The sequence below is a fragment of the Myxine glutinosa genome, chromosome 11 (genome assembly GCF_964187855.1).
Source record: "Myxine glutinosa chromosome 11, kmMyxGlut1.1, whole genome shotgun sequence".
Taxonomy (NCBI): Eukaryota; Metazoa; Chordata; class Myxini; order Myxiniformes; family Myxinidae; genus Myxine; species Myxine glutinosa.
In genome coordinates, this window is record NC_136271.1 from 103054083 (window position 1) to 103198261 (window position 144179).

The 144179-nt window shown below is 45.6% G+C and overlaps 1 long non-coding RNA gene across 1 annotated transcript; it reads right to left on the reverse strand.

The window, feature by feature from the left end:
• Positions 1-7677: 7677 nt before the first annotated feature.
• LOC144888323 (uncharacterized) lies at positions 7678-100760 on the reverse strand. The gene is made up of 3 exons (XR_013620917.1): positions 100646-100760; positions 49460-49507; positions 7678-7735 (listed from the first exon to the last, which is right to left on the reverse strand). It is a non-coding gene; the product is annotated as an uncharacterized LOC144888323 (long non-coding RNA).
• Positions 100761-144179: the final 43419 nt, after the last annotated feature.

Sequence of the window (144179 nt, forward strand, 5' to 3'; positions counted from 1 at the left end):
CACTAATTATTAAATGACTGTACTTATATACAAAAAGGAAAAGACGGCATTGCTAATCGAGGTGTCAATACCCAGCGATTTTGGTCTAAATAAAGTGGAAATAAGGAACATGACCTCGTATCAGGATCTGTAAAATGAAGTCAAGAGAACCTGGAAGTTGAAGAGCACCGACATTGTGCCAATGATAAAGAAGAATCTCACTGACATCTTAAAAACCACCCTGTGGAATATTATTACAAACAAACTCCATACGGTTGGAGGTTGTCCTGGGTTCAGTAACAATACTGAAAAGAGACCTTGGGAAAAAAAATTTGAAAACAAGAAAACTTCACAATTTTGTCCATGAAATGTGATCCTTTACTGAAATGGAGGTGGATAATTTGAGTCCTGTGAGGACTCCATTCTACCTTACCTTCTAAAACCCACAAATGAAGCTTAAACCAAAGAAAGAAACAGACACAGACATCCGATATAATTACAATTGTGCGAAGGACACAACCACACAACTTGATTTTCTGAAGGGTATTTGGGAACAGATTATTGAATGCCCACAAAGTGCGTTACATGTGTCACCTTTAAAATATTATGATGCAACAAGATATGCAACACATTACGAAGGCAAATTGTAACCATATTGAAAATCCATCAGCACAAGGATTCCACCCTGGAATTTGACACTTCAATGGCAAAAGAGCAAGCAAGCCATATATGTTTCAATTAACCGCAATAACTGAAGTCCCCTGTGTTTCCGAAATATGCACTTTTAATGCAGGTCCTCAAGATCTATCATGTGCAAGCATTTCATTTTGAAATAGTTGTCACAAAAAGGTTATCGTTGAAATAAACAATTGTGACATTATTTAAATAATTTTTAAATGGTTAATGCTTTCGATCGTTCAAATGTCCAAATTGTTATCAATCCTGCATTATATGTATGTACAATAGCCTACAAAAGTATTCACCCCCCTCCAAAGTTTTCACATTTTGATTCCACCTGAGCTTATTTCGAGATGGTTTTAAATCAAACTTAATATGCAGAGTCTTCACAAACGACTCCAAATTGATAAAACTAAAAACTGCAAATAAAATATGAACTAGGACTGCACTCAGTAGAGAATATACCTCCGCCAGGTGAACAGGTTTGTATCCCAGAGTAGACCACATAATCACAATACAAAATCACATTTAATCAAAATCATCCGTGCACAAATTTTTGAGATATGCTGCGATATTTCTAAGTATATATATATATATATATATATATATATATATATATATATATATATATATATATATATATATAATTATATATATATATATATATATATATATATATATATATATATATATATATATATATATAATTATATATATATATATATATATATATATATAAATACACATACATATAATATATACACATACAGTGAAACCTTGACTTACGAGTTTAATTCGTTCTGTGACCGAGCTCGTAACTCAATTTGCTCGTTTCTCAAATCAAATTTCCCCATTAAAATGCATTGAAATGCTATTAATCCGTTCCAGCCCCCCAAAAACCACACCAATTTTTTTTTAAATATACAGTATATATAAAAATATCTCACGCTTTATATTTCACCTGTATGCAGCCTACAAGTTGGCAGGATGGCCTGGACTGGAGGTACGCACACTTGACTCTAAACTGTCCAGCCTGGGTTTGAATCCCGACCCAGCTATAACCTGTCATGTCGGTGTTTCACAGGCAGGGTGATTCATCAATGTGTGTACCGCTAAACTGGGCGCCCCGTTTGCGTCCCATTAGTTGTTGGATGTTAAGGATCTCACCGTGTCTTCCACAAAGAGAAGGCGAGCTATCGCCGGCACTCTGAACAAGTTGTGGCCTGGCATGCTCTTCTCCTCTGCCGTTATATACGTCCTCCTCGGCATCTTTTTCCAGAAGAGCCCTGTCTCGTCACAGTTGAAGATTTGCTGGGGGATGTATCCTTCGGCTTCTATCAGTTCGGCAAAAGTTACAATAAAATCTTCAGCTGCCTTCACATCCGAGCTTGCTGCCTCACCATGCCTGACGACGGAGTGAATGCCGGTCCTCTTCTTAAAATTATCAAACCATCCCCGACTGGCTTTGAATGACTCTTCCGATGCCTCGTCCGTTGATGTTCCCGCCGTCTGCTGCACCAAATCCCCGTAAATGTCTCGTGCCTTCTCACAGATGATGCTCTCTGTCACGGTATCTCCTGCGAGCTGCTTCTCCGTCAACCACACAAACAACAACTTCTCCATCTCTTCATGGACAGAGGTACGGAGCTTTGAAATAATCTTAACGCCCTTGGCTGGCGTTATAGCCTTTATCGACTCCTTCTGCTTCAAAATCGTACATATCGTAGAAGTACTACGATCGTACTGCCTCGCCAAGTCGACAACACGCATACCTCGCTCATGTTTTTCGACGATTACGTGTTTTATATCCAAGCTCGCTCGCTCGTAACTCAGATCTCGGCTCGCATCACAAAGCAAAAAATCGACCGAGCGACGGCTCGTATCTCGGAAAACTCGTAAGTTGGTGCACTCGTAAGTCAAGGTTTCACTGTATGTATGTATATATATATATATATATATATATATATATATATATATATATATATATATATATATATAATACATACAGACTTGGCATTTAATATGGAATATTTTTTTTGTGGGGGTGAACTTACTTTTCAAGATGACTTAGAACCAAAAGTTCATTGGAATTATGTTGAAATTATTCTAGATTTTGTTAACGTGACCTTTAAAAGAAACAAAAACCACATTTCACATTTCGAAGCAAATAAATTGATCCTTGAAAGTGATGTAAACTGATATCGAACTCAATTCACGGACAGTACTCTGTTAAACTTCTGTACGTTTTCCAGAAGTATCTCTTTATTTTGCACATTAGTCAAATAAATTTTCAACGAAAACAAAAGCTAAATTATGACTGGGATTACAGACAGTAACATTACAGTTCAGTACTTTGTGTAACCCCCACGAGCATTCAAGAGAGCACGTACACGTCGAGGCATGCTGTTCACGAGATTTGCCAAGATTTGGACAGGAATCGCTTGCCATGCAGTGACAATAGTCTGCTGCAATTCACGCACAGAGGTAGGCTGCTGGTCCAAGTTGTCGATTTGACGCGTTAATTCTGCCCACAAGTTCTCTATTGGATTCATATCCGGGGACATGGCAGGCCACTCCATATTCTCTACACCACGGCCAGCAAGAAAGTGTTGGATCATGCGAGCACGATGAGGCCGTGCATTGTCATCTTGGAAGACAAAGTTTCCTCGAAAGGCTGCACGAGCAAATGGAAGCAATGTTTCTTCCAGAATGACCCTGTACTTGAACTGGTTCAGGTTTCCATTCAGAACAACTACGTCAGTTTTGCCCCCTGCATGAAAAGCAGCCCAAACGGTCACCCCACCACCTCCAGCTTGGACTCTTGGCACTATACAATCTTCGTTGTGGGCTTCATGCACTTGTCTGCGCACTCGGACGCGGCCATCTTGACGATAGACCAGAAATCTAGACTCGTCAGTGAAGGTCACGTGATTCCAGTGTCCTGGCTGCCATTGACGGTGCTCTCTGGCCCACTGCAATCGGCGCTGGCTGTGTTGTCCGGTCAGGCGTGGCTTTCTCAGGGGACGCCTGGCACGATAGCCTGCTTGAACCAGTCGTTGGTTGACTCACCTTCTGGATACAGGCACATTTGTCAGTTGCTGCCACTCAGCCCTAAGCCGATTAGCTGACTTGGTACGGCCATTGCAGACTAACCGGTGCAGCTGGCGAGCATCTCTCCTTGTGGTTCTGCGTGGACGTCCTGGCCTCGGTATTGGAGTAGGGACACCCCTCTGAGCATTTCGTTTCAGCATCTTTGACACCTGACCTTGAGTGATGCCATACTGCCGAGCAATAGCACGCTGTTTCATGCCAGAATTTCGTAAAGCCACCACGCCATGACAAACAGCATTGTCAAGTTGACGGACCATCTCCAGAGGAAGTGGCAATAACTTTTGTAGACGTGCAGCAGTTGTTTTCCACTAATACAGAACGCAACAACCCTTATATACCCGATTGTGAAGCCAATCGTCAAATGTACCTGTCCTTACATTTTGTCACGCCACCTGTGATATAATCCTGTTATTGACTTCTTGCTGCGAAAGACAATCAGTGACATGGTTCTTTCAACAAAGACATCACCGAAGGGTAAAAGAAACTCACCAGATTGATATACTGAGTTCGGAAAGTAAACCCAAGTCAAGGAAAAAAAAAAAAATCCATATTAAATGCCAAGTCTGTATGTATGTGTGTGTGTGTGTGTGTGTGTGTGTGTGTGTGTGTGTGTGTGTGTGTGTGTGTGTGTGTATGTATGTATGTATGTATATATATATATATATATATATATATATATATATACACACATATATATGAGATATTCTGCTATTGGCCCTATCTCCCAATGGCAAAGAATCCCTTTTAAAATTCTAGTAACCGGATCCGAATCCTGATCTTCATCAAAATCTAATCATTTCGTCCTTGTCACATACGCTACATCTCTACCAAATTTCTTCCAAAGCCGTCCACAACTTTTCGAGATATTTTGTTCACAAACAAATAAACGGACAAAAAAGGACAGACAGACAGGGGTGAAAACATAACCTCCATCCACCTTTAGTGGCGGAGGTAACAAGTTAGATTAACAGAGAAAATTAGATGATTCTCAGTGATATAGGTATTCAAACCCTTTGCCTAATTAACCCTAAATCACCTCAGGAGTAAATTATTTGTTTGAAAGGTTACCAAATAAGTGTAATAGGTTTCACCTGTATGTAATCAGTGGCTGAACTTTAAAATTAAGCTCCCCCATTTATCGAAGGAGTTTTGAGGTGCAACTCACTTGGTCAACCAACAAGGCAAACATAAAGTGGTGGAGAAGCACCATTCAGGAGAATTACAGAGCACTGTTATGTAACATTTTACAGAGCACTGTTATGAAAAATCAGAGATGGGTACAGATCTTGTGGTTATCCGCCACAATTGAGAGAGGAGGCCACCCCACAATAAGCGGAAGAAACAGCTGTCGCTTGAAACTGCAAGACCATCTCTTCCCAGCTACCAGCACATGTGCACAGGCAATTTCAGTGGTATATCAAACACCTGTGTTGGCCTGCCGGCGATCATCTCACCTCGCCAACTCTATGGCTTTTTCGACACTTTGTGATTGGGAAAAATATATATATAATGCTCCTTTCAAATTCGACAATGATTTTCAGTGTTTTTTCAGAATTTTTTTTTTTTGTGTGTATGGTTCCCCTTTTACAATCCTGCGTGAACAAGCATGATCTCTACTACCCTCGTTAATCTCTCCCACCCACACCCACCCCAATCCCTCGTCCTTCCAAATTTCCAGTCTTACCTCCTGAGAGTTTCCTTTGGTATCGGTCTTGTCCACCCCATACATCCTCTCCTGCCCCTCATTTCTCTCCACATCCGTTGTTGTTCTCCAAGTCTGCCTCTATCTTGGCCTTCAACTCTGATGTTGGTGTTTCCCCCTCTCTCAACTGTTCCTTTTGTCCTGTCACGTCCTGATCAGCTCGGTGTAATAATACCAGCTCTTCCACGAGCCTCGACTGTGTATACAAGAAAAGCTTCTCTTGCAGTCTCTACCTTTTCAGATGTTCTCCTGAAGGTTTTCGACGAATGCATGCTTTGATTTGGTCTTTCATGCTTACAATGTTTACGTCCATATTGACAACTTAAGATGCCGTGGAACAACGATGCTTTTTTGTTAATTATGACTGCAATAAAGAGCACTCCCGAGAGGGAAAGCTGCACACACCGGGCACATCATCGATCGGCGAGTTACGTGAACTTGTAATCGCAGGTGTTTCAACACCGAGTTGACACCGACTCACATCCTTTTCCACACTATTGCTGAGGAAATTGACAGCATCAATAGGGCTGCTTTTCTAAAACTTGTTTCTAGTTGCTGAACTGAAGCATTTTATTTTTTTAAACAAGTGAAAGAAGACTGGTGACACGTATAGTCATTTAGTATGACCTCCGATAACAAAGGAACCGAGGCAAAAGGAAGGAGACAGGCTAGATTAGTGAGAGCTTATTGATCTGGGCCTTGAAATGCTCAAGGATGTACAGCAAATGGAATGTAAGAACAATGTTGTATACAAAGAGTGCATCAGATGGTTGGCAGCATACTTTAGATCAGGGGTCCCCAAACCCTTCAATTGGCCCTTTAGTTGGCCCAAACCAAGGGACTCAAACCAAACTTGAAAAATCCCCTTCAAAATCCCGGTTTTTGAAGGTAGGTTTTCTCTTCGAAAACGTTTTTCTTCGACAATTTTTATCGTAGGTGCAGGTACCAAGTAGGCACCGATACTATTTGGGTCGAGAGACGAATGTGTTTTCAAATTTTGGGTCGTCAACAAAAAAGTTTGGGAACCGCTGGCTTCGATGCATGCAGACTTTTAATTTTGAGCTGTCTAGCCTGGGTTCAAATCCCGACAGCTACCAACTGTCATCCTAGTGTTTTACCTGCAGTGCCGTCGTCAAAGAAGACGGGTGACACGCATTTGTTTTTGTTTGTTCTGGGTGCTGCTGAAAACTCCCCTACTCTTTGCAAAATACATCATTTACATCAATGCGTGTGCCATCCTTCGGAAGAAGCACCCTGCACCCTGTCAAGGAGCACCCTGAACAAGTTACACATTTCTGCTCAAATCGCCTTCAGTCGAACATCAGACATGGCCAGCCAGTTTGTGAGACTTCAGCCAAATGTTCATCCGCAGCTGATCAAACAAGAGGGCAGGAATAAATGGGGCCATTGAAGAAGTAGTAGTAGTAGTAGTAGTAGTACTGGTAGTGGTAGTGGTGGTGGTGATGGTGGTGGTGGTGGTGGTGGTAGGGGTATTTAGATCTTTAAGCTAAATAATAAACAAGAAAGAGCAATCAGTGACTTCAGACACTTGCCAGGACATGTTTTAGTGTTTTTTAAGGCTTTTGTGTTAAAACAAATAAGGCGGCTGAACCATGTGACTGATGACGTCATCATTATTTTTTTCTACACCAATTTATCCCGAGATGACGATCAACAAATTCATGTTGATCGGATGAAGTTATGTACTTGCCGAATTATGACATCATAATGGAGGAAGCTATGACATCATAATATATATTAATCCCCATGGAGAGTTCTTTGCAATGAGCCATGTCTCAATTTTTTCTACGCAGCGCTTTCAGAGATATAAAGGTGCAATGTTTTTCGTTTTATCACCAAGATGGTGCCTGTACCACGTGACCTATGACGTCATAATTATGAAAAATAATTATACAGGTGGAGGTGCACCTATGGTGAAAATTTCCTGTCAATCCGACCAACAGTTGCAGAGAAAATCATATTTATTCTGTGCGGACAAACAGACAGACCGACAGACAAACGGACTCAAATGCAATACACTCTCCTCTGGCGAGGGTAAATATGCTGACACAATATCTTAGACTAAGAATTTACGGACAAACTTATTAGAAGTGAACAACATTATGCTGCAGAGTACTCACAGCCCTTATAGATATCTGTGGGGATTTGAATGGTGGAACGGTTCTTGTCGACGTATGTGCCGAAGACGGGGTCCAGCTCGTACGTCCTCTCAACTTCGCTATCCTGAGGCATCTGCGTGGAGGTCTGGATGGGACACAGAAAAAAAAATCACTAATTTGTCTGCAAAAGCTAATGCTATATTATCTGAGAGACTTCTTGAAGATTCAAACACTCAATACCTGGCAAAATTTGGCTTGCTGAAAGTCATTCATAAAAAGGGGCATTTATAAAAACATCAAAACCTACTTCTCAGTGAATGAAATGATTCTGTAAGTTATTGGAGATAGAGATGATTCTCACTTGATAAATACTTGGCTCGAGATCGAGTTTTGTGGGAGATGACATCATAGGCAGCCAAAACTTATGGAGTTAAACAGAACACTATCATTTAATGTTTAAGCGTCTCCAGTACATACGCAATCTTCTATGATTCGAATAATGTTGCTGCTCTTCGTATGAGAGAAACGGACTGATTCGAAAAAGAGAGGCAATTGAGTTTGATTCAAAAACGACATGTACTCCCTGATTCGACAAAAGATCACCGTGTTCCTTCAAAAACACATACACAATTGGTTCACGAGTTATCAAGTGACCACTATATTCGTCATGGGTTGTGTGTCTGTCTGTGTGTCTGTCTGTCTGTCTGTCCACAGCATAACTACCCGATGATATTATCCGATCTTAATGAAACTTGGGTGGGAGGTTGATATCATGATCTAGTTGTGTCCTGCCTAGAGTGGGCGTATTGCGCCCATTGTGGGCGGAGCGACGCCCGAAAAAGATGTCTTTTTAGGGGGTAATCGAGTTCAAGCTACATCTTCTCGAGGGGTTTGGTGGAATCTGACAGGGGTTTCGGTATTTGGTTAGGCCAATGTCATGTGTCTAGCCGCACAGAGCTCGATTTGTCATTTTCGCCCCAAGGTCAAGGTCAAGGTCACAAGGTCATGGAATTTATAAAAGTCGATTTTTGATGGTTTTATTACATTGTTCGCTTCCTGATAGGGTGAATGGTCGTACATGATCTTATATTATCACATTCATCATGAAATACAAGTTTTCCAACAAATTTCAGAATCTTCGACCTTTGAACGTCACAAAGGTCAAATTTTCAAAGTTGTAGGAATCGAACCGAATTTTCGGTGTTGTGCAGCTAACTAACCTCATAACTGATTATGGTCCCGATTTGATGCATCAATCGTCGATGATCGTGACGATCGACTTGATAGTCCGTCCTTTGTCATTGAATACCGCTCGCTCGTGAACAATCGTCATCTCCTGACTTGTCACAACTTTACTTTTGGAACAAACGCCTCACCCAAATTACTCTATTATGGGTACAGGATTCCTCCAATTACTCTATTATGGGTACAGGATTCCTCCAATTACTCTATTATGGGTACAGGATTCCTCCGATTACTCTATTATGGGTACAGGATTCCTCCGATTACTCTATTATGGGTACAGAATTCCTCCAGTTACTATATTATGGGTACAGGATTCCTCCGATTACTCTATTATGGGTACAGAATTCCTCCAGTTACTATATTATGGGGACAGGATTCCTCCGATTACTCTATTATGAGTACAGAATTCCTCCAATTACTACATTATGGGAACAGGATTCCTCCAATTACTCTATTATGAGTACAGAATTCCTCCAATTACTACATTACTAGGGCATGCCCGTACTATATATATATCTAAAATTATATCCCCCCCCTCTATTTACATGAAATGGTTTGGTCCAAAGCGAACGGCTTGCGAGTACGGTGACAATCCCCCCCCTCTATTTACATGGAATGGTTTGGTCCAAAGCGAACGGCTTGCGAGTACGGTGACAATCCCCCCCCCCCTCTATTTACATGAAATGGTTTGGTCCAAAGCGAACGGCTTGCGGAGTTTGGTAAAGAAATCGCCATAGCGTGCACAAACGCGCAGGAAAGCGAAAGAATCGCAAATTAGTTTTAATTAGTTTTAAAACATAGTTTAACGCCAACATAGTTTGCCAACGTGAAATAAATGAATACGCTCTCAAATGTGCCGTCCGAGGCAGAGTCTGTTCGCCACGTTCGGCACACGTGATAACTCGCTGCTCTCTGATTGGTTGAATCGTTTTTTGGACATAGCTCGGTAACTACTTGTCCGATTAATATGAAACCTTGAAAAGGCACATCCTCGGGTCCCCAGCAATATACCTGGCAAGTTTCAAGTATATCGGACCCGTGGTTGTCGAGAAACAGCGGTCACAGACAAACACACAGACATACACACATACACACACACACACACACACACACAGAGATTACTGGAATTATAGATAGATGGGTACAGGATTCCTCCGATTACTCTATTATGGGTACAGAATTCCTCCAGTTACTATATTATGGGGACTCGATTCCTCCGATTACTCTATTATGAGTACAGAATTCCTCCAGTTACGATATTATGGGTACAGGATTCCTCCGATTACTCTATTATGGGTACAGAATTCCTCCAGTTACTATATTATGGGGACAGGATTCCTCCGATTACTCTATTATGAGTACAGAATTCCTCCAGTTACTACATTATGGGTACAGGATTCCTCCAATTACTCTATTATGGGTACAGAATTCCTCCAGTTACTATATTATGGGTACAGGATTCCTCCGATTACTTTATTATGGGTACAGAATTCCTCCAGTTACTATATTATGGGGACAGGATTCCTCCGATTACTCTATTATGAGTACAGAATTCCTCCAATTACTACATTATGGGTACAGGATTCCTCCAATTACTCTATTATGAGTACAGAATTCCTCCAATTACTATATTATGAGTGCAGGATTCCTCCAATTACTATATTATGGGTACAGGATTCCTCCGATTACTCTATTATGGGTACAGGATTCCTGAAATTACTTTATTATGGATGCAGGATTCCTCAGATTACTCTATTATGGATGCAGGATTCCTCCAATTACTCTATTATGGGTACAGGATTCCTCCAATTACTCTTATGGGTGCAGGATCCCTCCAATTACTCTATTATGGGTGCAGGATTCCTCCAATTACTCTATTATGGGTGCAGGATTCCTCCAATTACTCTTATGGGTGCAGGATTCCTCCAATTACTCTATTATGGGTGCAGGATTCCTCCAATTACTCTATTATGGGTACAGGATTCCTCCGATTACTCTATGGGTACAGGATTCCTCCGATTACTCTATTATGGGTACAGAATTCCTCCAGTTACTATATTATGGGTACAGGATTCCTCAGATTACTCTATTATGGGTACAGAATTCCTCCAGTTACTATATTATGGGTACAGGATTCCTCAGATTACTCTATTATGGGTACAGAATTCCTCCAGTTACTATATTATGGGGACAGGATTCCTCTGATTACTCTATTATGAGTACAGAATTCCTCCAATTACTCTATTATGGGTACAGGATTCCTCCAATTACTCTATTATGAGTACAGAATTCCTCCAATTACTATATTATGAGTGCAGGATTCCTCCAATTACTCTATTATGGGTACAGGATTCCTCCAATTACTCTTATGGGTGCAGGATTCCTCCAATTACTCTTATGGATGCAGGATTCCTCCAATTACTCTATTATGGGTACAGGATTCCTGAAATTACTTTATTATGGGTACAGGATTCCTCCAATTACTCTTATGGATGCAGGATTCCTCCAATTACTCTATTATGGGTACAGGATTCCTGAAATTACTTTATTATGGATGCAGTATTCCTCCGATTACTCTATTATGGGTACAGGATTCCTCCAATTACTCTATTATGGGTACAGGATTCCTGAAATTACTTTATTATGGGTACAGGATTCCTCCAATTACTCTATTATGGGTACAGGATTCCTGAAATTACTTTATTATGGATGCAGTATTCCTCCGATTACTCTATTATGGGTACAGGATTCCTCCGACTAAATTTTACTAGATCGGTGCGTAATGGCCGAGTGGAACAAAATCACTTGGTTTTCTTTGGAAGTCACATGTTACAATAACTAGTGGTTACTTCGATTCATGTTGAAGGATACTTTTTATGTACCTGGATTTTCGATGACATAACCTCGATGATATAACCTATTGGAGGAAGGTTGTGTTTTCACCTGTCTGTCTGTCTGCTGTGAACAGTATATCTCAAAAAATGATGGACGGATTCGGACAAAATATGGTGGACAGGTTGTGTGTGTGACACGGACGAAATGATTACATTTTGGTGAAGATCAGGATCCGGATAATAGAATTTTTAATTTTTGAAGTGATTCTCACCATTGAGAGATCGTGCTATAAACGTTTCATAGCAGGATATTTCAAAAAGTTGTACATCAGGTAAGCAGATCCGGCCTATCAGGTGGACACAAAACAAACTGTTTAGCCTGGTGGAGGTATGCGCTCTACCAAGCACCATTCTAGTTGGTAACTGTACATGCATGATGGACTATCTGCTTCTGGTAGAAACTTGTACGTATTTGAAACTGCTGAAGTTTGGTATTTAACCTTTTTCCATTGAAAAGAAATTTGAATATTCTTTCATATTGTGTGTGCAAAATTATACCAGACTCGGTGGTGTAGTAGTTAGCCAAGGCGGTGCAGTGCAGTGGTTCTTAATCTTTTTCTCACCACGGCCAGGCAAACGTCACGATAAATGACCCGCCAATTGGGAACCAGGTAATTAATTGTCTTTACTGTGTATACGTCAGCACGCATACATCTCTATTAACTTTTTACAGTAATAGTTTGGCTCTTTATAAGTACTGAATGTATCATGAACAACAGTCAAGGAATATATTATCACTAGTTGAGCCCACAATTAACAAGTTAATAATAAAATTTATGCTAAATTAAAAAAACAATGTGGGGATATCAAACTACAGTCCAAAAAAGGTCCTAAACAAGATAGGGATGATGTTGGTTTAGAGAGTAGCTGACAGTATTGCCATCACATAACAATCCCAACATCACTGCCTCATTTACACTTCATCAGTTATTGCTTCAAGCTTCTACAAACACTCCACTGGTTAAAAAAGTACTTGATTACTCTTGTAGTGTTGCCACATACTGAGATTCTACAAATTAGTAGCCCAAGTACAATGTTATAATATCAGTACATGATCATCAACTTCTTACAAACTGCATGGACATCTCCAATAACAGCATTCTATAATTATCTCCATTTGTGATTGGTCACAAATGTTGATAAAAGTTGATAAAAGTTGAGTTGATAAAAGTTGAGTTGATAAAAGTTGATAAAAAGTTGTTGATAGTTAAAAGCTAAGTTGATAAAAAAGAAAAGTAGGAAAGACAACTGAAGTTACAAGAAGTCCCTGAAATTATATAGCAGCTTCTTATACTAATGCAGAAATGAAATATAGGAGATTCTAATATTTCTAGCTCGGCCTAGCCCGAGACAATAGTCTGGAGGCGGTGATGTAGGAATTGTTATGTGATGGCAAATACTGTTAGCTACTCTCCAAACCAACATCATCCCTATCTTGTTTAGGACCTTTTTTAGACTGTAGTTTGTCATCCCTACATTGCCTTTTTAATTTAGCATAATTTTTTTTATTCACTTGTTTCTGTAATTTTTTACAATGTGGAATAACACAATGGTACGGTACTCAGAGGATACCCAATCTTGGAGCAAAAGTGCCAAGATATCACAGTCAGCAATGTCAAACACTGCATGTGCTCCTATATTGTCTTACGTAACCCTGACTGTATCTTGCAGCTCTGTCTTATTGCTCGTTTCTCAAAGAGTAATGTCTTCATCCAACCTCAGGCCAAACAATGACCTGCACATAGATGACCTGCACTTAGAAATGCCCAAAACAACTGGTGTGGTTACCCTCTGATCAATAGGGTGGGGACAGAGGAAAAGGGCGGAGCCTCTCGAGAGGTATTTATGCACTGCGGGAAGTGAAAGACACTCTCATGGTTTTTACTGTTTTGTTTACTTGAAGTGTGAATAAAACGTATTATACACTCAAACTGCAAATGTCCTCGATAAACTACTATGAGAGTACAACAACAACAGGCATTTTAAGGCCATTTTCCCTGCAAGAGCGGGGGTTAGCCTTGCGGGCACCATGACAATCTTCTCCATTTTGCCCTATTTTCTGCATCTCCCCTTGTTAACCCCCTTGCCCGCATTTCTTCTTCCACCATCTTTAGCCAAGTCTTTCTCGGTCTTCCCCGTCCTCTACTTCCTTCTACATTCATTTCCATCACCCTTCTTAAACAGTCACTTTCATCCTTCCTCAACACATGACCAAACCATCTCAACCTTTTTCTCTTCACAGCATCCATCACAGGCTGTATTCCCATCATCTTTCGCAATTCATCATTTGTCTTCCTCTCTCTCTCAACGATACTCCGCACATCCACCGAACCATTTGCATTTCCACCCTTTCCAGCCTTCGTTGCTGCTCTACGTTCATTACCCATGACTCGCTCCCATAAATCATAACACTTCTCACACATGTAGCATACACCTTTCCCTTCAGCTTCAACGACACTCCCCTCCTCGTCAGAACACCACTCAGTTCCCAAAACTTCTTCCATGCACATCTCACTCCAGCAACCGTTGCTGAGTCTGATCCACCTTCTCCATTCAGCATGTCTCCTAGGTAACAAAATGTTTTCACACCTTCCAGCTTCACGCCGTCTCCAAGATCCACCTCAACATTTCCTCCATCTGCAGCTCCCTCTGTGCACACCTTACACTTGAATGTAGCTGCCACACTGGTTAATGACCCTCTCAAACCACTACATTTTTGATGAACCCACTCAGCGCACATTGTACATTGAATGGAGTTCACTCCGACACCCTTCCTGCACACAGCACACGGCCACTTCCCAGTTCTTTCCACCTCACCACATGCTTTACCACTTGCCATAACCTTCGTTTTTCCGATATTCACCTTCAGACCTTTTTATCTCCATACATTCCTTGCACTTGTTCATCTGCTCCTTCAGTCCATCCATACTTTCCGCAATCAACACCACATCATCTGCATACAACAACTCCCACGGGAAACCCTCCTTTACATTCCGAGCCAGCACCTCCATCACAGCTACAAATAGTAGTGGACTTAGTACCGACCCCCAATGCACTCCCACCTTCACCTCAAAGTCACCACTATTCCCGTCCTTCGTCCTTACAGCTGTGCGCACCCTCCGTACATTGCCATCACCACTCTGATCAACCATTCATCCACTCCTAACTTCCTCAATACCCATGTCACTACTTCGCGTGGAACCCTATCGAATGCTTTCTCCAGATCAACAAACCCAAGAAACAACTTCTTACTCTTCTCCATGTACTTCTCCTGCAACTGCCTTACAATAAAAAGCGTATCTGTCGTTCCTCTTCCTGGCATAAATCCAAACTGCATTTTGTCGATCTTCACTTTCTTCCTTATCCTCCTCTCCAACACCCTTTCCAATACCTTCATTCCATGCTCCAATAACTTTATCGCTCGATACGAGCCACAGTCCAGAGGGTCACCTTTCCCCTCGTATTGAGGGACGAGGGTACTCAGTTCCCAATCCACTGGAATGCGGCCTTCTTTCACCACCAGATTACAGATCTCTGTCATTCTCTTCACTTCCCAACTTCCCACTGCCTTCAACATATCTCCCACAACTCCCGTCGGCCCTCCTGCTTTTCTACTCTTCATTGCTTTTATCGCTTCCTCAACTTCCTTCTCAGTTATCTTCTCTGCCGGTCCTAAAACAGGGTTACTCTCGATCTTTCCATCCCATTCATTCTCTGCATTCAACAGCATTTCCATTTATCTCTTCCATCTTCCTTTAATTCCATCTGGATCCACAACGATTTGCCCTACTTCATCCTTCAAGCAACTCATCCCCATCACATCACACCTCTCTTTCGCTATCTGCTTTGCAGTCCTGAATACCGCTCTCTGACGCCTCTTCCGAATCCAAGCGTTCTCCGAACATTTTCCTCCATGCCACCTGCGCCTTTGCTACCTCTTTCTTTGCAGCCTTCTTGGCTGCCTTATAACTTTCATGCTCTGCCTTTTTTGCCCCCGTACCATTCGCCTTCTGCCACTCCTTTAACTTCTTCCTCTTCTCGTCAATCCTCTTTCCAACTTCATCATCCCACCACCATGTTTCCGAGTGCCTTGGTGGTCCTTTAGTCCATCCACACACCTCACCAACGGCTCCCAACAGACTATCTTTCATTGACATCCAACCACGTTCAAGCTCACCCACATCATCCTCTACCCTACTCAGTCTCTCTTTTAATGCCTCCTTCACTGTCACCACTTTCAATCTCCACACCTTCATTCTCGGTTGGTGCTTCACCCGCCGAGCTCTCCTCGCACCTTTCATCCTTATGTCGCAGACAACCAAGTGGTGCTGTGAAACAGCCTCCTCCCCCGGGATCACCTTTGTGTCCCGGAGGTGCCCCGTCTCGCCTACGCACCATCAGGTAGTCAACGGTTGTTGTCGACCCACCTGACGTGTATGTAACAAGCTTCTTATCCTCTTTCTGGAACTGAGTATTACAAATCAACAAATTAGCTACATCAGCAAACTCCAAAATCCTTTCACCTTCTCCATTTCTTACACCATATCCGTAACCCCCATGAACTCCCCCAAAACCATCCATACTCCTTTCCACATGTCAATTTAGGTCTCCTCCCACCACAACAACTTCATCTTTCACGTTTTCCATCAGCTTCTCTATCGCACACCAGAACTTGTCCCTCTCTTCATCGCTCCGACCGACCTGCGGAGCATATCCCGAGATGACGTTCACCAAGAGCTTTCCAATCATCATTTTCACCATCATCAACCTTTCACTCACTCTAGTCACACTCACCACACTGTCTAAAAACTCCTCAGAAAACAGGACACCAACACCATGCACACCTTCCGGGCACCCTTGCCACAAAAACTTGTATTTCTGTCCCTGCCTATGGAGTACTATGAAGAGTACGAAGAACTTTATCAAGACAAGATATAAGTACTTATCTGTAGTATCCAAATCTTGATTCTGAGAAATCAGAAGACCTCGGTAATACTTGAGTAGATTCTCCCCCGACAAAAATACATCACTATAAATCATCAGAAAGATGTTAGTCAAACACTGTACACGTGACATGTTTTATTATCTGCGCATACATCGCAAGGTCCAGGGTTGATCAAGTAGGCGTGGGGAAGGGCGTGGCCTTGTCAAACTACGATGGCATTGGTTGAGTACGAGAGATCACGCTCTCAGAGAGTATGTGTAAATATTTAACTGTAGAAATGAACTGGAGAAACAGATTATAGCAAAGGATGCGGCACAAAGTAAAACTCCAGTCATTGCCATTGAGAGAGGGCTAGCTCAGAAATACACACCGTCTGAATGATTATTATAATATTTGAGTAGATGATGTTCTACGACTGATTTACAAATGTTGTAGTACAAACTTCATAGACTTGCTCACCAGTGGTGTACTTAGGGTGTCTGGCATAATTATATATCTATATTATAATAGCCGTAGATGATTCTGTCTGTCTGTCTGTCTATCTGTTGGGTGTCTGTCCGGGGTGTGGCTTACTCGGTTTGCAGAGTAGCTCCACCCATAGCTCCACCCATTCTGGGAGTGGCTATAAACAAATATCCACCATTTTATTAACTCGCATAGCTTTGAGTCCTGTTTTGTAGGCCCGTGGTGTCTTGCTCTCCCCCAGTTTTATTTCAAATCAAATTCGATAAATCATTTCATTTTTCACAGTCGCTAACATAGTTTTAGACTCGGTTGAAAAAAAACGGGAAGAAAATCCGATGAAAGTTGCCGTTTATAGAACGAAATGAATTCTCAAAGGCCTGTAACTTCAAGGCCATTGAGTCTCTCTCACGCCTTTATCTCCAATCTAACTCACCATATGATTTCATTTTTATCGATGGTTTTACTTTTAGACTCGGTGTCAGCAATAATTGAGAACAATCCACACACGCGGGAAAATGCAGAGATATATTTTTTAAAATCGCGTCATGGTGTATCATACACCGCCCAACATGACACCGCCGGCAATGTGTCGATATATATTAAAAATTCGCTTTTGCTTTTCCGTTATGATATATTACTATTTCGTTTGATGATAGTCGTCACAAAAACGTCAACAATGATGCCGACATATATTTCTTCGTTTTTATTTCATTCAACATATTAGCCGGAAGTAAAATATGTTTCAGGAAATTACCGAGAGATATTTCTTCGTTTTTTTTATTAGTTATGTGCGCATACACTTTAAATAGGTTTATTTGAAATCTTTAATTTTCCACAAACATTCCACACACGCGGGAAAATGCAGAGATATATTTTTTAAAATCGCGTCATGGTGTATCATACACCGCCCAACATGACACCGACGGCAATGTGTCGATATCTATTTTAAATTCGATATATCATTTCATTTTTCACAGTCGCTAACATAGTTTTAGACTCGGTTGAAAAAAAACGAGAAGAAAATCCGATGAAAGTTGCCGTTTATAGAACGAAATGAATTCTCAAATGCCTGTAACTTCAAGGCCATTGAGTCTCTCTCACGCCTTTATCTCCAATCTAACTCACCATATGATTTCATTTTTATCGATGGTTTTAGAGTCGGTGTCAGCAATAATTGAGAACATTCCACACACGCGGGAAAATGCAGATATATTTTTTAAAATCGCGTCATGGTGTATCATACACCGCCTAACATGACACCGACGGCAACGTGTCGATACATATTAAAAATTCGATATATCATTTCATTTTTCACAGTCGCTAACATAGTTTTCGACTCGGTTGAAAAAAAACGGGAAGGAAATCCAATGAAAGTTGCCGTTTATAGAACGAAATGAATTCTCAAACGCCTGTAACTTCAACTTCAAGGCCATTGAGTCTCTCTCACGCCTTTATCTCCAATCTAACTCACCATATGATTTCATTTTTATCGATGGTTTTGGACTCGGTGTCAGCAATAATTGAGAACATTCCACACACGCGGGAAAATGCAGAGATATATTTTTAAAAATCGCGTCATGGTGTATCATACACCGCCCAACATGACACCGACGGCAACGTGTCGATATATATTAAAAATTCGCTTTTGCTTTTCCGTTAAGATATATTACTTTTTCGTTTGATGACAGTCGTCACAAAAACGTCAACAATGATGCCGACATATATTTCTTCGTTTTTATTTAATTCAACATTATTAGCCGGAAGTAAAATATGTTTCAGGAAATTACCGAGAGATATTTCTTCGTTTTTTAAAATTAGTTATGTGCGAATACACTTTAAATAGGTTTATTTGAAATCTTTAATTTTCCACAATATAATTTACTTGCCATTTATCATTTGATGATTACGAGACAAATTCCTCTTGAGGATCGTGACAATTCATGCGCTGCGTGGAAACTTCTATTTCCAAAATGAATGAGACGATCGATGAAGAACGCAGACTTGAACAGGATGCAGCAAGAAAACGAATGAGACGGGCGAACGAGTCCATCGACGAACGTCAATGCAAACTTGCGGGGTCACCCGTGGGAATCCCACGGGCATGGATGTGTGTGACATTTCGACATATTGAGTTAGATGCTGCACATTCATTTTTACAAAATGGTTACTGGCAAGTCATCAGATCCAGAAATGGTGTAAAAACCACCGTTTAGAGGCCATTTTTCCCCGCAAAGCGGGGGTTGGCCTTTTCGGGGACCGTGGTAGTTGTTGTTTTTTTGTCCCCTTTTTGAAGCAATGTTTTACGGCCGGATGCCCTTCCTGACGCCAACCCTTTTTGCCGCCTTCAACGACAAACAGGGAATTACCAGTGAACTGGTACTCAATTAGCCGACCTCGGAAGGATGACAGGCTGAGTCAACCCCCCTGGCATTAATTCGGCGATCGACCGAGATTCGAACCCAGGATCCTAAGCCGGCACCCTAGCCGCTAGCCCAACACCAGAAATGGTGTCATGAACACAATTTATTTACGCACAAGCACAAAAGCAAGACGGGCCGATTTCCGATTCCGACGGGCCGACGGGCGAGACGGGCCGATTTCCGATTCCGACGGGCCGATTTGGAGCAAGAAAAAGAACGAGACGGGAGAAAAAGGAGAGAAACGAGACGGGGAAAGCCGATTGGAGAGGCGAGTGAGGCGCGATTGGAGAGGAGTGTGAGGCGCGATTGGAGAGGAGTGTGAGGCACGATTGGAGAGGAGTGTGAGGCGTGATTGGAGAGGAGTGTGAGGCACGATTGGAGAGGAGTGATTGGAGGGGAGTGTGAGGCACGATTGGAGAGGAGTGTGAGGCACGATTGGAGAGGGGTGTGAGGCGCGATTGGAGAGGAGTGTGAGGCGCGATTGGAGAGGAGTGTGAGGCGCGATTGGAGAGGCGTGTGAAGGATTGCAGAGGAGAGGAGTGTGAGGGATTGGAGAGGTGAGGGATTGGAAAGGAGAGGGATGTGAGGGTTTGGAGAGGAGAGGAGTGCTAGGTGGAGAGAGGAGAGTGTCAGGTGGAGACAGGAGAGTGTCAGGTGGAGACAGGAGAGTGTCAGGTGGAGAGGAGTGAGGGGTCACATATTATGTGAAATAACTAAATTCACACCATTTCTGGATCTGATGACTTGCCAGTAACCATTTTGTAAAAATGAATGTGCAGCATATAACTCAATATGTCGAAATGTCACACACATCCATGCCCGTGGGATTCCCACGGGTGACCCCGCTAGTACATATATATTTTAAACATAATTTTTCCCCCTCCACCCCCTGCTTCCACGTTCCTCTTCCAAATCCCCAACCCCAGTAGCCATATGTAATAGGGCATAGCCATAAGGAAACGAGGATCTTTATATTTAAATACCAATTAATTGACCATTGACCCCTCCAGTCGATGCAGTATGCCAAAACAAAGATGAAAGGAGCACTTAATGTCAGTTAAAATATTTATTAAATTAGGGGGCCCGTTGGTCCATTGGACCAAATTTTAATTGGGTACTTTTGGATCTTTGGGGCCTTTTGGATCTTCGGGGACTTTTGGGTCATCAGGGTCATCTGGGTCTTTTTGGTCTTCGGGGACTTTTGGGTCATCAAGGACTTTTTGGGTCCTTGGGGACTGTGGGGTCTTTTGGGTCCTCCAGGACTTTTGGGTGATTTGGGTCCTCGAGGACTTTTCGGTCATCTGGGTCATCAAGGACTTTTGGGCCATTTGGGTGTTTTGGGTCCTCAGGGGGTCTTTTGGGTCCTTGGGCTCTTTTGAGTCTCAAGTGTTAAAGGGTCTTCCAAGGTCTATGGGGTCTCAGCAGACTAAAGTGTTAAAAATAAAAGGTACATTTGAATAGCACGTACTTAATTAATGGACGTCAAAACGTATACCTCACACCCCTGCTAATTCACCCCTGATCTACTTTTTTGAAATACCCCGACTTCTTTCCTGGAAGTCCTAGCAGTGTTCATGTGTTTCCTACCTCTCCCACCCCGCCCCTCCTCCCATTCCTCCTCCCCTGAGTGAATGAATGAATGATCGTTTTTTTAAGGCCATTTTTCCCCGCTAGAGCGGGGGTTAGCCTTGCGGGCCCCATGACAATCATGGTTCCCTGTTTTAAGGCAATGTTTTTATGGCCGGATGCCCTTCCTGACGCCAACCCTTGGTCGCCTCTTACGATGCGCAGGGATACGGTGTACCTATTCTAAATCGGGGTACACACCAGGATCATTCACCCCAGCAAGCTGGTACTCAATTTGCCGACCTCGGAAGGATGACAGGCTGAGTCAACCCCCTGGCGTTAATTCAGCGATCGACCGGGATTCGAACCCAGGATCCTAGGATCCCAAGCCAGCACCCTAACCGCTAAGCCAACACCTCCCCTGAGTGTTTGTACTATTTTCGGTTTTTGAATAATTAGCGCATTTGAGAGGTCACGTGACTCCTTATTTGCCGAACTTACCGATCATGGTAGCATTGTAATTAAGAGTTGTTCCTCACATATAACATGTCGATAATATCGTAAGAAATGAAATATATCTCACCTGTGATTGAAAATTTCTGTAATCGTGACCAGAAACCATTTGAAAATCAAAAAAATAATGGTTGCCAAGGTTATCCGCGGATCCACCCACGATGTCTCACGCTGGCGGAACCTCTTAGTTAAATGAGATATTCGAAATCTATTTTGTTGTTAGACAATTGTAACGCATTCTCTAAACAACTATATAGGTTTTACGGATCAACATCGCTTGTTTTAAACTTTAGGATGTATATTTTGAGTGTATATTTGGAGGGTGTATATTTACTAAAGTTAGCTCAGAGGTAACCTTTTTTTCTTTAAACTGTTTTTCACACTTGAGAGTGATGGTGTTAGATGAGCAGTAAAATTACCTTTAAAACTATGTATATAGGTTGTGTTTGTACTATTTTTGGCTTTTGAATAATTAGCGCATTTGAGAGGTCACGTGACTCCTTCTTTGCCGAATTTACCGATCATGGTAACGTCTTAATTAAGAGTTGTTTCACACATATGATAACATATTTGATGATCGGAACACCATCAAACTAATTATATAAATAAAATTGGGGTAAATTTGGGAAATCCGATAAAAATTGGGCTTTTTATAAAGATTCGTATATGTGGATCGACACTCGGAGATCATGGTGACAGGTGGCGACTCGGATGGTTTTAATTTATGAATTGTGAGAAAATAACTGTTTTAAAACCCCTATTTAGGTGCAGGGTGGTAAAATATGTTATCCTATAAAGTTTCGTGCCGATTAACCTTGGGAGTTCAGAGGAGTAGGTTCACAAATGAACAAACAAACAAACAAACGGACATTTCGATTTTATATGTATATTGTATATATAATATACACTGCACAATATATGTATATATGTATATGTATATATAAAATTGTCTTTTTTTCGGCATTACTCCATGGACTGGTATCTCGCCTACTGCTCTGTACACTGACGGTTAAGAATCTCTAGTGTAGTGGTTAGAATGTTCGCTCCAAGTCTAGGAGGTTGGTGGTTCAAACCCCAACCAAATCATACTGAAGACTTTAAAAATGGTACATGTTGTTTCTGTGCCTGACATTCAGCATTTAAAATGGATAGAGCATGGACAAACAACCATTACTTGGAAGGAGGGAAAGAGGGAAGGGCGTAGGGGCATTTACTCCTCAAATGTCCAGCTGACTGCGGAGAGAAAAGTGACCGAACAAAGATGGCGTCGCTGGTACACAAAGCACCCTGGGAAGTTACATCACTTCATCCGACGTCAGCTGCTGTGTTTGTTTGAAGTCAAATTCGGTGTTGCCTCATTAACTTGTCTAAATGTGTGCGCATGACTTGCTTTCAGCTCCTCCATGAATCTTAGAACCTGGAGAAAATAAAAAAGGGGAAATGTTTACATTCTTCCCCCTTCCCTACATTCTATGTCCTCCAAACATTACACGTTCCTCCACATCCGATCTGCAACGAGCTTATCCTTTCACTGTTCCGTTATCATCTCCTCCTTTCCTTTCGTCAATTTAATTTCTCTCGGTCGAGCTATAAACACCAAATCGAAATACGCAATATGTAGTTGTCCCCGTTTGTCTCCCCAAATGAGCAGCAAGGTGCTCGGACTGTCTCCCCAGTTGCCCCCAAAATGAAATTAAGGTTCCCCACAGACAAACATGCAAGACAATTTCAAAACATTTTGAGAGACGCACAATCATTGCGAGTCATTCGATATAATACTCGTAATTCACTTTACGACACTGCACAGCCATTGGCGAAACGTTATTGTCGGAGAGGATAATAAAGGTAATGCTAACACCGATGTCAGATAAATTACATTGCAGAAAGTGCCTCCTGTGCTGCTTCTCCTCTTCACGTCGAGCTCTATCGAATTAGCCTTTAGCACCGCACAATTCCTTACATCTATTGACATTACTCAGAGCTCTGCGTCCCATTTCATTAATGACTATTGGCATTTTGTTAGCAATTGTCTTGCCTAATACAGGACAAGAAGATCTTGTGCTCGTCGGTGAAAGTTGCACATTGTGTGCCTGAAATGATTGGACTTGTGAAAGGCCTCGTGCCAGCTAAACTGATGGCATATCTTCTCGGTGCAAGGGAAAATGCTTTTAAGCTTGTGCTTGTAGGCCATTATTTGTTTTGCATTGACAAAACCTATTAGGGGAGAGAAGAATGTGATGAATTTAATGATATTACTACTTAAAAAAAAAAATTACGACAATTAAGAAATATTTGGAGCTTGTGTAAGAGTATTCCTGGTATATTAAATGTTTTTTTTGTTTTTTTTTGTTTGGTTTTGATATTTGGAGAATACACATTCATCCTCAGTAAAGGTTGCCATTAAATGACATTTAAGAAAAGCCCGAAGGAATTATTTTATGATCCTGCATCAAATAAATTGCACGAGTCCACAGGTTTATCCAGGATGTTCCCAAAATTGCTCGATTATCTGTAGTCAGGATGATTGCAGAATGGGTCAATAAATCATTGCTGAAATGTTGCGATTTTTATTATTTTCACAGATTGTTAACTGATGACCGAGTAACTGGGCAAGCTCGTGCTTGTTGGTTGTTGAGGGTTTGCTTGGCAGAAATGGATGAAATGTTCACTTTGCTGGCTCTCCAGAATCGATAAGAACCAGCAAGCTGTCCCTGACTGTGCAAAATCAGCAGCAGACTCCATCTTCTCATTCACGATCACAGTTTCTGGGCATTTCATTGATAAATATTATTAATTTCGTATACAGCCTGTGGCTGCATCATTGCTGGGAGCACGGCTGTGTCGCTAATGCAGTGATCCCTGTTTGGAGTAAGCTGGTACACATTTTTGCCAACCTCGGGAAGGAGGACAGGCTGAGTCAACCCACCTGGTCTTATTTAAAAGAACAACAGGGACTCAAACTCAAGACCGACCCTAAGATTTAAGGCCAGCCATCTTAACCGTTAAGCCAACACCAGGCTAGAGAAATAGCAATTCCTGCTTCCTACATCTTTGAAGTTCCATCCTAGTTTGACAGATTTTTCCAGTTGAACCGTCTTTATTTTTTTTACATTCTTTGTCTTGTATTTCAAGGTGGTTGTTCACCTTAGTGAGAGCTCACTTTCGTCCTCTTTTGAGAATGTTTTTTGGTATGTCCATAGTTGGATGTTTTGTTCTTCTTTTCCTCTTTTTTATTTTGTTCAAGTTGTTTTGCTTTAACTTTATCTCGCTTTCCTGTAGCCTTTCACCTTGAGTGGATTTATGCCTTATTTCGGGCAATTTCCATACAAAAATAAAATTAGAATAAAACTAGAGCAATGCGACAGTGTCGCCAATATGCCTCCACGTAGTCCCACAACAGGTAGATGCCCTCATTCACTGTGCTAAAAATAAAGAAGTTTGATTTAAATCCCTTCAGCTGTTTTCAAGTATCATATTTTCACCAGCCATGACAGGTTTTACATCGATCGGTGAAGCGGTTTCAGAGAAGGGATTTTTTTGTAAATATCGGCTTTCAAGATAATATGGCTGCCATACTACGTGACATATGACCTTTAAAATGTACACTCTGCATATGTATGGGTAGGGAATCACGTTTGTGAAATTTCGTGTTGATTGGATAAGGTTCGTTTTTCTATCCAAGATGGCTGCCAAACCACATGACCTACGACATCATCATTTTCAAACTATATGCAACAGTGGAGTTAGATGATATTTGTAAAATTTCGCATCGATAGGGTAAGTGGTTTCAGAGATATAACTATTTAATATTTTCCTTCAATCCAATATGGCTGCCACACCATGTGACCAATGATGTTTTCGTGATCATATTTTAATCATCATGCCTTGTCAATGACACACATAAAGCTTCAAGTCAATCGATTTGGTGGTTTGGGAGAAGAGGTTTTTTTAGGGTTTCAGGTTAAATCCAATATGGCTGCCAAATCATGTGACCTATGATGTCATAAATGTAATATTTCAATACAAATGGGTCATAGATCATGTGCATGCAATTTCAGATTTTTAGGATAAGGAATTCGATTAAAACATTTTTGGTTGGTATACCACTTCACTTGGGGAGTACTTGACAATGTGCCAAGTATCAAATTTTTCCATTCAGCGGTTTCCGAGAAATATTGTTTTCATCATTTGCATTGAATCCAAGATGGCTGCCATACCACGTGACCTATGACGTCAAAATGATCATAAAAAACATTCTGCCTTGGTGTCACTCCTACCCTGAAAGTTTCGTCTCAATTCGACATGTGGTTGCTGAGAAAAACTAGGTTTAGCTGTACGGACGGACGGAGGACGGAAAGACAACCCGAAAACATAATGCCTGCGGCCACTTTCGGGGGCGGAGGCATAAAAACTAGAGAGTTCATATAACACATTATCCCATGCAGGCTTGAGGAAAAAGGACATTGGGCGGGGACTAAAAGCAGAAAATTTGATTGGTCGAGATGATGTAAATGCCATAATATTTTGGCCATGTCCTGCTAAACTAAAGGTTTTTTTTAATGTCAAAAAGGCGATTTATGTTCTACAATGTTGATAATTCAATTGAAATAAAATATGGTCTAGATTTCAAAGGCTGTATAATTTTTTTTCAGAAGTTTACCGCCGTTGATGCAGCGTCTTTTACATCACCTTATGGATCACGTTACATTAGTTATTCGGGCCTGTTCTTTGCTTCCTCTATGACGTCCTTAAAAGCAGTAAGTTTCCTGATTGGAATGATTTTCAATTTTGTTTGACTGTCAGACAGGCTCGCAGCCTAAAAAAAAAAAAAAAAAGGTTCGTTTTCTGATTCGTGTTCAAAATAGAACATTCAATTGAAATTAAGTTGTTCTAAATCATAAACTCACGTCTGTGGACAGACAGTGAGTGAACTAATTGCTTAACCCCACTTTTCGCTTCAGGCATGAGGGGTAAAAACCGTTGTATTTATGCATTTATTTATTTATTTTCAACAGCATCTATGGTTCAATTTGGTTCATTGTTGTCCATAGAGGTTGTTCATATGTTGTACATAGAGGTGGTTCATATGTTGTACATAGAGGTTGTTCATATGTTGTACATAGAGGTTGTTCATATGTTGTACATAGAGGTTGTTCATATGTTGTACATAGAGGTTGTTCATATGTTGTACATAGAGGTTGTTCATATGTTGTTCATATGTTGTACATAGAGGTTGTTCATATGTTGTTCATATGTTGTACATAGAGGTTGTTCATATGTTGTACATGGAGGTTGTTCATATGTTGTACATAGAGGTTGTTCATATGTTGTACATAGAGGTTGTTCATATGTTGTTCATATGTTGTACATAGAGGTTGTTCATATGTTGTACATAGAGGTTGTTCATATGTTGTACATAGAGGTGGTTCATATGTTGTACATAGAGGTTGTTCATATGTTGTACATAGAGGTGGTTCATATGTTGTACATAGAGATTGTTCATATGTTGTACATAGAGGTTGTTCATATGTTGTACATAGAGGTGGTTCATATGTTGTACATAGAGGTTGTTCATATGTTGTACATAGAGGTTGTTCATATTGTTGCGGATATGGGATTTGCATCCATCCATATCCGCTTGTAAATATTCCCCTATTTCCTCAATACTTCCCAACTATCCCCAATCCCCCATTCCCTAGTCCCATTTTCTGTAAACAACACTCTGTAGACCCCACCTCCCCCTATTTCCCCCATTAAATGTCGCATCCAGGTCCACCGCATCTCACGTAGACAACTATAGGACATCTTGCTAGTTATTCTTAGTCTATGTCAGTTAAGGACTCGTTTCCATTAATTCTGACTCTTCGTTGCACCAGAATGTGATTGTATGGCACCGTTAGGAAGTTTAGGACCTCCCAATACCTCGCCGCAGCTCTTCCTCACGGTTCAGAAACAACAACAACAACAACAGCACGGCGGCGGCGTGCACAGGGAGTGCGCGTCCTCACCCCGGCTTGGTTGGTAGGGGGTGTTGGGAGGGCATGAGGCCTTCCCAGCGAGCCGCCATCGAACATGTGCTCGACGGGGTTACCACGTAGGGGCTCGCTGTCAGCTCCTCGTCAAGGGCGGAGCCCGGTAACCCCCGCACCCAATGGGAGCGGCGGACCGGTCCCATCTGGGGCGGAGCCAACCAGCCGAGGGCGTGTGACTCCCCGCTGAGCATGCGCAGGAAGAGGGAGGTGACGTCAGATGCGCGCTGAGCTTGGAGAAAGAAAGACGCCACCTCCGAGCGCTGTGAGGCCTCCCTGCATCTTTTGGACCGTGCTTGATCCTGTCCCCGAGCCAAGGTGCACCTTGTGCTATCAACCGACCTGTCCTTCCCTGCCATCAATCCCTGTGTAAGTCAGCCTTGTTCCGTTTGTCTGTGGTCTGTCTGGGCTAGATAAGATTGTATCTAAGTGCCTATCTCTTCTGTGTCTTTTACCTCACTCTACCTTGTAATCTACCCCTTTTCTCCACCACTAATTATATCCTCCTCCGGAGGTCTTGAGAACTGTACCCCTTGCGTCGTTTCATTTATCCCAGTCGTTGTGTCCTTTCCAATCATTGATTTAGCGTAGCGCGATTTGGCCAACGTCTGGGCGAATCGGGTGAGTTGGGGAAGAATCGGGGGAACTGTTAGGTCGCGGTGGACCATCCGCTCGGCCCATCATAACATCTAAACCGCGATCCGTAACAATTGGTGTCGAGGAGTGAGATACGAGGCCCGAAGCGCGCTTAACGCGCTCAAAATTACAAGCAGTTGGAAATTGTTTTGTTTTACAAAAAACCCGAATTTTGAAAGTCGCGCTATGGCAGATCAAGACGGCTGGGTTCCGGTCGAGGAGAGTGAGGCAGGGTCGATCCAGGACCAAATTGAGGGACATGAGGAGAGCGAAGCAGTGAGGGCGGCAGGTTCGCAAAATGGCGTCCTCGCGCACGAGGTTACGGGCGCGCAAAATGGCGCCTCGCAGATGGCTACGGCGACCGCGCCCGCGACCGTAGCAGCGCCGCTGGTAGATTTGAACCTTTTTTTAATACAAATGAAGGCCCTTATGGCCCAGAATAGCGAACGGTTAGAACAAAGGATGGGGTCCAATAGCGAGAAATTGAGGGAGGACATGGGGGCCAATAGCCAACGGTTAGAACAAAGGATGGGGTCCAATAGCGAGAAATTGAGGGAGGACATGGGGGCCCAGATCGGAGGGTTAGGGAGTAGAATAGAGGGATTAGGAAACAAATTTGAGGGATTAGACAATAGATTAGGGGAAATACAGGAGGGGTTAACGGGGGTAGAAAACAGAATGGCCACTCAAGAGAATCAAATGGAAGGGATGAAAAAGGGGTTAGAGGGGTTAGAAAACAGTATGGAAGGCAAATTGAGGGACATGAGGGACCAAGCGGAAAGGGAAGTTAAAAAAATGGGGCAGCAGATAGAGGGGGTCAGAATGGGGGTAGAAACTAAATTGGATGCTCACAGGGAGGAAATGGAGCAGATGAGGGTGGCATCTGGGCAGGAGATGCAAGTGATGGGAGAGGAGATCAGAAGAGGTGTGAGTGAGGAGGTCGGAGGAGTGCGCGAGGAGGTGAGGCACTGTAAGGAGCGCATGGAGAAGGAGGTGAGAAAGGGGACTGTAAAATTGCAAGGTGGTATAGAGGAGTTGACGCTGGGAGTAGAACAACTGACAGTGGGACAAAAGGAGTTGGGGGACCAGGTAAAGAAGAACACAGCGGTAATAGAGGGTTTAAAATCGACACAGAAGGAGATGAAAAAGGACGTAGGGGTAATTAAAAAAGAGTGTCAGACGGTACATGAGAACCTGACGAGGAAAATGAACAAGGTGGTAGAGGTGATGGAGGTTAAAGAGCGGGAGGTGCGGGAGCACATAGAAAAAAATAAGGTGGAGTTAGAGGAAGAACTTAAGGGGGTGCACGAGGAGATGAAGGAGGTGAAGCAGAAATTAGAAGAAGTGGAAGAAGGGGTGAGCGAAATTAAGAAGCGACGGAGAGAGGATAAGAAAGAGATAAAGGAGGAAGTAAAAGAATTGGTCCAAAGGCTGTGTTCGGATCGTGATGATGTGCTCATTAACCGGATGAGGGATTCGCAGGTGATGGAGGAGAAGCGAAGAGAAAGAGGACCCGGTGTAAGTGGTGACCAATATGGTCGTGCGTATGATGCGCCAGGTGATTTAATAAGCTTGGGGGTCGAGATGGACCCGGATGTTCGTGAGAGGCCAAGAGTGAGGTGTATGGCTGGTCCGGAGGGTATGGAACGAGGGTGCGAGCGAGAGGGTCCGGTGATGGGAGAGGTGCGAGGTGTGAGTGAGCAAGGTTGTAGTGGTATGGAATGGGTAGCGGGTTGCGGAAGTGTGACCCATGCATCAACACCAACAGGGGTAGTTTTTAGAGGGACAGGGGAGGCACGAGAGCCCCTTGGGGGTAATGTACTGTGGGGGCCCGGCCGGTTCGGCCCCGCGCTGACCCCGCAAGGGGCGACGCACGGGGTCCGGCAGGCGGGCAACGACTCGCATACGAGGTGGTCCCACAAGGTCCCACTCGCGCCGTATGACGGTGGGTAAGGGTGGCATCCCTGCCACCCTTCCCATGATGTGGGGCAAATGCGCGATAGATTATGGGGTGTATGGCAGTGAAAACTAGCCCGGGTGGGATAGGATATCGTGTGTAGGGATCTAGCGAAGATGACATTAGGTGACGTTAAGATTAGTTAGTGACAAGGATACCTGTAGAGGGGACGTAGTAGCTTAGTGTTTGATAATGACGTGGGAGCGCTGAGTGTAAGGGAAGACGGAGAAGCGCAAGTTTCAGAGGGGAGTAGTTAGATGAGATTATGCTGTGTGAGAACTGGACAGGTGTGTGGAGCAGTGTAGGAGTAGTGAGTGTTGTGGATCAGTGCGAATGCGCTTGGGGGAGAGAAGGGTGCAGGTGGCACCAGGTGTGAGTGCACAGGTGTGCACCAACAGGTGAATGGAATAAATGGTTGTGTGGAAGACATGGAGTGTGGAATAAGTGGAGTATTGGAATGGATGGTCGTGGAGTGAGTATGGTGGAAACGATGGAGTGGAGTGGGTGGTGCGAAGGTGTGAAAGGGGGAAGAGTGGACCCCCATCACGAATACCCGGGGCGGGTAGTGTAAGTGTTAGGTAGAGGGTATAGGTAAATTGTGGTTGGATATTGGCATCTGTGGTGCGGGTGACAGAATGGTATTTGGATGGGTGCATTAGTGTTGTGGAAATGGCTGGGCGTGTAGCCTGTTAGTGTGTGTAGTTGGTTTGGGCACTCCACCACTGTGAGGATGTCGGCCAGGTGAGGCCGCAGGTGGGCTCTGGGAGCCGGTAGTTGTGGATGGGGCCCGAGGATCCGGAGGACGGACCCGGGTAGCCCAGTGCCAGAGGGCACCGAGTGGGGTGACAGAGCCAGGAGGGGCCTTCCCCAGTAGATAGGTTAGGTTAAGGAGCAGGTAAGCTCGGGTGGCAACTACAGTGGTGGAGGTGTGCAGGTGGGTAGACCTGCTGGGAGAGCTACACGTCACAGCCCAGAAATTGTGCGGGGGCACCGAGTGATGAATCGGGGGAGTGAGACCCGAACTTGAGAAGCACCACAGTTTGGTCAATGGGAATTGGTTTTTAGAACCCATAGTGTAAGTTGGCCAATGGATTGGCAGGGAAAGACCCCGGGTAATGTAAAGTTGTTAAAGTCATTTAGGAAATAGTTAGGATTGATGAACCTGTCGCACCATACGCAGCCACTTACCTGAGGTGATGATGATGACTCCACACCTGTGTTCCTTTGTTCTGTGTTGCAGGAAAGGAGAATTGCTGTGTGGATTTGTGAGACGCATCATGACGTGGGTGTGACATTGTGCTTTGTTGTTCCATCTCTTCCTCCTTATGAGGATTGATGACGAATTGGGTGATGGCAAATTTTGGATAGAGGGATTGTGGTGACGAATTTGGTATAGAGGAAATATGGGGAGACGTGACAGTAGCGATGGATTGGTAATGTGTAGATTTTGTACATATGGGGTAAGGGCAAGGGTAGTGTAGGTGACAGGGGGGTGACGTACGGTAGGGACGAGCTTTCTCACTTCGCCCTCCGTACGCATTTCGCCTTGCATTGCCTTATTGATGTGTACCCTTGTGACCTTACCCCTTGCTCATTTGTCTCTTTTGTCTCCCACATGACCTGTGCGCCATTTGGTGCCGAGGGGAGCGTGCGTGAGTCGGCCATTGTGCGCCCGGCACTCTCAGAACCAGCTGTCTGCATCGATGCACCACATTATGGACCACATGTCTGTGGCCGAGCACCACTTATGGACCCCATGGGTTGGGGCATGGCCCCTCTGCTGGAACCGGCCATGAGGGCCCGAAATCTTGCTGGCGGGCCTTGGCCACAGGGCACCGATGCCCCACAGGTGAACCACACGTAGTCGGCCCTGTGGGCCATAAATAAAGAAAATAAAATGGACACGTTGGGCACACTTTATTGCAAATAGGCCGCCAGTAAGAAAATGAAAGAAAGACAACAACTGGAAGACAATAATAATAACCAGCAGAGGGAGCCGAAGAGCAAGAGACACCTGCAGGGTTAGGGGTTGTTGTTTATATTTTCATGAACAATGGTGACTGCACCGATTGGTGCTTGGGTGTGTATTGGTGCGTTTTTGGGTGCTTTAATGGTGCATTGATGCAGAGCAGACTGTCTCCCCCCCCAGAAAGAACAATCACAGGTCCTGGGTTAGTCTTGTAAATAAAGTAGCGTCAATTGTAAATAATGCTCCCTACTGGCTGTATGTTTAGTTTGAGGATGCTTTCCGCGATTCGGTTATCCTGTGGGTGTGTTTCTGTTAGGAGAAGGGTGCAACGTCGCAGGGGGACGTATTTACTCATTTGTGAACATCTGTAAAACTGTCGCACTCAGGGTTGAGTTAATAGTAGAGGGAACTACATCTGAGTGCCACACTAACGTAGGTAAAAATTTATCGGGTCGGGACGCCCCGAGGTAGAGAAGGGTGCAATGTTGCGGATATGGGATTTGCATCCATCCATATCCGCTTGTAAATATTCCCCTATTTCCTCAATACTTCCCAACTATCCCCAATCCCCCATTCCCTCGTCCCATTTTCTGTAAACAACACTCTGTAGACCCGACCTCCCCCTATTTCCCCCATTAAATGTCGCATCCAGGTCCACCGCATCTCACGTAGACAACTATAGGACATCTTGCTAGTTATTCTTAGTCTATGTCAGTTAAGGACTCGTTTCCATTAATTCTGACTCTTCGTTGCACCAGAATGTGATTGTATGGCACCGTTAGGAAGTTTAGGACCTCCCAATACCTCCCCGCAGCTCTTCCTCCCGGTTCAGAAACAACAACAACAACAACAGCACGGCGGCGGCGTGCACAGGGAGTGCGCGTCCTCACCCCGGCTTGGTTGGTAGGGGGTGTTGGGAGGGCATGAGGCCTTCCCAGCGAGCCGCCATCGAACATGTGCTCGACGGGGTTACCACGTAGGGGCTCGCTGTCAGCTCCTCGTCAAGGGCGGAGCCCGGTAACCCCCGCACCCAATGGGAGCGGCGGACCGGTCCCATCTGGGGCGGAGCCAACCAGCCGAGGGCGTGTGACTCCCCGCTGAGCATGCGCAGGAAGAGGAAGGTGACGTCAGATGCGCGCTGAGCTTGGAGAAAGAAAGACGCCACCTCCGAGCGCTGTGAGGCCTCCCTGCATCTTTTGGACCGTGCTTGATCCTGTCCCCGAGCCAAGGTGCACCTTGTGCTATCAACCGACCTGTCCTTCCCTGCCATCAATCCCTGTGTAAGTCAGCCTTGTTCCGTTTGTCTGTGGTCTGTCTGGGCTAGATAAGATTGTATCTAAGTGCCTATCTCTTCTGTGTCTTTTACCTCACTCTACCTTGTAATCTACCCCTTTTCTCCACCACTAATTATATCCTCCTCCGGAGGTCTTGAGAACTGTACCCCTTGCGTCGTTTCATTTATCCCAGTCGTTGTGTCCTTTCCAATCATTGATTTAGCGTAGCGCGATTTGGCCAACGTCTGGGCGAATCGGGTGAGTTGGGGAAGAATCGGGGGAACTGTTAGGTCGCGGTGGACCATCCGCTCGGCCCATCATAACATCTAAACCGCGATCCGTAACAATATGTTGTACATAGAGGTTGTTCATATGTTGTACATAGAGGTGGTTCATATGTTGTACATAGAGGTTGTTCATATGTTGTACATAGAGGTTGTTCATATGTTGTACATAGAGGTTGTTCATATGTTGTACATAGAGGTTGTTCATATGTTGTACATAGAGGTTGTTCATATGTTGTACATAGAGGTTGTTCATATGTTGTACATAGAGGTTGTTCATATGTTGTACATAGAGGTTGTTCATATGTTGTACATAGAGGTTGTTCATATGTTGTACATAGAGGTGGTTCATATGTTGTACATAGAGGTTGTTCATATGTTGAACGTATCTTGCATGCATGATAAAATATATTAGATACCATTGGACCTATTGCATTGATTACCAGAACATGACTAATTAATGAACAAATTGATACGGTATAATATGGGATTTGAACCTGGATTACCAGCTTCCGCTTTACTCAGATGAGAATGTTCAATAGACATACTGTACCTAATAGAGTAATTTGGGGGATTTATTACCTCCGCCAACCAAGGTGGATGGAGGTTATGTTTTCTCACCTGGCTGTTTGTGGAGAGGATATCACAAATGTTGTGGATGGATTTGGACGAAATTTGGTGGAGAGGTTGGGTGTGTGATAAGGACGAAATGATTACATTTTGGTGAAGTTCCGGATCCGGATCGGGATCCAGATACGAGTTACTTTTTTTTTTTTTAAGTGATTCGTCACCATTGAGTGATAGGGATAAAAACAATACATAGGTATTCAGGGGTCTTCAGGGTAAAGAGTTAAAATGGTACCTATCTCAAGAAGTTATGAATGGATTCGGCCGAAACTTGGTTGACCGGTTGGGTGTGTGACACGGACAAAACGATTACATTTTGGTGAAGATCCGGATCCGGATACGAGAATTAAAAAAAAAAAATTGAAGTGATTCTTCACCATCAAGTGATAGGGCCAAAAATGATATGAATAATATGAATGATCGTTTTAAGGCCATTTCTCCCCTCTAGAGCAGAGGTTAGCCTTGTGGGCCCCATGACAATCATGGTTCCCTGTCTGAGGCAATGTTTTTATGGCCCAATGCCCTTCCTGACGCCAACCCTTAGTCGCCTCTTACGATGCGCAGGGATACGGTGTACCTATTCTAAATCGGGGTACACACCGGGATCATTCATCCCAGCAAGCTGGTACTCAAATTTGCCGACCTCGGAAGGACGACAGGCTGAATCAATCCCCCTGGCATAAATTCAGCGATCGACCAGGATTCGAACTCAGGATCCTAGGATCCCAAGCCGGCACCCTAACCTCTAAGCCAACACCAGGCTTTGACGGGCCAAAAATGATATGTAGAACAATATCTCAAAACGTTATGGACGAGTTATGACTAAACTTGGTGGACGAGTTGGTTAGGTGACAAGAACAAGCTGATTAGGTTTTGGTTTAGGTCCGAATCCAGATCCGGCCTATCGGTGGGCTACAAACCAAACTGTTCAACCTAGCGGAGGTATGCGCTCTACCGAGTGCCCTTCTAGTTACCCTGCGCTCGCGAAGCGAAAGGCAGGGTTAAGCATTCGGGTCCGTCCGTACGTCGTACGTGTGTGTCAGCATTTTAAAAATTCATTTTCTCGGCAACCGTTAGTACGATTGACATGTAATTTTCACCATAGGAGGGCCTCCTCCTGTAGAATATTTTCGTGAATATTATGACGTCACAGGTCACGTGGTATGGGCGCCATCTTGGAAAAACCAAAAAACTTTGCACCTCTATATCTCAAAAACAGCTGCACATAAATAATTAAGACAGGTCTCTTTGCAAAGAACTCTCCATGCGGAATAACATATGTGAATTATGACGTCATAGGTGCCGCCGTTATGACGTCATAATTCGACAAGTAAAAAACTTTATCCGATCAGGATGAAATTTGTTAAGCATCTTCTCGGTATAAATGGATGCAGAAATAAATTATAATGACGTCGTAGGTCACGTGGTTCGGACGCCATATTGTTTTGAATGAAAAGCCTGAAAAACCACTAAAATCAAATTTTCTCCAAAACGACTGAACAGATCGAGGCCAAACTTTGCAGGCAAAATCGCATACCCATGACGAACAAAAAAGTCATTGAGCATGACGTCATAAGTTACATGGTTTCGGAGTTATGACATTTTTATTCATAAACTTTTAAAACCTAGCTTCTCCCTCACATTTGATCCCATCGAGGGGAAACTTCACAGATGTGTTCAGCATATCAGTCTACTAAAATTGCCTTTTGGAATTTGCGATAGGTGACGTGGTTTGGCAAATATAAATATTAAACGAAAATATAAAATTTTTTATAAGTCTTGAACCGCTTCATTTATCGATGTGGAACTTTATATTCTAGAAGAGGTAATGAAGTGTAACATGTGTGCAAAATTTCAAGATGATTGGATGTACGGTCTGGAAGCTAGAAGTTGTTATTGTGTGAAGCAGAAGTCATCTAAAGTGGGCATGGAATTAATTATCACATGCACATGACGAGCAGGAAAAGTATGGAGCGACCTCATGGGGTCATTTTGACCTCAAATAAAATTCTGATTTCAGATTTGTCAATCGCTGAGGTATATTAACACATGACCAAAACAGATTTGGCGAAATTTCCGACGATTTTTGACGAAAATATAACATTTGTGTCCGCATTTCAGTAGAGTAAAGTGTGTGCCGTGTCAGCATTTTAAAAATTGAAACGTGGCTCATTGTAAAGAACTCCATATGGGTAATAGGTGTTGTTAACGATGACGTCATTGGTCCCATAATTATGACATCATAATTCGACAGGTGTTGGGCCTGGTGTTGGGCTCGCGGCTAGGGTGCCAGCTTAGGATCCTAGGATCCTGGGTTCGAATCCCGGTCGACTGCTGAATTAACACCAGGGGGGTTGACTCAGCCTGTCATCCTTCCGAGGTCGGCTAATTGAGTACCAGTTCACTGGTAATTCCCTGCTTGTCGTAAAAGGCGACAAAAAGGGTTGGCGGCAGGAAGGGCATCCGGCCGTAAAACATTGCTTCAAAAAGGGGACTGAAAAACAACAACAACCACGGTCCCCGAAAAAGGCCAACCCCCGCTTGCGGGGAAAAATGGCCTCTAAAGGTGGTTTTTATGTATTTATTTTTTATTCAACAGGGACAACGCTTAGTCTGATCAGTTTGAAATTTATTGAGCATGATCTATGCGACAATTATTTTGAGAATATACATTTATGATGTCATCGCTCATGTGGTCTGGCAGCCATATTGGATCAAAAAAAAAAAACGTTCAAAAATAGAAGAGTTGGCTCACACCAAATTGACTGCGCAGGGTACGTATTCTATGAATACCATCTAGTTTATACATGAAATTACTAGATCACATGAGCTAAAATCAATATGTTGATGGGTACACTAAAATAGGCATCTCAAAAACAGTTTTGAGGTTGCATTTGAACAAGAGAGCTCTGGAAGGCAGATTGTCTTGAAGCTTATTTTGAAAGTCTCATAATATTTATATAAATATTTACCAGACCCGGTGGCATAATGTTGAAGGAGGTCTGGGATTTGAATCCCAGACCTGTGTCACACCAAATACCATGAAAATGGTACGTGCTGCTTGTGTGACGTTCAGTATTTTAAGACTATAGAGCATGGACAAAACATAGGTTGGCAACCATTGCCCAGGCATTGCCCAGGACTGATGGCCTCCTCTGCGTTGAATTCCTTGTGAGGAAATGGCATTATTAATATTGTTTTCTTTACCCGATGGATAAACACAGAAGGAAGACAAAGGAAAGGAATTTACCAGTGCAAACCCTTACACCATTCAATTACTGCTTGTATGTATCTACATCATCAAATATTAATGTCATGCACTTTTCGTGTCTACGATTTACAACTTAGAGGAAGTGGATTTTGGAAGAAAACACGAATAGAAAGGTAGATCGACTTAATCGATAACATCCACATCACATGCCGACCCCGGGAGTGCTGCACAATACTATGTACTGGGAATACAAAGTACAATAAGAGGAAATAAATACAATAAGGACAACCACACATTGTAGACAACGCATATGGACTCAGATAGAGGTGACGACAGGTGGATGGCAGGTATTGGCAACAACCCCCTGCATGCACACAGATCCCAACAAACAAACTTTAAATTAGAAATCAGATCGAAATAAATCCTGCTGCGAATATTTGCTCCTACATCAGATGCGTGTTACATGGGATCACTGGATTACAATTCGTGCACATGCCCACTTGTATTTGAGCTTCGCTGTGCGCCTTATGTGGCAAATCTAACAATTGATGCTCGCGTCGGTTTATATCTCCTGTTGCCTCCGCCAAAAGGTTCCTCTCTCGTGGTGTAACATTCAATTCCGTTTCCTACAGTGTTTACAGCTCACGAAGGATCTCTGAACATGCATCATACAGGAAAGGCCAACACAACCATGAGAGATGGGTGATAGTTTTTTAAAAAAGAATTACGAGAACATTATTGGCCAATGGACAAATCCAACACAGGATGGAATGTGATGTGAACCCGGGATCTCGGTATCTTGAAACACATTTACAGATTTTCACAACGAATAAGATGGACAATTATCGCAAACCCACAAATGCCACCTGTCGTTTCTCAGACGGGAATACTAAGAGAGTGGGGAGGGGGGAGGGGGTGAGAGAGGGGGGAGAGGAAGAGAGGACCGGGGAAAAAGAGAGAGCAGGGGTGGAACAGAGAAAGGGGGCGGGGAAGAGAGGACCGGGGAAAGAGAGAGAGCGGGGGTGGAACAGAGAAAGGGGGCAGGGGAGAGAGGACCGGGGAAAGAGAGATGGGGGGGGTGGAACAGAGAAAGGGGGCAGGGGAGAGAGGACCGGGGAAAGAGAGATAGCGGGGGTGGAACAGAGAAAGGGGGCAGGGGAGAGGGGACCGGGGAAAGAGAGAGAGCGGGGGTGGAACAGAGAAAGGGGGCAGGGGAGAGAGGACCGGGGAAAGAGAGATGGGGGGGTGGAACAGAGAAAGGGGGCAGGGAAGAGAGGACCGGGGAAAGAGAGAGAGCAGGGGTGGAACAGAGAAAGGGGGTGGGGAAGAGAGGACCGGGGAAAGAGAGAGAGAGAGCAGGGGTGGAACAGAGAAAGGGGGCAGGGGAAAGAGGACCGGGGAAAGAGAGATAGCGGGGGTGGAACAGAGAAAGGGGGCAGGGGAGAGAGGACCGGGGAAAGAGAGATGGGGGGGTGGAACAGAGAAAGGGGGCAGGGGAGAGAGGACCGGGGAAAGAGAGATAGCGGGGGTGGAACAGAGAAAGGGGGCAGGGGAGAGGGGACCGGGGAAAGAGAGATGTGGGGGTGGAACAGATAAAGGGGGCGGGGGTGGAACAGAGAAAGGGGGCGGGGGTGGAACAGACAAAGGGGGCGGGGGAGAGAGGACCCGGGGAAAGAGAGAGATAGAGCAGGGTGGAACAGAGAAAGGGGGCAGGGGAAAGATGACCGGGGAAAGAGAGATAGCGGGGGTGGAACAGAGAAAGGGGGCAGGGGAGAGAGGACTGGGGAAAGAGAGATAGCGGGGGTGGAACAGAGAAAGGGGGCAGGGGAGAGAGGACCGGGGAAAGAGAGATGGGGGGTGGAATAGAGAAAGGGGGTGGGGGTGGAACAGAGAAAGGGGGCGGGGGCGAGAGGACCGGGGAAAGAGAGATAGCGGGGATGGAACAGAGAAAGGGGGCGGGGGAGAGAGGACCGGGGAAAGAGGAAGAGCGGGGGTGGAACAGAGAAAGCGGGCGGGGGAGAGAGGACCGGGGAAAGAGAGAGAGCGGGGGTGGAACAGAGAAAGGGGGCGGGGGAGAGAGGACCGGGGAAAGAGAGAGAGAGAGCAGGGTGGAACAGAGAAAGGGGGCAGGGGAAAGAGGACCGGGGAAAGAGAGATAGCGGGGGTGGAACAGAGAAAGGGGGCAGGGGAGAGAGGACTGGGGAAAGAGAGATAGCGGGGGTGGAACAGAGAAAGGGGGCAGGGGAGAGAGGACCGGGGAAAGAGAGATGGGGGGTGGAATAGAGAAAGGGGGCGGGGGTGGAACTGAGAAAGGGGGCGGGGGCGAGAGGACCGGGGAAAGAGAGAGAGCGGGGGTGGAACAGAGAACGGGGGCGGGGGAGAGAGGACCGGGGAAAGAGAGAGAGCAGGGGTGGAACAGAGAAAGGGGGCGGGGGGAAAGGACCGGGGAAAGAGAGAGAGCGGGGGTGGAACAGAGAAAGGGGGCAGGGGAGAGAGGACCGGGGAAAGAGAGAGAGCGGGAGTGGAACAGAGAAAGGGGGCGGGGGTGGAACAGAGAAAGGGGGCGGGGGAGAGAGGACCGGGGAAAGAGAGAGAGCGGGGGTGGAACAGAGAAAGGGGGCAGGGGAGAGAGGACCGGGGAAAGAGACAGAGCAGGGGTGGAACAGAGAAAGGGGGTGGGGGGGGGGGGAAAGGACCGGGGAAAGAGAGAGAGAGAGCGTGGGTGGAACAGAGAAAGGGGGCGGGGGAGAGAGGACCGCGGAAAGAGAGAGAGAGAGCGGGGGTGGAACAGAGAAAGGGGGCAGGGGAGAGAGGACCGGGGAAAGAGAGAGAGCGGGAGTGTAACAGAGAAAGCGGGCGGGGGAGAGAGGACCGGGGAAAGAGAGATAGCGGGGTGGAACAGAGAAAGGGGGCGGGGGAGAGAGGACCGGGGAAAGAGGAAGAGCGGGGGTGGAACAGAGAAAGGGGGCGGGGGAGAGAGGACCGGGGAAAGAGAGAGAGCGGGGGTGGAACAGAGAAAGGGGGCGGGGGAGAGAGGACCGGGGAAAGAGAGAGAGAGCAGGGGTGGAACAGAGAAAGGGGGCAGGGGAAAGAGGACCGGGGAAAGAGAGATAGCCGGGGTGGAACAGAGAAAGAGGGCAGGGGAGAGAGGACCGGGGAAAGAGAGATAGCGGGGGTGGAACAGAGAAAGAGGGCAGGGGAGAGAGGACCGGGGAAAGAGAGATGGGGGGTGGAATAGAGAAAGGGGGCGGGGGTGGAACAGAGAAAGGGGGCGGGGGAGAGAGGACCGGGGAAAGAGAGAGAGCGGGGGTGGAACAGAGAAAGGGGGCGGGGGAGAGAGGACTGGGGAAAGAGAGAGAGCAGGGGTGGAACAGAGAAAGGGGGCGGGGGGAAAGGACCGGGGAAAGAGAGAGAGCGGGGGTGGAACAGAGAAAGGGGGCGGAGGAGAGAGGACCGTGGAAAGAGAGAGAGAGAGCGGGGGTGGAACAGAGAAAGGGGGCGGGGTAGAGAGGACCGGGGAAAGAGAGAGAGCGGGAGTGGAACAGAGAAAGCGGGCGGGGGAGAGAGGACCGGGGAAAGAGAGATAGCGGGGGTGGAAAGGAGAAAGGGGGCGGGGGTGAGAGGACCGGGGAAAGAGGAAGAGCGGGGGTGGAACAGAGAAAGAGGGCGGGGGACAGAGGACCAGGGAAAGAGAGAGAGAGAGCGGGGGTGGAACAGAGAAAGGGGGCGGGGGAGAGAGGACTGGGGAAGAGAGAAGGCGGGAGTGGAACAGAGAAAGGGGGCGGGGGAGAGAGGACCAGGGAAAGAGAGAGCGGGGGTGGAACGGTGCCCGGCAATACCGCAGTGCAGCTCATAGTGACTGCGTTGGGAGGGAGAGGTGTGCAATAATTGATTGATTAATTGCATAATAAAAATCAATAAAAGATTATCAGAAAATATTTTCTTTGTCAATTGGCTAATAGCATCACTAAACCACTTGTGCTTCATCCGAAAATGTATCTTTTAGAAATTTAATTAAATAAGTCATTAATTAAAAATTAAATAATTAATTGATTAATCAATAACAAATTAATCGATTAAATGTTTAATCAATAAATCAAAAATATCCTTTATAGCCACATCACCTGGTCACTGTCATGTCCAAATATTAGCTTCCTACCTCAAAAGGTGCCAGAGATATTGCCCAGATGAGAAAGAAAATAAATAAATGATTAACAAGAGATATCCATTTTTAAAATATTTTCGTTTAATTAACGATACCTGCCAAACCACGTGCCCGATCGCAAATTCCAAAAGGACATTTTAATAGACTGACATGCTGAACAGATCTGTGAAGTTTCCCCTCGATTGGATCAAAAATGAGGGAGGGGCTCAGTTTTAAAGGTTCATGCTTAAAAACGTCATAACTCTAAAACCATGCGACGCATGACGTCATACTTGCTGCCTTTTTTGTTCGTCATGGGTATGCGATTCTGCCTGCAAAGTTTGGCCTCGATCTGTTCAGCCGTTGCAGAGAAAAAGGGGTTTTTGTGTTTTCACCAAAAACAATATGGCGGCCGAACCACGTGACCTGTGACGTCATAATTACCATTAAAATATTTTACAGACCGAGTCCCCCCTACGGTGAAAATTTGATCTCAATCGGTCTGATTATTTCAGAGAAAATCTTTTTTAAAGGAAATTAAAACTTAAAATGGCACTGAGTTAAGGATCATCAGAATTATCAGAATTCCCAAAGTTCAAAGTGCCATAACTTTGTCAAAAATGATCGAAACGTCGTGAAGTTCGAACTTGATCTGTAACTTATCATGAGGAAACCATGTGCCAAGTTTGAAATCATTAGCATTAAGCGTTTAGAAAAAAAGTCCGGAAAACTGTTCTTTGCGTGACGGACTGACGGACTGACAGACTGACAGACGGACAGACGCAAGGACGGTGTGCAAACCTATAGTCCCCTCCGGTGTACACCGACCGGTAGGGGACTAAAAATGATTAATAATGAAAATAAATAAATAATAATCATGAAAAATTTAAGTAGTTAATCAATTGGCTCATAGAATACATAAACCACCACCATTTCATCCGAATCTGTAACTTAAAAAAAATAATTAATTAAGTCATTCATTGAATAATTAAATAATTAATCGATTAAATAATTAATCAATAAATAAAAAATACCTTTTACAGCCAAATCACTTGGTCATTGTCATGTCCAAATATCAGCTTCCTAGCTCAAAAGGTGCCTGAGATATTGCCCAGATGAGAAAGGAAACAAATAAATAATTAATAATGAAAATAAATAAATAATAATAATTAAAAAATTAAAAAATTAATCAATTCGCTAATAGAACACATAAACCACCACCATTTCATCCGAATCTGTAACTAAAAAAAAAAAAGTAGTAATTAATCAAATAATTAAATAATTAATCGATTAATTATTGATTAATCAATAAATCAAAAATAGCCTTTGCAGCCAAATCAGTTGGTCATTGGCATGTCCAAATATCATCTTCCTAACTCAAAAGGTGCCTGAGATCATGGTCAGAAGAGAAAGGAAATGTATAAGTACTAAATTAATCGCTAATAATTAAATAACTCATCAATTAATTGATTAATCAAAAAACTAAAAATACTGTTTTTGACAAAGTACTTGCTCACTATTGTGCCGAAATTTCAGCTTCCTAGCTCAAAGGAGGGCTGAGATATCGCCCGGACAAACAAACAAGAAAACAAGAAAACAACGAGAGTGAAAACTGAGTATGTACTCCCTTTCAGCGTGCGTCACTGCCGAGCCCCCTTCGGTGCCCGGCAATGACGTTATGCAGCGCCTGGAGATGGCATAGGAAAGGTGTAGAATACTTATTGACTCAAGACATTTCAGCTTTTCATTTTAATTATTGTGTAAAAAATTCTAAAAAACAAATTCCACTTTTACATTATGGGGTATTATGTGTAGATCAGTGACAAAAAAGTCTCAATTTAATTCATTTTAAATTCAGGCTGTAATACAACTAAATGTGAAACGTCAAGGGTGTGAATACTTTCTGAAGGCACTTTAAGTTACAGTATATATGTTTATCCTCGTCTTCATGTAATGATTCTGGGGTGTGTTCAGTTACCAAGTCTCTTGTAGAGCGCTCACCAGGTGACAAAAGCACTCAAGCTGGCACTCAATCCGAAACCGTTGATAAGGAACGGCCAGCTTGGCAAACGCTGGCTAGCTGCTTGGTAACTGAACATACCCTGTGTTTTAATGAGACAGGAAATAAGACCAGCAATCCTGACAGGGAGAGTGTAAGATGGAACCGGGCACCACTTTAACGCTCCTGAGTCATTACATGTCCATGCAGTTTGAAAATTTCTACTTTTTGAAAAGAAAGTTTGAAAAGCAGTTTGAAGTTTGAAAATAAAAGAAAAGTTCCGAAAAACAAAAGTTTCAAAGAAAATTCAAAACCACTATTTTCTTTCCTCTGTATTATGAGAACATACCTTCTTTGGGTAGAGTAAATTAGACTCCTGCTGTGATCGCTCTGAACAAAACATGCATTATGTTGTTTCCTCTGCATGAGTTGCAATCAAAATGTACCTTTGTTTCCTCAAAATGGTACCTTTATTTAATGATAGAAGATGCATAGTGCAGTCTTCAAATGCACACCAGAGGCCAATGAAGCCAAATAGCTATGCAGTGCGAAAGAAAACACACACACACACACACACACACACACACACACACACACACGCACACACGCACACACATATATATATATTATATATAAATATATATATATATATGTACCTTCTTTGGGGAGTGTCAATTGTTAGAGCAGTGTTAGAGATGGCCAACTGGTCCATGAAAGGCTTGGGCCAACCCCACAAGAGGGTGGGAATAATTGGGGTCGTTAAAGTTAAAGTGGTACCTGTGAATAGAGCCTGTGATTGATGCTGTGAAGAGGAACAGGTTGAGATGGTTTGGTCATGTGTTGAGGAAGGATGAAAGTGACTGGTTGAGAAGAGTGATGGAAATTAATGTAGAAGGAAGTAGAAGACGGGGAAGACCGAGAAAGACTTGGCTAAAGATGGTGGAAGAAGAAATGCGGGCAAGGGGGTTAACGAGGAGAGATGCAGAAAATAGGGCAAAATGGAGAAGATTGTCATGGGGACCGCAAGGCTAACCCCCGCTCTTCTAGGGGAAATAGCCTTAAAATGCATGTTGTTGTTAAAGTTAAAGTAGTAGTTGTAGTAGTAGTACCCAAATAATTAATGAATAACTTTACAATCCGACCTACCAATATAATTAACGAATTTACAATCCGACCAATAACTTTACAAATGGAGAAGATTGTCATGGGGACCGCAAGGCTAACCCCCGCTCTTCCAGGGGAAATAGCCTTAAAATGCATGTTGTTGTTGTTGTTGTTTTACAATCCGACCTACCTTTCTTAATATTATGGAAATATTCAAGTGTTCTTGTTGGAGACTCGGCATGTTCCAAATATCACACTCAATGTCCTGATATTTTCTGTTGCTATTCACACTGATTTAAGAGAACAGCTTGTACTACCCATACTACCGAAACCAGAATGTCACAGCACATGATCCGACACTTGGTATGAATTAAAATAAACAGGAAGGAAGTGTGGTCACAGTAGTTATCCATTATAGCTGGAACATATGAAGGTGTAATTTTGAATCTCTTGGGTTATCAGTAGTTTTATAAAATCAAATTCACTGCTAATGTGAGCAACCCATCTTGCTATCCCATGTAAGAGAACGCTAGAATTTACTTCAACCTGAGCTTTCCTTTTGAAATTTTGATCACAGCAAACATCTCTGAATACTGCTTCTGTGAATGTCAAATCACTGTTTTATTTAAAACACTGGCACCACAAAATCTGAAACACGGTACTGAGATTATAATTTATGGCTGCCTCAACAAACGTTTCTCAAACATCGTCACTCCACTTGGATACACATGATCATTACCATTATATAGGTAAGAATCAAAAATGTCAGAGTCAGACGCTGAATAAAAGAGGGAGGGACTTACTTTTCAAACCCGGGAACAAACTTCAAAAATTTTTTTTTTACATAAGGACAGAGTCTGCTTTTACCACTTGGGGGCTATTTAGGTGTTACAAATCCACTTCACACAGAGCAAAGGTAGAGACAGCGGAACCTTTACAAAATATATGACTTTTCACAAGTTCCAAAATAAATCTGATAAGTTTATTTTGTTGAGGTTCGTGGAGGAACTAGAATACAGAAGATAAGAACAAAAAGAACAGTAAAAATTGAGAGGGATGAGGGGACGGAACATACCAACAGCAGGTTTGAGGTTCAAAATAGAAGGAGATTTGGGGAAATAAGTTACGTGAAGAAGAATGAGAACAAGGTGAGGACATAGGAGGTAAACAAGCACTGATACAGGTGCAAACTCTTAGTTGGATACAGGTGCAAGTTTACAAAAGTGGAAGGGAAAGCTGGGCAAGAAATATTAGAAATTGAACGAAATAATTTTTTTAGAGGAGGGTGGGAGAGCAGGGGAAACTTGGAAATTTATAGACCTGGTGGGCTTGCAGAGGATTAATGGGGGCAGAAACGATCATGGGTGATGACCCATGAATGGGGGATGACCAGAGATGGTGGTGAACAGCTGTCTGTGAAGATATGGAGGAATGAATGAAATTGAAAAAACTCAAGTTGGTTCCTCAGTTTGTTAAATCTAATTCTTCATAAAACAATTTTCTGGGGACGTCATTCTAATTTAAGAAATATAGAAAGCACAGCCCAATAAAGGAACATTGAGACAAAATACTGTCGTGTGATTTGCCCTCGGTGAAGACCGGGCAATCACGGATGGAATCGAGCTTAACGAGGCGACAATCAATCCAATGGCGGATCATACACAAGGGAGGTTTGGGGGAGAATGCCACTGCTTACCTGACGGCCCCAAGCAGTCTTCACCTGCAAATTAATAACTCAAACCAAAAGCGGAGTTACTGTACAATAATACGTGGGTTTTTTGCCGGACTCCGATAACAAAGAACGTGAAGGAAGATAAATGTCCTAAATCGGGACGCCCTCACACCTCACTTCAAATACAAGACAATGGTAAGGATAAATAAAAGAAACGTTGTTTGTGGATGCGAGCTTATCTGTCCCTGGATGTAGCGTCCATCAGGAATCGTCCCGGCTTCGTGGTGTTCCCGTCAGCTCGCTTTCCCTCCAACCAGTGCGTTGCTTATTCGTAGCTTTTCACGCCTTCTCACGTCACAGGCGCCTCTCCTCCAAACAGTGCGTCGCTTCTTGATAGTCGTTTTGCACCTTCTGCACTGATTGGCCATGGTGTCAATGGTCGGTGGCCAATCAGTGTGGCGCGTCCTTCATCCTCCCTACTCTCCAATCGATTCTCCGGTTGTTGCTCGCCCCTCCCCCTTCTGTCAATCAAGAGTTCTCCTGGGCGTGGCTCTCGCCTGCCTGGCCGATGTCTGCTTGCCATGGCGCCGTTGTACGTGGCCGCTTCCTGTTGGTTCTTCCGGTCAGTTTTATTGTCTTGTGGCGGAGGGGGGATTTAATTAGTGTTGTGCTAATGGGCCTATCTAATGTCTATGGGATATATTGTCATAAGGGACACAGGTATGATCACAGAGGGAACGACACACAATGGAATCTTATCCTTATTCCCAAATTCTAGTTACCAAGCCCCGCCTCCTCGTGGCGAGGACACAGAAACGCAGCCTACTCCGACATTCGGGCTAGACAGAACTTATTACAGGTGAGGTTCCCTATCACGACAGCCGGACACCTACCTATGCAGCTCGACCTAAATCTATATATGCCCCACCCACCGACATAACAATACATTGGGATTTTAATGTGAAGAGTGCGGCGTCAATGCTCGTCGATGTAAACGTGCAACGTCTGTAAAAGAATGATGAAAACAAAAACGAACTACAATGGGCATTCTGTGGAGCGTATACCTCCACCAGGCTGAGCAGTTTACGTTTCGTATCCCATTGATAGGCCGGATCTGGATTCGGACCTGAACCAAAATCGAATCGGCTTGTTTTCATCATCTGACCAACTCATCCACCAAGTTTTGCCATAACTCGTCCACAACCTTTTGAAATGTCATCCTATATATTGTTTCTGGATCCTATATATATCATCCTATACATTAAATAATTAAATAATTCTCGGATCTGGATATGGATTAGGATCTTCACCAAAATTGAACAAATTCGTCCGTGTCACACACCCAACCACCCCACCAAATATCATCCAAATCAGTCCACAACTTTTTGAGATATGCTGCACACAAACAAACAAACAGACAGGTGTGAAACATAACCCTTGCCACCAAACTAGAAAAGCACTCGTAGAGTGCATAGTTTCACCTCGCACGTTCATTCTGAATAAAAATATCATCGTAAACTGAACACACCACTATTATGGCCCATATTCCCATTTCATTCATGCACCCTATTATGTCACATAGTTTCTTGGCATTGGTTATGCATGCCATAAATTTAATCATTCACTCACATCGGGTCATACATCAGATATATGAAGTTTCAGATTTTTTGGGATAATTATTTCGATCAACCAATTGTAGCTTAAATACCACTTCACCAATGGCGTCATCGTTGTCACGCGATATACCCCTTGGATACCATCGGAGAAAATGATGTCCAATTTTTTTTCCCTTTAATCCAATATGGCTGCTATACCATGTGACCTATGAAGCCTGGTGTTGGCTTAGCGGTTAGGGTGCCGGCTTGGGATCCTAGGATCCTGGGTTCGAATCCCGGTCGATCGCTGAATTAACACTAGGGGGGTTGACTCAGTCTGTCATCCTTCCGAGGTCGGAAAATTGAGTACCAGTTCACTGGTAATTCCCTGTGTGTCGCAAGAGACGACCAACAGGGTTGGCAGCAGGAAGGGCATCCGGCCATAAAACATTGCCTCAAAAAAGGGGACCACAGAAAAGGTCAATCCGTGCTCTGTGGGGGAAAAATGCCCCCCAATAGGTCGTTCATACCATGTGACCTGTGATGTCAATGCTAGCAATAGAAGGTTCTCCTTATGGGGTCCTTCCTCCATTTAAAGTTTCGTACCGATTGGACAAATGGTTGCAGAGAAAACCATTTTTAAAGTGAAAATATGTAGACGCAGACGCACATACTCTTCAAGCTTGGCGAGACTGAAATCGAACTTTTATTGAAACGATTTCCATGGACACGCCATAGGGTTTTATCCTGCATGCTTGGTTTTGAGCTGGGGTAAGTACGCCGACATTAATTAATCAGTTTCACAATTGCTAGGAGAGAGTATGCGAGGGTTGTGGCAGAGAGGTATACATTGCCTTAAAAATCATCTAACAAAAACTATTTTTCATGATAATCGCAAGTAAATATATTTTAAAGAGAGCAAACAAACCCGTCATACTATAGCCATGGGATTATCCACGTGCAAATTGCCAGGGTCACGGTGGAAAGGATTTCCCCGTACGGAATTCACATGGGAATCCCGAGCACCATATGTGACGATGTGAACTGCTAATTTAGCTCTAATCACCACGGTTTTGTCATCAAAAGAGTGATGGATCTGATGAATTGCCTTTTATTTTATCACCGACAACCATGAAAACAGCACACAGCTTGCAGTCTGCTCAAGGCTGTAGTGGCGGAAGAGTGCAGGTGATTTGAACTCGAATGAAATCAAATTGGAATAAAATGAAACACTTAGTGCTAACTTAGGGATAAAGAGTTTGGAAGTGTATGCATAGTTTAAAAATATATATATTTGTATGCCTTTCAGTTTAAACTCACCTCATGTTTCGCAACCTGCTGGTCCTGATTCAGATTTGGAGATTCCTCCTGAAAAGCAAACAAAATGAGCTTTAAAAGTGTGACGTTAAATCATGGCATTTCCCGACAGCGTTTGTATAAATTAAAAGTAACAAACAGCGAGAAAGCAGTCCTGATGAGCCATTCAATGGCCACCATGGTATTTAACCCTAACCCTAACCCTAACAACCCTAACCCTAATCAGCAAGAATAACAAGAAAGCTCGAAATGGGCACTTGCACACATGCCCTGTAAAGATCCATCGCTGGTGTGGAAGTCACATTCCATGTGCACACCATGGAAGGTGCAAGTGTTTTCTTCACCTGTTCAAAACCAAAGTAAACACCAACGAGTACAGCTGCCCAGCAGGCCAGACTAGTCCAGTGTTTCGACCTCCTAGCGGTCTCTATCTCCCAAAGGGGCAGTGTGAAGACCGCTTAGTGGTCGAAACATCTGAACTGACCTGGGCACCGATACTCGTTGAAGAGGAAGAAGAAAATGTGTGGCGTTTGTTATATGGACAAGTTCGGACATTGAAGTATTTTTTTAAAACGTCATTTAGGGCTTTTAAAGTAAGAAGCAATTCAGCTGAAGTTGGAGGTATTGAGAATGAAAGAACGATTGAGCAGTGAGTTACGATTCACTTGTGCAAAAAAAAACAACAGGGAAAAAAGAAAAACAAGAAAACAAGCGTTACGCCTCGGTCCCCCGTCGGTGAAGTGATGTGAGTTGACAAAGTGGAAGACGCAAGGCGGCCATATTGGATTTTTTGGACGTGGCAACCCAATTTTCAATAGCGTTCTTCCTTATGCCTCGATACACCCACACACCAGATTAGACGTTAGTAGTTCATTTATTTTTCCAGATATTCCACTCACAAGGTTCAGACATTTACTTTTCAAGATATTGCGCTCACAAGGTTTAGATATGGTGACAGCCATCTTGGATTTTGACGTGGCGACCTAATTTTCAATAGGGTTCCTCCATATGCTTAGTTGCACCCACACACCAAATTAGAATTCGGTCCTTCGCTTACTTTTATAAAGATATTGCAGTGCACGTACGCACGCACGGACGGAGGGTAAAAACATAGTCCCCCTTTCGCTACGCGGTGCGACGGGGGACAAGAAGGCAATCAGAGATTGCAAACCCTCGCCAGGATGTATTTTCAGTGGTTTTTAAGGCTTTCGTGTTAAAACAAATATGGCGGACGAACCACATGACCGATGACATCATCATTGTTTTTTTTTCTAAACTAATTTATTCCTAGATTATGCTCAAGAAATTTCATCTTGATTGGATGAAGTTTTGTACTTGTCGAATTATGATGTCATAATGGAGGGACCTTTGACATCTTCATTAACACATTTTATTCCCCATGGAGAGTTCTTTACAATGAGCCATGTCTCAATTTCTTCTATTCAGCACTTTCGGAGATATAGAGGTGCAAAGTTTTTCGGTTTTTCCGAGATGGCGGCTGAACCATGCGACCTATGACGTCATAATTATCATTAAAAAATTATACAGGTGGAGTTGCACCTATGGTGAAAATTTCCTGTCGATCGGACCAACGGTTGCAGAGAAAATCATATTTATTCTGTGCGGACAAACAGACAAACAAACAGGCAAACGGACTCAAATGCAATACCCTCTCCTCTGGTGAGGGTAAAAATCGGGGGGCAGAGGGGTAATGGTGGGGGCAGTTGAAAAGAATGGGAAGGATTCAATAAGCAAGTCAAGAAGTGTGAAAGGAGAGAACCCAGGATAAAATTAACGTTCGGCATTTTTACTCGGCATTTTAAAATTCAGATATTCCCAACTACAACCATTTTTTTGTGAGCTCTTTCTGTGACTTCATGTTTCTCACTTGATGCTGTAGTTCTTCCTGAACTCTCCGATGCATTTGCTCGGTCGATCTTGTGTTCCAGCATTATTTGCTTTCCATCTTGCAAACCGATCAGAATTTTCTCGTTGGATTGTACCAATAATTTTTGAGGACGTTTGATAGATGGGGTAACTGAGCTGCTTCCACTGATGGTGAGCAGCACTTTCAAACACAATTTTGCTCACCCACTCTAACCTCATTTTTCAACTTAAGTTGGACGTCAACATTCTCTCGTTGGTGCACATTTAGTTTTTTCAGAGTTTTTGATCCATGTTTGGTTTTAGCTCCCGTGATCTTTAGTTGTTCAGCCCTTGTGATCAAGGAAATTGAAAGGGAAGTTTCTGATGTCGTGTGTAATGCCGGCCTACCTTTACGGTCTGTCGTTGTCTCTCAGTCGGTGCCACTGTTTCCAGAGGCTGAAGGTTTGTGAGAACAACTGGGTGAGGAGGATTGTGGGAGTGAAGAGGGTGGATAGAAGGAGAATAGATGAACTGAGGGAGGAGATTAGTGTGCAGATGAGCTTGACGGGGACATTGGTGAAATGCCGGCTGAGAAGGGATAGAGATTTGGTGCGGATGGGGGAAGAGAGAATGGCAAAGAGAGCGGATAGGTTGAGGGAACAAGGTAGGAGGAAAAGAGGTAGACCACGGTTGAGATGGGAGGATTGTGTGAGGTGGGAGTGGTTGGAGGGTGGAGAGAGTTGGCTGAGGACAGAGGGGAGTGGAGGAGTATCGTGGTCAAGGTAGGGCAGAAGCTTGGTACCATTGGACCTCACTCCTTTTGAAGGCAAGCGGTGGAGAAGAAGATCCTTAGTTTACAACTACTGTGATTGAGGAAGTGATCAGTTGAGCAACATGCCCCTCACATGGCTCGATTTGATAGAATGCCGTTAACATCTGATATTCTTGTAATAATATAGTCAGTACCTTTTTGATCTTGGATGTTTCCAAGGACAGATACCATTTGCTCGGCATTCTAAAAAATGTGTCCGTGATAGCCAGGCCTTTATCTTTGCAAAGTTCAAGTAATCTGTTGCCATGAGACTTGGACTTGCCTTTGCCAAAAGTACACAGAATATGGCACCAGGTTTTTTTTACAGTATGTTCCAACCCTGGCATAAAAGTCTCCTATCAAAAGAAGCTCAGCAGAGTGTGGAACAGTATGTTTCCCAAAATTTCATCAATGCCTTATGTTTTTTTTTTGTGTCCAGGTTTGTATGGAACGTGAAATACGAGCTTGTTGTATATTGAAATCTCCAAATAAAAAGAACATTTGACCATCATCGTGTTGAAATAACATTCACAATTCTCAAACCTGTAATTAAAAAACAAGACCGAAAGTCTAACAGCAGCGTAGCCTGGCTTGTAAAATATTATAAACCAAAAACACATAATATTAGCTTTTAAACAGTCGCTAATGCTGTTTATAACATTAAAACAAAGAAATTTGGAGGAATCCCGACATCCGTGAGGTAAGTTTTACTTACAGAACTGAGGGAAGATCTACTGTAATCTATATACCCCACAAGGGTTGGGTAATAACATGCTATCAAAAAACCGAGGCGACTTCCTTACTTCCGCGGTTGTTAGTACTGCACACCGCTTATCACGGAATCATGAACCATACACCGCTTCAATACATTAACTTTGTATACACAACATTGGGATTAAAGTGATGTGGTTATATTTACTATATTATTATTATTATTATTACGATTACTAAAACTATACTACTGAAACAATACACTACTGTATTAAGAAACCTTGGCTTAATTTGTCTGAAGCGGTCCGAAGGGTAGGCATAAAGCCTAAGGCCTTTATGTACCGTTTTGTTGGAAGAGCCGTAACGCCGATTCTTTCGATATTTTATGATCATTTTAGCAATCGGTTTGTTTGTGTTTCATACTGAATTAAGAACGTAAAGGTAGAGCATGGCGATTATGATATATGACAGGTTCGACGATAAGTTCGGCTTGAACCAAATTGGAATCAAAATGCCGGAGTGTGGAGAGTCAGCCGCCGTACAGCTGTAATGACATCAGACGTAATCACATCGCCCTGTCATGTGACCAGATCCTCAGCTCTGATTGGTATACGTTTGAGGGGACATACATACATAAATGCATACATACATGCATACATATATACATACAAACATACAGATGGACAAACACTGTTCTAGACGGCTTTGCCCTATGGGCTACGCCATAAAGAATTCCACTCACATGCAAGTTACAGTTAGAGTACTCCGAGAACCCAGAAAAAATACATGCTTATAATAAGGCCATGGAGGAGGAGGAGGCCATTTGGCCCGTCAAAGCCTGTGCAGTGGTTTCCAACCTATGGGTGTTTGTCCATGCTCTGTACGTTTTAAACGCCGAGTGTCAAGCAAGGAAGCAGCACACAAGATTTAAAAAAGTCCTTCGAAGGACTCGGCCAGAGTCGGCCTCGAACCACTGACCTCTCAGATTCGGAGAGGATGCTCTAACCATTTGTCTGTTTGCTTTGAGCACAGGTTTGAACACACAAAGTTGCTATAATGAGCCCACTTAGCACAAAAGTTGTCCAATAAAGGCTTTTCATAAGGAAGGACAATGCTGTTGATAAGTAATTGTTTAATCTCCGTCTGTGTAAATTGTGGCTAATTTCTTCACAATGGCTTGGTTGTGGAATCGCTGTTGTTGGTCCCATGCGCCTCGGTAGGGCATGTCAAGGCACCATTACCTCGGTCATGAACGGTTCCATGGCTGTGAATTTCCCTGGGACAGATTGCTACTCCATCGCAGGGAGATGTCAAAGCCGCCCTAAGTTAGGAGTCCAGAAGTTGTGCGGAGTACCGCCACACAATGGCCTACTCTTTTCGAAGGGTACATTGGGACCTAATTCCCACATGCAAATGTAAGCTGATGGAACAACCAGCTTAATGACCTCTTCAAAGGAGGGTGTCCTCAATGATGCAACACTCTGCATGAGAATAACCAGGAGTTTATAATCGGCATAAAAATCCGACACAAACTACATTAGGTCAAAGGAGAGAATGTAACATGAACAAGTCAGAGTCGGAGAAAATATTGGCCAACAAACTGATTCTGAACAAAGTCCAAAGTAACCAAACTCGAAAGGCAAACAAAAAATATACTAGAGTGGACAATACAAATTGTAAAATTTTAATTAAAATAAATAATGATAGATTACACCACAATGTGAAGTGAGAACATTGCACATTGTTTAATTTGAGGTTTACAATTTTCAGGAAAAATCGACGATAATTTCACCAAAGACCATAAAATGAGAAAGGCTGATGTGATGCTCCCATTCATAGCATGACGATGATGAAAAAGCACCAATCAGATATACGTGTTATTCACACGCTCCTGCATAAGAATAACAGACGGCTAATCGTGCAATAAGCAGAATAGTCCCGGAGAGCAATGCTGAAACAATGCCGTTTGTGGTTTAGGAAACGTTGATGGGAGTGCTGAGAGGTCACCGAGACCTTTTATTCGGATCCCAAAAAGAGCGAACACTCAGGAAGAGAAATGTAAGTGCTGGGTTTGTACATGTGTAAAACCACATTGACAGTCGCATGCGGACAAAACATAAAGGCAGCACAGCGACATGCAAAGTCTTTCCTTGGCACCTCTGAGTTCCTCACCACATACAAGGCTTTCATCCGCAGCTCAATGGAATACTGCTCTCCCCTCTGGGCCGGTGCTCCTGCCTCACACCTAGCTCGTCTTCACGCTGTTGAAACCAAAGCGTTCAGAATCATTGGAATCTCCCGCGATGACGCTATCTCCGAGGGCCTTCCACTTACTTACCGCAGGCAGGTTGGTGGTCTTTCTGTCTTTACGACTCCTCTCCGGCCTTGCTCCTCCAGCTCTATCTGTGCTCTGTCCCCAAAATATTTCTGCAGGTCGCACAATATCTGCCAGCAACCCTCTTATGGTTAAAATGCCATCATCAAGGCTCTCTGCTCACCTTCACTCTTTCATTCCCCTTTTCTCCCGCCTCTGGAACAAACTCCCTCACTCTCCAATCCCACTCCTCCCTCCAGGTCTTTAAAACAGCTGTTCACAACCATCTCTTATCTTCCCCCATCCAAAACCTTAATCTTTTCTACCCCCGTTAATACACCCCAAATCCACCTCCTTCAAATTCCATTTTCTTTCCTGAAAGTCCTAGTAGTATCCATCTTGTTTATCGTTCAAATTCCATTTTCTTTCCTGAAAGTCCTAGTAGTGTCCATATTGTTTATCACGTGTGCCCCACCCCAACCCTATCCCTTCCACAGATCTCCTGATGTCCCTGTTCTCTACTGTTGTTGCGCTTCCCTTTCTCTCCACCTCTCTTCTCCCACTCCCTGTATTATATGTTATATGTGTTAGCTCTTACACGAGCCTAGATTAAGTATACAAAAAAAAAGGAATAAAAAAATGGAAAGTTTTCATCTCCATTCGATGTAACAATTCAGACGCTTATCACACGACTTCAGCGATAGTTCATCACTTTTATAGCAAGAAGCTTCGTGTGATTTTATCAGATTTTTGGAAGAGTATTACTCTTGTGACCATTAAATATCCTTTTATGAGCAATAAGGACTGCTTGTGGGATATCGATCATCTCACTGTAACTTTCAAACAGAGTAGGCCATTGTGTGTTGGTACTCCAGCGAAAGTGAGAATTCTCCCTTTTTGGCAATAAGTTTCGTGTAATATGATCTTTTGGATATCACAGACAAATATTACACTTCACACTTTGTCACTGCACTTTTGTCAATCTTATTGTTGGACGAAGTGCTCAAAGTTTAGTTTTCGACAAGGTTTAGCATAGTTTGGTGAAAATCTTGGTTCTACAAAATTGAGAGAGCAGGTTCCATTTTTATCCAAAACTAGCCGAAAGCACCCGGCGTTGCCCGGGTTCTTTTTGAATGAATTTACTGCTATAATTCAGCTTTTACTTGCGGCTGTGGAAGATTGACTACTATAATTCAGCTCAGCTTTTAATTGCGAAATGGGCCCAGCCGGCCGAAGCGGCCTCAACCGGCCTCGCGACCTAGCCTATAACCTTCCCGGGGCCCATCCCGACATTTTTTGTTTTAGTGGTTTCCTCCTATCTTTCACCGTTCAGGAGATTAGCGCGTGCAGACAAACAAACAAACAAACAAACAAACAAACAAAAACTTTCTTTTATATATATATATGTAGATAAATGAAGACATACGCACAAAGACATTTATGAAACCGACTTGTAAATGTACAGCACAAACTAATTTTTGCTAAACTACAAAAACACAAGTAGACAAAAGACAAATTGACATATGTAGTAAATAAGATTTGATCCTCAGATCTATCATCCTGAACATCATGCATTAAATGGAAATACAAAATGGAAGAGTTTCAATTTGTTCTTGGTTGTTGTTGGTAGTTTATGCATTCTGTTTATGTGTGAAAATACCACATATCATTAGGCAAGAAACTACCTAAAACGCATGCCAAAGTACTAGTCCAAAGATTAACCCTTATCTCAGATAGGCCTGGTGTTGGCTTAGCGGTTAGGGTGCTGGCTTGGGATCCTAGGATCCTGGGTTCGAATCCTGATCGATCGCTGAATTAACAGCGAGCTTGAGCACCAGCTTGCTGGTAATTCCTTGTGTGTCGCAAGAGGCGACCAACAGGGCTGGCGGCAGTAAGGGCATCCGGCCATAAAACATTGCTTCAAAAAGGGGACCATGGTGCCCGAAAAAGGCCAACCCCTGGTCTGCAGGGAAAAATGGCCTCTAAAGGTGGTTCTTCTTCTTCTTTCAGATACAGCAGCATGTTGTGACAATGTGTTGGAGCACATCTTGGAAAAACATCTCATCAGGATGATAATGCAATGCAGGCAACACACCAGAATGGTAATTTAGTCAGGTCCTGCTCTATTTGGAACATAGCCCAGGAGTAGATAACTTGATGAGTAAGCTACCACAGAGCGGAACTAGTCCACCAGTTGATGGATACCTCAGGTCGAGCACACGAGCTTAGTCATTTGAAATCCCATGCACAGACTCTTCAAAGACAAAATGGATGACAGAATCAGTCCCAGCAACACACCCTGTTACACGCCTTGCGGAGTGACCTTTGCTGTCAAAATCATGCTGAGGTACCATAGCCAATGATTAAAATGGCTGTTGCACTACTTTTGACAGATGTAAGTGAACTAAGGTACTAAGGTACAGAACATGTGTGCAATTGGTCACATACTACATTGGAAATCAAGTGCTTTGGCCTGATGTAGAAATAAAAGCCACAAGTCCCTTTGAAGGCCTCTTTTTGTGATATAATGTTGTGCTTCCTCAAAACTTTTAATTCTAGGGTGGAAGGGAAGGTGGGGCTCAATAAAGCATGATTATCAAAAAAGGTAACCAATTTAAATTTTATTTTGAGGCACACTTTGCAGTGCCTGATTGTTTTCTCCAAGAAGTCCATGCACCAGAGAAGTGAGTGAGGCCTACGTAGTTACAACACCTTATCACAATATATTTTCGCACGGGCCTCCAGGCACGAGCCCAGAGCCCGATAGATGTACGGTAATTGTTCTGCCATGCCTGGGCACATCCGTGGGGACTTTTGTGGACAGGGTGCAGTGAAGCAGGCGCTGCTGAGCTTGCACAGAACTCTCAAACTCAGCAGAACACCAACAGGCCCAGAAAAGCCTGCCGGAAGGCAAGACGTTGCTGATGCTGTTGTTCAGTGCAGAAGTTTGGCAAGGACCTCGAGGAATAAGGTCACATGAAAACAAAACTTTCTGCAGAAAGGGCAATTGGGAAGGTCCAAGTGGGAGGCAGAGGAGTAAAGCGAAAGCACAATTACCTGTATAAGAATGAGCTGTCTATATGACATTAATAAGGACACACAGAATGGAGAGCAGTATTTATCAGGATTATTCCTAATCGAGCCAACTGATGTGTCCTCTAATTTATGGGGAAAGAGGGAGGATAAGGGGGGAGCAATCACAATTCTTATGTTAATAACGCTCCATTGTGAATGTTCCTTTTTCATGGAAGTCTATTAATCACATCTTATTACGACTACCAGCCTGATGGTGGCTCAACAATTAAGGTGGATGGCTTAAGATCTTCAGGTTTGGAGTCCAAGCCCCTGTCGCCCCATAAATCAGCACCAGGTGGGTTTACCCATCGTGTCATCGTTCTGAGCTCGGCAAATTGAGTACCAGCGAATAGGGAAAAAAAGATCCATTCGAGTATCCTGTATCTGAGTGGCAACCCATCCAGGATTGTGTCCCCTAGCCAATGAAACCACCTCAGCAGGCCTATATGCCTCATGGGACACAACGAATCTTTTTTTATTTTCGGATACTCAGTCAGGACTCGTATAAGAGCTAACACATAGAACATATAATAAAGGGAGTGGGAGACAAGAGGGGTAGAGAAAGGGAATTACAACAACAGTACAGAACAGAGACATCGGGAGATCTGTGGAAGGGAGAGGGCTGGGGCGGGGTACACAGGATAAACAAGATGGAATTGGGAGGAATTGAAGGAGAGGTAAGGGGATTGAGGAGAAAACAAGAGGGCTGAAGGTGGTAGACAATAAATGGCAAACAATACACAATAAAAAGACAATAGCAAATGAATAGAAAATAAAAAGACAATAAATGGCGAACGTGGACTCAAACTAGGAAAAGGTAGACTTCAAATAATCTGGTACGAAAAGCTCGACAAATGCTCACAAGTTGGCACAGATTTTAAAACAACACGGATCTCGGAGGACACAGCAAACATGGAGACCACAAAATAAACACAACAAAAACGACCGGGAAGACTTATCTTGAAGGTGGTTATTATTATTATTGTTATTATTATTAAAATTATTATTACCAGTACAAAAGCCACTGATTTCCATGACTGCAATTTATCTTCCCCCATTTAGCACCCTATGGGGCCTCTAAAGTGGGCTCCAAATAGGCAAATGTAAACCGCTTCCAATAAAATATAACGACAACAATAGACGTTTCTTAAGTTCAGCTCTTGAATTTTCAAATTAGGTTAAAATTAGTTCCCATGAGGAAGGAATAAAGAAAGAACCTTGCCCTGGTGAAAATAGTTCATCAAGTCCATTTACAAAGCCAATTCGCAACACTTTATGATTATCCTAATTCACAACTGCAAGGCAAATCTTTTTAAACAGATCTCAAGGCTCATAGAAAGATGAAACAACAGGTATTATTGAACAGACTCACAGGTATAATGGCTATAATGTTCCCTCTGAGTCTGGGAGGTCGGTGGAGTGCACCTTTCTTTGCAGTCATACCAAACACTTTCAAAATGGTACGTACCACATATACATAATTATATATACACATATACACAGATATATATACACATCTACACAAATATAATATGTATATATATACATGTTCAGCGGAAGACTGAACTTGGGGACGACTAAGAAGAAGACCTTTGTTGGTCGAAAGCTTTTCGAGAATTAAAGATCGACGTCCTGAAGCTACGTCCGCGTCTGATTTAATCTCCCGATTATTTATTTAATGCAAATGAGACGCCCTGCTCGTACTGTGGAGTTTCTACTATTTCTGCTATCTATATTTTCTGCTATCTCTGCCGCTCCATTCCTCATCCCTCAAATCGGCAGTCTGCAGCCTCCTCACTCTCTGAAGACTTGGACAACTGGTCAAACTGGCCAAACTGGGACATCACAGACTGGGCAAACAAGTGGAACATGTCTTTCAATCCTGACAAATCTCACACTCTTACGATGTCTCTCCGAAAAGAACGACTGGACAACCCTCCCATCCACTTTCTGAATAATCCTCTCCAAGAAGTTCTGTCACTCAAGCTTTTGGGTCTCACTATCTGCCATGATCTTTCCTGGGAAAACCACATTTCCAAGCTGGCCTCCAAAGCCAGTCGCCGACTGGGCATCCTCCGTCGTGCGAAGTCCTTCCTTGGCACACCTGAGCTCCTCACCACATACAAGGCTTTCATCCGCAGCTCAATGGAATACTGCTCTCCCCTCTGGGCTGGTGCTCCTGCCTCACACCTAGCTCATCTTCACGCTGTTGAAACCAAAGCGTTCAGAATCATTGGAATCTCCCGCGATGACGCTATCTCCGAGGGCCTTTCACTTACTCACCGCAGGCAGGTTGGTGGTCTTTCCGTCTTCTACCGACTCCTCTCCGGCCTTGCTCCCCCAGCTCTCTCTGGGCTCTGTCCCCCAAATATTCCTACAGGTCGCACAAGATCTGCCTGCAACCCTCTTATGGGTAAACTGCCAAAATCAAGACCCTCTGCTCACCTTCACTCCTTCATTCCTCTTTTCTCCCGCCTCTGGAACAAACTCCCTCACTCTCTTCAATCCCACTCCTCCCTCCAGGTCTTTAAAACAGCTGTTCACCACCATCTCTTATCTTCCCCAATCCAAAACCTTGATCTTTTCTACCCCTGCTAATTTCACCCCAAATCCACTTTTTTGAGGTGACTTTTGTCTTCTTTCCTGGAAGTCCTTGGTGTCCTTGCGTTTTATACCTATCCTGCCTCCCCCCAGGCCCTCTCCCTCCCACACATCTCCCGATGTCCCTGCTCTCAAATGTTGTGTTTGTGTGCTTCCTCCCCTTCTCTCCCCATCTTGTCGACCGCTCCCCTTTTGAAATACTTTGTTTGCTTGTTTGTTTGATTTGTTTCTTTGATAAATGTTAGCTCTTTCACGAGCCTCGACTCTGTATACCAAAAAAAAACAACTCACATATATATATATATATATATATATATATATATATATATATATATATACATATATATATATACATATATATACATATATATATACAGTCAAGTGAAAAAGTAAGTACACCCCATGTAAAGTTTTGACTTTTTCAACATATAGCTATTTCGTCTTCATTTCAACAATATTGATAGATAAAGGTGATATAATATAACAAATATCATGAAACATTTACATTTTGTAGTCCATTGTATAATGTAAATAAACATAAATTTCGCATGTGGAAAAAGTAAGTACGGGGGATAGTGGGGAAGATATATATATAGATATATATAGATATATATATATATATATATATAGATATATATTATATATATATAGATATATATATATAGATATATATATATATATATATATATATATATATATATATATATATATATATATGTATATGTATATATATATATATATATATATATATATATATATATATATATATATATATATATATATATATATATATATATACAGTAATATATATATATATATTATATATACAGTATATATATATATATATATATATATATATATATATATATATATATATATATATATATATATATATATATATATATATATATATATATATACAGTATATATATATATATATATATATATACAGTATATATTTATATATATATATATATATATATATATATATATATATATATATATATATATATATATATATATATATATATATGTATGTATATATATATATATAGTATATATATATATATATATATATATATATATATATATATATATATATATATGTGTGTGTGTGAGGTGTGCGAGATGTTATATTATATCACCTTTATATCATATATATATATATTGTAACGATTTTGAGAAGTGTAACGGGTTTTGAGAAGTGTAACGGGTTTTGAGGAGTGTAACAATTTTGGAGAAGGGTACGGATGTGAAGAGTATGGTTTTGGTATGGTAACATCCTGGTAATGTAAATAATGGTCGCAGCCGTCCTCCTAATTAATTTCATAGAACATACACGCAGGTCACGATATATCTTTTAAATAGTGTATTTCCTTATTCCATGTAGGCTAAGTATGTGTTTTCCACTAGATTGACTTTGCATTGTATCAAACAAAATAAGCGTAGGCCCTTCCAATTTCCCCAAAACCTCCTTCCATTTGCCTTCCGCATTTTGGTCGGTTTTTCTCTTCAACCACCATTGGCCATGAAACAGGTCGGAGAAGAAAGGCGTGTCTCCACCTCGTCAGAAGAGGGCAGGAGTGAACCGGCCCTAACAGCCAATCAACACCGCGGTGAGTGACCCGGTAGGCGTGCCCTCGGAGCCGGCGGCTTAATTCCGCCGGAGGTGATAAAAGCGAATGTAAGGAACTGCTTGACGAAGAGGCCTTGAGAGATACGCTGGGGGATGACCTGGAAGAGGAGCGCAATCCACCGCAAGCCCTACCTACCTACCTGCCTGCAATATCCCCTGTCGTTGGAGAGACGCGCTGAACGGAGGGAGACGGCTCCACCCCAGGAAGAGGAGCAGGTGTGCCGAGCCAGCGCGTGACGGCCGCGGATACGCGACGGAGGTTTTCCCGCCAAAACGCGAGGGGTTGAAAGCTGCGGCCTCCGACCTTGCCTTCCTCTCAAGCAATCAACCTCGAGCCATTACCTGCCTGCAATATCCACCGTGTGAGTGTGAACGTCCTGTCCTACTCGTTTGTCTTGGGATTAAGTAAATGAAATAGAATAAGTTAACAATGCACTGTGTGACTGCTCTTTTCCATCTATTGCTGTAAATAATATTGGTCGCTCTAAAATATTGCTTGTGTGTGTATAATAAATCTGTTCTTCCTCCAAACTCTGTCTTTCTTCTCTCTTCTTCTCTTTCGGTCGCTTTAGAGGTTTCCCAATTGAATATCTGTAGCGCGATTAGTCAACGTTCGGTTGGAATCGGGTTCTAATCGGGGAGTAACTGTTCGGACGCGGTTAAATACACCACCGCTCGGTCAATATAACATCTAAAAGCCGTGTCCGTAACAATTGGTGTCGAGGAGTGGAATTCGGACCCGGGACTAAATTTATTAGGCCCAAATTTTGGAACACCAATTGTACCACTAGGGTAACAATTGGTGTCGGGGAGTGAGATCGACCCGGAGCGCGCTGGTGTCGGGGAGTGAGATCGACCCGGAGCGCGCTGCACGCGCTCAAAATTATAAAGCGGACGAAATTGTGTTGTTTTATAAAACCCGAATTTTGAGATCGCGCCATGGACAATCAAGGCGATCGGATGTCGGTGGGGGAGATAGACGGGTTAGGGGTAACCCAGGAACCAGGGGAAATGTATGTGGAAGAAAGGGAGGAGGAGAGCAATGAGGAGGCGGTTGAGGGGGTGTCAGACGCGCAAAATGGCGTCCTCGCGCACGTGGGTGTAGCGGCACCAAATTTTGCCACGCCCGCGACCGTGGTAGCGCCCCTGGTGGATTCAAACCTTTTGTTGCTACAAATCGGGGCCCTTATGGACAAAATGAGGGACGAAGCGAGGGCTAATAGTGAGCGATTAGAGGGCCAAATGGGGGCAATGGGGGGCAAAATGGGGGGAAAAATGGGGGAAATGGGGGAACGGCTAGAAGCTAAATTTGAGGGGTTAGACAATAATTTTAAGGAGTTAGACAAGAAATTTGAGGGGTTAGACAATGGGATAGAAGGAGTGAAACATGGGTTAACGGGGGTGGAAAACAGAATGGCTGCCCAGGAGAATCAGTTAGAGGGGGTGAAAAATGGGTTAATGGGGTTAGAAAATAGGATGGAGGACAAATTGCGGGAAATAGGGGAACAATCCGCCCGGGAAATCGAACAGATGGGGAACCAGATGGAGGAAATACGACGAGGGGTGAGTGAGGAGGTCTCGGGGCTACGCGAGGAAGTAAAGCGAGGCGAAAAGCGTATAGAGAAAGAAGTGAGGAATAATACGGCTAAGTTACAAGGGGGAATAGAAGATCTGACGGAGGAGGTGGAGCAGCTGACAGAGGGACAAACTAAGTTAGTGGAGCAGGTTCAAAGGAACACTGCAGTACTCGGAGGGTTAAAGGCGACACAAAAAGAAATTAAAAATGACTTGATAGCGACACAGAGGCAATGTCAGATGGTACGGGAGGAACTGACAATGAGGGTGGAGGAGGTGACGGAGATAATGGAGACAAAGGACCGGCAGGTGAGGATGCACATAGAGACGGTCACGGTAGCCTTAGAGGACGAACTTGAGGGGACGCACCGAGAAATAAAAGAGGTTAAACAAAAACTAGAGGAAGTGGAAGAAGAGGTGAGTGAAATTAAGAAGAGACGGAGGGAAACTAAGAGGGAGATAAAGGAGGAAGTCATGGAATATGTACAAGGTCTGTGTTCAAATCATGATGTGATGCTCACTAACCAAATAAAGAGTTTGCAGGTGGCAAAGGAGGTGCGGAGACGATGTACAGAGGTGAGTGGCAATGTATATGATGTGAGGAAAGCTTCAGTCGGCTTGGGGATTGGTTTGGATCCGGGTGTTCGTGAGAGGCCGTTGGTGAAGTGTGCGACAGGTCTGGTGTGCGAAAAAAGAGGTGTGCGAGAATGTCCGACCATGGGGTGTGTGAGAAAAAAGTGCACGCCGAGGAGTGAGTGTGCCGTCAGGAGTGAGCCGGTCGAAGCGCGTGTGCGAGGGGGTACATGGAAGCGCGGTGTGGTGAGTGTTACAGAGGATGTAACGAGAAAGTGTACACCTGTGGTGAGTGTTACGGAGGAAGTAACGAGAGAGTGTACACCTGTGGTGAGTGTTACGGAGGAAGTAACGAGAGAGTGTACACCTGTGGTGAGTGTTACAGAAGATGTAACGAGAAAGTGTACACCTGTGGTGAGTGTTACGGAGGAAGTAACGAGAGAGTGTACACCTGTGGTGAGCGTTACAGAGGATGTAACGAGAAAGTGTACGTCTGTGGTGAGTGTTACAGAGGATGTAACGGGAGGGTGTGCGCGAGAAAGGTGTATAACGGACGGGTGCATGAGGAAAGAGTGTGCCGTCGAAAGTAAGGGTGAGTGCGCTGTCAAGAATGGAGGTGAGAGTATTGAGAGTGACAAGGAGGGTGAGTTGGTTGTGACAGGGGAGCGAGGATGTACACCTGGGATGGAAGGATGCACACCTGGAATGGTAGAGCGTGAGTGGGAATGCACGCTGGAGTTGGTGGTGAGGCACGTGGTTGGGTGTGCGAATGAGGGCACACCTGTGATTGTCACAGAGGAGGTGACCGAGGAGGGGGCGCGAAGCGGTGTATTGGTGAGGTGTGCGAGCAACGAATGTGTGCCAAAGTGTTCGGTGGTCAGGTGTGTGACCAAGTCGGTGAGCGGAGTGAGTGTACCGAGGTGTGAAAGAAAAGGTACGAGGAGAATGGGAACGGCTGCATGTATGAGCAAGAAAGAGGTAGCGTATGCATGTAAGCCTGCAGGTGAAGCGTCGACGGTAACCGGGTTAAAGGTTAGGTCGACTTTTAGCCGGATCGGGCCCTCGGTGCGTGCCGGGCTTCGCGTGCCGCGAGAACCAGCGGAGATCCGAGCCACGGCGGGTTCGAAAGGACCGCCGTGCGCGATCCACGCTGGGCCTCGCGTGGAGCGGCCGCGTCCGGGCTCCACTAGGCGGAGCGGGCCGCCCGATAGGAAGGGTCGTCATGGCGACCACTTTCTATTGAGACGTGCCGGCAGGTCGAGATCGGGACATTGGATGGCTCCACGCCGAGGTGGTGCATGGGATCTCGGCCCGGGTAAGCCTCCGTCCCTGCCCCGAATGCGGGACGCATCCAGCCGCCAGCACAAAAGAATCCGCGTTCAGTGCTCGGCTGTACGAAGCCGGGCTGTAGATGTGAATTGGCGCACCGAGAGGATGTAATAAGTAGACGGGTGATGGTGATAGTGATAGTGATTTAAAACGAAATTTAGAAAAGTGAATAGAATTGGCGGTAAATGGAAAATTTTTGAATTGTTGGATTTGGACGAGCGAAATTGGTAGTGAGAGACCCCCGATGTGGTGGGATGGCAAATCCACCATCCCTCACAGGTTGGGGGCAAAGGAGCACTAGATTATGGGGTGTATGGCAGTGAAAACTAGCCCGGGTGGGTTAGGATATGGTGATAGGGATCTAGCGAAGATGACCTTAGGTAACGATAAGGTTAGTTAGTGACTGATACCTGTAGTGGGGACGCAGGTAGGTTAGTGTGGTTGATAATGACGTGGGAGCGCAATAGTTTAAAGGGACGACTGGGAAGCGCAAGTTTCAGAGGGGAGGAGTTAGCTGAGATGATGCCGTGTGTGGGAGAATGGAACAGGTGTGATTGCACAGGTGTGCAACTGAACAGGTGTGTGGAGCAGTGTATGAGGGAGTAGTGGTGATTGCGTGTTGTGTTGACCAAATGGTCCAGGAAGAAAGGAGGGTGCAGGTGGCACCAGGTATGATTGCACAGGTGTGCAACAACAGGTGTATGTGGCTGTGTGGAATAAATGGTAGTGTGGAATATCTGGAGTATTGGAATGGATGGTCGTGGAGTGAGAATGGTGGAAATTGTGGAGTGGAGTGGATGGCGCGAAGGTGTGAATGGGGGAAGAGTGGACCCCCATCACGGATACCCGGGGCGGGTAGAGTAAGTGTTAGGTAGAGGGTACAGGTAAATTGTGGTTTGGATATTGGCATCTGTGGTGCGGGTGACAGAATGGTATGTGGATGGGTGCGTTGGTGTTGTGGAAATGGCTGGGCGTGTAGCCTGTTAGTGTGTGTAGTTGGTTTGGGCACTCCACCACTGTAAGGATGTCGGCCAGGTGAGGCCGCAGGTGGGCTCTGGGAGCCGGTAGTAGTTGTTGTGGATGGGGCCCGAGGATCCGGAGGACGGACCCGGGTAGCCCAGTGCCAGAGGGCACCATGGGGTGACAGAGCCAGGAGAGGGGCTGTCCCCAGGTAGTTAGGTTAGGGTGAGGAGCTAGGTAAGCTCGGGTGGCAACTACAGTGGTGGAGGTGTGCAGGTGGGTAGACCTGTTGGGAGAGGTACACGTCGCAGCCCAGAAATTGTGCTAGAGCACCGGGAGATGAATCGGGGGAGTGAGACCCCAAATTGAGGAGCACCACAGTTTGGCCAATGGGAATTGGTTATTAGAACCCATAGTGTAAGTTGGCCAATGAATTGGCAGGGAAAGACCCCGGGTAGTGTAAAGTGTGTTAAAATCATTTAGAGGATAGTTAGGATGAAGGATCTCCTCACACCATCTGCATCCACTCACCTGAGGTGACAGGTACTCCACACCATGCCATGTTTAATTATTTTTTATGATGCAAATGTTTGGATTGTGAGACGCATCATGACGTGGGTGTGACATTGTGCGTAATTCCATCTCTCCCTCCTTTTGAGGATTGATGATGAATTGATGATGGCAAATTTTGAAGTAGAGGGATTGTGGTGACGAATTTGGTATAAGGGAAATATGGGGAAGACGTGACAGTAGTGACGAATTTGTAAATGGGTAGATTTTGTTAATATGGGGTAAGAGCAAGGGTAGTGTAGGTGACAGGGGGGTGACGTACGGTAGGGACGAGCTTTCTCACTTCGCCCTCCGTACGCATTTCACCTTGCATTGCCTTGTTTGACGTGTACCCTTGTGACCTTACCCCTCGCTCAATTGTCTTTCTTTTGTCTCCCACATGACCTGTGCGCCATTGGGTGCCGAGGGGAGCGTGCGTGAGGTGGCCATTGTGCGCCCGAGATTCCCAGAACCAGCACGCATTGCGTTGATGTACCACTTTATGGACCGCTGTTCGGCGGCCAAGTACCACTTGATGGACCCCAGGTTCTGGGGCAGAGCACCTCTGTTGGAGACCGGCCATAGTGGCCAGGGAATCTTGCTTGCGGACCTCGGTAAGGTGGCACCTATGCCAAACAGGTGGACCACCCTTAGTTGGCCCCTGAGGCCCTAAATAATAATAAAAAACGAACACAAGTTGTGCTTTTTTATTATGTCCAAATCGGCCGCATGAAGCCAGAAGACGTCAGGAAGAACATCGGCCCAGCAGACAAGGAGAAGACCACCACCAGTTGTTTTGTTGTGTTTATTATGAACCATGGTGACTGCGCACCGAGTGGTGCTTTGTGGTGCTTGTGGTGCTTTTGGGTGCTTTTGGGTGCTTTGGTGGTATTGGTACTGGTGCATCGATGCAATGCGTGCTGTCTCCTCCCTCCCAACAGGAATTTCTTTCTCTTGTTCCCTAAAAAGAAAAGAAAAAAACACACAGGTCCTGGGTTGCGTTGTAAATAAGAAATCACGTCATTGTAAATAATGCTCCCCACCGTAAATGTATAGTTTCAGAATAATTCCGTAATTCGGTTAGCTGTGGGCTTGAGTCTGTTAGACAGGATGCAATGCAATAGGGGGACATACTTATTTGTGTTTTAAAATTGTCACACTCAGGGTCAGGTTAATTGTAGAGGGAATTACACCTACATGTCACACTCAGTTAAGTCTAGTAGGCCCGAGGACGTGCCTGAAGAAAGGAGGGTGCAGTGTAACGATTTTGAGAAGTGTAACGGGTTTTGAGAAGTGTAACGGGTTTTGAGGAGTGTAACAATTTTGGAGGAAGGGTAACGGATGTGAAGAGTATGGTTTTGGTATGGTAACATCCTGGTAATGTAAATAATGGTCGCAGCCGTCCTCCTAATTAATTTCATAGAACATACACGCAGGTCACGATATATCTTTTAAATAGTGTATTTCCTTATTCCATGTAGGCTAAGTATGTGTTTTCCACTAGATTGACTTTGCATTGTATCAAACAAAATAAGCGTAGGCCCTTCCAATTTCCCCAAAACCTCCCTTCCATTTGCCTTCCGCATTTTGGTCGGTTTTTCTCTTCAACCACCATTGGCCATGAAACAGGGTCGGAGAAGAAAGGCGTGTCTCCACCTCGTCAGAAGAGGGCAGGAGTGAACCGGCCCTAACAGCCAATCAACACCGCGGTGAGTGACCCGGTAGGCGTGCCCTCGGAGCCGGCGGCTTAATTCCGCCGGAGGTGATAAAAGCGAATGTAAGGAACTGCTTGACGAAGAGGCCTTGAGAGATACGCTGGGGGATGACCTGGAAGAGGAGCGCAATCCACCGCAAGCCCTACCTACCTACCTGCCTGCAATATCCCCTGTCGTTGGAGAGACGCGCTGAACGGAGGGAGACGGCTCCACCCCAGGAAGAGGAGCAGGTGTGCCGAGCCAGCGCGTGACGGCCGCGGATACGCGACGGAGGTTTTCCCGCCAAAACCGCGAGGGGTTGAAAGCTGCGGCCTCCGACCTTGCCTTCCTCTCAAGCAATCAACCTCGAGCCATTACCTGCCTGCAATATCCACCGTGTGAGTGTGAACGTCCTGTCCTACTCGTTTGTCTTGGGGATTAAGTAAATGAAATAGAATAAGTTAACAATGCACTGTGTGACTGCTCTTTTCCATCTATTGCTGTAAATAATATTGGTCGCTCTAAAATATTGCTTGTGTGTGTATAATAAATCTGTTCTTCCTCCAAACTCTGTCTTTCTTCTCTCTTCTTCTCTTTCGGTCGCTTTAGAGGTTTCCCAATTGAATATCTGTAGCGCGATTAGTCAACGTTCGGTTGGAATCGGGTTCTAATCGGGGAGTAACTGTTCGGACGCGGTTAAATACACCACCGCTCGGTCAATATAACATCTAAAAGCCGTGTCCGTAACAATATATATATATATATATATATATATATATATATATATATATATATATATATATATATATATATATATATATATATCTATAATTCCAGCAATCTCTGTGTGTATGTCTGTGTGTCTGTGTGTCTGTGTGTCTGTGTGTCTGTGTGTTTGTCTGTGACCGCTGTTTCTCGACAACCACGGGTCCGATATACTTGAAACTTGCCAGGTATATTGCTGGGGACCCGAGGATGTGCCTTTTCAAGGTTTGTAATTAATCGGACAAGTACCTACCGAGCTATGTCCAAAAAACGCTTCAACCAATCAGAGAGCAGCGAGCTATCACGTGTGCCGAACCGTTAATGCAATGCAAGCGTTAATGCGTTAATGCAAGGCTTTTCTTTTTTTCCCTCTTCTCTTTCTACTTTTCCTTGCGATTAAATTGCAAACAGCCAAAATACGTTGGCGCTAATTGAATAATTGGCCATTAACACTAAAATAATCGTAACTGCGATATGCCAACTTCCGGACAGTGCAGCCTTCCATGTTGTTGTTGTTTGCAGCAGCTGTTTGCAGCAAGGCAAGGCTTTTCTTTTTTTCCCTCTTCTCTTTCTACTTTTCCTTGCGATTAAATTGCAAAAAGCCAAAATACGTTGGCGATAATTGAATAAATGGGCATTAATAGATAGATAGATAGATATGCGATATGCGAACTTCCGGACAGTGTGCGCGTTACGAGCTGACCGCCATTACGGTACGTAATTCGATTTCTTATGCGCATTATTTCTCCCAATTCAGTCAGAGCGAAGGGCGGAAGCGAAGAGCGTTGTTATTTTTTGTTTACGGGCGTACGGGCGGGGTAGAGCGTACGGGTAGCGTTTTTTTTTTTTTTGGGCAAGGAACGGGCACCCACGTACGGGCAATGCCCTAGTATCTATAATTCCAGTAATCTCTGTTTGTACGTTTGTTTGTCTGTGACCGCTGTTTCTCGACAACCACGGGTCCGATATACTTTTAACTTGCCAGGTATATTGCTGGGGACCCGAGGATGTGCCTTTTCAAGGTTTCATATTAATCGGACAATTACTTACCGAGCTATGTCCAAAAAACGATTCAACCAATCAGAGAGCAGCGAACTATCGCGTGTGCCGAACGTGGCGGACACACTCTGCCTCGGATGGCACATTTGAGAGCGTATTCATTTATTTCACGTTTGCAAACTATGTTGGCGTTAAACTATGTTTTAAAACTAATAAAAACGAATTTGCGATTCATTCGCTTTCCTGCGCGTTTGTGCACGCGATGGCGATTTCTTTACCAAACTCCGGAAGCCGTTCGCTTTGGACCAAACCATTTCATGTAAATAGAGGGGGGGGATATAATTTTAGATATAGATATAGTACGGGCAATGCCCTAGTATATATAAAACCAGAATCATTGTACATTGTGTAAATAATAATTAAATCGTGTTATTCCTTTGATTCGACTGTCTTGTGTTTTCCATCATTGGCTTAGCGTGGTATGAATTAGATCGCTCTGATCGGGTTCAATAAGAAAGGTAACAGCATAGTTCACGTGGTACGCCATCCGCTTGGGTGTACTCAATTACGCGTGGCTCGTGCGAAACTCGATCCCTGCTTCCGCTGCGGCATGGGTACTCAAGGTACGTGCGAAATTGCCCCGAGACCCTTTTCCACGTCTGCCCGGAAATGGCGACTCAGTCTTGGTGGATTTCGAAGATCCAAGGAGAAAAAGGGCTTAATCTCCCCTTTGTAAGGGAACGGGCTTCGGAAAACCGCAACATGAGCTCCTCACCACATACAAGGCTTTCATCTGCAGCTCAATGGAATACTGTTCTCCCCTATGGGCCGGTGCTCCTGCCTCACACCTAGCTCGGCTTCACGCTGTTGAAACCAAAGCTTTCAGAATTATTGGAATCTCCCGCGATGAAGCTATCTCTGAGGGCCTTTCACTCACTCACCGCAGGCAGGTAGGTGGTCTTTCTGTCTTCTACCGACTCCTCTCCGGCCTTGCACCCCCAGCTCTCTCTGTGCTGTCCCCCAAATATTCCTACAGGTCGCACAATATCTGCCAGCAACCCTCTGATGGTTAAACTGCCGAAATCTCGGCTCTCTGCTCACCTTCACTCTTTCATTCCTCTTTTCTCCCACCTCTGGAACAAACTCCCTCACTCCCTTCAATCCCACTCCTCCCTCCAGGTCTTTAAAACAGCTGTTCACCACCATCTCTTATCTTCCCCCATCCAAAACCTTGATCTTTTCTACCCCCGCTAATTCACCCCAGATCCACCTTGTTTGAAATTCCAACTTCTTTCCTGGAAGTCCTGGCAGTGTCCATATGTTTTATAACTCTCCCACCGCCCCCTTCCCATGCCCCCCCCCCCCCAAAGCCCTCGCCCTCTCTCAGATCTCTCGATGTCTCCATGTCTATCGGTCCCTGCTCTCAAATGTTGTGTTTGTGTCCTTCGCCCTCTCTCCCCATCTTGTCTACCGCTCCCGATGTTATATGTTTTATGTGTCGGTTTGTCTTTCTGTGTGATTAATGTTCGCTCTTTCACGAGCCTCGATCTTGTATACAAAAAAAAAAAAAAAAAAAAAAAAAAAAAATTTGGTGTCAGGAGTGGGATTTGACCTGCAGTACATTCACGTGCTGCGAAATTACGAGCGAATGAAATTTAGTTTTAAAATCCAAATTGTATTCGTACCATGGCTGGCCAAGGTGGTCGAATGCCGGTGGGGGTAGAAAAAAAGAAACTGATGACCCAGGACCGGCAGGGACAGTTGGTTGTGGAAGCTGAAAAGGGGGCAGCAGTTGGTAAAGAAAATGGCGGCGCCTCGCACATGGCGGCGAGAGCCGAGCCCGCGGGTTTGGACCTGTACTTACTCATAAATCAACTACGAGCATCTATAGAAATGCAGAGGGACGAAGCAAGGTGTAACCAGGGCGAATTGAAAGAAACAATGGACGCCCAAAGGAAGGAAATGAAGGAAATGTGGGACAAACCAAGAAGGGAAATGGTAAAATGGAGGTGTGACATGAAAAAGATAAGGGAGGAATCTAGCTGCGACATGGACACAATGGGGGAGGACAATGGGCGCGGGTTGAGCGAGGAGGTCGCAGTGGTACGCGACGGGGTGAAGCAGTGTGAGGAACGCGTGGGGAGCGAGCTTGAGCAAAGGACAGCCAAGTTGACCGGGGATATGGAAATCGTGACGCGGGGTGTAGAAGAGCTGACGGTCGCCGAATTGGACAAAGAAATGTCATGGGCGCCGGCGGTCGTCGAGGAAAAAGAAATAATCGGGGCCGAAGAGACGGTAGAATCGGAAAATAAATCACGGGAGAAGGTAATGGAACCCGCGCAAAGTCTGTATTTACACCGTGATGTTGTGCTAACTAACGAAATTAAAAGTTTGCAGGTGCAGCGGGGAAGGAGGACCCCGGGGTGAGTGAAAAAAATGGCGCGAATGTGTTTGGCATGAACGGGTTTTTGGCGCACTTGGGACAGAGTCGAGACCCGGTCGTTCGCGGAAGGTCCATTGTGCGGTGTACGAGAGAGTGTGGTACGCGGTATGAGAGAGAGTGTGCGCCGAAGCGTGAGCGAGAAAAAGGTGCGCCGGAGTGTGTAACGGACTTGTGTGTTCCAGAGTGTGTGCAGGATTGCACACCCGAGCATGTTACAGAGTGTGTGCAGGAGTGCAGACCCGAGGGTGTTACAGAGTGTGTAACAGAAAAGTGTGCGATAATGGGGTGTGTGAAAGGCATGAGTGCGCCTAGGTGTGCAGGTACAAGTACAGAGTGTGAGGGAGAATGCACACCAGAGAATGTGGAAGGAGAGTGTGCGGTAACGGAGTGTATGGGCGGCGCGGGGACGCCTGGGTGTGCAAGTGTGGAGTGGGTCGCGAGTGGTGAGGACGCGGCTCAAGCATCGACACGGACCGGGGGGGGGGGGGGGTAGCGCCTAGCGGGACGGGTAGCAGACGTGAGCCCCCGGTGAGTTGTGTGCAGCAGGGACCGGCGGGGATCGGTGCCGCGGCGGTCTCACAAGGACCGGCGTGCACGATTCGTGCCGGCCCCCGCACTGTATGGTTGGTGCCGTGCCGTGGCGGAAAAGGCAATCGGCAAGGTTCAAGGGGAGGTAGGAGATTTCGGAGCCGTGCACCTTGGCGGGTGCGGTGCTCCGACCATGGCCAGTTGGGGCATCGTGCGTGGGACCGCGAGGCCCCACGCAGGGATGGAGCCCTGTACCTCGGCCCATCCATACCTCCTCCCCTGGGTCGACAATGCCAGACGGACACCACATACAGGCGACCAACCACCCGAATGGATCGCTCGGCCCCGCGAGGCCGAGCTGTGACGACGTATCTCCATAGATGGGGGCTCCTAGTGAAGCGGACTGTGAGTGTGGTGTCCCCCACGTGGAGGAATGGTGGTGTCACCATTCCTCACACGAACAGCGCCCATGAGCATTAGTTTAGGGGGATGGCAGTGACAGGCACATGGAGGTGGCAGTGACAGGCACATGGAGGTGCCAGCAATGGTTACCTCCATGGGGGCACCAAAGCTAGCCGAGGGAGGGCTAGGATAATGTTAGGGAATTAGAAGACTTTAGAGACATGAGAATTAAGTAGTGACACTTGTACTGTCGAGGGGACGTAGGTAGCTTAGGTGGATGATAAAGAAAAGGGAGTGCATAGTGTAAAGGGACGATGAGGGAAGCACGAGTTTTAGGGGGAGTAGTCAGATAGATGATGCTCTGTGTGTATGGAAAATAAAGGGAATTGTGTTTGACATGTGTGAGCACAAAAGGTGTGCGAGATAAATGGTGTGTGAGAAAAATGGTGTGTGGATAAGTGGTGTGGAATGCTTGGTGTGGAATAAAAGGTGTGGAATAAAAGGTGTGGAATGCATGGTGCGAAGGAGTGAATGGGGGGAGGTGGAACCCAATCGCGAAAGCCCGGGGTGGGTAGTGTAAAGCCAGGTAGAGGGCATAGGCAAAATTTGTATGGATATTGACACCTGTGGTGCGGGCAGTAGCAAACGAAGTGTTTTGTTGGGTGCATGAGTATGTGGAATAGCTGGGCGTGTGGCTTAATTGGTGCGTATGGTTATTGGGGCACTCCGCCACTGGTAGTTTGTCGGCCAGGTGAGGCCGCAGGTAGGCTCTGGGAGCCGGTTAGGGTAGTTGTGAGTGGGGCCCGGGGATCCCAGGAGAGGACCCGGGTTGCCCGATGCCAAGGTGGGCACAGAGGGGGTAAGGGCCAGGAAGGGCCTTCCCCAGTTACGTAGTCGCAGGAGCAGGTAAGCTCGGGTGGCGACTTCAGTGGCGGAGGTGCGCAGGTAGGTAGACCTGCTGGTAGAGCCACATGACCCAGCCCCGAAATTGTGCAAGGGCACAGTGTGAAAATTCGTTGGGAGTGAGACCCAAATTTCAAGGGCACCGCAGTGTGGGGCAATGGGAATTCTGGTTCTGAGAACCACATAGTTTAAAGAGGCCGATTGGCAGGGTACGACCCCGGGTAGTTTAAAAGTAAATATCAGTAGTGTAGTTAGGATGAGAAATCTCTTCGCACCATCCACAGCCGATCACCAAGGAGGACGAAGCTCCACACCAGGGCTCTGTCGGCTGTTTGAATGGTGAAGACTCATCACGACGTAATGTGACATTGTGTTTGTTCCATCCCTCCTTCCTGGGAAGGATTGGGAGACGAATTTGGATTAGAGGGGGATATGGGAGACAAGACGTAGAGACGGATTGTAAATACAAGGGGGGCTAGGGTAGTGTAAGCCGATGGTGGGGGGTACGGACGGCTAGGGACGAGCCTGCTCTGCTCGCTCTTCCGCGCCCCTCGCACCGCATTACCTTGTGTTTCTGTGTGCCATTGCGTCTTTTCCGCTTTGCTTGTTGTGCCTTGTCTCTCCCCCCCCACCCCAGGACAATTTTGGAGGTGGAGCTGTGCAGCACCATCGACTGGTGCAGCATCCATTCTGCACCTTGCTAAATCGGTGCAGCCGAGCCGCGCAGCACTTTGCTGCCATATCCTTTTGCTGCAACCTTGTGGCACCTGTGCAGCACTTTGCTACCAAACCCTTTGCTGCACCTTATCACAATCATGGACCACAAGCCTTGTGGCCTTGCACCTCTGCTGTGCAGCATTTTGCTGCAAAACCATCTTGCACCTTCGGACCACTTGTTTGAGTGGCATTAATGCCACGCAGTTGGACCACATGGGAGTGGCCCTGCCTGGCAAGAAATGAAATAAAAGCATTTTTGTGCATTTTTATTATGGTGTGCTAGGCATGAGAAGATGTGTAAGTTTAGATAGCCCTGAAGATTAAAAATGGCCTGTATGCCGGTCCGGGGGCTAGCCGGTTTGATATATGCACACAGAAGAAGCAAGAAGCAAGATGCAAGAAGCAAGCAGCAAGTGTCATGATTTTGAGTGTGTTTTGCTGTGTTTTCTCTCCCCTCCAATCTTCTCTTCCAAAAAAGAACAGGTCCTGGGTCATAGAATTGTAAATAAGGTTAAGTTCTGTGCTTGTAAATATAAAAATGCTGCCCAAAATGCTATGTGTTTAGTTTGAAAAATAATGGAAATACTCGGTTAGTTGTGGGTGTGAATCTGATATGTAGCTACTCAACGCAATAGGAGGGACATATCTAGTGTTTTAAAACTGTCGCATACACGGGTCAGAGTATGTGTTAGGGGGAACCACACCTATATGTCACATGTAAAAGTAAAAGTTAATTTTGCATGTCATTCTCTAACCGGTCGTTCCATTGGTGGTTCCGACTCGGGGACGAGTCTGACGAGGGAGGGGTGTAGTGTTGCGGTTTTGTGTTTTTATAATAAAGGTTAATTTCCCCTCCTAGTTTAGTTACACTACAACATGTAGCCTCATTTAAGCTCAGTTATTTCTTAGTAAATGTAAGCGTAGACCTTTCCTGTGTTAGTTTTGCGTTGAGTAGGATAATGAGAATTAGGTCCCCTTACGATGCCTCCATGCTTTTGGTTTTGGCGCAAAATACCACGAGGCAGGCCTGAACAAGTCAATCGAGGCCGAAGGAAGGCGGAGGAGGAGCCAACGGTAAGCGCGAGCCGCCAATCAGGGCTCGAGGGGAGTGACTTACCACTGCGGCAAAAGGCAGGGTTTGGAACATTCGATTCGGGCTAGGGCGGGGCAATATAACCCTGTGCCCAGAGCCCCTACCTCAGTTCAGTTATGAGATAAGCGCTGGGCAAGTTGAGTTCTCAGTTACTCAACTTGCAGCCGGGCCACAGACGCGCGTATTTTCCCTTCTGCCTGCCTTTGCCGATATAAGTGCCGCAAGGATTTTCCTGCCTGCCTGCCTACGTGCTGTGACCGCCAGAGGGCCACGCCGGGTGAGCTGTTCCTGGAGCGACCGAAGCAGGCGCGTTCGGCGCGCGAACATTTTTCCTCCATCTCCCTGTGTGTGTAAGTGGGCCCATTGTCTGGGTAATTAGTTAAGACTGCTTAAGACTGCCCTGTGTCTCTTCTTCTACCGAATCATTGTAGATTGTGTAAATAATAATTAAATCGTGTTATTCCTTTGATTCGACCGTCTTGTGTTTTCCATCATTGGCTTAGCATGGTACGAATTAGATCGCTCTGATCGGGTTCAATAAGAAAGGTAACAGCACGGGTCACGTGGTACGCCATCCGCTCAGGTCTACTCAATTACGCGTGGCTCGTGCAAGACTCGATCCCCGCTTCCGCTGCAGCATGGGTACTCAAGGTACGTGCGAAATTGTCCCGAGACCCTTTTCCACGTCTGCCCGGAAGTGGCGACTCAGTCTCGTGGTTCGAAGACCCAAGGAGAAAAAGGGGCTTAATCTCCCCTTTGTAAGGGAACGGGCTTCGGAAAACCGCAACAATATATACACACTCACACACACACATATATATATATATATATATATATATATATATATATATATATATATATATATATATATATATATATATATATATATATATATCTAAATATCTATAAAGCTCAGTTGACTTTTTGCTCCACCAAATAACAACGAAACGGAGTTGATTAAAGGGTGAAAATTCTACAGATGCTGTGATAAATAACTACCTCTGTCGGTTTGAATGTTTGAAAGAGAATAGACGTCTGGATCAATTTTTTAATTAAATTAAAATCCCGATTTATATATATATATATATATAAACGTGAGTTGTCTGTGTGTGTCCGCGTTTTATTCAGAGATGGCTGAACGGATCTTCCTCAAACTTTCAGAGGTTCATCAGTGAGTGCCTGGGAGTGTTCTAGGCAAACAAAAAAAAATTTGAAAAAATAAAGTTCGTTTTTTTGGAGTTAAAAAACCCCAAAAGAAAAGCTCGATAGTGCCGAAGCCTTTTTAAATTAATGACAGTTATACACAAGTACACATTCGCATAAATAAATACAAATAAGCCAGACATTTGAATACAAATAAATCAAAATCCTCCGTCGTGCGAAGTCCTTCCTCGGCACACCTGAGCTCCTCACCACATACAAGGCTTTCATCCGCAGCTCAATGGAATACTGTTCTCCCCTATGGGCTGGTGCTCCTGCCTCACACCTGGCTCGGCTTCACGCTGTTGAATCCAAAGCTTTCAAAATCATTGGAATCTCCCGCGATGAAGCTATCTCTGAGGGCCTTTCACTCACTCACCGCAGGCAGGTAGGTGGTCTTTCTGTCTTCTACCGACTCCTCTCCGGCCTTGCTCCCCCAGCTCTCTCTGTGCTCTGTCCCCCAAATATTCCTACAGGTCGCACAAGATCTGCCAGCAACCCTCTGATGGTTAAACTGCCGAAATCTCGGCTCTCTGCTCACCTTCACTCTTTCATTCCTCTTTTCTCCCGCCTGTGGAACAAACTCCCACACTCCCTTCAATCCCTCTCCTCCCTCCAGGTCTTTAAAACAGCTGTTCACCACCATCTCTTATCTTCCCCCATCCATAACCTTGATCTTTTCTACCCCCACTAATTCACCCCAGATCCACCTCGTTTGAAATTCCAACTTATTTCCTGTAAATCCTGGCAGTGTCCATATGTTTATACCTCTCCCACCCCCCCCCCCTTCACATGCCTCCCCCCCTTCACATGCCTCCCCCCCCCTTCACATGCCTCCCCCCCTTCACATGCCTCCCCCCCAAAGCCCTCTCCCTCCCACAGATCTCTCGATGTCTCCATGTCTCTCGGTCCCTGCTCTCAAATGTTGTGTTTGTGTCCTTCCCCCTCTCTCCCCATCTTGTCTACCGCTCCCGATGTTATTTGTTTTATGTGTCTGTTTGTCTTTCTGTGTGATTAATGTTCGCTCTTTCACGAGCCTCGATCTTGTATACAAAAAAAAAAAAAAAAAAAAAAAAAAAAAAAGTATGAATTTGGTAGTATGGCTTCTTCTTCTTCTTCCTGATCAGCATCACACTTAACCCAGAAACATGAGCCACATTCACTTATAAACGTGAGCCACATTCACTCAGAAATGGTGAGCCACTCCCCTTCCCCTCCTGCCTCCCTGCTCTACTCCCCTTCCCCCCACCACCCCCTTCCTCTCCTCCAACCATTCACTATTCCCCCCTCCCCTTCCCCCTTTTCCCCCCTCTCCCCCTCCCCCTCCCCTTCCCCCTCCTCCCCCCCTCCCCTACCCTTCCCCCCCCCTCCCTCCAAACCCTCCCCTACCCTCTCTCCATCCATCCCCCTGAAAGTGAAAGTGCCTCCTTGCATAAATCATACATTTTTCATCAGATAGGTAGATAAACAAACAGACAATACAACATTGCATTTCACAGATGTTACACAAGACCACTGACAACAGATAGATAGATAGATAGATAGATAGATACATGCATAGATATATAGACACACACAGATAGATAGATAAATTGATTGACAGACAACAGACAAAGATAGACAGAGACAGATGGGTATATAGACTATACAGTCACGTGAAAAGTAAGTACACCCCATGTAAAGTTTTGACTTTTTCAACATATTTCAACATGCAGCTATTTGATCTTCATTTCAACAATATTGATAGATAAAGGTGATTGAGATCTCGCGAGATCTCGGAGATGGTGGAGGGATTTTCGAAGCTCCACACGGTCTCCACGTTTTTTCGAAGTTAAGTCTGTTCACAATTGTATTTTGTCGAAACTGTATTTATCTTCGGTGTGTGAAGTTATTGTGTGCAACTTTGGTTGTTTCTCGGTGTTTATCTTTCATAAATTGATCGTCTGTTTGCCGTGTCGTGTCTTGAGGCCTTGTACAGTGTGCACTGTACAACCTTGAGGCTTTGTTTTTCTCTCAGCGGTCCGTCGTTTGTGATCCAATAACTTTCGTTCTCTGTATTCCCAGTCTTTTCACCCATAGCCTACTTCCTTGTGTAAATCTCAACTAAAAAAAAAAAAAAAAAAACATTTCCTTCTCTGTTCTCATTCGTTTATTCATTCTTATTCGTTCGTTCGTTCTTCGACCACGTGTTTCTCCCCCATTTCCCCAGATAGTTTTCACTCATTAACCTTCAATGTTTACACTTTCCCCTCAAGTTATGTATTCCGTCATATTTTATAACACCTTTTTCTTCTTCTCTTTAAAAGGCTGCTTTCGACTTGCTCACCAAATCAATTCATCCCAAAAAAAATATCCATCTCCTATAGTGCCTTTTTTCTACATTCCCTAAACTCTCCTGCACTCCATCCTCCATCCAGCGTCCTTAAACGTATTTTTAAACTCGAAGGTCACAAGAAACTCATTTTGCAATAAATGTTCGTTTCCCATAAATCGTACACTTTCAAAAATCCAATCTCACCCCTCCCCTCCAAATCTTCCCATAACCCCTCCCCTCCAAATCTTCCCCATCACCCCTCCCCTCAAATCTTCCCCATCACCCATCCCTTTCAAATCTCCCCCCTTGCCCCCTCCCTCCTAAACTACCCCCTCACCCCTCCCCGCCAAGATGCCCCCTCGCCCCTCCCCTCCTAGACTCCTGCCTCACCCCTCCCCTCCAAATCTCCCCCATATCCCATCCCTTTCAAATCCTCCCCTTGTCCCTTCCCTCCCAAACTCCCCCCTCACCCCTCCCCTTCAAATCTCCCCACCCTCATTGCTTCTCAATTTCCCCCCTCTCACTCCCCCTCCTCAAAGCGTCCTCCCCGCTTCTTCCCCCTTCAAACTCTCACCTCCATCTCCCCCAACCTTCTGACCTCGCTCTTCCCCCTCCTCAAATAACACCTCATTGTGGCTCACCCAATCACCATCAAACCTTTTGTCCGCCCCATCCTTCCCTTTCTCCGAGCTATTCTGAAATCTCTGACACACCTTCAACAGCTCTCCCTATCTCTTCCACCTCTTCCACATCTTACCCTACCCCTCCTCCCCCTTGTTCTGTATCTGATGCTCCCCCTTCCTCTTCATTAACGGTATGGACCTCAAACATCCGGGGCCTTCGTTCAAACTTAACTGATCTCTCCATACAGGTTGCTTCTGTCAAACCAGACGTGATCTGCTTAACAGAAACTTTCCTCCTTTATGATGTCTCTGATTCCATAGTATCTCTCCCGGGCTACTCCCTCCTCCGGTATGATAGACCTGAGCCTCGTCCTGGAGGCGGGGTTGCTATCTTTATCAAAAACTCTCTTCCTCACTCGCCCTGCACTGCACTCTCTCCACCTCACCCCCAGGAATACCTCTGGCTACGGCTTCCCCTTCGCTCCCACCTCTTGTTCATATGTGTGTTGTACCGTCCACCAAACAGTGATGACTCCATCTACATCTCGCTGTCTGATGATATGGACCAACTTCTATCTACTCATCCCAACTCTCTCTTCCTCATATGTGGTGATTTCAATTGTCACCATGCCAGTTGGCTGGGTGTGGGTACCTCTCTCACCAGCCATGGCTCTTCAGCAAAGGACTTCTGCGACTCACTGGGACTGACACAATCTGTCAATTTCCCGACCCGGATCTCAGTCAACGGAACATCTTCTCTTCTGGACTTGGTTATGACTAACTTCCCTGAAAATGTCTGCTGCTCTTCTTCTGCTCCGATCGGATCATCTGATCATGTCCTTGTTAAAGTGGACATCTCTCTGACCATCCTCAGGGAGCCTGCTCAGCGTCGACGAGTCTGGCATTTCACTCAGGCCAACTGGCACGGTCTTCAAGCAGCCATCAATCATCTGGACTGGTCTCCCATCTCTACCACCTCTGACATCAACTCATCCTGGGAATTCTTCCAAAGTAAATTGCTCTCTCTCATGCACAGATTTATCCCATCTCGTCTTCAGTTGTCATACCCTTCCTCCCGTCCATGGTACACGGCATCTTGTGGTGAGGCTGTTGCCCAGAAACAACTTGCCTTCGTCTCCTGGAAAGCAAATCCAACGGAAGGAAATCTCATTTCCTTTCACAAAGCCCGAAACAAGTGTGTGTCCACCCTCAGGAGAGCCAGGAAACAATATCTCTCCGTTCTCAAGACCGAACTCTCTTATCTGTCTCCCTCTTCCAAATCCTGGTGGCGTCTGGTCAAATCCGTTTCTGGTGTTTGTTCCCCCTCCATCCCCTCCCTTACCTCAAACGGCTACACAGCTGACTCCGCACGTGAAAAAGCTGAATGCCTCAACTCTGTGTTTGCCTCTAAATCTTGTGTCCCAAACCCATCCCTCTCTGTACCCACCATACCCAGTCGTACCCTGCTGCTCCTGGACTCCGTGTCCTTTCCTCCTGACAAGGTGGAAAAGTTTCTGTCAACCCTCGACTCTGATTCTGCAACTGGACCCGACGGCATCAGCCCACGGGTCCTAAAATCCTGCTCTGTTGCTCTATCTCACCCTCTCTCTGTTCTCTTCACCCTCTCTTTTGCTCAAGGTCAACTGCCATCTGCTTGGAAATCAGCCAACATCACCGCTTTGCACAAAAAAGGTGCAAAAACAGATCCTAGCAACTACAGACCAATCAGCCTTCTCCCAATTATCAGCAAAGTCATGGAATCCATCATTGCTTCGGATATGAAATCTTTCCTCTTCTCCAATGGCTTGATCTCTGATCATCAATTTGGTTTCAGACCAGGTCACTCTACTCTGGACATGCTGCTTCTGCTGTCTCAACAATGGATGGAGGTCCTCAATGCCAAACAGGAAATTAGAGCTGTCTCCCTCGACATATCACGTGCCTTCGACACGGTCTGGCACCCCGCTCTGCTCACCAAACTCTCCTCCTTTGGTATCCATGGAAATCTCCACGCATGGCTGGCGGACTTCCTCTCTAATCGTCGTCAACGTGTGGCCCTGAATGGGTTTCTCTCATCTCCTCTTCCTGTTCAGGCTGGAGTTCCCCAAGGCAGTGTTCTGGGCCCCGTGCTTTTTCTGGTCTTCATCAATGATCTCTCTGACTCTCTCGAAAATCCTCTCTATCTCTTTGCTGATGACTCCACTCTCTGCCGCTCCATTCCTCTTCCCTCAGATCGGCAGTCTGCTGCCTCCTCACTCTCTGAAGACCTGGACAAAATCACAGACTGGTCAAACAAGTGGAACATGTCTTTCAATCCTGACAAATCTCACACTCTTACTATGTCTCTCCGAAAAGATCGACTGGACAACCCTCCCATCTACTTTCTCAACAATCCTCTCCAAGAAGTTCTGTCGCTCAAGATTTTGGGTCTCACTATCTGCCATGATCTTTCTTGGGAAAACCACATTTCGAAGCTGGCCTCCAAAGCCAGTCGCCGACTGGGCATCCTCCGTCGTGCGAAGTCCTTCCTCGGCACACCTGAGCTCCTCACCACATACAAGGCTTTCATCCGCAGCTCAATGGAATACTGTTCTCCCCTATGGGCCGGTGCTCCTGCCTCACACCTAGCTCGGCTTCACGCTGTTGAAACCAAAGCTTTCAGAATTATTGGAATCTCCCGCGATGAAGCTATCTCTGAGGGCCTTTCACTCACTCACCGCAGGCAGGTAGGTGGTCTTTCTGTCTTCTACCGACTCCTCTCTGGCCTTGCACCCCCAGCTCTCTCTGTGCTCTGTCCCCCAAATATTCCTACAGGTCGCACAAGATCTGCCAGCAACCCTCTGATGGTTAAACTGCCGAAATCTCGGCTCTCTGCTCACCTTCACTCTTTCATTCCTCTTTTCTCCGCCTCTGGAACAAACTCCCTCACTCCCTTCAATCCCACTCCTCCCTCCAGGTCTTTAAAACAGCTGTTCACCACCATCTCTTATCTTCCCCCATCCAAAACCTTGATCTTTTCTACCCCCGCTAATTCACCCCAGATCCACCTTGTTTGAAATTCCAACTTCTTTCCTGGAAGTCCTGGCAGTGTCCATATGTTTTATACCTCTCCCACCGCCCCCTTCCCATGCCCCCCCCCCCCCCCAAAGCCCTCGCCCTCTCTCAGATCTCTCGATGTCTCCATGTCTCTCGGTCCCTGCTCTCAAATGTTGTTTGTGTCCTTCCCCCTCTCTCCCCATCTTGTCTACCGCTCCCGATGTTATATGTTTTATGTGTCGGTTTGTCTTTCTGTGTGATTAATGTTCGCTCTTTCACGAGCCTCGATCTTGTATACAAAAAAAAAGAAAAAAAAAAAGGTGATATAATATAACAAATATCATGAAACATTTACATTTTGTCGTCCATTGTATAATTTAATTAAACATAAATGCAAATTTCGCATGTGGAAAAAGCAAGTACACCCTTGGCTCCAATAGGTGGTATTGTCCCCTTTGGCAGAAGCAACCTCAAGTAGGCGTTTCTGAAAACTGTCTACCAGTCTCAGACATCGACTGGGAGAAATTTTTGCCCACTCCTCCATGCAGAATTATTTCAGCTGTGCGATGTTTGAGGGGTTTCTTGCATGCACAGCTCGTTTCAAATCCCCCTACAACATCTCGATGGGATTTAGATCCGGGCTTTGACTTGGCCATTCCAGAACCCTCCATTTCTTTCTTTTCAGCCATTCCTTGGTGGATTTACTGGTATGTTTAGGGTCATTGTCATGTTGCAAGGTCCACCTTCGGTTGAGCTTCAACTTTTCGACAGATGGCCTCACATAATCCTCAAGCACCCTCTGGTACAATGAAGAATTCATAGTGGATTCTATGATGGTGAGCTGCCCAGGCCCTGATGCAGCAAAGCTGCCCCAGACCATAATATTTCCACCACCATGCTTTACAGTTGGTATCAGGTTCTTGTGGTCAAATGCTGTCTTTGGTTTTCACCAAACATGTCTTCTGGGACTATGGCCAAATAGCTCTACCTTTGAATCATCTGTCCAGAGCACATCGTTCCAGAAGTGCTGGTCTTTGCCGAGGTGTTCATTGGCAAACTTTAGGCTTGCCCTGATGTTCTTTCTGGACAGCAAAGGTTTCCTCCTGGCACACCTCCCATGTAGATCAAATGTGTGCAGCCTCTTCCTAATGGTAGACTCGTGCACTTTGACATCAACAGTGTCAACAGCTACCTGTACGTCCCGTGATGACATTCTGGGGTTCTTTGAGATTTCTTTCAGCATCTTGCGGTCTGCTCTTGTAGTAAGGGCATTTTATGAGATATTTCACAAATCTGTTAACTAAATTGTTACCAAAAAATTTCTTCACCAATATGTTTGTAAAGGTGTGTAATAACATGTGTTAAAATGTTGAAGTTCAACTCCCGTGGGAAACCCAGAAAAAAAGCTGTTGAATTCGGGTACCGAAAAATTATTTTCGATAATTTTTATTTTTTTTAATCGGCCCTTAAGTAACTTATGAGGGGTCAAATAAGGGTTTTTCATGATTCTGAGTTGATTGTTAACATTTATATTTTCACTTTTACATTTACACACAAAGTAGCTTTTATTTCACATACATATATAATACTCAAGAGTTATTTCTCATTCACAATGTCAGAAGTTTCAACAGTCATTGTCTATGTCTTCTTCAGACTCAACAACATCATGACGGGTAGATTTGCCTGCTTTATTATATTCACAGCCTTCAGCCAAATCGGAAGATCAAAGGTCACTATAGCGACCCCAGCGCGCCGTATGCACTCTTTCAGAGTGGTGAAGATGGTGTTGAGGTCATTAGGGTCTCCTTCAATAACTGGGAGGAACTCGATCTGTGTGCTCTGCTTTGCATCATTAGCATGGATTCTCTTCATCCAGCCATTCCAGTTGGAGTGTGGGAACTCAGGCTCGTTGGCTTTGATCACCCACCCCACTGCCCAGAGTGTGTCACCTGGAGTGAGGAGTGGCTGATCATGAGCCAGGGAGGAGGAAAGCTCAGCGAGGGGGAGAAATATGATCGCGTTCGTTCCTATCTGTTTCCTGTTCGTAAATGGCATAATCTTTACTTCAGTTCCTCTCAGGATCTTAGCTTTGTCGATTGCCTTCAACTTCACCCGGGGGAAAGCTGCTGTTGTCTGTGGATCTGGCAAAGGTGGTGCCGGAGAGGTGACTTCGATCCAACCCATTGAGTGAAAGGGAGTGTTTCCGTGAATAGAGACAATGTTTAAATCTATATTGTCTCCAACAAACTGAGTGACTGCATTGTTTGTTTCCCCAACCTCCATAAAGACCACCTGATCATTACTTGACAATTCGCTTTCACTGGCTGGCACTTTGGCTGTCATCACTGATTGATCCTCAAGCGCAGCATCAACCGCAACCTCATCATTGATCTGTTCATCGGTTTCCTCCACAATGGTGTCAAGAGTGCCAGAAGTATCTGGAACATCATCTCCACTCCTACTATTAAGGAAGCAGTATTTGTAGTTTTGTGTCTCCATGTAAGACTCAGTGTATCCCAGCCGGTGGAACTTGTTGAGCATCCATTTTGACCCAAATCTATGATCAAGTTGTATGGCAAGCCCCATTTGGTGTGGCAATACTCCAGACCGAGGTCGACAGGCCTTAATAAAATTCTGCCCCCAAACGGCAACTCTTTCGTCTGTCTTGACAATCGGTCTCAAGAACATCTGAAGGCTTGCAGAAACAAGTGTCAGCTGACTATCGATGTCAGTCATACTGTGTGTGGTGGGGTATGACTTTGGACCTAAATCAATCAAGGCAATATCATTGGATATGAACTTGAGTGCCGTCTTTATGATCTGAGTCTTCTCATCTCCATGGTCAAGATTAGCATGATGCACTCGCAGAATATTGTCGGTGCCATCTTTGAGACAGAGTACATCTGCCCTTCTTTCCGGTGTTGTGAAATACAAGGTGTCTTCATATTTCTCTAGAAGTCTTATCTTTAGCCAATGCTTTGAATAAGAAAGGCTCTTCTCTGGTGACTGATCAAACTCCTGCAGCTTTTCATGGACTTGGTCCATGTTCATTACCCCATGCTCTAATTCTGAGTCTAACCATTCGCAGAATTCAATAAAAACTGCCTCTCGCTCCTCATCAATACTCCTCTGTCCTCTCTTCCTTTTTCCTTCCTCATCAGTCTTGGACAAACTGTCACCTCTCGCAAACATAAGTTTGCATCGCAAATGGTACAGTGTTTCTTCTGCTACCAAGTCGTTGATCCCTTCCAGGCGTCCAGTGACTTCAGTGCCCCAGTCATCCCCGCGACTCCGTGCTGTCTTCAGCAAGCTTGCCTTCAGTGTATCTGCAGTCAAATTATCTGGCACTCTGTATTTCTTTCTAGCTTGTGCTGGATTATTTTTGTAGAGCTGGGCTGGTTGGTTGCAAAGAATGCATACATCCTTATACAGGAGGTCAACTGACTGTGATCTTCTAGAACTGCAGCCAGTTGATGAACTGAACTCACAAGTAGTGCGTCTTCTCTTCAACTTTGATGACTCTTTCTCTGCCTTTGATGCTTGAGCTGACTTCTTGGTGGTTGCAACAAAGTTGTTGTACAGATCATTTTTACACTTCTGGTGGTACCTCAGTTTTCCTTCCTTTTAAGCCTCCTTCATACGTTCCACAACAGTAACATTTTCGACAGTTTCTGCTTGTTTCAATAAAGTTGAGTATCCCTTTGGAGTTGCCTGTATGAGCCTTTCAGCTGGTGTATCCGAGCGTGCACAGATGAAGCAATTGAGCACAGGTGGGGTAACGTCTTCATCCATATTGCTAGACTCCATGTCCTGCAAAGAAGAAAATGAGATATATTTAGAAATTATTTTTCCACAAAGGAGTGTCTGTGGTGAAATATAAATGTTAACAATCAACTCAGAATCATGAAAAACCCTTATTTGACCCCTCATAAGTTACTTAAGGGCCGATTAAAAAAAATAAAAATTCTCGAAAATAATTTTTCGGTACCCGAATTCAACAGCTTTTTTTCTGGGTTTCCCACGGGAGTTGACCTTCAACATTTTAACACATGTTATTACACACCTTTACAAACATATTGGTGAAGAAATTTTTTGGTAACAATTTAGTTAACAGATTTTCATATGTTTCCCTTACTATTGGGCTGAACTTGCTGGGGCGGCCTGGCCTGAACAAGTTGGCAGTTGTTTGGAATCTTCTCCACTTGTAGATGATTTCCGGACAGTCGAATGATTGATTTCAAATTGTTTGGAGATCTTTTTAAATCCCTTTCCAGACTCGTAGGCATCTATCTATAACCTTCTTTCTGAAGGCCTCAGAGAGCTCTTTTGATCTAGGCATGGCGATGCCGCACACTTCAACAACAAACAGCAAACCAAACTAAATGTCTGCGGTTTAAATAAGACAGGTTCCTCCTAGATCCTCTCTAACGATGTTCTAATCATTTGCACCTGAGCTGGTGCACCTGATTCTAATTTTAGGTATTTGAAGTAGTGATAAATGTCGGGGTGCACTTACTTTTTCCACATGTGAAATTTGCATTTATGTTCATTTAAATTACTAGGGCATGCCCGTACTATATATATATCTAAAATTATATCCCCCCCCTCTATTTACATGAAATGGTTTGGTCCAAAGCGAACGGCTTGCGAGTATGGTGACAATCCCCCCCCTCTATTTACATGAAATGGTTTGGTCCAAAGCGAACGGCTTGCGAGTACGGTGTTTTTTATCGGACCCGTGGAATTATAGATAGTAGTTTTAATTAGTTTTAAAACATAGTTTAACGCCAACATAGTTTGCCAACGTGAAATAAATGAATACGCTCTCAAATGTGCCGTCCGAGGCAGAGTGTGTTCGCCACGTTCGGCACACGCGATAGCTCGCTGCTCTCTGATTGGTTGAATCGTTTTTTGGACATAGCTCGGTAAGTAATTGTCCGATTAATATGAAACCTTGAAAAGGCACATCCTCGGGTCCCCAGCAATATACCTGGCAAGTTTAAAGTATATCGGACCCGTGGTTGTCGAGAAACAGCGGTCACAGACAAACAAACAAACACACATACAGAGATTACTGGAATTATAGATAGATACAATGGACTACAAAATATAAATGTTTCATGATATTTGGTATATTATATCACCTTTATCTGTCAATATTGTTGAAATGAAGATCAAATAGCTGTATGTTGAAATATGTTGAAAAAGTCAAAACTTTCCATGGGGTGTACTTACCTTTTCACGTGACTGTATAAACTAGATAAGGTGGAGAAGTTTCTGTCAATCTCGACTCTGATTCTGCAACTGGACCAGACGGCATCAGCCCACAGGTCCTAAAATCCTGCTCTGCCGCTCTTTCACTCCCTCTCTCTGTTCTCTTTACCCTCTCCTTTGCTCAAGGTCATCTGCCATCAGCTTGGAAATCAGCCAACATCACCGCTTTACACAAAAAATGTGGAAAAACAGATCCTTGCAACTACAGACCAATTAGCCTTCTCCCAATTATCAGCAAAGTCATGGAATCCATCATTGCTTCGGATATCAAATCTTTCCTCTTCTCCAATGGCTTGATCTCTGATCATAAATTTGGTTTCAGACCAGGTCACTCTACTCTGCACATGCTGCTTCTGCTGTCTCAACAATGGATGGTGGTCCTCAATGCCAAACAGGAAATTAGAGCTGTCTCCCTTGGCATATCACGGGCCTTCGATACGGTCTGCCACCCCGCTCTGCTCACCAAACCCTCCTCCTATGGTATCCATGGAAATCTCCACGCATGGCTTGTGGACTTCCTCTCTAGTCGTAGTCAACGTGTGGCCCTGAATGGGTTTCTCACATCGCCCCTTCCTGTTCAGGCTGGAGTTCCCCAAGACAGTGTTCTGGGCCTGGGTGCTTTTCTGGTCTTCATAAATGATCTCTCTGACTCTCTTGAAAATCCTCTCTATCTCTTTACTGATAACTCCACTCTCTGCCGCTCCATTCCTCATCCATCAGATCGGCAGTCTACATCCTCCTCACTCTCTGCAGAACTGGACAAAATCATAGACTGGTCAAAGAAGTGGAACACGTCTTTCAATCCTGACAAATCTCACACTCTCACTACGTCTCTTCGAAAAGACCGACTGGACAACCCTCCCATCTTACTTTCTGAACAATCCTCTCCAAGAAGTTCTGTCACTCAAGATTTTGGGTCTCACTATCTGCTATGATCTTTCCTGGGAAAACCACATATCCAAACTGGCCTCCAAAGCCAGTCGCCGATTGGGCATCCTCCATCGTGCGAAGTCCTTCCTTGGCACACCTGAGCTCCTCACCACATACAAGACTTTCATCCGCAGCTCAATGGAATACTGTTCTCCCCTCTGGGCTGGTGCTCCTGCCTCACACCTGGCTCGGCTTCACGCTGTTGAAACGAAAACTTTCAGAATCATTGGAATCTCCCGCGAAGAAGCCAACTCCGAGGGCCTTTCACTCACTCACCGCAGGCAGGTAGGTTGGTCTTTCTGTCTTCTACTGACTCCTCTCCGGCCTAGCTCCCCCAGCTCTATCTGTGCTCTGTCCCCCAAATATTCCTACAGGTCGCACAAGACCTGCCAGTAACCCTCTTCTGGTGAAATTGCCAAAATCAAGACTCTCTGCTCACCTGCACTCCTTCATTCCTCTTTTCTCCCGCCTCTGGAACAAACTCCCCCACTCTCTTAAATCCCTCCAGGTGTTTAAAACAGCTGTTCACCACCATCTCTTGTCTTCCCCCATCCAAAACCTTGATCTCTTCTACCCCCGTTAATTCACCCCAGATCCACTTTTTTTTTTGGAAATCCCGACTTCTTTCTTTCCTGGAAATGTGCATGGAAGAAGTTTCGGGAACTGAGTGGCGTGCTGATGAGGAGGGGAGTGTCGTTGAAGCTGAAGGGAAAGGTGTATGCTGCATGTGCGAAAAGTGTTATGATTTATGGGAGCGAGACAGGGGTAATGAACGTAGAGCAGGAACGAAGGCTGGAAAGTGTGGAAATGCGAATGGTTCGGTGGATGTGTGGAGTATCGTTGAGAGAGAGGAAGACAAATGATGAATTGCGAAAGATGATGGGAATAGAGCCTGTGATTGATGCTGTGAAGAGAAACAGGTTGAGATGGTTTGGTCATGTGTTGAGGAAGGATGAAAGTGACTGGTTGAGAAGAGTGATGGAAATGAATGTAGAAGTAAGTAGAGGAAGGGGAAGACCGAGAAAGACTTGGCTCAAGATGGTGGAAGAAGAAATGCGGGCAAGGGGGTTAACAAGGGGAGATGCAGAAAATAGGGCAAAATGGAGAAGATTGTCATGGGGACCGCAAGGCTAACCCCTGCTCTAGCAGGGAAAATGGCCTTAAAATGCATGTTGTTGTTGTTGTTGTTTCTTTCCTAGAAGTTCTGGCAGTGTCCATGTGTTTTATACCTTTCACACCCCCCCTCCCCCCTTCCCATGCCTCCTCCCCCCAAGCCTTCTCCCTCCCACGGATCTTCCGTTGTCCCTGTTCTCTGCTGTTGTACTTGTGTGCTTCACTCTATCTCCCCCATCTTGTCTCCCGCTCCCTTTATTGTGTGTTTTGTGTGTCCGTTTGTCCTTTTTTGTGATTGAAGTTAGCTTTTTCACGAGCCTCGATCTTGTATACAAAAAAGCAAAAACAAAACACAGATATATAGATAGATAAGATAGATAGACAGAAAGATAGATGGATAGAAACAGACAAATAGATAAACAGACAAAGACACACACACACACACACACACACACACACACACACACACACACACACACACACACACACACAAACACACACACACACACACACACACACACACACACACTCTTTCACATTACGTTCATAACCCTCCAGGATTCCGCGTGCACTATCACTTCACTTCCTGTCACGTTGAATAAATTAAGTAAAATAAAATCCCGCTTTCAATTCCGACCAACCTCCAACTTGCCACATATGCATTAGTATGGAGCCTGAGGTTCTATTTGTTTGAGAATCCGTTAGTTTCCAAAAGAACGAAGTTTTCTCATTCGAGTAAATTATCCGTTGGACGAATTTGATGGAATGATTTGTGGTTACATATATTTTTTGACTTTCCATTGGTGTGATGTTATACACTGCCTGTGAAACTTTCTGTTCTCAATTGCACGCACACACAGGCACACGTACACACGCGCACACGCACACACATGCGCGCGCACACACAGCGAGCAGCCTGGAACATTTATTCGAACCCCGAGATGAGAAACTTCTCTCGATGAACCAAGGGAGGGCGGGGGAAGGGCAGTGGAAGGGGAAAAGTCTTCAACGAAACTGGGTGGATAAAATTTTTTTAATGCCATGCCTAGGAGGGGGTGGAGAAGGGCTAGGGGGAAGGAAATGTCTTCCACAAATGAAACGTGTGTTGGAAACAAAGGAGAATTAAACAAATTATGAGACACAGACCCCTTATACTGAGTCTGTGCGGCGGCAACGAGCAGGTGGAATGCTCGCTGCAATGAATGAAATCTGCACCTCCTCTAGTGCGAAGAAACACAAACTCACAAGGGTACAAGGATTTGCACCAAGCCAAGAGGCTGTGGATGTGCTACCTGTCTCAAAAACGAAACAAAAAATAAACGTAGCATAGAGAATAAGGAGGCCATTTCCTACTGTAAAGTCTATGCAATACATGAACAGTGGAGGATGGCCAGTAGGGGGGATAGATTTTAGGACCAACTCCCAAAGACCATATTGACAACCAGCGCAGAGAGGTTTCCATCTAACAGATTTGAAGGAGTTGCATCAACAACACAAATTCCTAAATAAAAATCAAATCTATATGATAAAACAGGAGTGTATGTCCGTCCGTCCCCAAACTACTCCCTCAGTTTTGGGGCTAGCCCGCCAAACCTTCTGTGGAACGTTTTGGGGTCCCAGAGGATGTTGTAAGGTAGGTAGGAGGTTCCATAAATTCCTCAATAAAATTATGATCTTGAAATTGGCTCGATACAGACCTGCTCCCGAATCCGGAAATGAACAGACGACGACAATGGGCTGGATTGATAATATCTCAATACAACCGTGATTTAACACAGTATTTTGTTATAGTATTAATGTGTAATTGGAATGATGCTGCTTGGAATGAAAATAGAGATGTTGTGTTTAAATATGAATGAGGAAATGACGTGAGGGTTTCTACTTTCTAACTGTGACATTTGAGGATCGCCATTGACTGGGGTAGAACCATTCAGATGGGGTATGTTTTTTTGCCCAAGTCCTTCACGAACCTGCTGTCCATGTCTGATGTTCGACTGAAGGTGGCACAGGAAAGTGAAATTTATTAGTTCCATGGTTTAGCATTCACTCTTTCCACATTGTTTGTTTGCTTTTGGCTTCCCAAACGTGCATAGCATGGGTACCTCGTTAGTAAAAGAGATACACGTAAAGGCCAGAACCCAAGCAGAAGAAGACATGAGAAGGAAGGGAGCCAAATGCTCCACAGGGGGTGGACAGAAGGATGGTAGAAAAGAGGCCACAATGGATTGCAGCAATGGATTGCGGGGAGGGGCTGCACGATGAAGCAAGGGTTTGAAATGTGAAGCGTCACTGGGGATCCAGCGGCAAGGTGAGGTGAGACAGAGGGGGAGGAGACACAGAACCACCATAATGCAGAGTGCGAACAGACTCGACCTCCAGTCATGGACCGAGTGAAAACACCTATGCAGTTGCAGGGGATGAAGGAAAAAGGGAGAAGGAAAGGAATTTGTCCCAGCGAAGACTGGAAGAAGAGTTTGCAAACAAAATAGTGGAGATGAGAGTAACACCATAAGGGGAAAGACCACAACTATTCAAGATAGAAAACAGGCCAAAATGGCCAAAAATGGCCAAAAATGCTGGTTGGGAAAATCCAACAAAGCACTCAAGGAATTGGTACCAAAATAATCCCCATTAAAGTAAAGGAACTCAATACCATGAGGTTTGCAGCAGCACTGCTCAGACAAGAAAAAAAATAACAAGAAAACAACACTGCAAGAAGAGAAAATCAGCCCCTACAGACAGAGACTGGAGACACAAAGGGAGCAACTGGGAAAATAAACGGGACAAATACAACAATTTATAAGGGGAAAACGAAGCTCAAAACTAAAAAAGATCTAAAAAATAAAAAAACAAATACAAAATTGGAAATAAAGACATGGAGGTAATGGATGCTGAAAGCACACTCAAAAATAGAGATTGTAAGAGATAAAAAAAACTGCCAAACTCAAAAAAGGGAGAAAACAAAATGATATGTTTGAAAATAACCTGAAAAGATTCTACCTCGAACTAGGGAAACAAAACCAGAATGTGTCCATTCCCCCTGAAAAACAAAAGCTGGAAAAATTCTGGAATGGAATTTTTGAAGATCGAAAATAACAACAAGGAAGCAGAATGGACCCCAAGGTTGGAAAAGAAAAAGCAACATCTCGAGGAAATGCCCCAGTGATTTATTGATGGAGAGAAAATTAGAAAACAACTTTAAAAAATGCCAAACTTCAAGAACCAGGCCCAAATGGAATTCCAAATTTCTGCCGAAAACAACTTGATGCTCTTCACAATCTCTACGCCAGGACATTTATCAAACTGATCCAAGAGGAAAAACCAGTGGATGAGTGGCTCATAGAAGGGAACACCTTTCCCATCCCAAAATTGGAGGAAACCCAATTTTGGAAACCCATGAAGCTAACTCCAAGGGCCTCTCACTCACTCACCACAGGCAGGTTGGTGGTCTTTCCGTCTTCTACCGACTCCTCTCTGGCCTTGCCCCCCCAGCTCTCTCTGGGCTCTGTCCCGCAAATATTCCTACAGGTCGCACAAGATCTGCCTGCAACCCTCTTATGGTTAAACTGCCAAAATCAAGACTCTCTGCTCACCTTCACTCCTTCATTCCTCTTTTCTCCTGCCTCTGGAACAAACTCCCTCACTCTCTTCAATCCCACTCCACCCTCCAGGTCTTTAAAACAGCTGTTCACCACCATCTCTTATCTTCCCCCATCCAAAACCTTGATCTTTTCTACCCCCGCTAATTTCACCCCAATTCCACTTTTTTGAAATACCAACTTCTGTCCTGTAAGTCCTTGGTGTCCTTGTGTTTTATACTTCTCCCACCCCCCCCCCCCCCCCTTCCCATGCCTCCTCCCCCCAAGCCCTCTCCCTCCCACACATCTCCCTGCTCTCAAATGTTGTGTTTGTGTGCTTCCCCTTCTCTCCCCATCTTGTCTTCCGCTCCCTCTTTTTATATATTTTGTTTGTCTGGTTGATTTGTTTGTGAAGTAAATGTTAGCTCTTTCACGAGCCTCGATTCAGTATACAAAAAACAAACAAAAAAAACCCCAACTTCCCCACAAATATCTGCCGATAACATACCTACCAACTACATACAAACTGCTGACAGGAATCATCACATAAATGAGGTACCATCATCTAAACAGCAAGGAGGTTTAGAGGCAGAGCAAAAGAGATGTAAGAGAGGGTGTTGTGAAAAATTGCAAAATGCGAAGAACTAAATTGTCCACCGCCTGGATAGACTAAAATAAACCTTTTGACAGCGTCCCACATTTGTGGTGATAAAGTGCATGCAGATGTAAACAAAAGACAAAATAAAAAGGGAGAATGATAAAACAGCAGGAGAATACAAAAAAGAATTGCACAGAGTGGGGATAGACAAAGAAGGCTCATTGGAATGGCTAAGAAAGGTCAGCTCAACTGGGACGGTGAACGAATCATAATAAATGCCCAAAATCAAGACCACTACACCACTGGATTTAAAAAGATGGCGGGAATGAGCCAGACAGACAAGTATAGATTCTGCAAGACAGAAACAGAAAGTACGAGTCACCTGCTCTTGGGATGCAAAAAACTATTATCAGAACAACTTTACACACAATGGCACAACAAAGTATGCTAAATGATTCATTGGCATATCTGCAAAAATGTAAACATCCCAGTTACAGAAAACCCATGGAAACGCGAACCAAGGGCAATCATTGAAAATGAGGACGTCATGCTCACATACGACCTGATGATTCCATAGAGCATGAACATAGAAAACAAAGCATTGCGTACAGATATTGTACTCAGGAACAAAAATGAAAAGACAGCATTGATGATTGGGATATCAGTACCCAGAGATTTTGGCCTAAACAGCACAGAAATCAAGAAAATGACCAGCATACATATATAATATACGTATATATATATATTTATATATATACATATATATATATATATATATATATACATATATATACATATATATATATATATATATATATATATATATATATATATATATGTATGTATATATATTGTTGCGGAGATGAGGACTGTATTTTTTTGATTGTGTGCTGTATTATTATTATTATTGTTTATTCTGCGCCCCCCTACCTCCGGAGCTGTGTAAAGGTGAAAGGGCATCCCATAATTAGTCCACAAGCATACACGTCAGCCAAGTAATAGAATACCCCTGTTGATAGTTATCTCTTATTCTGTGTTCTAGGGTAAGGCTGTGTCTCCCATTAATTGAAGTACTCCATTGCACCAGTGAAAGAGAATAGATCCCCTTTCATTCCCATCCCCAAAACCTCCATTTCCTATCACATCCCCTTTCGTCATTGCTGAGCCCTCGATTCCCAATTACCTCCCCTCCAATAACCGCCATTGACCACGAGGCTCGAGTCGGGGAAGAAAGGCGTGTCTCCACCTCGTCATAGAGGGGAAGAGGGGCGTGCCCGCCCGTCGTCATCCAGGGCGGAGCCCGAGGGTCGCGCGACCAACCAGGGCCGAGGTGAGCACCCCGATGGGCGTGTCCAAAACGCCGGCGGCTTAATCGCTGGAGGCGCTATAAAAGACGCGCACGGAAGTGAGTTGTGAGTTGGTCTGAGTTGGTCACAAAGAGTTGGTCGTCAGTAGAGAGTCGTGAAGAGTCAGGCAGTGGAGTCGGTGGTCAGTTGGTTGCGGTGAGGAGTCGGTGGTGGCGGTCAGTGGTTGCGTTGGTTGCGGTGAGGAGTCGAGGAGGGAGGAGATCAGAAGACAGGAAGGCCTTGAGTTGGACTAAGCAAGAGAGGAAGTTGTTGGACTGGGTGGGACTAAGAAAGAGAGAGAAAGAGTCCTGAAGCTTGTGAGGGAAGGAGAGAGAACCCGTCACACCAACCCCCCAAGCTCCGCGTTGGCTCCACCAAGCGTTCAGCTCCACCAAGCTCTGCGTTGGCTCCACCAAGCGTTCACCTCCACCAAAGCTCCACCAAGCTCCGCGTTGGCTCCACCAAGCGTTCACCTCCAGCCATCCACCTGCCATTCCTGTCATTCCCCGCGTGAGTCTGTCTTTTGTTTGTTCTGTCCTGGGTTAATTAAGACTGTAGGTAAGCTAAAATTTGCACTGTGTCACCTGCGTCTTATGTGTTGTAAATAAACCTTGATTGCTCCTTTTTGCTTGTGTAAATAATAAATCCAATTACTCTTCTGTCCGTCTTCTCGTTTTATTCCTTTTCCTCTTGCATTTCGTCGTTTCCGTCTTTTCCCAGATTGGGCAGCTGCGGTGCGATACGGCCAAAGTTCTGGGTGAATCGGGTGAGTCAGGGATCCTGTTAGGTCGCGGTAATACACCACCGCTCGGTCAATATAACATCTGTCCGCGATCAGTAACAATATATATATATGTATATATATATGTATATATATATATATATATATATATGTATATATATATATATATGTATATATATATATATATATATGTATATATATACTGTATATATGTATATATATGTATGTATATATATATATATATATATATATATACTGTACATACTGTACATACTGTTCATATCGGACAATGTAGCAGTGGGCAATATAAAAATATGATAAATGAATGAACAAGGTTCATAAAAGTAACAAAAACTCTGGGTCGGAAAGGGGTTGACGACATAAGAGGATGGTGGCCAATACCCCATTGAGGGAATTTGGAAGGGTGGGGGAGAGAAACATGGGTGGGAGAGAGCCCTGGAAGAGGTGCAGTCCCTGTATTTCCTCAGCTTCAATTTGTCACCAAGTGTTTGGGGTGGATCACATCGCCAAAGTGGCTTCTTAGGCAGGCAGATTCCTCTGTATTCTCCACAAAGCTAAGCCCATTCTGAGGCAGTGAGAACTCATTAGAGTGCATAAGGTCTCCTTCCAAAGTATCATGGAGTATGTTACCCACCTGGAGGCGATAGGGTCTACAGAACTCTGCGTGATTGGCATATCATGACAGGTGCCAGTGTCCCAACGTCTGCTTCTCATCCACTGCACCAGGTTGGAGACTCTCAATTTTCCTTCGCCTCACTTCTCCCTCTCTCTCATCCCTCAGTCGTCTCCCAGGCTATCCAAGACTCATGAGTTCTTCAAAATCCCCACACCTGGTTACTCTCCCAGATTCAAAGCTGAATGCTCACCTCCATTCCTTTATCCGTATATTCTTTCGTGTGTGAAACTGACTTCCTTCCATCTTGTGCCTCTGATTCTAGTCTTTCAAGAGTGGTGCCCATTGTTGGCTCATGCTCTCTTCCAAACCTACCCCTGCTCTCTTCTCCTCTCACTGATACTCACTCTCCCACCAATTTTCTTTCCTTTCCTTTCTGCAAACTCATCCACTCATATGCGATATCTATATCTTTGTTTCTGTTTGGCCATTTGTCAGTCTAAACGAGTTTCCCGGTCGTTTAGCTCCCCCAGGAGCCAAGATTTCTGTATACAGAAAACAACAAACAAGGGCAATTGAGAGGAGGTTATTATTTATACGAACGATTCTGGAGGATGCGATGAAGCAAAATAAGATGTATGGCATAGCAGCAAACAGCCAAGGTCTTGCACGGGCCGTTATTTCACTTTCCGTTGAGAAATTGAGAATGTGATGGAACAAATGAAATGTAACACTTCATTTTGTAGCCTGTAAGCCATATTGTTTCATGTTTGACCCACAACAGAGACAATTGCTATGATAATTGCTGGAGTGGTGCGACCATACTTTGTGCCGGAGTGGTTAGAGCATGCGCTCTGGGTCTGCGAGGTCAGTGGTTTGAATCATGATAGTCATACAAAAGATTTCAAATGATACGTGTGCTGCTTCCTTGCTTGGTCATCATTTAAAAAGGATAGAGGATGGACAAAGAGCCATAGGTTGGCAATCATTGTGCAGTGCAGGCTTTGATGGGCCTAATAACCTTCTTTTGTGTACAAGTTCCTTGTAAGGGACTTCATAGTATTATTATTACTAGCAACGGTACCCGTCCTATGGGCGGGGCTTCAATTGGGAGGCCCAAATGAAAAGGCCAAATATCAGAAATTGAAGGCTTTTTTATTTTAAACGATTTTTATAAACATCCGTTAAATCATATCACATGCAAATCATCAAAATCTAAACAGTATTTGTAGAATTTCAATAAAAGCCACATCACTGTTCATATCGGTAAATATTATTCAATCGTGTTTGGAAAAAATAAAAGCCTGGTGTTGGCTTAGCGGTTAGGGTGCTGGCTTGGGATCCAAGGATGCTGAGTTCGAATCCCGGTCGATCGCTGAATTAATGCCAGGGGGGTTAACTCAGCCTGTCATCCTTCCGAGGTTGGAAAATTGAGTACCAGCTTGCTGGGATGAATTATCTCGGTGTGTACCACGATTTAGAATAGGTACACCGTATCCCTGCGCATCGTAAGAGCGTGACCAAGGGTTGGTGTCAGGAAGGGCATCCGGCCATAAAAACATTGCCTCAAACAGGGAACCATGATTGTCATGGGGCCCGCAAGGCTAACCCCCGCTCTAGCGGGGAAAAATGGCCTTAAAACGATCATTCATTCATATTTTATTCGTGTTTGGAAAAACTGGAAAATTGGAAAAATTGGAAATTGGAAAAATTGGGAAAAATTGGAAAAACAATGTAGCCTATTTTACTCCAGGGGGTCCCAGGAATACCCACCCAAAATTTCGTTGTGATCGGTTCGGCCCTTTTTGCGGTACCTGGGAACTGAGATGGACATTTGGTGAATTATAGTAGGATTATTATAGATTATTCTGGATTTGATAAACAATTTTGAACTTGAATAATCAGAGAGGCATCACCGTTATGACCAAGGCTGTTACAACGTGGTTACTTTGGTTCCGCTTTGGTTTTGGCCAAGCAGAATGAACGTGAAAGACAGTTTGTGCACATTGTAAGTTCTGAGCCAGAGTTGTGTCTGACATGAGCAAGGCCTCTGCTAAAGACTGAAATGGTGCGTTCACCGATATATTGCAGATGTGGAGGGTATGAGAAGAAAGTGTGGAGCAAAGAGAAGGTGGCTGTCGCATCTCTGACTCTCATTTCACTCTGAAGTGGTCAATGAAGCCAAAAGTACAACGATCACAACAACGAAAAATATAGTCGCAAGCAACGTCATGTCAGAGTAAATGCGCAGACAAACCGAGGAGCTTGGAGGCAAACAACAGCGCAACAGGTGCTGCCGGTAGACAACAGTAGTTCGGTGACGAAGGCAAGCCGAGGGCACATGTTGTGCCAGGGCCTAGTGGAGATGAGGGAGATGGAGTCTTGTATTTTGGGACTGTACGTGGATTTGGTACCAGAGGCGGGTGGGAGGGTGTGGGAAGACACACTGCATTAGTGTGGCAGGCGTGTGGCTGGCTGTGTGAGATAAGCAGGTGCTGCCTTTGTGTCTGCACTGCCTGACAAGTTGTGCCTCATCATGCTGCGCTATTGGCTGCCGTGACAAAGCCCCATGGGGGTGGGAGATTATAGCGACATTGACAGAATTTAAATTTTGCGGAATGTATTTGGAAGGCAAAAAAATATGCAGGAATCATTTTTTCATTGTTTTTGAGAGGGTATTTGGTAAAGCACAACTCACAGACACTCGATTTCCTTTCCACTGGGCTGGCGTCGGAGAAACATCCTTTGGCCTGCGTAGCAACACAGTCTTGCATAACCAAATTTCATATAGCATCCCCATAATTTGCTCATTTTGTCATTTTCCCATGCAGGGATGGTTCTTGCTTGCCATCTCACCAGGAAATCATTACCATCACCCACGGTTCCCATCATCATAATTATATCCCTTCTCTCGGCCGCCTATATTCCGCATTGTTTGGCTACTCGTCAACATCACACCAGCCATTATTCTTGGGTTAATGGTCATCTCTGTGCGCTCATCGGAGTGCTGCAAAGATGGCGATGGGAATGTGGCGATGACAAACGCACGCGTGCGGCGATACGGGACAGACAAAGCATTTGAGAATCGCAGGAAAAGTGTCATGTGAAAACAATCGGAGAAATGCAAACATCCTTTTGTGTTTCGACATCACAAGGGTTCACGAGGTGCAAACAATTTATTGAAAAAAATAAATAAAGTGAACCAATGAGAGTTAAAATACGAAAACAGCAATGCATTTTCACCAGGTGAGCCTGGTGTTGGCTTAGCGGTTAGGGTGCCGGCTTGGGATCCTATCCTTGGGATCCAAATCCTGGGTTTGAATCCCGGTCGATCGCTGAATTAATGCCAGGGGGGTTGACTCAGCCTGTCATCCTTCCGACGCCGGCACATTGAGTACCAGCTCACTGGTAATTCCATGTGTGTCGCAAGAGGTGACTAAGGGCAAAAAGGGGACCATGGTGCACAAAAAAGGCCAACGCCTGCTCGGTGGGGAAAAATGGCCTCCAAAGGTGGTTCTGCATTTTCATCAGGTATGTGTCAACACATTAAATCATACTAGTGGGGTCACCCGTGGGACTCCCACGGGCATGGAGGTATATTCGTTGTGATCGGCACAGCCGTTTTTGCGGTACCCGGGACAATAACGTTAGGCGGGAGTCCAAACCTGAAAATGCTGGAGACCAAAGCTGAAATTGTAAAAATAATATAGCATATTTTACTCCAGGGGGTCCCAGGATTACCCACCCAAAATTTCGTTGCGATCGGTTCAGCCGACGGACGGACAGACAGACGTACGGACATTTGGTGAATTATAGTAACATTTGGTACTAAAAACGTGACGCATCAAAATGATACAAAACGGAAAACATATTTATAAGGTAGAGAGTAAATGTTTCGAAAAAATATGCTAACCAGTATGAGAAAACAAAGAGGATGAAGCGACATTTCACTTGTAAGGAATTCCCATCAGAATCCAAGATGATCAAACACTTGGAATATGTCTTTAAATCCAGTTAAATCTCACACACTCTCTCTCTCTCTCTCTTCGAAAGGACTGTCTACTCAAACTCCTTGGTCTCACTATCAGCCATGATCTTTCTTGGGAAAGTTGCATTTCAACGTTGCCCTCCTAAACCAGCTGGCAATCCTCCAAATCTCACACTCTTACTATGTCTCTCCGAAAAGATCGACTGGACAACCCTCCCATCTACTTTCTCAACAATCCTCTCCAAGAAGTTCTGTCACTCAAGATTTTGGGTCTCACTATCTGCCATGATCTTTCTTGGGAAAACCACATTTCCAAGCTGGCCTCCAAAGCCAGTCGCCGACTGGGCATCCTCCGTCATGCGAAGTCCTTCCTCGGCACACCTGAGCTCCTCACCACATACAAGGCTTTCATCCGCAGCTCAATGGAATACTGTTCTCCCCTATGGGCCGGTGCTCCTGCCTCACACCTAGCCCAGCTTCACGCTGTTGAAACCAAAGCTTTCAGAATTATTGGAATCTCCCGCGATGAAGCTATCTCTGAGGGCCTTTCACTCACTCACCGCAGGCAGGTAGGTGGTCTTTCTGTCTTCTACCGACTCCTCTCCGGCCTTGCACCCCCAGCTCTCTCAGTGCTCTGTCCCCCAAATATTCCTACAGGTCGCACAAGATCTGCCAGCAACCCTCTGATGGTTAAACTGCCGAAATCTCGGCTCTCTGCTCACCTTCACTCTTTCATTCCTCTTTTCTCCCGCCTCTGGAACAAACTCCCTCACTCCCTTCAATCCCACTCCTCCCTCCAGGTCTTTAAAACAGCTGTTCACCACCATCTCTTATCTTCCCCCATCCAAAACCTTGATCTTTTCTACCCCCGCTAATTCACCCCAGATCCACCTTGTTTGAAATTCCAACTTCTTTCCTGGAAGTCCTGGCAGTGTCCATATGTTTTATACCTCTCCCACCGCCCCCCTTCCCATGCCCCCCCCCCCCCAAAGCCCTCGCCCTCTCTCAGATCTCTCGATGTCTCCATGTCTCTCGGTCCCTGCTCTCAAATGTTGTGTTTGTGTCCTTCCCCCTCTCTCCCCATCTTGTCTACCGCTCCCGATGTTATATGTTTTATGTGTCGGTTTGTCTTTTTGTGTGATTAATGTTCGCTCTTTCACGAGCCTCGATCTTGTATACAAAAAAAATAAAAAATAAAAAATTGTTTGAAGTCCTTCCTTGGCACACCTGAGCTCCTATCCACCTGCAAGGCCTTCATCCACAGCTTGATGGAGTACTGCTCTCCTCTCTAGGCTGAGATGATGTAAACTTTGAAGATCAATGTGGGGTGCTAAACTGTATCAAATGCTCGAGATATATCCAGAGAGATTGGCCCTGGTCTTCATATCTGAGATCGAGGGCTTCCATCCATCTTTGGGAGCATGTCCAGGGTAGAGTGACTGGGTCTGAAACCAAGCTGATGATCTGAGATCACACCATTGGAGAAAATGAAGGATTTGATGTCCACTGTGATGATTCCATGACATTGCCTGAACTGAGCAGAAAGATGATGAGCAAGAGCAGCACCGCCGGTTTTTAGGCCATGCCATCGGGGCCTGCCACAGAATCGGAGTCAAGGTTTGCCAGAAACTTCTCCATTTTCTTCGGTGAAAAAGACATAGTATCCAAAAGCAGTTGGGTACAACAAAAGGTGGTGGAGGGAAAAGCCCAGCCAAAGGCACTCCTGAGGGTTAGGAGGGGGAAGGGTAAGGAGGGGGGAAGGGTAGTACACAGATAGTGAGAAATGGAGTTTTTGACATAACTGCAACTCTGCCACCGGAACAGGCTTCAGGCCCATCAAACTGGAAAAGACAATACCCAGGCAGCGACACAGAGGAATCGGGGACATCCTGTTTGAGGAACGTTCGATCTGTTTGGTAGATCATGTCAGGTTGACCAGTGCAAGCTTAGATCGAGAGATCTGACAAATTGGAGTTTGTAGGATATTGTAGGTCCATAGAGTTAGAAATGCGTAAAGAGGCACTTTTGGCAAGGAGTGGGGAAGCAGAGAGGGCAGGACGCTGGGGCAGCAGAGGGGATGGGGGTGAAATGCTAGGGGGAGCAGAGGGGACCAAAGAGAGGGGGAAAAGCTGGGGAGGCAGAGAGAGGGAGGGGGATGCTGGGGAAGTAGAGAGGGGGCAGGACGCTGTGGAAGTAGAGAGGGGGCAGGATGCTGCGGAAGTAGCAAGGGACCGGGACACTGGGAAAGGAGAATGGGGTGGGATGCTAAGGAAGAAGAGAGGGGATGCTGGGGAAGGAGAGAAAGGGCAGGTAGGATATTGCAGTTAGGGATGAAAGAATGTTGTGACAAGGCAGTGCACCAATTGCTTGAAGCACTGGAACCAAAAATGTGATTGAACAGTTTCCGGAAGGTGGTTGCATAAATGGTAAAAAAAAAGTACAACAAATGAGTGGCGACGGACAGAAACCCGGGACTCTTGGAGTTGAACCAGCAGTGGGTTACTGGAAGAATGCATGTGTACTGGAGAATTAAGGAAGTTTAAATGGTTGAGAGAGCAGAGGAAGTGAGACTGGAGGAGAGGTTGTAAAAATAGAGAGGCTGTCTGCAATGTGAGAATAGGCTTCGTGCTTCAGCCTCATCACGGGAGTTTCAAATAATGCTGAGAGCTTTAGAATTTGAGTGCTTCTTTCAGTGATTGTGACTGTGAAGGATGCTTTACAAAATACTAATCAGAAAGTTGGAATCCATAAACAAATACAAAAAATAGATATATAGGCCTACTAGCAAAAGCACCCAAGCATGGTGGGAAAAGCAAGCAAAAGTAGCCGTCCTCCGTGATGGAAAAGGTTAAAGTTAATCTATCAATTTAAATTATTTCATGGACTTTAAAAAGGATAATTGTGTTGCACTCTTGGTTTCACTCAGAATCAAAGCTCTGACCTACTTATACCACTCACCGCGAAAGGGTGGTGCAGCATCGAGTGGCGGAGGTTGGATTTGTCTAAAACGAGGGAAAATATATATCTATTTTAGATTGTGTTACTTAATTAAGTTCTGTATTAAATCTACTTTAATTTAGATGTTGATGTTAAAGATTACTGATGGGTACAATAAAGTGACTGACTATATTGCATCATGAAAAGTGAAATGAAACAGAAAAATAACCAATCAGCAGCTTTTCAAACGGAGTGCGGGAAGCGGCCGTCATGAACGGGAGACAGACAAACGCATGAACAGACACCACGATTCACATTATATAACAGATAGAAGTATTAAACTGATGGCGAATTGTCAATATGTAACTTGTGATTGAGTCGAGGTTGTTTTCAATAATGACAACTAAAAATTTGCTGATTAACCATGCAAAGATTTTTCATTATATATTTCTTATGAATCAAGCTTGAACCTCTTGTCACGGGATTTATCAAAAGCCATCATTATCTAATTATTATTCACACACAATTGTCATTTTAATAGTGCTCTCCCCCCTACACTCCCTCCCAACTACTATTAACGATATCATCACAAGCTTCTTTTTAATTGTTTCTGTCCCCTTGTCACAAAATGTCCTACCCTCCCTTTTCTCTCTTATCTTCGACATTTCCCTCTCCTTAAATTTACTCACCACCCCTCCCTCCTCCTCTTATCCTTTACAGACAGCCTGGAGGGATAATAAAACCAGATGGTGGTTATATATTTCCCTTCAGACACACATACATGCATGCACACACACACGCACAAACACACACACACACATCCTGATCGTCTGTTTGCCGCGTCGCGAGCAAGGCCTTTGCCGCGTCGCGAGCGATTTGAAATCGAAGTTAAGTAATTGTTCCCATTTGTATTTTCGTTATAACTGTATTTATTTTATGGTGTGTGTACGTATATTGTCCCGAGGAAGATTTTCGGTGCAAATCTTTCATACCTGTATTGAAAATCGTGTTAATTCGTGTCGTGTCTTGAGGCCTTGTACAGTGTACAACCTTGAGGCTTTGTTTTTCTCTCAGCGGTCCGTCGTTTGTGCTCCAATAACTTTCGTTCTCTGTTTTCCCAGTCTTTTCACCCCATAGCCTACTTCCTTGTGTAAATCTCAACTCAAAAAAACAAACAAAAAACATTTCCTTCTCTGTTCTCATTCGTTTATTCATTCTTATTCGTTCGTTCGTTCTTCGACCACGTGTTTCTCCCCCACATCCCCAGATAGTTTTCACTGTGATTAACCTTCAATGTTTACACTTTCCCCTCAAGTTATGTATTCCGTCATATATTATAACACCTTTTTCTTCTTCTTCTTTAAAAGGCTGCTTTCGACATGCTCACCAAATCTATTCATCCCAAAAAAAAATTCCATTTCCTATTGTGCCTTTTTTCTACATTCCCTAAACTCTCCTGCACTCCATCCTCCATCCAGCGTCCTTAAACGTATTTCTAACTCGAAGGTCACAAGAAACTCATTTTGCAATAAATGTTCGTTTCCCATTTATCGTACACTTTCTAAAATCAAATCTCACCCCTCCCCTCCAAATCTTCCCCATAACCCCTCCCCTCCAAATCTTCCCCATCACCCCTCCCCTCCAAATCTTCCCCATCACCCATCCCTTTCAAATCTTCCCCCTTTCCCCTCCCCTCCTAATCCTCCCCATCACCCATCCCTTTCAAATCTCCCCCCTTGCCCCCTCCCTCCTAAACTACCCCCTCACTCCTCCCCTCCAAGACTCTCCCTCGCCCCTCCCCTCCTAGACTCCTCCCTCACCCCTCCCCTCCAAATCTCCCCCATATCCCATCCCTTTCAAATCCCTCCCCTTGTCCCTTCCCTCCCAAACTCCCCCCTCGCCCCTCCCCTTCAAATCTCCCCACCCTCATTTCTTCTCAATTTCCCCCCTCTCGCTCCCCCTCCTCAAAGCGTCCTCCCCGCTTCTTCCCCCTTCCAACTCTCACCTCCATCTCCCCCAACCTTCTGCCTAGCTCTTCCCCCTCCTCAAATAACACCTCATTGTGCCTCACCCAATCACCATCAAACCTTTTGTCCGCCCCATCCTTCCCTTTCTCCGAGCTATTCTGAAATCTCTGACACACCTTCAACAGCTCTCCCTACCTCTTCCACCTCTTCCACATCTTACCCTACCCCTCCTCCCCCCTGTTCTGTATCCGATGCTCCCCCTTCCTCTTCATTAACGGTATGGACCTCAAACATCCGGGGCCTTCGTTCAAACTTGACTGATCTCTCCATACAGGTTGCTTCTGTCAAACCAGATGTGATTTTTTTTTTTTTTTTTTTTTTGTATACAATATCGAGGCTCGTGAAAGAGCGAACATTAATCACACAGAAAGACAAACCGACACATAAAACATAACATAGGGAGCGGTAGACAAGATGGGGAGAGAGGGGGAAGGACACAAACACAACATTTGAGAGCAGGGACCGAGAGACATGGAGACATCGAGAGATCTGAGAGAGGGCGAGGGCTTTGGGGGGGGCGTGGGAAGGGGGCAGTGGGAGAGGTATAAAACATATGGACACTGCCAGGACTTCCAGGAAAGAAGTTGGAATTTCAAACAAGGTGGATCTGGGGTGAATTAGCGGGGGTAGAAAAGATCAAGGTTTTGGATGGGGGAAGATAAGAGATGGTGGTGAACAGCTGTTTTAAAGACCTGGAGGGAGGAGTGGGATTGAAGGGAGTGAGGGAGTTTGTTCCAGAGGCGGGAGAAAAGAGGAATGAAAGAGTGAAGGTGAGCGGAGAGCCGAGATTTCGGCAGTTTAACCATCAGAGGGTTGCTGGCAGATCTTGTGCGACCTGTAGGAATATTTGGGGGACAGAGCACAGAGAGAGCTGGGGGTGCAAGGCCGGAGAGGAGTCGGTAGAAGACAGAAAGACCACCTACCTGCCTGCGGTGAGTGAGTGGAAGGCCCTCAGAGATAGCTTCATCGCGGGAGATTCCAATAATTCTGAAAGCTTTGGTTTCAACAGCGTGAAGCCGAGCTAGGTGTGAGGCAGGAGCACCGGCCCATAGGGGAGAACAGTATTCCATTGAGCTGCGGATGAAAGCCTTGTATGTGGTGAGGAGCTCAGGTGTGCCGAGGAAGGACTTCGCACGACGGAGGATGCCCAGTCGGCGACTGGCTTTGGAGGCCAGCTTGGAAGTGTGGTTTTCCCAAGAAAGATCATGGCAGATAGTGAGACCCAAAATCTTGAGCGACAGAACTTCTTGGAGAGGATTGTTGAGAAAGTAGATGGGAGGGTTGTCCAGTCGATCTTTTCGGAGAGACATAGTAAGAGTGTGAGATTTGTCAGGATTGAAAGACATGTTCCACTTGTTTGACCAGTCTGTGATTTTGTCCAGGTCTTCAGAGAGTGAGGAGGCAGCAGACTGCCGATCTGAGGGAAGAGGAATGGAGCGGCAGAGAGTGGAGTCATCAGCAAAGAGATAGAGAGGATTTTCGAGAGAGTCAGAGAGATCATTGATGAAGACCAGAAAAAGCACGGGGCCCAGAACACTGCCTTGGGGAACTCCAGCCTGAACAGGAAGAGGAGATGAGAGAAACCCATTCAGGGCCACACGTTGACGACGACTAGAGAGGAAGTCCGCCAGCCATGCGTGGAGATTTCCATGGATACCAAAGGAGGAGAGTTTGGTGAGCAGAGCGGGGTGCCAGACCGTGTCGAAGGCACGTGATATGTCGAGGGAGACAGCTCTAATTTCCTGTTTGGCATTGAGGACCTCCATCCATTGTTGAGACAGCAGAAGCAGCATGTCCAGAGTAGAGTGACCTGGTCTGAAACCAAATTGATGATCAGAGATCAAGCCATTGGAGAAGAGGAAAGATTTCATATCAGAAGCAATGATGGATTCCATGACTTTGCTGATAATTGGGAGAAGGCTGATTGGTCTGTAGTTGCTAGGATCTGTTTTTGCACCTTTTTTGTGCAAAGCGGTGATGTTGGCTGATTTCCAAGCAGATGGCAGTTGACCTTGAGCAAAAGAGAGGGTGAAGAGAACAGAGAGAGGGTGAGATAGAGCAGCAGAGCAGGATTTTAGGACCCGTGGGCTGATGCCGTCGGGTCCAGTTGCAGAATCAGAGTCGAGGGTTGACAGAAACTTTTCCACCTTGTCAGGAGGAAAGGACACGGAGTCCAGGAGCAGCAGGGTACGACTGGGTATGGTGGGTACAGAGAGGGATGGGTTTGGGACACAAGATTTAGAGGCAAACACAGAGTTGAGGCATTCAGCTTTTTCACGTGCGGAGTCAGCTGTGTAGCCGTTTGAGGTAAGGGAGGGGATGGAGGGGGAACAAACACCAGAAACGGATTTGACCAGACGCCACCAGGATTTGGAAGAGGGAGACAGATAAGAGAGTTCGGTCTTGAGAACGGAGAGATATTGTTTCCTGGCTCTCCTGAGGGTGGACACACACTTGTTTCGGGCTTTGTGGAAGGAAATGAGATTTCCTTCCGTTGGATTTGCTTTCCAGGAGACGAAGGCAAGTTGTTTCTGGGCAACAGCCTCACCACAAGATTCCGTGTACCATGGACGGGAGGAAGGGTATGACAACTGAAGACGAGATGGGATAAATCTGTGCATGAGAGAGAGCAATTTACTTTGGAAGAATTCCCAGGATGAGTTGATGTCAGAGGTGGTAGAGATGGGAGACCAGTCCAGATGATTGATGGCTGCTTGAAGACCGTGCCAGTTGGCCTGAGTGAAATGCCAGACTCGTCGACGCTGAGCAGGCTCCCTGAGGATGGTCAGAGAGATGCCCACTTTAACAAGGACATGATCAGATGTTCCGATCGGAGCAGAAGAAGAGCAGCAGACATTTTCAGGGAAGTTAGACATAACCAAGTCCAGAAGAGAAGATGTTCCGTTGACTGAGATCCGGGTCGGGAAATTGACAGATTGTGTCAGTCCCAGTGAGTCGCAGAAGTCCTTTGCTGAGGAGCCATGGCTGGTGAGAGAGGTACCCACACCCAGCCAACTGGCATGATGACAGTTGAAATCACCACATATGAGGAAGAGAGAGTTGGGATGAGTAGATAGAAGTTGGTCCATATCATCAGACAGCGAGATGTAGATGGAGTCATCACTGTTTGGTGGACGGTACAACACACATATGAACAAGAGGTGGGAGCGAAGGGGAAGCCGTAGCCAGAGGTATTCCTGGGGGTGAGGTGGAGAGAGTGCAGTGCAGGGCGAGTGAGGAAGAGAGTTTTTGATAAAGATAGCAACCCCGCCTCCAGGACGAGGTTCAGGTCTATCATACCGGAGGAGGGAGTAGCCCGGGAGAGATACTATGGAATCAGAGACATCATAAAGGAGGAAAGTTTCTGTTAAGCAGATCACGTCTGGTTTGACAGAAGCAACCTGTATGGAGAGATCGGTTAAGTTTGAACGAAGGCCCCGGATGTTTGAGGTCCATACCGTTAATGAAGAGGAAGGGGGAGCATCAGATACAGAACAGGGGGGAGGAGGGGTAGGGTAAGATGTGGAAGAGGTGGAAGAGGTAGGGAGAGCTGTTGAAGGTGTGTCAGAGATTTCAGAATAGCTCGGAGAAAGGGAAGGATGGGGCGGACAAAAAGTTTGATGGTGATTGGGTGAGCCACAATGAGGTGTTATTTGAGGAGGGGGAAGAGCGAGGCAGAAGGTTGGGGGAGATGGAGGTGAGAGTTTGAAGGGGGAAGAAGCGGGGAGGACGCTTTGAGGAGGGGGAGTGAGCGGGGGGAAATTGAGAAGCAATGAGGGTGGGGAGATTTGAAGGGGAGGGGTGAGGGGGGAGTTTGGGAGGGAAGGGACAAGGGGAGGGATTTGAAAGGGATGGGATATGGGGGAGATTTGGAGGGGAGGGGTGAGGCAGGAGTCTAGGAGGGGAGGGGCGAGGGGGCGTCTTGGCGGGGAGGGGTGAGGAGGTAGTTTAGGAGGGAGGGGGCAAGGGGGGAGATTTGAAAGGGATGGGTGATGGGGAAGATTTGGAGGGGAGGGGTGATGGGGAAGATTTGGAGGGGAGGGGTTATGGGGAAGATTTGGAGGGGAGGGGTGAGATTGGATTTTTGAAAGTGTACGATTTATGGGAAACGAACATTTATTGCAAAATGAGTTTCTTGTGACCTTCGAGTTAAAAATACGTTTAAGGACGCTGGATGGAGGATGGAGTGCAGGAGAGTTTAGGGAATGTAGAACAAAGGCACTATAGGAGATGGATATTTTTTTTGGGATGAATTGATTTGGTGAGCAAGTCGAAAGCAGCCTTTTAAAGAAGAAGAAGAAAAAGGTGTTATAAAATATGACGGAATACATAACTTGAGGGGAAAGTGTAAACATTGAAGGTTAATGAGTGAAAACTATCTGGGGAAATGGGGGAGAAAACACGTGGTCGAAGAACGAACGAACGAATAAGAATGAATAAACGAATGAGAACCGAGAAGGAAAATTTTTTTTTTTTTTTTTTTTTTTTGAGTTGAGATTTACACAAGGAAGGAGGCTATGGGTGAAAAGACTGGGAATACAGAGAACGAAAGTTATTGGATCACAAACGACGGACCACTGAGAGAAAAACAAAGCCTCAAGGTTGTACAGTGCACACTGTACAAGGCCTTGCTCGCGACACGGCAAACAGACGATCAATTTATGAAAGATAAACACCGAGAAACAACCAAAGTTGCACACAATAACTTCACACACCGAAAGATAAATACAGTTTCGACAAAATACAATTGTGAACAGACTTAACTTCGAAAAACGTGGAGACCGTGTGGAGCTTCGAAAATCCCTGCCGCCGTCTCCAAGATCTCGCGAGATCCTGAATGATCTGCTTAACAGAAACTTTCCTCCTTCATGATGTCTCTGATTCCTTAGTATCTCTCCCGGGTTACTCCCTCCTCCGGTATGATAGACCTGAGCCTCGTCCTGAAGGTGGGGTTGCTATCTTTATCAAAAACTCTCTTCCTCACTCGCCCTGCACTGCACTCTCTCCACCTCACCCCCAGGAATACCTCTGGCTACGGCTTCCCCTTCGCTCCCACCTCTTGTTCATATGTGTGTTGTACCGTCCAGCAAACAGTGATGACTCCATCTACATCTCGCTGTCTGATAATATGGACCAACTTCTATCTACTCATCCCAACTCTCTCTTCCTCATATGTGGTGATTTAAACTGTCATCATGCCAGTTGGCTGGGTGTGGGTACCTCTCTCACCAGCCATGGCTCCTCAGCAAAGGACTTCTGCGACTCACTGGGACTGACACAATCTGTCAATTTCCCGACCTGGATCTCAGTCAACGGAGCATCTTCTCTTCTGGACTTGGTTATGACTAACTTCCCTGAAAATGTCTGCTGCTCTTCTTCTGCTCCAATCGGATCATCTGATCATGTCCTTGTTAAAGTGGACATCTCTCTGACCATTCTCAGGGAGCCTGCTCAGCGTTGACGAGTCTGGCATTTCACTCAGGCCAACTGGCACGGTCTTCAAGCAGCCATCAATCATCTGGACTGGTCTCCCATCTCTACCACCTCTGACATCAACTCATCCTGGGAATTCTTCCAAAATAAATTGCTCTCTCTCATGCACAGATTTATCCCATCTCGTCTTCAGTTGTCATACCCTTCCTCCCGTCCATGGTACACGGAATCTTGTGGTGAGGCTGTTGCCCAGAAACAACTTGCCTTCGTCTCCTGGAAAGCAAATCCAACGGAAGGAAATCTCATTTCCTTTCACAAAGCCCGAAACAAGTGTGTATCCACCCTCAGGAGAGCCAGGAAACAATATCTCTCCATTCTCAAGACCGAACTCTCTTATCTGTCTCCCTCTTCCAAGTCCTGGTGGCGTCTGGTCAAATCCGTTTCTGGTGTTTGTTCCCCCTCCATGCCCTCCCTTACCTCAAACGGCTACACAGCTGACTCCGCACGTGAAAAAGCTGAATGCCTCAACTCTGTGTTTGCCTCTAAATCTTGTGTCCCAAACCCATCCCTCTCTGTACCCACCATACCCAGTCATACCCAGCTGCTCCTGGACTCCGTGTCCTATCCTCCTGACAAGGTGGAAAAGTTTCTGTCAACCCTCGACTCTGATTCTGCAACTGGACCCGACGGCATTAGCCCACGGGTCCTAAAATCCTGCTCTGCCGCTCTATCTCACCCTCTCTCTGTTCTCTTCACCCTCTCTTTTGCTCAAGGTCAACTGCCATCTGCTTGGAAATCAGCCAACATCACCGCTTTGCACAAAAAAGGTGCAAAAACAGATCCTAGCAACTACAGACCAATCAGCCTTCTCCCAATTATCAGCAAAGTCATGGAATTCCATCATTGCTTCGGATATGAAATCTTTCCTCTTCTCCAATGGCTTGATCTCTGATCATCAATTTGGTTTCAGACCAAGTCACTCTACTCTGGACATGCTGCTTCTGCTGTCTCAACAATGGATGGAGGTCCTCAATGCCAAACAGGAAATTAGAGCTGTCTCCCTCGACATATCACGTGCCTTCGATACGGTCTGGCACCCCGCTCTGCTCACCAAGCTCTCCTCCTTTGGTATCCATGGAAATCTCCACGCATGGCTGGCGGACTTCCTCTCTAGTCGTCGTCAACGTGTGGCCCTGAATGGGTTTCTCTCATCTCCTCTTCCTGTTCAGGCTGGAGTTCCCCAAGGCAGTGTTCTGGGCCCTGTGCTTTTTCTGGTCTTCATCAATGATCTCTCTGACTCTCTTGAAAATCCTCTCTATCTCTTTGCTGATGACTCCACTCTCTGCCGCTCCATTCCTCTTGCCTCAGATCGGCAGTCTGCAGCCTCCTCACTCTCTAAAGACTTGGACAAAATCACAGACTGGTCAAACAAGTGGAACATGTCTTTCAATCCTGACAAATCTCACACTCTTACTATGTCTCTCCGAAAAGATCGACTGGACAACCCTCCCATCTACTTTCTCAACAATCCTCTCCAAGAAGTTCTGTCGCTCAAGCTTTTGGGTCTCACTATCTGCCATGATCTTTCTTGGGAAAACCACATTTCCACGCTGGCCTCCAAAGCCAGTCGCCGACTGGGCATCCTCCGTCATGCGAAGTCCTTCCTCGGCACACCTGAGCTCCTCACCACATACAAGGCTTTCATCCGCAGCTCAATGGAATACTGTTCTCCCCTATGGGCCGGTGCTCCTGCCTCACACCTAGCTCGGCTTCACGCTGTTGAAACCAAAGCTTTCAGAATTATTGGAATCTCCTGCGATGAAGCTATCTCTGAGGGCCTTTCACTCACTCACCGCAGGCAGGTAGGTGGTCTTTCTGTCTTCTACCGACTCCTCTCCGGCCTTGCACCCCCAGCTCTCTCTGTGCTCTGTCCCCCAAATATTCCTACAGGTCGCACAAGATCTGCCAGCAACCCTCTGATGGTTAAACTGCCGAAATCTCGGCTCTCTGCTCACCTTCACTCTTTCATTCCTCTTTTCTCCCGCCTCTGGAACAAACTCCCTCACTCCCTTCAATCCCACTCCTCCCTCCAGGTCTTTAAAACAGCTGTTCACCACCATCTCTTATCTTCCCCCATCCAAAACCTTGATCTTTTCTACCCCCGCTAATTCACCCCAGATCCACCTTGTTTGAAATTCCAACTTCTTTCCTGGAAGTCCTGGCAGTGTCCATATGTTTTATACCTCTCCCACCCCCCCCCCCCCTTCCCATGCCCGCCCCCCCCAAAGCCCTCGCCCTCTCTCAGATCTCTCGATGTCTCCATGTCTCTCGGTCCCTGCTCTCAAATGTTGTGTTTGTGTCCTTCCCCCTCTCTCCCCATCTTGTCTACCGCTCCCGATGTTATATGTTTTATGTGTCGGTTTGTCTTTCTGTGTGAATAATGTTCGCTCTTTCACGAGCCTCGATCTTGTATACAAAAAAACAAAAAAAAAAACACACACACACACACACACACACAACACAACACAACACACAACACAACACAACACACACACACACACACACACACACACACACACACACACACACACACACACACACACACACACACACACACACACCTCAAGGTGCGGGGACCATGCAAACGGTAATACAAATCAACCAAAAAGTTGTCACCAAAATTAAATTCCTGCACCTGAACCTAAAGGTGCTTGCGTTGATAAGATGTCCTCCGAAGCTAATTAAATCTTCGATTATCCGACTTGATCATCGTTAAAACTCTACTGTGTGGCGGACACAAAAGCCCACTGGCGTGGTGACATCATTCCACGCACCAAGTGGGCGGTGGCCACGCCCGAGGGGTAGGCGTGGCCTCATGATATACACCGGGCGACCAGCCCGGAGGAGTTCAGTGTTACAGTGTAGTCTTACAATAAAGACGTTTATATGTTACCGCTTGTCCGCTTCCTCCTTGCTCACAAGCAGCGCGCGTAACGCCGCGCTTTACTGGTGACACTCGACGTTGGATCTGCCGTAGCGATCCTTCCGAACACGACGCCATTGCAATGGCCAACGACAAGGCAATGGCGATTAAACTTCCCGAATTTTGGGAGGCCCAGGCCGAAGTCTGGTTCGTTCAAGCCGAAGCCCAATTTCAGCTTCGGCGCCTCACCAACGACGACCTGCGCTACTGCCATGTCGTCGCCTCCCTCGGGCCCGGCACGGCCGCTCGAGTTGTGTCCGTCCTTCGCCACCCACCGGACGGCCACAAGTACGAGGCACTCAAGCGGCTACTCCTAGCCACGTTCGGCCTCACGGACGACGCACGGGCCGATCGCCTCCTGGATCTCCCCGAGCTCGGTGAGACGCGCCCGTCGGTCCGAATGGACCATATGCTGTCACTGTTGGGCGACGAAGCCCCTGGTTCACTATTCCGGGCGCTTTTCCGTCGCCAACTTCCAGCGCAGGTTCGCCTCGCGTTGGCCGGGACCGGGCTAACGGAACCACGAGCATTGGCGGCCGAGGCGGACAAGTACTTCGCCGCTTCAGACACGCGGGCGAGCGTTGGCGTGGCCGTCACGGCCTTCGACGCTGATGTTCCACAGCATCATCTTCTACAGCACGCTGATGTTCCACAGCATCATCTTCTACAGCACGCTGATGTTCCACAGCATCATCTTCTACAGCACGCTGATGTTCCACAGCATCATCTTCTACAGCACGCTGTGGTTCAGCAGCATGCTGATACGCACCTCGTGAACGCCGCCACGCCCCGCCCACCGCCGCGGCGAAAACCGCCACCGCGGGGAAACCCGTCGACTCCACCGGCCTGGCGGAGCCAGCCGCGCTCCTCCAGCTCCACCACCTGGTGCTGGTTCCACGCCAAGTTCGGCCACGAAGCTCGGCGGTGTCATCCGCCGTGCTCCTTCAACGGGTCGGGAAACGCCCGGGCCGGCGCTCAATTGTGGCGATGAGCGCCGGCCGTTCGAGCAGCCTGCTGTTCATAACGGACACCTTCTCCGGGCGCCGTTACCTGTGCGACACGGGAGCACAGGTGAGTGTCATTCCCGCCGGCACGTCAGACAAGCACGCCGCGGGTGGGGGCCCCGCGCTGCTTGCCGCGAACGGGACGCCCATCCGTACGTACGGAAAACGCTGCCTCTCTCTGCGGTTTGGAGGGCAGGTTTTCCGATGGACGTTCGTCACCGCCGACGTGCCCATGGCACTGCTTGGCGCGGACTTCCTGTGCGCTAATGGGCTCCTGGTCGACGTCAAGCGCAGACGGCTTGTCCAGGCCGAGACGTTCAGCTCGCTCGCATGTGCGTTGCCCAGCTCAACGAGCGGCTTGCCAAGCGGCTTGCCGAACGATTCGGTTCCGGCCACGTTGGTCTGTACGCTTCCGGCAGCGGACGCATTCACCCGCCTCCTCGCCGGCTTCCCGGCCCTCACGCGGCCCACCTTCTCGGCGGGGGCCGTCAAGCACGGGGTGGCCCATCACATCCCCACCGTCGGGCCACCGGTCTACGCCCGGGCACGCCGCCTCGAGCCGACGAAGCTGGCGGTGGCAAAAGCGGGGTTCGCTACCCTGGAGCGACTCGGCATCGTTCGGCGCTCAGAGAGCGCTTGGGCGTCGCCGCTGCACATCGTGCCGAAGCCCGGCGGGGGATGGCGACCGTGCGGGGACTATCGCCGTCTCAATGACGCCACGACTCCCGACCGCTACCCCGTCCCCCACATTCAGGACTTTTCCGCCCGTTTGGCGGGCAGGTCCTTCTTCTCGAAGGTGGACCTCATACGCGGCTACCATCAGGTCCCCGTCAGGCCGGAGGACGTCCCGAAGACGGCGGTCATCACGCCATTCGGACTCTTCGAGTTCCTGCGCATGCCCTTCGGTCTGAAGAATGCGGCTCAGGCGTTCCAGCGACTGATGGACAGCGTCCTGCGCGACTTGGATTTTGTCTACGTCTACCTGGACGATATCCTCGTCGCCAGCGCGTCCCGCGAACAGCACCTACGCCACCTCCGCACGCTCTTCGAACGCCTGGGCCAGCATGGCCTGATTGTGAACCCCGCAAAGTGCCGGTTCGGCGCCGCCACAATCGATTTTCTGGGGCACCGTGTCACCAGGCACGGAGCCGTCCCCCTGCCGGCCAAGGTGGAGGCGGTGAAGGGGTTTCCGCGCCCCCGCACGATCAGAGGGCTGCAGGAGTTCCTGGGCATGGTGAACTTTTACCATCGGTTCCTGCCCCGTATCGCCCAGCTCCTGCGCCCCCTGCACGAAGCTCTCCGAGGTAAGCCGGGCAAAGGCGACGTTACCTGGACCGAGCAAATGGACACGGCGTTCACGGGCGCGAAGCTCGCCTTGGCTAACGCCACCATGCTCGCGCACCCGGCGCCCGATGCACCGATCGCCCTCACCACCGATGCCTCGGACTACGCGGTGGGCGCGGTGCACGAGCAATGGGTGCGTGGAGCTTGGCAACCGCTGGCGTTCTTTAGCCGGCAGCTTCGCCCGCCCGAACGCCGTTACAGTACCTTCGACCGCGAGTTGCTCGGACTTCACTTGGCGGTCAGGCACTTCCGCCATCTGCTCGAGGGCCGGGCGTTCACTGCCTTCGTCGACCACAAGCCGCTGATCTTCGCGATGGGCAAGGTCACCGAGCCGTGGTCGGCCCGGCAGCAGCGTCACCTCTCGGCCGTGTCCGAGTACACGACGGACATCCAGTACGTCGCGGGGAAGGACAACCCGGTTGCGGATTGCCTTTCCCGGGCCGTCGCCCACGCAGTCCACCTCGGCATCGACTATGCCCGGATGGCAGCGGACCAGGCCGCTGACCCCGACGTCCAGGCCTTGCGGACCGCCGTCACGGGCCTCCGCGTCACCGAGGTGCCGTTCGACGGCGCGGGCGCGGCCCTCTTGTGCGACGTCTCCCTCGGGCGTCCTCGCCCCATTGTGCCCACGGGCTGGCAGCGCCAGGTGTTTGACGCCATCCACGGCCTGTCCCACCCGGGCGCGAGGGCCTCCCAAAGGCTGATCGCCGACAAGTTCGTCTGGCATGGCCTCCGGAAGGCCGTCCGCGGCTGGGCCAGGACATGCCTCGCGTGCCAGCGCGCCAAGGTGCACCGGCACACCCAGGCCCCGTTGGCCCCGTTCACGGTGCCGGAACGCCGGTTTGACCACGTCCACGTGGACCTGGTGGGACCTCTGCCCCCCTCGCGGGGTTTCACCCACGTCCTCACCATGGTGGACCGCACCACCCGGTGGCCGGAGGCCGTGCCCTTGGCGTCGACAATGGCGGCCGATGTCGCGCAGGCTTTCATCGCCACCTGGGTCGCCCGGTTCGGCGCCCCCTCAGACATCTCATCCGACCGCGGCCCCCAGTTCACCTCGGAGCTCTGGGGGGCGGTTGCGCAGGGGCTCGGGGTCCGGCTGCACCGAACCACGGCCTACCACCCCCAGGCTAACGGCCTGTGTGAGCGATTTCACCGCTCATTGAAGGCCGCGCTCCGGGCCACCCTCCGCGACGGCGGCTGGGTCGACAGGCTCCCCTGGGTCCTGCTGGGCCTCCGGACGGCGCCCAAGGAGGACCTGCGCGCATCCGCGGCGGAGTTGGTCTTCGGGCAACCGCTGCGGGTGCCGGGCGAGTTCCTCCCCGACTCCATGGCACCATGGTCCGCGGCACAGCAGCGCTCCGCTCTGCAAGAGACCGCCCAGAGGTTCGCCCCGGTGCCAACGGCATGCCACGGGCACCCACCGACGCACGTCGCCCCGGAGCTTCGCACGGCGGAGTACGTCTTCGTCCGCCACGATGCCCATCGGACACCACTGCGGCCCCCGTACGACGGGCCTTTCCGCGTGCTGGAGACCGGGGCGAAGCACTTCACCCTGGACATCGGGCCATCGGCGGTACTCCTGACCGCGTTTCGGTAGACCGCCTCAAGCCGGCCCACCTCGATGTGGACCATCCACCGCCAGTGGCCCGACCCCCACGTCGGGGCCGCCCTCCTGCGGGCAGACCCCCGGCACCGCCCAGCCCCGCCGCCACGGCGCCCCCCGGTCCTGCACCCATCCCAGGGGCAGCCAGGGGCATCCCACCTGGTATCCCTGCACCCCGGACGCCGCCGATCGCCAGGGGGCGCTTCGGCCGGGTCATTCGACTGCCCCACAAACTGGCCCTCCAGGTGCGCGGGAATTCTGGGGGGGCGCGTGTGGCGGACACAAAAGCCCACTGGCGTGGTGACATCATTCCACGCACCAAGTGGGCGGTGGCCACGCCCGAGGGGTAGGCGTGGCCTCATGATATACACCGGGCGACCAGCCCGGAGGAGTTCAGTGTTACAGTGTAGTCTTACAATAAAGACGTTTATATGTTACCGCTTGTCCGCTTCCTCCTTGCTCACAAGCAGCGCGCGTAACGCCGCGCTTTAACTGTATATTAAACAAAAAACCAAGTTGAAACTTAAGAAGAAATAAAGAAAAAAGGTTGTGGGAGAACAGTTTATCAAACAATCAACAGATCGATAAATAAACGTTTTGAAGTTAAACAAATTTATATATTTACACTTGTTATTGAAATTGTTTATTCATTATGAACACACCTATAAACCGATGCAGCCGCTATATCTTCATGGCATCCACATAAAATTGAAAATGATAACTTCACATCCAGAGTTAATATCGTCCAGTGCCGAGCCAAACGGTCGAGTGTGACACTTCCAATTAAACAAACTATTCCAGCGAAACAAAAATGACATTGGAATAATAGGATTGGAATAAAAATTCAATAATAATAGGACAACTGCGACATTTTGCGGGGTTTATGTTCCAAATGCGCAAATTACAACCGGATAACATGTACATTGTACTCCTGTAAACTTGGCCCTCACTCGATGGAATTATTCCCTGAAATTAAACCGGGCAATAAAGATCGACGATAGTTTCAGTCGAAAAATTCGGTGGTTTGTTTTGGTGATAAAATAGATGTGCCAGAGATTTGATTCGTACCCCCGTAATTATATTGCCATCGGTTCAGCCATTTCTGAATTGACCGAAAGAAAAGCTTATGGTCAGTAATTACAGGCAAATTATATTAATTATTATGCAAATTGGTTCAAACATGCTGCCGGTAGATAATGCTCTATTGAGTTTTTCAGTCTGCTTTTCCTCGAGCAAGTCAAATGTTTTCCTCTTAACAACAAGGCCGACAGATGTAAAGAAAAATCTGAAAAGATGAAAAGATAAAAAAAATAAATGAATAAATAAATATTAATAATAATAATTAAAAAATTGAATATATAAATAATATTAATAATAATAATAATAATAAATAAAAACAAAAAAAACAATATTAATAATAATAATAAATAAATATTAATAATAATAATAATAATGATAAAAAAATGAATAAATAAATCATATTAATGATAATAATAATAATTTTAAAAAACAATATTATTATTAATAATAATAATAAATAAATAAAAATTAATAATCATTATTTTAAAAAAGAATAAATAAATAAAAATAATAACAAAAAAAAATAAAAAATACATTTAAAAAATATAATAATAAATAAATAAAATGAATAAATCAATAATATTAACAGTAATAATAATAATAATAATAAATTATAAATAAATAATAAATAAATAACAAATAAATAAACAAGAAGACGTCATGCAGAGCACGATACTTGCAAAATACGCCCCCCCCCCCTCCCCAAGAAAAAAAATTCCATTGATACAGCAAATTGTCCATTTCATCAAGATTAAAATTGACAGTCTTGATCAAAGCTCGGGTCAATAGGAAGAAAATTGATGATTTTTCAGATGAAAATGATGATTTTGGAAGGTTGACCTTGAATTGACCTTTGACCTTTTGACCTCAAAAATAGTTGGTTTCCCTATTTAGTGACTGAATGTGCAAATGCTGTTCAATTTTCAAGTCAATCGGATGAAAATTGACGGGTTTTTTTCAGATAAAAAGTGATGATTTTGGAAGTGTGACCTTGAGTTGACCTTTGACCTTTTGACCTAAAAATAGTATATTTCCCAATTTAGTGACTCGATATGCAAATGCTGTTCAATTTTCAAGTCAATCGGTTGAGAATTGACAGCTTTTTAGATGAAAATTGATGATTTTTCAAATTTGACCTTGAGTTTACCTTTGACCTTTTGACCTCAAAAATAGTATGTTTCCCAATTTAGTGACTCGATATGCAAATGCTGTTCAATTTTCAAGTCAATCGGTTGAGAATTGACAGCTTTTTAGATGAAAATTGATGATTTTTAACATTTGATCTTAAGTTGACCTTTGACCTTTTTACCTCAAAAGTAGTTCATTCCCCAATTTAGTGACTTGACATACAAATGCTATTCAATTTTCAAGTCAATCGGATTTAAAATGGCGATTTTAGAAATTTGACCTCCAGATGACCTTTGACCTCAAAATCAATAGGCTTCTCAATTGGGACGACTTATACAACTTGGTGAAGTTTCGTGACGATCGGTTTAGAATTGTGACCTGTAGGCCGGTGACAAACAGACAAACAGACAGACAGACAAACAGACAGAACCACAAACGGAACCGACCAATATACATTGAACAAGAAAACGTCATGCGTAGCACGATACTTGCAAAATACGCCCTCCCCCAAAAAGCTCTTTTGGGTTTACACCTGTAAGTTTGAATTCGCTTTAATGCACTTCTGTTTAGTCCCCTTGACCCACTCCTCCCTCTCACAGATGGATGAAAGGACCGATAACATATACTCCTTGTGGCGGTTTTAAACATCCACATGGTTTTAAACAACATCCATGCGAACATCCACGTGGTTTAATCACCGACCTGTATGCAAATCACAGATGACCGTGGGGACCTATCACTTGACATGCGAACATACAATATGCACCTGACAAGTTAATGCATGTGATGAGGCCTATGTTGACCTTTTGGCCTATGTTGACCTCAAATATACTTGGTGGTTGAATCAGTCACCAGATATGCAAGTCCTCTTCAATTTTCAAGTCAATTGGATGAAAAATTAGGATTTTAGAAATTTGGCCTATGTTGATCTTTTGGCCTATGTTGACCTCAAAGATACTTGGTGGTTGAATTCAGTGACCAGATATGCAAGTCCTCTTCAAATTTCAAGTCAATTGGATGAAAATTGAGGATTTTAGAAATTTGGCCTATGTTGACCTTTTGGCCTATGTTCACCTAAAATATAATTTGTGGTTGAATTCAGTGACGAGATATGCAAGTCCTTTTCAAATTTCAAGTCAATTGGATGAAAATTGAGGATTTTAGAAATTTGGCCTATGTTGACCATTTGGCCTATGTTGACCTCAAGAATACTTGGTGGTTGAATTCAGTGACCAGATATGCAAGTCCTCTCCAAATTTCAAGTCAATTGGATGAAAATTGAGGATTTTAGAAATTTGGCCTATGTTGACCATTTGGCCTATGTTGACCTCAAAAATGCTTGGTGGTTGAATTCAGTGACAAGATATGCAAGTGGTCTTCAAATTTCAAGTCAATCGGATGAAAATTGAGGATTTTAGAAATTTAGCAAAGTTGGTGACCTTTGGCCTATGTTGACCTTTTGACCTATTGACCCCAAAACAATAGGCTTCTGGCATTTGACCAACTCTACCATTTCGTGAAGTTTGGTGAAGATCGGTTGAAAATTGTGACCTGTAGGCCGGTGACAAACAAACAAACAGACAGACAGACAGAGAGTCACAAACACAACCGACCAATATACTTGAAAAATCTTCGATTTTGCAAGTAATGAAAAATCTTCGATTTTGCAAGTAATAAATAAATAAATATATAGATAAAATAAATAAAATAGAGATGAAAGATAAAATATGTAAAATGGACTACCAATTTGAAATACTACACTGATGTGCCGGTAAAAATTGCCAGGGTGCCGGTGATAACCTGCTGAATCTTCGCGTGGGATCTTTATTGTTCACCAACTAATTCTAGCAAACGGGACATGGAGCTTCACGTTCATCCGATGGGCGCACACATTGATGGATGGTCCTGCCTGTGAAATGCCATGGTGAAAATTAGTAGCTGGGTCGAGTTTCGAACCTGCGTCGACAGCTCAGGTGAGCGCGCACACCTCTGGGATATCTGTCAGTCCGTTTGTGCCAATATTCGAAATTTTTAATTTTATTTAAAGGAATTTGCGAAGATTTGACCAGATGATTAAACTACAATATCAACACTTACAAGCGAGGTGTTTGTGTGTGTGTGTGTGTGTGTGTGTGTGTGTGTGTGTGTGTGTGTGTGTGTGTGTGTGTGTGTGTGTGTGTGTGTGTCTGCATGTGTAAAGAAAATTTTTTTGTGGGGGGTGGGGGAGGGGAGGAGGTTGTTTTTATTTTATTTTATTTTTTTAATTAGCCTTATAGGGCCTGAACACCTTTGTAGCTACATGAAAGGTAATATTAAATTATCCACTGTCATCATCTGTTCACTTCCGGATTCGGAAGCAATGTCCGTGTCGATCGCATTTCAATATCATAATTGTATTGAGTAATTTCTGAAACCTCCTACCTACCTTATGACACCCAATAGGACCCCAAAAATTCCACAGAAGGTTATTATATTTCCTTTAAAAAAATATGCAACTGTAATGGTTATTAAACATGTCCTCCTGTCATGTTTCCAGACATTCAGCTCTGATTGGTGTACATTTGTGGGGACAAAACTGCTTTCTTTCAATAAGAGAAGAAGCAAAGATTTATTCGAGCATGTTGGCATCAGGGCATGTAAATTTATAATCAATCAAAGAGAGGGTCTTCAAAAGAGACTGATTGGTTGTTAGTGTTCACAATTGATAGGAATATTCCTATTTGAAAACCACATTTACAAGCTGGCCTCCAAAGCCAGTCGCCGACTGGGCATCCTCCGTCATGCGAAGTCCTCCCTAGGCACACCTGAGCTCCTCACCACATACAAGGCTTTCATCCGCAGCTCAATGGAGTACTGCTCTTCCCTCTGGGCTGGTGCTCCTGCCTCACACCGAGCTCGTCTTCACGCTGTTGAAACCAAAGCTTTCAGAATCAATGGAATCTCCCGCGATGAAGCTATCTGTCTCTGTCTCTCTCTCTCTCGGCAGGTTGGTTGTCTTTCTGTCTTCTACGGACTCCTATCCGGCCTTGCTCCCCCTGCTCTGTCTGTGCTCTGTCCCCCAAATGCTCCTGCAGGTCGCACAAGATCTGTCAGAAACCCTCTTATGGTTAAACTGCCAAAATCTAGGCCCTCTGCTCACTTTCACTCCTTCATTCCTCTTTTCTCCCACTTCTGGAACAAACTCCCTCACTCTCTTGAATCCCACTCCTCCCTCCAGGTCTTCAAAACAGCTGTTCACCACCATCTCATATCTTCCCCCATCCAAAACCTTGATCTTTTCTACCCCCCTTAAAACACCCCAAATCCACCTCTTTCAATCCAGAACTTCTTTCCTGAAATTCCTAGTTGCGTTCATTTGCTTTATACCGTGTACCCCTACCCTACAACTCCCCCCCCCCCCCCACTCCCCATCTCACCCCCCTACCGGCCCTTTCCCTTCCACAGACCTACTGACACCCCCATCCCTGTTCTCTACTGTTGTTGTGCTTGTGTGCTTTCCTCTCTCTCCCTCTCTTGTCTCCCGCTCCCTTTATTTATTGTATGTGTTATGGGTCCGTGCATGTTTTCGTGTGTAATGTGTTGGCTCTTACATGAGCTTCGACTCTGTATACAAAAAAAAAAATCCTAAGATGCTATTTTGATGAAAGGTTACTAGAACAACCGACTATGGTGCAAGAAATAGTTTGATGATCCTCTGGTGTTTAAAAACATTGAAAAACAAAACAATCTTTTTCCAATACAGTGACAAGTTTACATGCCATTTGGAACAAGAAGATCATAACGTGCAATGCTCGTTGCTTAAACTTGTTTTTTTTTTTACAGCAAAATCAAGATCAAGCTTTAAGTGCCGTCTTGAGACGTGCCCACTTGAACCATCATGGATTTTTTTAATTTTTTTTTGTATACTGAATCGAGGCTCGTGAAAGAGCTAACATTTACTTCACAAACAAATCAACCAGACAAACAAAATATATAAAAAGAGGGAGCGGAAGACAAGATGGGGAGAGAAGGGGAAGCACACAAACACAACATTTGAGAGCAGGGAGATGTAAGAGAAGAGGTAACGCACAACAAATGAAAGCACAATTTCCTATTCCTGTTGTGAATATAATAAACGTATTATGATGTAAAAAAAAACTGCCATGAGAATTTCCAACAACGACGACAATGTGGTGAGAAATAAAGCATGGTGTTACAACAGCTTTGTAGCACCAGCATTCTCCAATTAATTGTCTTTTGTGTTTTATTGTATTTCTGCATTCCAGGAAGAATCAATATTTCCGTTGTGTATTCATTAGCTCGTACATTGTAAAAACAAAAGAACTGCATCCTGCCATAGCAAAGCTATTTGTAAAGCAGCAGCTCTGATCCCACACCACATCACCCCCGAGGCCCACGCGGCCTGGTGTTATGCTGCTGTGGGTTTTCTTTGTACTGGTAGCAAATCCCACCATTGAACCATAATAGGAAAAGTGTTTCCTTTTATTTGATTAATTCCTTTGCACAAAACATAGTAAAAAAAAAAAAAAAAACTAAAAAAAAAAAAACTCAAATGCTAATTGTCGCTCTGTTGGGATTCCAACTCACTTCACACTTCCAAACACCAGGCGTATTCCTTTTGGAGGAATATCTCCTTGCCGGTTTACATTTCGAGTTTAAAAGGCAAAACTTCTCATCTAGTGAAGAGCTGCACTTGCTTATTCTGGCATTTCAGGTAAAGCGTCATCCACCAACAAATAAATTTAAGAACAAAATTCAACAAACTCACTGTGTCCCACTCACCTTTGTGTCACTTCTCCACTGATAGTCTCTTTCCAGCTCCTCTGCTGCATGTGCCAGTCTCTGCGAAGGAAACAGGTGATGAATGCAACATAAACCGATTACACAAGCTGGGATCCAGCAGACAGCTTATACGTGCAGAAAAGTTAAAGCAAACTTGAATCTCAACAGAGCCAGAACTGCAGCAACATGATGAACAATAACCTGTCTCTCGGCATCAGTGACCTTATCAAGAAATGATGCATGAATACACCTGCACAGCTAGGTGAAGAGCAAACACTTCCCGATGGTAATAAAGATACATGCAGACGAAAAGAGCACAACTCGTAATTACAAAGTGTTCCATATTGGAATACAGTTACCCGTCTTACTATAATTCGCCAAATGTCCGTCCGTCCGTTTCCAGGTACCGCAAAAACGGCTGAACCGATCGCAACGAAATTTTGGGAGGGTAATCCTGGGACCCCCTGGAGTAAAATAGGCTATATTGTTTTTTCCAATTTTTTTCCCCATTTTTCCAATTTCCAATTTCTCCAAACACGATGGAATAATATTTACCGATATGAACAGTGATGTGGCTTTTATTGAAATTCTACAAATACTGTTTAGATTTTGATGATTTGCGTGTGATATGATTTAACAGATGTTTATATAAATCGTTTAAAATAAAAAAAAGCCATCAATTTCTGATATTTTGCCTTTTCATTTGGACCTCCCAATTGAAGCCCTGCCCACAGGGCGGGTACGTTGCTAGTATTTACAATGTATTGTAGTTGATGTGAATGACAAGAGCTTTTGGAACCAGGGGTAGGTTCAAAGTTGCACTGCTTACTTAACACAGGCCACAATAACGCTTCGATAGCAGAGCAAGTCAGGCAAAGATGCCTCTGCTGGAAAAGGAGGGCAAAGCATCCTTTCCCTCCAACACACACCCTCCCCTCCTCCTTTCTTTATTATTATTATTATTTTTTTGTATGCAAGATCGAGGCTCGTGAAAGAGCTAACATTAATCACACAAAAAGTGACACCGACACAGACCGACACATAAAACACAAAATAAGGGGAGTGGTAGACAAGATGGGGAGAGAGGGGGAAGGACACAAACACTACATTTGAGAGCAGGGATGTTACGTGGTCCCCTCGGTGAATACCTGGTCTCAGTGACCCCCGGACCGTGAGAGGAACTTCGCCAGAAAGCTGTATTATATATGCGCTTTCGCCACGCAAGCCATATGAATTTCACCCAAGAGACAACTGACGTTCAAGGATATTTCAATGGTAATGATACCAAACAATTTCAATGACACAACCATCAACAATATTTCAAGAACACAACCACGGAGATTTTCCCCGCGCAATCAACAATACATAACCATCACCAATTCCCAATTCACAATCAATTCCCTATGATTAAGATGGCCATCTTATACATGTGTGTCCCGGTGAGTACTCACACCCCCTTTCGGTCTCTGCTCCTCACAATGTCTCTGGGCCCCTCCTGACCAAGATACTGCTACTGGTCGGCGTCTCCGCACTCGGGTGGTTGAACGAACCCCGGGTGGACGTTTCTCCACCGGGCAGGTATCGTACCAGGCACCGTGGCTGCAGCCCCTCGTGGCCACGCGGAGCGGGTACGGTAGAGCACGCCAAACCCCACGCCGCTTGCAAGGCGCGTTAGGCCCCAACGGGCGACCCGCACGCGTCTGTTTGGACGGTGCCGCGAACGATTCCAGACGCGGGGTCGATGCACGGCCCCACGTCAACTTGACGTCTCCACCGGGCAGGTACACGTCCCGGGAATTCCTTCTCGCCGGACAGGTTTCGGAACGCCGCTGTTTTCCCCGCAGCGCAAGGTCGATTCCACCTTTTTGTCGGAGCGGGGCGAGAGAGAATCATAACCGTCCTTTTTTCTCCTCGTGTCTTTTCTTCTTCCGTTTCCGGTCACTTCCGTTTCCGGCCACTGGTTCAGAAGGGCTCCTGACCCTCCAATCACAACAACCCTTAATATACTACACACGGATAAGCAAAGACCTGAATGGTAATCCACATACATTCACATAAATATGTAACACTCCCCCCCTTCAAGAAAGAAAGTTTGAACCCAGCGAAAACTTTCTTTGCCGGCCAATTTGGAGAAACAAACCAGATAATTCAACCCCCCCCACATTATCAGTTGTCCCCCGGGCACAGTTATCACTTAAAAATAAAGCAACCAAAATTTCACCACAACCCCTCCAGATTACTCACTCTGGACTAAGCACCAGCAACGACATTGTCCCTGCCAAATCAAACTCCATCTCATGACCCTCGGACTTTGACCGCCAGTTTCTTGTGAATGAAGGTTAAGGGGTTGATCAAAGATCCAAAGTTAAGCCACTCGATAGCACTTTTTCTGGGAGGCCAAGCCGGGTATTCACTACATGGATGCCTTTAGGAACGTGGAGTTCACGGTTAGTCCGTGCAGGAAAGTTCTCTACATGGGCGCCTTGAGGAACGTGGAGTTCACGGTTAGTCCGTGCATGAAAGTTCACTACATGGACGCCTTTAGGAACGGCGTTTACGGTTAATCCGTGTAGGAATCTTGGCTCGGCGGCTCCGCCGCATTCAGTGCTTCAACTTCTCAGAACTTCCCTAATAATTAGGGTGGGACCACTTGTCCCTGTAGTCCCATGAATAGCGGTCTCCTTTTCGGCCACTACTTTGCCCCTCCTTCCTTCGGGAGCGGCCGTAACTCCGGGAGCCTACATAATAATATTGATTGCGGCCACCACCAAAACTACCGCCCAGTTGTTCTCTCCTGTAGACCTCTCGACGCCTACGAAATGTCTTCCTTACTGTTATGGTCCGACCCTCCAAATCCTTGCCATTCCAATTCTTCTCTGCCTCTCTGGCGTCTTTTGTGCTGGCAAACGTGACAAAGCCGAACCCTCTTGACTGTTGCGTTTCCCAGTCTCTTACCAACCGCACTTCCACCAGCGGCCCATATCTGTTGAAGACAGAGGTCAGAACTTCTTCCTCTGTTTTGAAGTTCAGTCCCCCTACAAATAACTTGGCACTTTTGTTGCCATCCCGAGCTGGTGTGGCGTTATTTTCCCTGCTGGGCTCTTTACCAACCCTCAGGTTACCATAAACTTGACCCCCGGCCAAATCATTCCCGATAACCACAGATACACCCTCTACCGGAAGCGTGGCTTGTAAACCGACGGTGACCGGTCCTGACACCAAATCGGACTCCAAATGGATGACATGAAGGGGAGCACTAACACCGCCCCCGATCCCCTGTAAACGAACACTATCCCCCGTTGCCGTCTCCTCGGACCATGGCAAAATGCCTTCCAGCATTAAAGATTGATGTGCCCCTGTGTCCCTCAATATCCTAACCGGTTTCCGGTTAGTCGAGGCTCCATCCCGTGACACAAACCCCTCTGAAATAAATGGTTGGTAACCCTTTTGATGGCGATTTCTCACAATGGCCATTGCGTTTGGAGTCGTAGTAGTCGGACTCCGCTCTGGGTCTTCGCTTTTCATGCGGTAACAACTGGACATCAAGTGTCCAGGTTTCTTGCAAAAAGCGCAAGTAGGCCCGGAGGAAAAACTCGTGGTCTGCCTCGGGCCCCCCGAACTATAAGTTTGTCTTGGGCCCGCATCCCTCTGATTTCGAACAGGTGGGGTATCATAGTTGTCCCCATAATCATCTCGAGGCCGCCGCCATGTATGGTCGTTCTCCGCACCTGCTGTTCCATAACTCCCCTGCTGAAGTCTAGGCGAGGAGTTAGGTTTGTGGACCCCTACTCGGTGGGTTAAGGCATAATCATCTGCCATGGTGGCTGCGTCCCACAACTTCGGTACTTTCTTTTCCTGCAGGTACACTTTGATGTCCTCGTGGACACACTGCTGGAATTCCTCCACCAGGATCAAGTCCCGCAATGTTTCGAAGTCTTTCCCGACTCCTTTTGACTCACACCACCGATCAAACATGTTTTCTTTCACTCTGGCAAACTCCACATGTCTCTGGGCCCCTCCTGACCAAGATACTGCTACTGGTCGGCGTCTCCGCACTCGGGCGGTTGAACGAACCCCGGGTGGACGTTTCTCCACCGGGCAGGTATCGTACCAGGCACCGTGGCTGCAGCCCCTCGTGGCCACGCGGAGCGGGTACGGTAGAGCACGCCAAACCCCACGCCGCTTGCAAGGCGCGTTAGGCCCCAACGGGCGACCCACACGCGTCTGTTTGGACGGTGCCGCGAACGATTCCAGACGCGGGGTCGATGCACGGCCCCACGTCAACTTGACGTCTCCACCGGGCAGGTACACGTCCCGGGAATAAGGGTTGTTGTGATTGGAGGGTCAGGAGCCCTTCTGAACCAGTGGCCGGAAACGGAAGTGACCGGAAACGGAAGAAGAAAAGACACGAGGAGAAAAAAGGACGGTTATGATTCTCTCTCGCCCCGCTCCGACAAAAAGGTGGAATCGACCTTGCGCTGCGGGGAAAACAGCGGCGTTCCGAAACCTGTCCGGCGAGAAGGAATTCCCGGGACGTGTACCTGCCCGGTGGAGACGTCAAGTTGACGTGGGGCCGTGCATCGACCCCGCGTCTGGAATCGTTCGCGGCACCGTCCAAACAGACGCGTGCGGGTCGCCCGTTGGGGCCTAACGCGCCTTGCAAGCGGCGTGGGGTTTGGCGTGCTCTACCGTACCCGCTCCGCGTGGCCACGAGGGGCTGCAGCCACGGTGCCTGGTACGATACCTGCCCGGTGGAGAAACGTCCACCCGGGGTTCGTTCAACCGCCCGAGTGCGGAGACGCCGACCAGTAGCAGTATCTTGGTCAGGAGGGGCCCAGAGACATTGTGAGGAGCAGAGACCGAAAGGGGGTGTGAGTACTCACCGGGACACACATGTATAAGATGGCCATCTTAATCATAGGGAATTGATTGTGAATTGGGAATTGGTGATGGTTATGTATTGTTGATTGCGCGGGGAAAATCTCCGTGGTTGTGTTCTTGAAATATTGTTGATGGTTGTGTCATTGAAATTGTTTGGTATCATTACCATTGAAATATCCTTGAACGTCAGTTGTCTCTTGGGTGAAATTCATATGGCTTGCGTGGCGAAAGCGCATATATAATACAGCTTTCTGGCGAAGTTCCTCTCACGGTCCGGGGGTCACTGAGACCAGGTATTCACCGAGGGGACCACGTAACAGAATTGGGGGCTCGTCCAAATTACGATTTGCGGTTTCGCAATTGGGTCTACGTCCGGGATTTAAAATTGTATAAAATAATAAAATAATAATTTTTTTATTAATTAAAATTTATTAATTAATTATTAATTGGGAAAAATTTTTTTTTGAGAAATTGGGGTAAAGTCTTGGGTGAAGGTTAACAGGTGTTAACGATAGGCACCATGGCGTTTGTGGCACAGAACTTTGGGGTAACCCCGAGTGAGGCACAGTTCCGAGCGTTGCTAAAGTCGGACCTCTTGAAATTGGCCAAACATTTTAACTTGGAGGTCCGAACTAATTTGAGGAAGGCAGAGTTGCAGGCCACGGTGATACAATCTATGGTGGGATTAGGAACATGGGACGAGTTAGCCTGGGAGTGGCTACCCGAAGAACCAGAAGACGTTGAGCTCCGGAAACTGGAGTTGCAATTACGGAGCCAGGAACGGATTAAAGAAGAAGAAAGGAAAGCAGAAGAGAGGAGAGAAGAGAAACAAGCAGAGGAAAGGAGAGTGGAACGAGAACTCCAGGAAAGGTTAAAAGAAGAAGAAAGGAAAGCAGAAAAGGAAAGAGCAGAAGAAGAAAGGAAAGCAGAAGAGAGGAGAGAAGAGAAACAAGCAGAGGAAAGGAGAGTGGAACGAGAACTCCAGGAAAGGTTAAAAGAAGAAGAAAGGAAAGCAGAAAAGGAAAGAGCAGAAGAAGAAAGGAAAGCAGAAAAGGAAAGAGCAGAAGAAGAAAGGAAAGCAGAAAAGGAAAGAGCAGAAGAAGAAAGGAAAGCAGAAGCGAGGAGAGAAGAGAAACAAGCAGAGGAAAGGAGAGTGGAACGAGAACTCCAGGAAAGGTTAGCAGAAGAAGAAAGGAAAGCAGAAGCGAGGAGAGAAGAGAAACAAGCAGAGGAAAGGAGAGTGGAACGAGAACTCCAGGAAAGGTTAGAAGGGAGAAAAGCAGAGGAGAGGAGAGCTGCAAGGGACCTCAAAGCAGAGTGACAAGAGCTTTTGGAACCAGGGGTAGGTTCAAAGTTGCACTGCTTACTTAACACAGGCCACAATAACGCTTCGATAGCAGAGCAAGTCAGGCAAAGATGCCTCTGCTGGAAAAGGAGGGCAAAGCATCCTTTCCCTCCAACACACACCCTCCCCTCCTCCTTTCTTTATTATTACTAGGGCATGCCCGTACTATATATAAGCTAGGACGTGCCCGTACGTGGGTGCCCGTTCCTTGCCAAAAAAAAAAAAAAAAAAAAATTTGTGTAGGGGTGTGTGTGTGTAAACATCCTAGGGCGTGCCCGTACGTGGGTGCAAAAAAACATGCGTGCAAACAACAACAACAAAAAAAAACTTTGAAACCACGTGGCAGTAACGACCACAGAACCCCCCCCCTCTATTTACATGAATGGTTTGGTCCATTCGCAACGACCACAGAACCCCCCCCCTCTATTTACATGCAATGGTTTGGTCCATTCGCAACGCCAAAGCGAACGGCGAACGGCTAAATCGCCATAGCTCGGTAAGTACTTGTCCGATTAATTTCAAACCTTGAAAAGGCACATCCTCGGGTCCCCAGCAATATACCTGGCAAGTTTAAAGTATATCGGACCCGTGGTTGTCGAGAAACAGCGGTCACAGACAAACACACACACAGACACACAGACACACAGACACACAGACACACAGAGATTGCTGGAATTATAGATAGATTATTATTTTTTTGTATGCAAGATCGAGGCTCGTGAAAGAGCTAACATTAATCACACAAAAAGTGACACCGACACAGACCGACACATAAAACACAAAATAAGGGGAGTGGTAGACAAGATGGGGAGAGAGGGGGAAGGACACAAACACTACATTTGAGAGCAGGGACATCAACAGAACTGTGGGAGGGAGAGGGCTTGGGGGGAGGTGGGAGAGGTATGAAACATATGGACACTGCAAGGACTTCCAGGAGAGAAGTTGGAATTTCCAAAAAGTGTATCTGGGGTGAATTAACGTGGGTAGAAAAGATCAAGGTTTTGGATGTGGGAAGATAAGAGATGGTGGTGAACAGCTGTTTTAAAGACCTGGAGGGAGGAGTGGGATTGAAGGGATTGGGGGAGTTTGTTCCAGAGGCGGGAAAAAAGGGGAATGAAAGAGTGAAGGTGAGCAGAGAGCCTAGATTTTGGCAGTTTAACCATAAGATGGTTGCTGGCAGATCTTGTGCGACCTGTAGGAATATTTGGGGGACAGAGCACAGAGAGAGCTGGGGGAGCAAGGCCGGAGAGGAGTCGGTAGAAGACAGAAAGACCACCAACGTGCCTGCGATGAGTGAGTGAAATGCCCTCGGAGTTAGCTTCATCGCAGGAGATTCCAATGATTCTGAAAGTTTTGGCTTCAACAGCGTGAAGCCGAGCTTGGTGTGAGGCAGGAGCACAGGCCCAGAGGGGGGGAACAGTATTCCATTGAGCTGCGGATGAAAGCCTTTTATGTGGTGAGGAGCTCAGGTGTGCCAAGGAAGGACTTTGCACGACGGAGGATGCCCAGTCAGTGATTGGCTTTGGAGGCCAGCTTGGCAATGTGGTATTCCCAAGAAAGATCATGGCAGATAGTGGGACCCCAAAGCTTGAGCGACAGATCTTCTTGGAGAGGATTGTTGAGAAAGTGGATGGGAGGGTTTTCCAGTTGGTCTTTTCGGAGGGACATCGTAAAAGTGTGAGATTTGTCAGGATTGAAAGACATGTTCCACTTGTTTGACCAGTCTGTGATTTTGTCCAGCTCTGCAGACAGTGAGGAGGCTCCAGGCTGCCGATCTGAGGGATGAGGAATGCAGGGGCGGATCCAGGAATTTCAAGATGGGGGGGGGGGGTGCAACGATAGGGCCCGGGGGGGGGGTTATGGGAGGGTCTGGGAGTCCTCCCCCAGGAAATTTTTTAAAAATTGATCGTCAGAAACGGCATTCCGTGTGTTCTTGGCAGTTTCTGCAGTTCCTTGTGTTCTTCCCTGGTCCAACAGTTCAGCAGATTCGCACCGCCTGCACCCTCATAGTGGATCGAAAGGGGGGGGGTGCGCACCCCCTGCACCCCCCCCACCCCCCTGGATCTGCCCCTGGAATGGAGCGGCAGAGAGTGGAGTCATCAGCAAAGACATAGAGAGGATTTTCCAGAGAGTCGGAGAGATCATTGATGAAGACCAGAAAAAGCACAGGGCTCAGAACACTACCTTGGGGAACTACAGCCAGAACAGGAAGGGGCGATGAGAGAAATCCATTCAGGGCCACACGTTGACTACGACCAGAGAGGAAGTTCGCAAGCCAAGCATGGAGATTTCCATGGATACCATAGGAGGAGAGTTTGGTGAGCAGAGCTGGGTGCCAGGCTGTATCAAAGGCACGTCATATGTCGAGGGAGGCAGCTCTGATTTCCTGTTTGGCATTGAGGACCTCCATCCATTGTTGAGACAGCAGAAGCAACATGTCCAGAGTAGAACGACCTGGTCTGAATCCAAATTGATGATCGGAGATCAAGCCGTTGGAGAAGAGGAAGGATTTGATATCCGAAGCAATGATGGATTCCATGACTTTGCTGATAATTGGGAGCAGGCTGATTGGTCTGTAGTTGCAAGGATCTGTTTTTGCACATTTTTTGTGTAAAGCAGTGATGTTTGCTGATTTCCAAGATGCTGGCAGCTGACCTTGAGCAAAAGAGAGGGTGAAAAGAACAGAGAGAGGGTAAGATAGAGCCGCAGAGCAGGATTTTAGGACCCGTGGGCTGATGCCGTCTGGTCCAATTGCAGAATCAGAGTCGAGGTTTGACAAAAACTTCTCCACCTTGTCAGGAGAGGACACAGAGTCCAGGAGCAGTTGCGTTCGACTGGGTAAGGTGGGAACAGAGAGAGATGGGTTTGGGACACAAGATTTTGAGGCAAACACAGAGTTGAGGCATTTGGCTTTGTGACGTGCAGTGTCAACTGTGTAGCCATTTGAGGTGAGGGAGGGGAAGGAGGGGGAACAAACACCAGAAACGGATTTGACCAGACGCCACCAGGATTTGGTGGAAGAAGACAGGTTTGAGAGTTCATTTTGGAGTGTGGAGAGATAGTGCTTTCTGGCACTCCTGAGGGCAGACACACACTTGTTCCGAACTTGGTGGAAGGAACTGAGATTACCTTCAGTTGGATTTGTCTTCCAAGAGGCAAAGGCAAGTTGTTTCAGGGCAACTGCCTCACCACAAGATTCAGTGTACCATGGACGGGACGAAGGGAAAGACAACTGAAGACGAGATGGGATAAATCTGTGCATGAGAGAGAGAGCAGTTTACTTTGGAAGAATTCCCAGGAAGAATTGATGTCAGAGGCAGTAGAGATGGGAGACCAGTCCAGATGATTGAAGGCTGCTTGCAGCCCGTGCCAGACAGCCTGAGTGAAATGCCAGACTCGCCGACACTGAGGAGGTTCTCTGAGAATGGCTAGAGAGATGTCCACTTTACCAAGACCATGATCAGAAGAACCGATTGGAGCAGAAGAAGAGCAGCAGACATTTGTCGGGAAGTTTGTCATAACCAAGTATAGAAGAGAAGATACTCCATTGACTGAGATCCGGGTCGGGAAATTGACAGATTGTGTCAGTCCCAATGAGTCACAGAAGTCCTTTGCTGAGGACTTTGAGCCTCCTCAGCCACTCCTCAGCCACTCAATGAATCCACTTTTTTGAGGTGACTTTTGTCTTCTTTCCTGGAAGACCTTGGTGTCCTTGCGTTTTATACCTATCCTGCCTCCCCCCAGGCCCTCTCCCTCCCACACATCTCCCGATGTCCCTGCTCTCAAATGTTGTGTTTGTGTACTTCCTCCCCTTCTCTCCCCATCTTGTCGACCGCTCCCCTTTTTATATACTTTGTTTGCTTGTTTGTTTGATTTGTTTCTTTGATAAATGTTAGCTCTTTCACGAGCCTCGACTCTGTATACAAAAAAACAAACAAAAAAAAAAAGTGCCATGGCTGGTTAGAGAGGAACCCACACCCAGCCAGCTGGCATGACAGTTGATGATGCCACATATGAGGAAGAGAGAGTTGGGATGAGTTGATAGAAGTTGGTCCATGTTGTCGGACAGCAACATGTAAATGGAGACATCACTGTTTGGAGGACGGTACAGAACACATATGAACAAAAGGTGGGAGCGGAGAGGAAGCCGTAGCCAGAGGTACTCCTGGGGGTGGGGTCGAGAGAGGGCAGTGCAAGGAGAGTGAGGAAGAGAGTTTTTTTATAAAGATAGCAACCCCACCACCAGGACGAGGCTCAGGTCTATCATACCGGAGGAGGGAGTAACCAGGAAGAGATATTAAGGAATCAGAGATATCTTGAAGGAGGAAAGTTTATGTTAAGCAGATCAAGTCTGGATTGTCAGAAGCAACATGAATGGAGAGATCAATCAGGTTTGAGCAAAGGCCTCGGATATTTGAGGTCCATATCGTTAATGAGGAGAGAGGGGGAGCATCGGGTGCAGGAGAGGGGGGGGCTGGGGTAGGGGCAGATGAAGGATGGGTGGGGGAGGTAGGAAGAGCAGTTAATAGTGTGTCAGAGATTGCAGAAAAGTTACAAGAAAGGGAAGGATGAGGATGAAAGGTTTGATGGTGATGGGATGAGGCACTGTGAGGGGTTCTTTGAGGGGTGGCAGAGGAAAGCAGAAGGTTGGGGGAGGTGGAGGTATGAGATAGACGGGAGATGAAGTCGGGAGGAGGCAGCTTTGAGAAGGGGGTGGGAGGGGGCAGAATTGGAGAGGGATGGTAGGGGGGGGGAGATTTGAAGGGGAGGGGTTGGCGGGGAGTTTTGAAGGGGAGGGGTTATGGGGGAGTTTAGGAGGGGAGGGGCAAGGGTGGAGTTTAGGAGGGGAGGGGCAAGGGGGGAGTTTAGAAAGTGGATGATTAATGAAAGACGAACATTTGTAACAAATTGGGTTTATTGTGATTTTCAAGTTAGCGATCCGTTTAAGAATGATAGAGGAGGGGTGGAATGAATTTGAATTTAGAGCATGCAGTGATTTCTAATTATAAGAGATTGAATTTTTTTTTTGAAGTAGAATGAGTTGGAGAGGAAATTGAAAAGAGCCTTTTAAATAGGAAGAAAAACAGCGTGTTGTAATATACCACTGAATAAAGCACTGCAGGGGAAAGTTTAAACATATTTAAACAGAACCGTGAAGAACAATCTAATATTCACAAAAAAAAAAACAACGGGGAGAGGGAGCCTAGAGGGACAACCTCGAGTCAGGTAAACAGGGCAAAAGATGTCAGCAAAAAGAACAGGGCAAAACATATCTGGGGAATGGCGTGAAATGGGGGTGAAACACGTGGTCGAAGAACGAACGAACGAAAAGAACAAAGAAGGAAATGTTTTTTTTTTGTTGTTGTTTTTTAGTTAAGATTTTAAACAAGGATGTATGGGGTGAAAAGACTGGGAAAAAACTGAGAGAACGAGAGTAGAAGGACCACAATCGACCGCTGAGAGAAAACAAAGCCTTCAGGTAGGAAGCTTAAAGAACAACAGCAAGGCCGCAATATATCGCGGCACGAAATACTCGACCACTCTATACAGGTATGAAAGATTAACACCGATAATCTTCCAAGGGACGCACTATAGGTACACACACGTAAGATAAATACAGTTTCGACAAAAATACAATTGTGAAGAATTACTTAACTTCGAGCGTGCGTGAAGGTCGGGACAGCTTCGTAAAACCGTGACTTCCCCCCAACATTATGCAGTATGTCATCGGTCCTTTGGTTCGGCCTACTGATAATTTTTCATTTGAAATTGCCCGCTCAAACAGAGAACCTAATGGTGTGGTTGTTGAAGACAATGAACATATATTCAGGACCAAGTTTTTTTATATGGTTTTTTTGTGTATAAAATGTTGGCTCATAAAAGAGTGAGATGACAGAGTGCAAAAAGGCAACGTACTGACAGTAGGCCATTAAGAGACAACGGGCAAGGGAATCGATGAACGCGAAAGGAAGAGAGAGAACAGGAGCAAACAGTCACCTGCAATTAAGCGGGTTGGGTTAGGTATGGTTATTGGGTAGAAGAGATCACGAGTAGGGATCACAGTAACAATGGGAGATGGTGATGTTCTGGCACCTTGAAGTTATGGAGTGGAGGTTGGGATTAAACCACATCTGAAAGGTGGTTGCACAACCTGATAAAAAGTGGAACAAAGCAGTGGAGGTGTAAGCATGTATTTGGTGTAAGTAAGCATATATTTTAAGAGTGCAAGAGATGGAGAAGGTTATTGGAAGAATATTTAGCATGGGAAAAAGACCTCCGACATGTTCAGATTCTGTGTCAATTATTTATTAAACCGCAACTGTAAAAAAAACTCACAACCCCTGCTTGGAAACCCCATATAAATGTCGTCCAGGGAAGTATACATGATGCCCAGAGTGCATTGCATATGGCATCGGGTGTCGTAACCTCGGTGTCGACCCATTAGTCAGTGGAAGGGTTGACTCGGTTGCTGCAGTCCAGAAAAGGTGGCTTCAAGCGATCCAAGGAGACTGAGAAGTGAGACCAGGAAGTTCAAAGAACTGAACCTCTTCCAGTGGCTGAACATAGAAATAGATAGGAAGGATCATTTGACAATCATTCCAGACCAATTGGAAAGGAATGTATGATTTGCAGGATTGAAAGGCCTGTTACATTTTTGTCAGACCAGCAGATAGTAATGCAATTGCTGTCTGCCCATCACAGGATAAGTCAGTGTATGGCAGAATGTGATGTCCTCTGCAAAAATGAAGAGAGGATTTTCCAGAGATTAGGAACAAGACTAGGCCCAAACTGCTGCTTTGGGGCACTGGAATCACTACCGAGAAAGGAGGAGGATTCCAACGATAGCGACGCATGGGCTGCATGAGTGGAGGAAAACAGAAAGCCGGGCATAACGGCAGCTTTGTATGCAGCAGGCAGAGAGCTTGGCAAGCAGAGCCGGATGGAAACATAAACAACTTGTCCATACTGTGTTCAACGCCAGAGACATGTCCAGAGAGATGGTCTTGACCTCTTGTTTGACATTTAAGGCTTTGCTCAGCGAGAAACAGCACATAAACTAGAACGGCACTCAGTAGAGAGCATACCTCCACCTGGTGAACAGTTTACGTTTTGTATCTGACTGATAGGCCGGATCTGGATTCGGACCTGATCCAAAATCTAATCGGCTTGTTTTTGTCACCTAACCAACTCGTCCACCAAGTTTAGTCATAAGTCGTCCATAACTTTTTTAAATATCATGTTATATATCGCTTTTCACCCGATCTCTCAATGGTGAAGAATCACTTAATAATTAAATAATTCTTGTAGCCGAATCCATATTCAGATATTCACCAAAATTGAATCGATTTGTCCTTTTCTCACACACAATATGTCCACCAAGTTTGGTCCAAATCTGTCCACAACGTTTTGAGATATCCTGATATGTATCATTTTTGGCCATATTACTCAATAGTGAAGAATCACTTAAAAACTTCTACGAGCTGGATCCGGATCCGGATCTTCACCAAAATGTAATCATTTCGTCCTTGTCACACACCCAGCCTGTCCAACAAGTTTCGGTCAAATCCGTACATAACGTTTTGAGATATCCTGCTATATGTTGGTTTTAGCCATATCACTCAATAGTGAAGATTCACCTAAAAATTCTTTTTTTATCATATCCGAATCCATATTCAGATCTTCACCAAAATCGAATCTGTTTGGCCTTGTCAGACACCCAACCTGTCCACGAAGTTTCGTCCAAATCCGTACACAACGTTTTGAGATATCCTGCTATGTATCGTTTTTGGCCCGATCTCCCAATAGTGAAGAATCACTTAATAATTAAATAATTCTTGTAGCCGAATCCATATTCAGATATTCACCAAAATTGAATCGATTTGTCCTTTTCACACACAATAGTCACAATATGTCCACCAAGTTTGGTCCAAATCCGTCCACAACTTTTTGAGATATCCTGCTATGTGTCGTTTTTGGCCCGATCTCCCAATAGTGAAGAATCACTTAATAATTAAACAATTCTTGTAGCCGAATCCATATTCAGATATTCACCAAAATTGAATCGATTTGTCCTTTTCTCACACACAACCTGTCCACCAAGTTTGGTCCAAATCCGTCCACAACGTTTTGAGATATCCTGCTGTGTATCATTTTTGGCCATATCACTCAAAAGTGAAGAATCACTTTAAAACTTCTACGAGCTGGATCCGGATCCGGATCTTCACCAATATCTAATCATTTCGTCCTTGTCACACACCCAACCTGTCCAACAAGTTTCGTTCAAATCCGTACACAACGTTTTGAGATATCCTGCTATATGTTGGTTTTAGCCATATCACTCAATAGTGAAAATTCACATAAAAAAATTTTTTTTATCATATCCGAATCCATATTCAGATCTTCACCAAAATCGAATCTGTTTGGCCTTGTCAGACACCCAACCTGTCCACCAAGTTTCGTCCAAATCCGTCCACAACTTTTTGAGATATCCTGCTATGTATCGTTTTTGGCCCGATCTCCCAATAGTGAAGAATCACTTAATAATTAAATAATTCTTGTAGCCGAATCCATATTCAGATATTCACCAAAATTGAATCGATTTGTCCTTTTCTCACACACAACCTGTCCACCAAGTTTGGTCCAAATCCGTCCACAACGTTTTGAGATATCCTGCTGTGTATCATTTTTGGCCATATCACTCAAAAGTGAAGAATCACTTTAAAACTTCTACGAGCTGGATCCGGATCCGGATCTTCACCAATATCTAATCATTTCGTCCTTGTCACACACCCAACCTGTCCAACAAGTTTCGTTCAAATCCGTACACAACGTTTTGAGATATCCTGCTATATGTTGGTTTTAGCCATATCACTCAATAGTGAAAATTCACCTAAAAAAAATTTTTTTATCATATCCGAATCCATATTCAGATATTCACCAAAATCGAATCTGTTTGGCCTTGTCAGACACCCAACCTGTCCACCAAGTTTCGTCCAAATCCGTCCACAACTTTTTGAGATATCCTGCTATGTATCGTTTTTGGCCCGATCTCCCAATAGTGAAGAATCACTTTAAAAAAATTTTTTTATCATATCCGAATCCATATTCAGATATTCACCAAAATTGAATCTGTTTGGCCTTGTCAGACACCCAACCTGTCCACCAAGTTTCGTCCAAATCCGTCCACAACGTTTTGAGATATCCTGCTATGTATCGTTTTTGGCCCGATCTCCCAATAGTGAAAATTCACCTAAAAAAATTTTTTTTATCATATCCGAATCCATATTCAGATATTCACCAAAATCGAATCTGTTTGGCCTTGTCAGACACCCAACCTGTCCACCAAGTTTCGTCCAAATCCGTCCACAACTTTTTGAGATATCCTGCTATGTATCGTTTTTGGCCCGATCTCCCAATAGTGAAGAATCACTTAAAAATTTATAGTAGCCGGATCCGAATCCAGATCTTCACCAAAATCTAATCATTTCGTCCTTGTCACATACGCTACATCTCTGCCAAATTCCGTCCGAATCCGTCCACAACTTTTTGAGATATATTGTTCACAAACGGACAGACAAACAGACAGACAAGGGTGAAAACATAACCTCCATCCACCTTTGGTGGCGGAGGTAACTATCAGGAAGGAGGTGAGCTTCGGCGCGAGTCCGTTAACAAGTGTAGAAAACATCATGGTTTTGGATTGGGGATGATCTGAGATGGTGGTGAACAGCTGTCCTGATGACCTGGAGGGAAGACTGAGATTGAAGAGGATGTGGAATTTGGTTCCACCACATCAAGGGAATATTCTATATTTGATAGTCAATTTATGGATCATTGATCTCCTTCTGCAATGGACTGTATTATGGCAGATTATTGGTTTCCTAGGGGTCACTCCTCTGTCAATGGCTCTTATTTTCAGTTTTTTTGTATTCACCTAAATCTTTCATCCAATCCAGCAACATTATTATCTGGAATGAATGAGTGGAGGTGAGCAGCGATTCGGGATTTGACAGTTTCACCAGGAAGAGGTTGCTGGTGGTCCAGGTGCGCCCTGCATTGTCTCGAGCAGAATATGCAGTGAGGCCATTTGAGGTGAGGGGGAACGGGGTTAAGGAGGTGGAAGATACACCAGAGATGGACTTGACAAGGCACTATCAGGACTTTGGGTATGGAGACTAATTGGAGTGTTCTGCTTTGAGATGAGCAAGTTTATGATTTCTTGCTTGCCTGGGGATGGACACACAAACATATTGTATTGTTTTGTAAGGGAGTGACCTCCAGTAGTCTTCAGTCAGATGAGCCTTCCAATTTGATAAAACGATGCACTGCAAGTTCTGCCTTGCCACAGGATTCCATCCACTATGGTGAAAAGCGTGGATAGGATTGCCAGTTGCCACAGATGGGAGAGGGAAGGAGAGAGGCATATTGAGATAGAGAGGGAGATTGAGATTGAGATAGAGATAGGGATAGGAGGCAGAGAGAAATTGTGTGGAAGCATTCCCAAACAGAATCAACATAAGGTGTAGCAGAAATGACAGCCGAATCCTTTTATGAGATCTTTGTTCCTGACAGTTAGCTTGACTGACGAGCTGGATTCTGTGGTTTTGAGGTCACTCTCTCAAACCATAGCGAGATAGACCTGAGATTTGAAAATGTCAACAGAGGTGCCAAAAGGAGCAGACAAGGAAAAGGAGACGTTGGATGGAAAGTTTGTCATTCTCGGTCCCAGAAGGAAGGCTAGAACGTCACCAAGTATTGGAAAGTTCACAGATTGGGTCAGACCCATGGAATTATCTGACTTTTTTTTGCAATACTGAGGCTGGATTTTCCAGAACCACATCCCAGCCAACTGCAATGGTGGCATGGAAATCGCTACACTTAGGCGAGCTTCTTTTCATTCAGGAATATTTGATTCAGGTTCTCAGAAACAGAGGTGAATATTGAGTTGGTATTGCTAAATGGATGGTATATCACACAGACAAGCATGAGGTGTTTGTGGAGAGGAATATGTAGATAGATGTCTTAAAGTGGGCAAGGTAACAGAAATGGAGTGATCAGTGACATTTGAAGGGAGATCTTGAATATTCATGGAGCACAATGGTAGGGAGCGGGAAGAATAGGAGCTGAGGAGGTGTGTGAGTGTGGGAAAAGGACAGTTGTGGTGGTGAAACATTGGTGGGGAGAAGATATGGTGGTAGGAATGCAGTCATGAAAGGGTTAACAGCTGTGAGCCTACACTCATTTTAAATTGGA